Source organism: Dipteris shenzhenensis, chromosome 25, assembly GCF_047967505.1.
Source record: "Dipteris shenzhenensis isolate YYH24624 ecotype China chromosome 25, Dip_SZ_1.0, whole genome shotgun sequence".
In the NCBI taxonomy this organism is placed as follows: domain Eukaryota; kingdom Viridiplantae; phylum Streptophyta; class Polypodiopsida; order Gleicheniales; family Dipteridaceae; genus Dipteris; species Dipteris shenzhenensis.
The window spans coordinates 19,289,714-19,433,892 of NC_141620.1; the positions used below are offsets into that span (position 1 = coordinate 19,289,714).

General features: G+C 39.9%; 2 protein-coding genes and 1 long non-coding RNA gene across 3 annotated transcripts; 2 read left to right on the top strand and 1 right to left on the bottom strand.

Moving 5' to 3' along the window:
* Nucleotides 1–11,675: 11,675 nt before the first annotated feature.
* LOC147885557 (uncharacterized) lies at nt 11,676–103,059 on the bottom strand. The gene is made up of 7 exons (XM_087396146.1): nt 103,003–103,059; nt 13,088–13,252; nt 12,800–12,958; nt 12,502–12,666; nt 12,215–12,373; nt 11,917–12,081; nt 11,676–11,788 (listed from the first exon to the last, which is right to left on the bottom strand). Exons 4-7 carry the CDS (start codon nt 12,656–12,658, stop codon nt 11,676–11,678), a joined length of 594 nt encoding a protein of 197 aa, XP_087252272.1. The 5' UTR covers nt 12,659–12,666; nt 12,800–12,958; nt 13,088–13,252; nt 103,003–103,059.
* Nucleotides 40,166–76,984, top strand: LOC147885558 (uncharacterized). Its single transcript, XR_015543490.1, has 5 exons — nt 40,166–40,320; nt 75,191–75,355; nt 76,031–76,192; nt 76,273–76,436; nt 76,723–76,984. It is a non-coding gene; the product is annotated as an uncharacterized LOC147885558 (long non-coding RNA).
* On the top strand, nt 70,457–71,546 carry LOC147885559 (uncharacterized). The gene is made up of 3 exons (XM_087396975.1): nt 70,457–70,640; nt 70,764–70,829; nt 71,362–71,546. The coding sequence occupies exons 1-3, from the start codon at nt 70,457–70,459 to the stop codon at nt 71,544–71,546; spliced, it is 435 nt and encodes a 144-aa protein (XP_087253101.1).
* Nucleotides 103,060–144,179: the final 41,120 nt, after the last annotated feature.

Consider the following 144,179-nt stretch of genomic DNA (forward strand, 5'->3'; position numbering starts at 1 on the left):
GTGATAGTCATGATTGTACAATGATAGCCGCTCTACGTAGAGTGATAATGATCATGTGTCTTTGTGGCAGAAGTAGAAGTGGCCACTACATGTAAAGCCATTGGTGCTATTTGTGTGGCTAGCCATGAATGTTGTAGTGACAATTGTCTCTTATTAATGTGTGCTCTTCCTCTTAAGCATGAGGAGTCATTGGTGTCAAAGCTTGCATCAACAAGCAACAGACTAGCATTGATAAGTAATATTAGATCCCAAAAAATTTTCTTGTATAGGTAATGTTTCTATGAGCAATAGCCATCTATTTATAATGATAGTGTATATGTATAGTGTTAATTATCTTCATACGTATTCAACCGCTACATGCAAAGTGATCGGTACTATTTGTGTGACTAGCCATGAATGTTGTAGTGAAAATTGTATGTCAATTGTGTGTGCTCTTCCTCTTAAGAATTATCAATCATTGGCATCAACCATTGCATGATCATTAACCAATGGACTAGCACTAACAGGTAATATTTTATCCCATAAAAGCATTCCTCATCAGTGTTTTTTTTGTGAGAAGTGATAGTCATCTATGTATAGTGTTTTAATGATCATTATGAATCTTCATGGCATTGAAATAGAATTGACCATGACATGCAAATCCATCGATGCTATTTGTGTGGCTAGCCATGAATGTTGCAGTGAAAATTGTGTTTTATTATTGTGTGCTATCCCTCTTAAGCATGAGGAGTCATTGGTATCAAAGGTTGCATTAACAAGAATGAACTAGCATTGGCTAATAAAATTTGATTCCTAAATTTCCTATGTGCTCTTCCAATTAAGCATGATGAGTCCTTGACATCATTAGAGAAGTATGATAATTTCCACCAATAAAAGTGAAACTGATTTGAGCCCAATTGTGTCATTGTTACAGAATCTACCCTTGCATGCAAAGCCATTGGTGCTAGTTGTGCAAGCAAGCGTGAATGTTGTAGTGAGAGCTGCCTTTTACTAGTGTGTGCTCTTTCGCTTAAGTATGAGCATCCCTTAGCATCAAAGAAACCATTAATGAGCAACGAACTTGCTACATTCATAGGTATGATGATTTGATTACCTAAAAGCTTCTCGCATCACTAACCTTATTGATCATGATACATTGTTACAGAATCCATTCCTACATGCAAAGCCATCAGTGCTATTTAATTGTGCTAGGAGTAATGAATGTTGTAGTGAAACTTGCCTTCTATTGGTATGCACTGGTCCACTAAAGCATAAGCAATCATTGGTGTCAGATGAAGCATCAACAATTGGACTAGCTTTAATTTGAAAGGTATACACAAAAGTGTGTAACTTGTGATTTCATCTCATAATTTTTTTCTTATAGAATTATGTAATCTTTAATAGTGTCCATTAAGGTAATCACCAAGAATTATGTTTCTTTCAAAGGTATCTATATTTGCTAGTTGTTTAAACAAATGATATTTTTAGAGTGGGAAGGCTTTCTTTATTGTGCACATATTCTGATTCAATTCATTGATATGGGTTTGATTTCTTAAATATTTATTCCAATTCATAACTCTTCACTTACAGTGGATTATATCATGATAATGTGTGTAGAAAGTGCCCCTAAATGCAACATTAATGGCAAAAGATTGTTGTTCTACAATTTGTTTGTTGCCTATTTGCCTGGTATAGTCATGGATCACATGGTCACAGATAAATGGGCCAAGTCAAAGATTGTTATGATACTTGGCAATAAAAGATCTTCACTTAAGAGGCAGGCACTAGCGGAGCTTGCCAGGCTCGAGGGAGGTCAACCACCAAGGGGCCCGCCCCACACCGCTCATAAGCATGAGTGGAAGAAAGCAATGAAGTCAGCAAGGGAGGACCCCGGTCTGCAGCACGTGGAGGCATGAAAAATCCAGATGGAGCAATATGGAAGCGTGCATTTTGGAGCAAGGTGTGTTGAATCATGGGAGGCCCAATTTCTAAGTATCGATCTCAAATTATATTGTTGGGAACGAGCATTTTCTGAGCGAAATCTTCCGAGCGTCCGAGCGAAGGAAAAAAAAAGCTTCCAACTATGCATAAATATGGCAAAAATCGATCAGAAGAAAACATAGTTTCACTTAGAAATATGCAAAGTATTATAGCAATGCCTATTTTATACAAAAATCTTTAGGTGAATGTGTAGGAATGGTGAGAGCATAATGGGATGGCTTTTGAAGAAACCCACATGTAGAGTAGACTTCTCTATGAAAATTCCCTTATGATCCTTCTTACAACTTTTACTGAATAGGGGGTGACATTGAAAACCCTCTCTCAACCTATCTTCATGAAAGAGTTTCTTCAAAGAAAACTCATTGAAGCAAGCCATCCAGGTAGTTTCGCTAGCGAAACCCCTTTGAAGCAAGTCTCCCAAGGTAGTTTCGCTGGCGAAACTACCTTGGACAGCACTTTTAAAAGTGACATAACTTTCATATCCAATGTCCAAATATAGTCATTCAATCACTCAAATTGATCGAAACACCCATTTGAGCACATCTATGAAGTTATATTTTGGAAAATCTTTCATATATAGTATTAAATATTACATGTATTTTATGAGAGTGATATATAAGCCCAAGTTAATACTTATTTATAGTAATTTAAACTTCTTTAGAAACATGTCCATAAATATGCTATAAAAACACTAAAAAGCCGCATGAAGCTTGGCCACAAGAGAGACCAAATGGGCGTGTTTTTTTACCTCATGCACCGTGGATGTTATCAAAGCTACAGATGGCGACGGTGATTGCTCGTAAAATTGACGCATCCTATGTTGCTTATGTAGTTTATTAGGAGGTTGTTTCTTTGTACTAACCCCTCTGCAAATTGTGTCATCTTCCAGCTTGATATCATGGGTAGATACTCTACTCCTGTCGAGACAGCCTACCACCACCAACATCGCAGAGGAGATATATGGAAGCACTGTCATCACGATGGGTTGATTACTGAGGAGTAGTATATCCAGGCTATTGGAGCAGCCCCCGAGGTATTTGAAGGTAATTAAATAATGTCAATATTATAAGTAAAGATTTGATTTTTCATACATTGATATATGTTGTCCCTTAACCATCAATTTCTCCCACTTGATCATCCTAGATATGTTTCCCCTTGGAATGAAGTTCTCCCACAATCACTCACTGTGGGAGATTAGATGAGAATTTGGGATGGTTCCATGACTCCTCCACCACTTAACATGAGCTGGTAAGGGTTTGTAACTATTGTGTGCTATATTGGTTAGAAATAAAGATTGCTCACTTACACCATCTTTTGTTTAGATACTCCATCTTTTATCATTTACCATATTGGTCCCACCTCAAGATATATCACCTACTTGATCCCATGCATATCTTCAAGAATGTAGCATCTACCATTTGGGAGCATTTGAATGGGACACGAGAATTCGTAGGCATAAGGGAGGATCTATGTACCACAGGGAGGATGTGTGAAGCTTGGCCACAAGAGAAACCAAATGGGCATGTGTTTTTACCTCGTGCACCGTGGAGGTTATCAAAGCTAGAGATGGCGACGATGAAGCGCGCTATTACTATAATTCGTACTCCCACTATAGATGCATGGGGTGTTTGAAGGGGCCTTTACAAAGAGCAAGAAAAGAGGTGTAGAGTAATTGTATGGCTTGAAATCTCATGATTGGCACAAGATGCTCCAAGTAAGTATTTTATGTGCATAATGTCTTTTTTCTTTCAAATTTGTGAGTGAATAATTATAAGCAACTAATCAATCACCTCCTCATGGGTTCAGTTCATACTACCTACTAGCATTTATCATAGTGCATCAAAGGACATGAAAGATTGTATTTACAAGATGGGTGATGTTGCGAGGTACTTTACATGATACAAAATATGATGCATATCAAAGCTCCATGCAAGGTGTTCATATTGCTAATATGTTGTACTTTTTCATCTTCTAGGTATGTGAGCTCAAAGGAAATACATCCCACCATGCTTGAGAATGCTCGAGTTATGTTAGTGGAGGTGGTTTGTTTAGTGGAGGAGACATTTCCACGTTCTATTCTCACAAGCCAACTACATCTTATAGTGCATTTGGTGGATGAGATTGCTATATGCAGTACTATACATGCACGATGGTTGTTCTTCCTTGAGCGCTTCATGAACATCTTGAAGGGCTTCGTGAGACAAAATGCAAGACCCAAAGGTAGCATGGCCGAGGGTTGGTTGGTAAAAGAGTCACTTGTATATATTTCTGAGTTTCTTGTTGATGTGGATAGCTCTCTCCCATGACTATGGAGAGATGATGAAGACCTAAGGATGACCTCTATTGTGCCACAAGGGAAAAGTAATATACACAGAGTTGCATAATAGTATCAACCTCTATTGCATGCTTAATAGTGATGTGATGAAAAGATGGGTGACAAGATACGAGGATGCAAAGGCAAGAAGAAAAGAAGAAAGGGCCCTTTTTCGTACACACCACAGATCTTGTGTGCCATACCCTCAGTATCTAAGAGCACTTCCAAAAAATATTCATGTGGATTGGCTACTTGATGAAATGGAGAAAGCATAGCAAGATGAGGGGATGCATATCACAATAGAAGAATGGGAGTATGCTAAGGGATGCATCAGCAAGGTCAGTATATAGAATGTTATGCATAAGTTAGGAGCTGTCAATAATTTAGATTGCTTATTTAATTAATTTTTTCTTGGTATAGTGCACTATGTTCAATGCTATATGGTGTGAGCGCAAGCATTTTCGAACACAACGGATTGATGATAAGAGAAACACATAAGATTGCGGTGTCATTGCTAGCTTTGAGGGAGCCAATGGAGCCATGGATGATTATTGTAGCATAATCCAATGGAGGGAGCCAATGGAACCATGGATGATTATTGTGCAAGATATTATTAAGCTTGACTTTCGACGCTTCTTTGTATATGTTTTGGATGTAAAGTGGTTTAAGGACGTGGTGGAAAGAGGCCCTAATGCAATAATCAAACGCCATGCAAGTGGCTTTGTAAGTATTGACTCCACAAAGTTTTGGCAAAGTAGGAAGGACACACTAGTACTACCGCAACAATGTGAACAGGTATTGTGCACACATATAGAATACTCGCTTTTAAATATTTGTATATGTAGGCTTGCAAAAAAGCATTGATGTTTTTGTTAAAATTATGTGCTTTGGTAATCATGGGCAATGTTTGGAAAGCAATGATATACACCAAAATCTCACTTTCTATATTCTCTATTTTGCATCTAAATACACGTCTAAATATGTGTCTAATTCTCAATGTAGACGTGCTAATAGATGCGCTAATACACGTGCAAATAGACGTGCTCATAAATGCAATGTTAGATGGGCCCATATTTTCTCACTATAGACGGGCTAATAGATGTATTAATACACGTGCAAATAGATGAGCTATTAGAAACTCTATTAGACGTGCTTGTAATTTCTCTATTCAAGTAATGCCTATAGACGCGCCCGCTATTTTGTGCATCTATCAAGTGTGTCTATAGATGCTTTGTGTTGTTGTAAAGCTTTTTCCTTTCCTATAGTAGTTGAAGGTGTCTTAGACAAACAAGCACCAGACCTCAATTTCTATTGTAGCTCCACTCAACATCCTCCTTTAAACTCTTTTCATATGTGTTTGTGACATCTGCTATACAAAACATTCAATCATTAACCAAAGTAATTAACTTTAATTTAGCAATTATCATGGCCCAAGGTGACTGCATATTGCAGCTTCTTAAAGGAACCAAGATTTAATTCTTAAGCTCTCTCTACTTGTGTTGAGGGACTTAAAATCAAGATTTTCTACTCTCTTTCTCCTCCCTCTTTTTGCTAAATGTGTTGACTCATTTTTCTTTAGTTCATTTGATTCGTGCCTTTTTTTAATTTTTAGGGAATTGATGAGGCAATCATCATCATCTATTTCTTTTAATGCTATAGGGATATCGGAATTGAGTCTTTAGCATGATGTGTGTCTCACATGAAACAGTGTCCAATGCTTCATCTTATGCTCTGTGTCTCCCATGGGACTATTAGTATCATGAAGAGGAACTCTATCATCACCAGATGGATGGGGTTTTGGCCTGTGAGACTCAACTAGCACGGTGGTTGTATAATAAATGACTTGAACAAATTATTTTGACTCAACTAGCATGGTGGTTGTATAATAAATGACTTGAACAAATTATTCTAGTATTGATCTTTATTCTTGTTTCTGATGGTCTCACTCCATCTCTTCTGTAGTCATGTACAATCAAACACATTTTCACAAGGGTAAACCAATATGCCAATAGTACTTGCCACCTAGCACTACTCTATCAACTATCACTGCTATGCTAGGAGAAAGCTAGAGCTTAGCACTTAGCACTTAGCAATGCTGATGGTAATGTGGAAGGCTACATAAACAATTGTAGAGACTACTTGGAGCATGAAAATGTATGCTATGTGTACTCACCCACCCTAGAAACATGTTATTCTTGTGAGCCTAACAATGAGGCCACATATGGAAACATTACTTTAGCAATAACTCATGCTATTGACGTAGGGGAGGAACTATTTGCAAACTATGACTTTTAATTTAAAAGTTCGTCACTGATTTTCTCAAGAGGGATCATTTCCTACAATTGATCCTTATTATAAAGAGGAGACCAATTCTTGCAACAATGTTGTCATAGCAAACTATTCTAATGTGATATCAAAAGGCATGAATTGTGAGTGTATTTGAATTTATTTTAAACACCCATCACAAGTATGTAGCCCGGTGATTTTATTTGGTCACGCGGTGTAGTTTTAGCTCACATGCAAAAGTAATTCCAGCACTTTTTTGCATTAAATCCACAATATCTACACAATTTCTCAATACATTGTGGAAAGATATTGATCGATGCATTGCTTTAGTTTATATTTTGTAATTTCTATATGAGAAAAATCTATAATGGGTATCTTGCATGACCCATAACTTATGCATTGCTCAACAAAATTCGGCGCACTTTGTCTTTAAGTTGTAGTACACATTCCAAACTTAAAAATGAGAGGCAAAATTTATGGAATAAGGATTTGTAACGAGACCATTAAAGAATCATAAGTGCTATGTTGCATGTGAAGCATGCATCCTGAAGACTATAGGATATAGCAAGTTATTCAAAAACATAAAAATGTTGTTCTATAGATACATGCAACCAAGTAATCATTCTAAAGTACATTACATGAGCTTCTCCTCAACCCAAGGACACACCTAAATGAGATCATTATGCATGGGCTAATGGGGCTCCAATGTTGTGGTAAAGTGATGCATACCCATTTGAGGGCACACACTCGATAACTTTCTTTTGATTTGTTGAAAACCAAAACGGATTGAAAATTTGGAATCCAAACTATTGGGGCTAGTGCATGGTGGTCTTAAATCATTGATAGTTACTGGTATTGGTATCTAGATTTACCTTAAAATGGAAGAAGATGGAAAGATATTTATTAATAGTTATTGGTATTGGTATTGATAGTGCAATTTGTGCATGTGCAAAGATATTTTAATAAATCCAACACTATTTTCAATTTTGAATTGTTTCTTGTTCCATGCACTTGCTTGCTATATGGCTCATAAGCATGCCAAAGGTCATTGCATTTAATAATACACAGCATCAAACTCGATAGCGTGCCCTTTGGCCTATTTGTGTTTTGAAGAATTCTAGACTAGATTGCACTTGTTTGGGGTATCTGATTCTATTGACGTGTATCGTCGGAGGGGAAAAACCGATAGTTGAAATTTTGGTATTCTCGTGAATTTTGATTTTTCACACCTCTTGTCCATCAAATCTTGGAAGATTTAAGTACCTGCAGCCTGCCACTACCCTACAAACGCCTTGCAACCCGCATGCACCTCGACGTGACCTTGCGCAGACTTTGGTTTGCCATTGTTTTCTTTCGGGTAAGTTGTCTTCTATTCTTCCGTTGTCTCACTAGCTAGCTTCCCTAGGTGTGTTCTGAACTGATCGTGGCCATGGCATCAATGGCAACATGCAGCTCGCCATGGCTTGCAAGAGAAGTATACAGAGGCTACGAGTTAGGAAAGCCAAAAAGACACATCAAGGCACAAGGAATAGAGTGCAGGTCGAGGAGAGCGCTGGCACGGTATTGAATTGAAAATGGAAGATAGTTTTTGCAACATCTATGAAGGGAGAAAAAAGGAGAACAAAGAAGACTCCTTGTAGAGTAGCAGCAAGAAGCGGTTGCAGATGCACGCATTCAATTGTTGCCATCAGAGCAAAGAACACAAGCTGTGGTGTCACAATTGGTGGGAGCATTGGAGGCAGCAACATTAGGCCATTCAAGTGATTAACAGTCTCGGGTCTTCAAAAGTTTTAGCCTACACCCTAAAGTTCATAGAGTAACAACCCTACCAACACCCTCAGGAGATGCAGGCCCAAGAGGCGATGCTCTCTAACCTGAGAAGTGGCCTACACAAAGTGAAAGGGGTGCATAGCTTAGATCACCTAGATGCAAAGAGGGTGAAAAAAGCTATGTTGGTGTTTCTTGAAACAATGTAGAAACGTCTTGGGTGCACAATGTCGAAGATGTTGTCAATCAAAAGGACCAGCGTGGCTCCAGTGGTTGAGCATAGAGCATAAGCAATGCACTATCATCTTGATCTGAGAAGTCTGTGGGCTTCAACAGAATGTAAGAAAAGGATAGACAACCTAAGTGCGAAAGTCATTGCTACAATGACGACATTTTAACACGAAAATACGAGAGTGATTTTACTAAACTAGCCTGGTGGTTGGAACATCATGCAACCATGGTTGCTTCAGCTCAATATTGACTAGGCTGATGGTTGAAATTATTGTGTTTCTTAGTACTTAAATTTGTTAAATTTAATTTGCTACTGCACCCACACTCCAAAGCAAAAAAATGTGCACAGGGTGGTAGCATGCAGGCCATCGGATACAGCAGTCATCTATGATGGGAGTATGGCAGACCATGCATTTCGGACTCTGATGCAGAGTAGGATAGGCATTCGATTTAACTATTGTAGTCATCAATACCATAGTCTTGCTTTTGTACATAAGGAAGTTGCTTCTTGATTCCTTCCTGCCTCATTCTAAGGCTACGGATGTTCTCCTTCATCTCCTCCACTTTTTGCTCACTCTGTGCAATAGCTACATCAGAATCCCTCAATGTTTTTTGAACTTCCGTAAATTCCTGAAAAACTTCTTCATGGGTAGTTTCCAAGACTTCCACTCTAGTTTGGAAATCTTGTAGGGGGATGGACTGCTTTTCATAACTATCAGAAGCCACAGAAAGCTTGTGCAAACATCTATCGTGATCTTCTTACAGGGTATTGAAGCTTGCTCTTTGGACTTCCAATAGTGTTTCATAAAAACAACCCTTACCATGGTTGCCTCGTTGTCTTCTCCATGCCAGCTACTCTCTGCCTCATCCTTTCTGGCCTCGAAGCTCTTTCACAGTTCCTACATCACCTTTTTGGTTTCTGCATTCTCCCTTTTGAGCTCCTCCATCATCGGGTCTTTTTCAATGTTCAATTAGTTATGCGTGTTGTAGAGCCATTTGTAAAGACCCTCCTTTTCGACTCTCATCTTCAAGGTCCTTTTGCATCTTTTCTAGCTCCTTCTCTACCATATCCCTGTCATTTCTCACTTCTTGGAGCCTATCTCGGAGCTCCTTCATGCGCTTCTTTACTTCTTCTCTTCTATGCCTTTCCATGTCGACCAATTTTTTGGCGGCCTCAGCTTGCTCTTGTGCTTGCAAGGCCCTCGCTTATGTCTCGTATACCTTGGCTTCTGCACCTTCCCTGATCCTTTTCTCAAGTTGTGTTGCCTTTGCTGCATTGGTGGCTTTCTCTTGTAGAAAAGTCACCTTCTGAGACATCTACTTCTCGTATTGCTCAAAAATCCCATCATCTCCTTCATCTTTATCTCCTCCACTTTTGCTCACTCTATGCAACAATTGCATTAGAATCCCTCAGCATTTGTTGAACGTTCGTAAATTCCTAAAAAACTTCTGCATGGGTGGTTTCTGAGACTTCCACTCTAGTTTTAGAAATCTCGTAGGGCAAGGGACTACTTTTCATAACTATCGAAAGCCATGACAAGCTTGTGCAAACATCTATCATGATCTTCTTTTAGGGTATTTTAGCTTGGTCTTTGGACTTCCAACAATGTTTCATAAAAACAACCCTCACTGTGGCTGCTGCAAATTTCTGCACCGCGGTGGATGGAACTTGCTCCACCATGGTGGCTGCTCTCTGCATCCTTCCTGGCCTAGGGAGCTGCCTCGTTGTCTTCTCCACCCCGGCTGCTCTCTAACCCATGCTAGATCAACCAAAATAGGTAGTGGACTATTGTTATATGAGAAATTCTTTGAAGACGAGTGGTAGAATATAATTTATTATTTTCTCATAATTTTTAAAATATGAGTTGGATCACGTCTAAATTCAACATTTGTAATACAATCTTCACATTTCTTGAAGTAATTGTAAATGTGCAAATATTAAATACTACCTTGTCAATGACTGAACATATTACTTTTTTACATTTTGCATGAAAATAAGCATTAGTTCAAAGTAATCTTATATGTCCATAGATGTAGAATTGAAGGTTGTGTAGACAATCTTTGCTATTAAGTACGAATAAAATAGTTCAAAGGATTGACATATGTATTTCATTTTGGAAGTTTTTTTAAAAGTATCTCATTAAACAAAGGAGTATGTAAATTGATTTCCATACATGAATATTTGTTAAATTTTATATTCCAACTATCGAATTTAAATGTATAGAAGCCTGTAAAAAATTGATATCCATGCATTAAGGATTGTTATGTTTTTTAGTCAAAGTCTCCATCCTAAATTCCATGGAAACGGTATCTCTTGTTTTCATTCAAATGGATCCATAATAACTTGCAATTAATCTCACTCATTATTATAGAAACACGTGTGAAATTTCAAATCAAAAAATTGGTACTCATACAAAAACTACAAATGGTATGTCTAATGCCTCACATGATCTGATTTATTAAAGGCATTCTTATTTTGTGTTCTTTAAAATTCACGAAAGAATCTTTTTTGACATTATTAATCACGTTTTTTAATTTTATTTATAATTTCACAAAGATAATAAGGTATTTTATTTTATTTATAATTTCACAAGAAGAAGAAGGTATAACCTTCTTTAGTGTGCCTGTGAGCTAGCTACTCATGATCCCCACCCAACCTTTGTAAAGGAGCACATAGGCTAGGTGGATTACAAGGCTATAAGGTAAGTTAATTGAAACCATGTGATCCATGACTATACCAGGCAAATAGGCAACAGACAAATTGTAGAACAACAATCTTCTGCCAACAATGTTGCATGTAGGGCACTTTCTGCACACATTATCATGATATAATCCACTGTAAGTGAAGAGTTATGAATTGGAATAAATATTTAAGAAATCAAACCCATATCAATGAATTGAATCAAAATATGTGCACAATAAAGAAAGCCTTCCCACTCTAAAAAGATCATTAGTGACAACTAGCAAATATAGATACCTTTGAAAGAAACATAATTCTTGGTGATTACCTTAATGGACACTACTAAAGATTACATAATTCTATAAGAAAAAAAATAATGAGATGAAATCACAAGTTACACACTTTTGTGTATACCTTTCAAATTAAAGCTAGTCCATTACTTGGTGATGCTTCATAGGGACAGTTTTCGCTACAATATTCATGGCTAGATGCACATATAGCACCGATGGGTTTGCATGTAGCAGTTGATTCTGCTTCAATATCACAAATACACATGAAGATCATTAACACTATACATATATACTATCACTGTAAATAGATGGCTATTGCTCATAGAAACAACACCTATACGAGAAGGTTTTATGGGATCTAACTTTACCTGTCAATCCTATTCCATTGCTTGTTGATGCAACCTTTGATACCAATGACTTCTCACCCTTAAGAGGAAGAGCACACACTAATAAGAGACAATTGTCACTACAACATTCATGGCTAGCTGCACAAATAGCACCGATGGCTTTACATGTAGTGGCCACTTCTGCTTCTGCTTGAATTCCACAAAGATCCATGATGATCATTATCACTATACATAGATGGCTATCATTATACAATCATGACTATTACTACTCATGCAAAACAACATTGATGATGGAAGTTTTTTAGAAATCAACATTTACTTGCCAGTGCTAGTCCATTGTTTGTTGATGAAACCTTTGATGCCAATGACTCCTCACGCTTAAGAGGAAGAGCACACACTAATAAGAGACAGTTTTCACTGCAACATTCATGGCTAGATGCACATATAGCACCGATGGCTTTGCATGTAGTGGTTGATTCTGCTTCAATATCACAAATACACATGAGGATCATTAACACTAAACATATATACTATCACTGTAAAGAGATGGCTATTGCTCATAGAGAGAACACATATACAGGAAAGTTTTATGGGATCTAACTTTACTTGTCAATGCTATTCCATTGCTTGTTGATGCAACCTTTGATACCAATGACTTCTCATGCTTAAGAGGAAAAGCACACAGTAATAAGAGACAATTGTCACTACAACATTCATGGCTAGCTACACAAATAGCACCGATGGCTTTACATGTAGTGGCCATTTCTGCTTCTGCTTCAATGCCACAAACAGGCATGAGGATCATTAGCACTATACATAGATGGCTAGCATTGTACAATCATGATTATTACTACTTACACAAAACAACATTGATGATTAAAGTTTTTTAGACATCAAATTTTACCTGTTAGTGCTAGTCCATTGTTTGTTGATGAAACCTTTGATGCCAATGACTCCTCATGTTTAAGAGGAAGAGCGCACACTAATAAGAGACAGTTTTCACTGCAACATTCATGGCTAGATGCACATATAGCACCGATGGCTTTGCATGTAGCGGTTGATTCTGCTTCAATATCACAAATACACATGAGGATCATTAATACTATACATGTATACTATCACTGTAAATAGATGGCTATTTGCTCATAGAAACAACACCTATACGGGAAGGTTTTATGCGATCTAACTTTACCTATCAATGCTATTCCATTGCTTGTTGATGCAACCTTTGATACCGATGACTCCTCATGCTTCAGAGGAAGAGCACACACTAATAAGAGACAATTGTCACTACAACATTCATGGCTAGCTGCACAAATAGCACCGATGGTTTTACATGTAGTGGCCACTTCTGCTTCTGCTTCAATGCCACAAACAGGCATGAGGATCATTAGGACTATACATAGATGAGACCTTTGATGCAACTGACTCCTCACGCTTAAGAGGAAGAGCACACATGCACTAATAAGAGACAATTTTCACTGCAACATTCATGGCTAGATGCACATATAGGACCGATGACTTTGCATCTAGCAGTTGATTCTGCTTCAATATCACAAATGCACATGAGGATCATTCACACTATACATATATACTATCACTGTAAATAGATGGCTATCGCTCATAGAAACAACACCTATACAGGGAAATTTTATGGGATCTAACTTTACCTGTCAATGCTAGATCATTGCTCATTGATGCAACGTTTGATGCGAATGATTGCTCATACTTAAGAGGAAGAATACTTACTAATAAGAGACAATTGTCACTGTAACATTCATGGCTAGCCACACAAATAGCACCAATGGGTAGTAGCAGAGTCTACTTCAAGGCCAGGAAGATGCATGAGTCATTAACACTATACACATAGGACTATCATTAGCATGATGAGGGAACGTGATGAAAGTGTACATATCAATGCTATTCCATTGCTACCTTTGATGCCAATGACTTGTTATGCTTAAGAGGAAGAGCACACACTAATAAGAGGAAGTCCCCAATGCAACATTCATGGCTAGTTGCACAAATAGCACCGATGGCATTGCATATAGCATCCGATTCTACTTCAGGGCCATAAAGATGCATGAAGATCATTAAAGCTATACATAGATGACTACCACTTCTCAGACAAACAACACTGATGGGGAAAGTTTCACAGGATGAAGCTTTACTTGTCAATGCCAATCCATTGCTTAGTGATGCAAGCTTTGATTCCAATGACTATTCATTCTTAAGCAAAAGAGCACACACTAATAAGTCTAGGCAGTTTCCACTACAACATTCATAGCTAGCTGCACAAATAGCATCGATGGCTTTGCACGTAGTGGTCGATTCTCTTTCAATGTCATCAAGATGCATGAGTGTTTTGAACATTATACATAGATTGACTATTGTGGTCAAACAAAGAAAACCATTAGTGATGAGGAATGTTTTTATGGGATCAAAGTTTACCTATCAAAGCTAGTCCATTATTTGTTGATGCAACCGTTGATGCCAATGACTGCACATTCTTGAGAGAAAGAGCACACATCAATAAGAGACAGGTTTCACTACAACATTCATGGCTAACCGCATAAATAACACCAATGGCTTTGCATGTAGCGGTAGATTCTACTTCAATTCGAGACGCATGAGGATAATTAACATTGTACATAGATGACTACATCAGTTCCTTAAATAGAACTAAATTAAAGGATGAAAGTTTTTATGGGATCAAATTTTACTTGACAGTGCTAGTCTATTGCTTGTTGATGCAACCGCTAATGCCAATGACTCCTCATGCTTAAGAGGAAGAGTGCATATTAATAGGAAATAGTTTTCATTGCAACATTCATGGCTAGCCACATAAACATCACCGATAGCTTTGCATGTAGGCAATAGATTTTGCTGGAATGCCATGAGGATCATTAATATTGGTACATAGATGATTTACCCCACTGTAAGTGAATTTGATGGAGCATTTCAATACAACACCCACAAAGAAAGGAGGAATGGCTTGTGAAAGGTGGGTGATGGCCGTGGAGTATGGGAGAGCGGAGGGAGCTTGAATAGGAAGGGCGAACCCATTGTGGGAGTAACCGGAACAGGTCATGTATTGTTTGTGGTAAGCACTAAGAGCATCAAAGCAAAAGCAGGAAGAGGTGCTGGTGCACCACGCAAAGAGATGAGTTGATGGCATTCATAATGATTTAGAGTGGGCCATGCTAGACAGGGGACGGCTTCAAGGAAGGGAACCTGAGGGCATTTACACACTATGGCTACCTCCCAAGCAATAATTGAGTCCGCACTGAGGGTGGGCTACCGCTGTGGGAAATCTTGCTCTTCCATCAGCCTTGGGCATGCCCACGGGCGGTACACACTATAAACGCCCGGCCATGGGCTGGACACAGAGAATGTGGTTACATGTGTGTGTGTGTGAGAGAGAGGTGGTGGCCTCCGAAAGAGACCAGAGTGTGGTTAATGTCTGTGTGTGTGTGTGAGTGAGTGGCGGTGGCCATAGTGGGAATTGAGCGAATACCATCCGAAAATGCTACTGCGCCTGCGTGAATGCTCCAAACTAAGCGAGCGAGAGAGAGAGAGAGAGAGAGAGAGAGAGAGAGAGAGAGGGGGATGGCGTTGATAGAGAAAAGGAAGCCGATGAAGGAGCTAAAGAACAAAGCTAAATAGAGAACAGGAAGCCGATGAGGATCACTATACTCTATGCAGATGACTACAACCGTAACCAAAAGTTGACGGAGCGAAGATACATGAGCATCCTTTGACACTCTACACAGATGACTATCGCTGTAAGCAAAGTTGACGGAATCCCTATGGCGCTAAGAATTTCACCTTTCAAAGGAAGTGCCGGGAGGAGGTGATCGCTGCTGGATTCCGTTAATGTGGGGGCTGCCATTGCTGCATGCCAATCCACAAAATCGAGAGGAAGTTCAATATCAGCTGCAATAGATTTACAACGAAAGCTTTCATTCGTAATACGCAAAAGAAGAGACTCGGTTGGATGAGCAGGGCTTTTCCGACCAGCAGTTGAGGCGCCATGCATGAAGGGTAACGCTCCGCGAGAGGCAGAAGCGGACGGGAGAGGCAAGCACATGCACAGCAGCAGCGCCCAAGCGAGGAAGGCGACGACGTCGAGGGTGGAAGCGCTGGTCTTCATGGTGCTGCAGGAGACCACGAAGAAGATTTTGAGAGCCTGAAATCTCCATAGCCAGGCATCTGCTTAAATAGAGAGATATGCTGACGAGCAACCCGTTTCCTTTCCTCTTAGCAACCCGTTTCCTTTCCTCTGAGCAACCCGTGATCCTCTCCTCTGAGCAAGGGTGATACGTTACAAACCCAATCATTCTTCATCATTCTTCCCCAGTTTCCTATTGTTCTTCATCATTCTTGCACCAGTTTCAATAGACCCTGTAATCATTCTTGCCCCAGTTGGCGGTCTCCCTGGCGCCCATATAGACCTCCCACTGCCCATTGTCATCATGAGTACTGCTTTCTAGGGATGTTCAAGGGGGCACTGTTAATCAACCTGGAAAGTGATGCGAGAGGAAACCGTGATTCTCGTCGCTCGCGTTTTCTCTCCACCCAAAACCAGTCTCCTTCTCTGTAAAAATGGCTAATTCTAAGCGCAGCGCCATGGTTTAAGCTTAAAGTCCTTTTCTCTTAGTTTTTAATCTCGTGAACATAATTACCCCTTTCACGAACATTTCTCTTGTGAACAAATGAGACAGTTGGTCATACAGTGAGAGGCTAGTCTCTGGTTTGAAAATGAGGAAAGTGACACTGCAGCTTAATGCTCGGCTGAAGAGCAAAAACTGGTGCTTATAAATGTGTACATATAGAAATAAATTAGTAAATCAAACAAAAAAGTGTATATAAAGAAGAATGAAGTTAGAAACTATGAATTGATAAGAAGTTGGTGTGTATTATAGATCCAAAAGAGATAAACCACGTATTGGTACCAAAGATAGATTTATAACTCATTGACATGGATTATGGACTCCACATTGAGAGTGGATCCTCAATCTTTCATAAAGTAACAATATTCCTAGCTTAGCATTCCATACCAACATTGATTGTTGTTTGTATTGTTAATTGAAAATGTAGACAAAGTACTTGATATGCCATAGTGGCCGGTGTGATCAAATCACATTTGTCCTTGGAATGAAAACTCTTCTTCACACATGGGTATTGGCGAGAATTATTACTTCAACTTCTCTTCTATTAAAATTGTTGCATATCAATCTTATTCCATTTTGGAGCCCTTGAGGTGAGTTCAAATTGCAAAATAAAAAGACTTAACAAATTTTCTTTAGCATTTACTTATGAGGTGAAAATGAATCTCTGAATTTTATGGTGCAAATAAACTCACGTGGAAACTTTTCATCTAGTGTTGGCACCTTTTTTTGAGTTGCAATACTCTGAAGAGGATTTTTATAACTTTCTTCAAGTCCATTAGTCTTCATGGTTCACCTACTATTGCATGTTAAGCATTGGTATCTTTGGTCCTTTAAAGTGCATATCCTTTAACAAAAATCCAAAATAGCCAAAATGACTTCGCAATGGTGGCATTTGGTATACACTAAAATCTAATCAACATTATCCAAGATATGTCCGAAATTGCTATGAATGGTATGTCAACTAATGCACTAGATTCCATGAACATTGATGGCCAAAAAAATAAGGCTAAAAAGGATGTGGCTAGGAGAAGAGGCTCCTACTCATGATCACTTGCTTAGGTGGTGCAAAACCCTCTCTAGGCTTTTTGAATTTATTGCTGAGACCGATTGCATAATAGTTCGCATGATGCAAGATCAAAGGAGTCTCCAGCCTCACGTGCGTTGGATGAGATTTGAGGTGATGTCTGCCTCACTCTCTGTTTCATGCTATATGATGACTTAGATCGATGAGGTGAGAACTAGTACTTGCCCAACACTTCCTACTCTAAATGCAAGAATAAGGCCCCTATTTCCTCTAGCCAACGTTCCTTCCCTTCTCATCTCCATGCCAGCAAAGCTGTGCAAGAGAAATCATCTCTCACATGCAAGAACTATCACATGAAAAACCTGTCTTCACAGCAGCAAGGTCACCCCAATTATGAAAGAATCCTCGAGACAAGCTAGTATTTCTTCAAGGAACCAAATGGCAAGAAAGGACCACCATCTATGCTGAGTTCCTGCTACATATTAGAACCTTGTTAGGAATTGTCAATGAAGCAGGAGAATATTCTCTAGGAAAGAACGGTATATGTTAGACTAGGTGGTGCAATAGATGGAAACAAGGTGAATGGTAATAAATCATTCATAATTCCTAGTCGAGATCTAAAACAACAAAAATAGTGAAAAAGAAGAGGAAGTGGATGTGCAACATGGAAAAGAGGGCAGAGATTACAAGAGCTAATGAATTGAATCTATAAGAGACAGTGAGAGGGAGAGAGGGAGAGAGACTATCTGAGGGGGCGTTCCTACCACTTCTGAAAGTGTTACCAGAGGCCTAAGGCCACTAGTGTGAGGAGCAAGTCGGATGTGTCAATTAAAGCATGAGCAAGTAGGATTTATCAGTGAAAGCATGGAGCGAGCAGGGGCGATGGTGTTACCTAAGGAACAAATAGGGATGATGGTGTCATAGACTGTGGTGCAAAGCATGGTACAAGTGATGTAAAAGGGCAAGATGCTAAGTTGAGCGAATCACAAGAGCCAAAATTCAGCATGAATATAACAGAACTCAAGCCATATGACATAAGGTCCATTGTACTAGGTGAAGGGGAACTAACAAAGGGATGCATGAAATGAAGAGGACTTGGAGTTGTGACTTGAGATGGAAGGAAGCATATCGTATAATAGTTAAACAACGAAAAATACACTAACAATATACCACAATGTCTTAATAGCTAATGCATATGCTAACAGATCTGGCCCATCTAAACCCTACGAGTTTCGAGCCACAAATGGCTCAATTTCACAGTAGTTTTTGGGATCACCCAAATTGGCAAGGATAAGACAAGAGCCATTTGGATCATGTATATAGATAACACAAGAGCCATTTGAAGATGGAGAGAAGGTTGTGAGAGTCAACATATGCCTTGGCATCATATGGGCCCACGTGGTTATAACAAAAGAGAGAGAGTGTGTGTGGTACTAGGAATAGGGTTGGCCCTCCATTCAAAAGGTGACATGTATAAAAGGCCAAGTGGTTAACTTTGGTCTTCATTGTTGTATGCAACCTTTGAAAAATACAAGTTCTCCTTTTCTTCATGTGTTGAGATTGACATTTTCTTACTCTCCTTGTTTGCCTTAGTGTTTACCACTATTCCCCTTCACCTTCATCTCCTTCTCCATCCCTTTCCCTTGTTCGATTCCCTCCCCCTCCCCTCTCTCTTTCTCACCTCCTTTTTCTCGATGGAATCCCCATTGCAACGATCCAGTAGGCACTCAAGTGACATTAGTGAATGCTTCACTATGCAAGGCTTCGACAAGGGGCATCATGGGAGTTAGGAGCTCCATCCGCACACTTCCAACATCCCCATGACACGTGTGTCTCTGTCAGAGAATACATCTTTAATTGCACTATTGGGTAGATACGAGGTATGATTTTGCATGTGTTTAGGTTCCTCTTGTAAACAGCCCACTACACATATCCTTGGGCTTTGGTAGTGTAAATTAGGAGTGGATTTGAAGTGGAAATGAGTCAAGAAAGAGTGATTTAAGAGTAGAAAAACTTACTTTTCAACTTTCTATCTATAAAGCCATTCTCTTGCATTTGAGCTTCTTTTTTATTATTTTTGTATGTTTGTTTGTATAAGAAGGTAGCTAGAATGATTGCTAAGCTGGTCGTAGTGTCAAATTGAAGTAAAAACACTTAACATTTCCACCCCTTTCCACTCAGCATGCCAGGAGATCTTTGACATGGGCTCCCTTCCTTAGTCCCTAAGTAGGGGTTTGTTTTGTTTGATCCCAAAAGGGGGAGATAGGTCAGACATCAATCTGCTTTACACCACATACAAGATCCTTGCTAAGACCTTGAGTTTGTGATTGCAGCCTCATCTCAGTGACATCATCCATGATACACAGACTAGATTTGTACACGAGCATAGAATCCTGGACAACATTTTTCATGTTCTAGGAGGTAGTGGATTGTGTAGGGAGGAGCCACAACCTTTGGCCATCCTTTTTTTGGATTTCAGTAAGGATTACAATAGGGTGGAGTCGTCTTCTTGGAGGGCACTATGCAAAGATTCAGTTTCTCAAATAGATGGATTAGAGGAGTCTTTATGCTTTATGTGGGCATGTCTAGTCAGATGCTTATTGATGGACACATGGGCAAGGCCTTTTCTCTTTCTCGCTCAGTTTGCCAAGGCTGTCCCCTAGCTCCCTTTCTTTTCTTTAGTGGTAGAGGAATTGGGATACTACTTGAGATGATAGGTGGTTAGCATCATAGGATTGAGGCTCCCAATCTGATAGGAGGAGCTATTACATTTAGTGTTTGCAGAGGACACAACCTTGTATGGTAGAGGGCAACATAGTGAGCTTGGAGAGAGTTCATGGAGCCCTTGCTATTTATTTTGAGGCCTTCGGTGCACATATCAATAGGACAAAATCCATTAGTTTCTTCATAGGCTCTAAGGAGACACAGGAGATTTGAGAGTGGGGGAGCGACTTTCGCTTCCGCAAGATACCATGGGGGATAGACAGTGAGACAACTTGAATGCCATATGGGTATTTATATTACAACAGAGCAACAGATCTCCCATGATGAGGAGCCTACATAGGGTTTGGTAGAGATTATCATGTGGGCTCATCCATGCTCAGGCCGATTGCAACAAGGATTTTGAGCATCAGCCCCTAACTAGAGAGCACGGATTAGGATGGACTTATGCTATGAAATGGGACTCACATTTTATGGGCACAGTGGGACATCGACCCATCTTGCTCCTTTGGTAGATGGAGTAGATTACCCATGGAGGAAGAAGTTAGGCTTGGAGCCATAGTGCATATGTGAGGAGCAAGGTAGTAGATGAGAGAGATTGGCCTCACCATTCTTGAGTCTTGGTGGGAGGGACTCCACATGTAAATGGTTTTGTCAATTTTCTTAATGATGATCCTGTGAGGCAGTAATTAGCCTAGTTTCTTCCATATTGGGCCTGGAGTCTTAATTCAAGCATTCACTAAGAGCGACCCAGAGATGGACACGAGTCTAGATGGGATTCAGTGGCACATGATCAAAGTTGTGGGCTGATTGGGGAAGGAGTGGCACATTGATCCCTCCAGCATTCTAGAGCAAGATGCCCCCCAAATGGTGCCTTTGTCTTTGACAAGGTATACCATTGAGGGAGGTCTAATGGGATCCGAGAGAGTGGTTATGGCCTAGTTGGCCTCATGGCATAGGTGGATGAGGTGCCCTTCTTTTCCTATACCACATGGATTGGAAGGAGGCTTTAGATGGGACTCTTCGACATGGACCCCTTTGAGGGAGAAGTATTGGGTGGTCCAGAGGGTTCCCTAGGAGTTATGTTCCAAGTCTGTAGTTGAGGAAGATCTCCTACTCCTTCTGGCTAGCCACCCACCATGGGGCTTGCTCATAGGCCCATGGTTGGAGTAGATGTGGGTGGGGGGGTAGTGTCACTGCTGCTCTGTTGGAGTTCTAGAGATGATCCCTTTTTGCCTTTGGAGCTATCATAGCGCACTGAGGATCTAGATGAGAGCCCTCAGGATTATGACCCACATGTAGAGCCTTCAGAGGACTACACCTACCTTTTCCAATGTGGTCACCAGCCACACAATAGACTTGTGGACCAATGAGTTACTTGCTTTGGATGAAAATAAAAAAGGTGTGTGGTGATTATATACATTGTTGTGATGTTGCTTTTGTTGTTCATATATTACTTGCATTGTACTCTATATTTGTCATTGTGTTTTAATTGGTCACATACAAAGATGACATTATCAAATGCAATGCGGGAAACCACCTCCAGGGCTTGGAAAGGACTCCTCATTGGAACATTTCATCAAATCAATGAAGTTTCCACAACTGATAATATTCCATAAGAAGTTTTCAGAGAAAAATATATATTTTCCATTGTTTGTAGTCAAGACACTATCCAAATATCTTGGTGGCTATCCCATGAGGTAGTCCCACTATAGTAGCAAGCCTCTCCTATACATTTTCCCTCTCCTATATTTGTTCGGATACATCATATCATCATTTTACAATTTCTTGCAAACTCTAGGCTTGCATTATTCATTGTTTGTACTCTTCATCTGCTTACAAGATTTTTCCTTTCCTGTAGTAATTGAAGGTGTCTTAGCCAAACAAGCACCAATACTCACCTCAATTGCTCTTGTAGCTCTTCACTCAGCATCCTCCTTTAAACTCTTTTCATATGTAGTTGTGACATCTGCTATAGAAAATGTTCAATCATTAACCAAAGTAATTAACTTGAATTTAGCAATTGTCATGGCCCAAGGTGACTACATAATGCAGCTTCTTAAAGGAACCAAGATTTAAATCTTAAGCTCTCTCTACTTGTGTTGAGGGACTTAAAATCAAGATTTTATGCTCTCTTTCTCCTCCCTCTTTTAGCTAAATGTGTTGACTCATTTCTCTTTAGTCCATTTGATTCGTGCCTTTTTTTAATTTTTAGGGAATTGATGAGGCAATCATCATCATCTATTTCTTTTAATGCTATACGGATGTCAGAACTGGGTCTTTAGCATGCTGTGTGTCTCACATGAAATAGTGTCCAATGCTTCATCTTGTGCTCTGTGTCTCCCATGGGACTATTAATATCATGAAGAGGAACTCTCATCACCAGATGGACGAGGTTTTGGCTTGTGAGACTAGATGGCTCTAATAATTGATCCTAAAAGCAACAAATTTCTTATATCATTAGGCATGCTTGGACACAAGCTTGACTCAACTAAAATTAGGCCGGAAAGGATGTGGCTAGGAGAAGAGGCTCCTGCTCATGATCACTCACTCAAGTGGTGCAAAACCCTCTCTAGGCTTTTTGAATTTATTGCTGACCGATCGCATAGGAGTTCGCATGATGCAAGATCGAAGGAGTCTCCACCCTCACATGCATTGGATGAGATTTGAGGTGATGTCTAATGTCTGCCTCACTCTCTGTTTCCTGCCATATGATGACCTGGATCGATGAGGTGAGAATTAGTACTTGCCCAACACTTCCTACTCTAAATGCAAGAATAAGGCCCCTATTTCCTCTAGCCAACATTCCTTCCCTTCTCATCTCCATGCCAGCAAAGCTGTGTAAGAGAAATCATCTCTCACATGCAAGAACTATGCCATGAAAAACCTGTCTTCATAGTAGCAAGGTCACCCCAATTATGAAAGAATCCTCGAGACAAGCTAGTATTTCTTCAAGGAACCAAATGGTAAGAAAGGACCACCATCTATGCTGAGTTCCTGCCACAGATTAGAACCTTGTTAGGAATTGTCAATGAAGTAGGAGAATATTCTCTAGGAAAGAATGGTACATATGTTAGACTAGGTGGTGCAATAGATGGAAACAAGGTGAATGGTAATAAATCATTCATCTAGGAAGCGAGAAAAAAGGAGAACAAAGAAGAATCCTTGTAGAGTAGTAGCAAGAAGTAGTTGCAGATGCATGCATTCGATTGTTGCCATCAGAGCAAAGAACACGAGCTGTGGTGTCATGATTGGTGGGAGCATTCGAGGCAGCAACATCAGGACATTCAAGTGATTACCAATCTCGAGTCTTCACAAGCTTTAGCCTGCACCCTAAAGTTCATAGAGTAACAACCCTACCAACACCCTCAAGAGATGTACGCCTAAGAAGCGATGCTCTCTAACCTAAGAAATGGCCTATAGAAAGTGAAAGGGGTGAATAGCTTAGATCACCTAGCTGCAAAGAGGGTGACATTAGCTATGTTGGTGTTCCTTGAAACAACGCAAAAATGTCTTGGGCACACAATGTCGAAGATGTTGTCAATCAAAAGGACCAGCGTGGCTCCATGGTTGAGCGTAGAGCAGAAGCAATGCACGATCATCCCGATCCGAGAAGTCTGTGGGCTTCAACAGAACATAAGAGAAGGATAGACAACCTAAGTGCAAAAGTCATTGCTACAATGATGACATTTTAGCACGAAAATACGAGAGTGATTTTAATAAACTAGCCTGGTGGTTGGAACATCATGCAACTGTGGTTGCTTCAGCTCAATCACCACTTATGTGATTGTCTTCAACTAGCGTGGTTGAATAGACATTAGTTATTGACTAGGCTGATGGTTGAAATTATTGTGTTTCTTAGTACTTAAATTTTTTCAATTTAATTTGCTACTATTCGGGTCATATACCATTGTTAAATTGTGCAATTCAGAAATAAAAAGCAATATATTGTTATTTTCTAATGTTGAAATTTAGAAATGAAAAGAAGTATACTTGTTATTGTCTAATATGTGAACTTGAGACTAGCAGGCTCTAAACCATCCCGGTGGTTGAAAGTGTGACAGTGTCCTAAACCATCCTAGTGGCTAAAATTGTGACTGTCCTTAACGTGTCCTAAACCAGCCCGATGATTGAAATTGTGACTGTCCTAGACTAGCACGGTGGCTGCAAATTGTTTTGCTTCATTATATACTTTAATTAGACTATGTTTTGTATTACTAGTAAGAGCTATTAAGTTCCAGGTGCAACCTGTGCCACAAGGAATGAACGGCAAGAGTGTCTTCAAATTGGAATTAGACACGCATGATCAAATCTTGGGGTGTCAGAGTGGTGGACGAGGACAAGTGAGATAGCACTAAGAAAATGTATGTAGTCTGATTATAGGAAAACAATATGTCCACTTGTACTATGAAATCGAATTTGTATTGAGACTACCAACCACCGTGCTGGTTTTATTAAATTGTTTTTATAGATCCCAAATGATGAAACCCATGCTTGTTTTTAGTATATCCCCAAAATCACCCTGTGGTTTCCCATAACAAAGCCACACATCCTACAAATCCATTCATCTTGTTATAATAGAAGCAAACCACCACGTTGGTGGATGTTCATATCCTAGTGCAAACCAACCACCAAGTTGCCGGTAACTTATCCTACACTACTACCGCGCTATCCCTACACTACTGCCATGTTATCCTAAAATTTGTTGCACAGTGCTATACTAAAACAGTGCCCTTTAGACTGTTTATCATTTCCTTAACCATCAAATTTCATCCCATGCTTGCTTTTAATATATCCCAACAACCACCACGCTGGTTTTCAATAACGAATCCATTAATCTTGTAATAATAGAAGCAAACCACCGTGCTGGTAGCTGTTCATATTCTAGTGCAACCAACCACCGTGTTGGTGATAACATACCCTGCACTAATCTTGCACTACTACTGTGCTATCCCTACACTACTACCGTGCTATCCCTACACTACTACTGTGCTATCCCTACACTACTGCCGTGCTATCCCTACACTATTGCCCTTCAAGAAATGTCTACAAGATTTTATTATTTCAAGAAAACTTCAGATTCCCAACTAGCTTATCAACCTCTCTATAGCAAGCATTACCCAGCTCTAGAGGCTAGTCTGCTGCACTATGGAAGACCTCTTTAAGCACTTAGACCACACACTGCTTTCTTGACTCTACTGACTTATATGCTCATAGTAACTCCTCCTTTCACTGGGGGCCCTCTTCATCTTGCTCTTTGCGCTCTATACATCTTTGAGCCTCTTTCATGTCCTACCAAAAGAAGCCTACATCATGAACTTGACAAGTACCTTAAAGGAGAAGAAAAAAACAATAGCTAGGGAAATTAATAATTAGCGTCTATGCCAACTCCAAGTAATACACCCACTACCGAAGCATGTCCTCCTTGCAGCTATTTTCCTCCTTCACTGGGTTAGTTTCTGCGAGGATGCCATCCAACATCGTTTTCAGATAGAACAAAAACATTTCAAAGTCTTTTCCGTTTGCCATAGATTTGCAGTAGGTGGATCGGTGTATAGAGTTTTGATCGATGTACAAAGTTTTGGGACTAGATTTCATAATGGGCTCTGTGTTGTGTCTGCACTACACTTAAATAAGGAGAGAGTTCATTTTGAGCCTGACCTTCTCATTCTTTAGTCTCATGTTAGTTGTCTAATCTAAATCTTTGCCTCACATTAGTTGTCTAATTGAAATCTTTCGTGGTACAATAGTTCACTAATCAAAATCTCTCAGTCTCACATTAGTGATCTAATCAAAATCTCTCATCTCACATTATGTGTCAAATCGAAACCTTTCATCTCATTTTTATCACCATGCAACTGTGGATCAAAGGACAGTCTCTAGTCACATCATTGAGAAAACATTGCCCAAGTAAACTCTAGAGAAGATTAACAATTCAATAGATTACACACAAATTACATAGATTACAATCTCAGAGACTCCTTCCCTTCATGTGGCTTCCTCTTTCCTTGATTTGAGCTTCCTGGTTGCAAGGTTGCCCTTTTTGCTTTTGCAAGGGGGCTGGTTCCTCCCTTCAGGCTCCTTTTCCTCGCGGTCAGGTTTGGTTTTGGACTTCTTTAATTTGAGCTCCTTGTCTTTAAGATCTTTTGCCCAAATGGTAAATTGAGCTGCAGCATCTACTTTCCCATCGTAGATCGCTATAGTAGGTAGGCACATTTGATCTGTCCACGACCTGGACAATGGAAAATGGCATTCTCTACATAGCAATTTTGGATGCACCCACACTCCAAAGCAAAAAATGTGTGCACAGGGTGGTAGCATGCAAGCCATCAGATATAGCAGTCATCTATGATGGGGGTATGGCAAACCATGCATTTCGGACAGGCTGATGCATAGTAGGATAGGCATTCGATTTAACTATTGTAGCCATCAATACCACAGTCTTGCTTCTATACATAAGGAAGTTGCTTCTTGACTCCTTCCTGCCTCATTCTAAGGCTACGGATGTTCTCCTTCATCTCCTTCACTTTTTCCTCACTCTGTGCAATAGCTACATCAGAATCCCTCATTATTTTTTGAACTTCCATAAATTCCTGAAAAACTTCATCATGGGCAGTTTCCAAGACTTCCACTCTAGTTTGGAAATCTTGTAGGGCGATGGACTGCTTTTCATAACTGTCAAAAGCCACAAAAAGCTTGTGCAAACATCTATCATGATCTTCTTGCAGGGTATTGTAGCTTGCTCTTTGGACTTCCAATAGTGTTTCATAAAAACAACCCTTACCATGGTTGCCTCATTGTCTTCTCCACCCCGGCTATACTCTGCCCCATCCTTTCTAGCCTCGAAGCTCTTTCACAGTTCCTGCATCACCTTTTTGGTGTCTGCATTCTCCCTTTTGAGCTCCTCCATCATCAGGTCTTTTTCAATGTTCAATGAGTTATCCGTGTTGCAGAGCCATTTGTAAAGACCCTCCTTTTCGGCTCTCATCTTCAGGTCCTTTTGCATCTTTTCTAGCTCCTTCTCTACCATGTCCCCATCATTTCTTACTTCTTTAAGCCTACCTCGGAGCTCCTTCATGTGCTTCTTTGCTTCTTCTTTTCTATGCCTTTCCATGTCGACCAATTTTTTGGCAGCTCAGCTTGCTCTTATGCTTGCAAGGCCCTCGCTTATGTCTATACCTTGGGTTCTACACCTTCCTTGATACTTTTCTCAAGTTGTGTTACCTTTGCTGAAGAGGAAGGCACCCACAGTTACTTCCAGGCTTACACTGAAGAGGAAGGCACCCACACTTACTTCCATAGGCTTACAAAAGAAGAGGGTGTACAAGGGAGAGAAGCAAAGGACAAGAAGCTTCAATACCTCTATCCTCTATCCAAGATAAGTCTCTTTACGGTTGATCTTCTTTGGAAGTTGCTCTCTTTGGATTTGTCCTTTGTCGTATCCAAGAAATGAATGATTTTGGTATCAGTGTTATGCTTTTGTGTCAGGCACATGTCCTTTTCCACTTTTTAGAATAGTCCATCTGTCGGAGCATGTTTATAGAGGTGTCTCAGAGCGCATCTAAAATAGCATCTACAGGTGCATCTATAGATGCATCTAGCATGTTTACAGACACAGACAGCCACATCTATAGATGCGCTATTATATGCAAAAATAGATGCACTTCTTAGATGCGTCTATAGACGTGCTCTGACAGTTTTAGGCGCTTCGCTTCCCTTCCCTTCCCTTCTCTTCTCTTCTTTTCCCTTCCCTTCTCTTCTCTTCCCTTTTCTCTCTCTTTTTCTCTTCTTTTTCTCTTCTCAGCTCATCAGTAATCTTCTTTTCTTCTTTTTTCCAGTTCATCAGTAATCTTCTTTTCTTCTTTTTCTCTTCTCAGCTCATCAGTAATCTTCTTTTCTTCTTTTTTCTCAGCTCATCAGTAATCTTCTTTTCTTCTCTTCCCTTCCCTTCTCTTCTCTTCTTTTCCCTTCCCTTCTCTTCTCTTCCCTTTTCTCTCTCTTTTTCTCTTCTTTTTCTCTTCTCAGCTCATCAGTAATCTTCTTTTCTTCTTTTTCTCTTCTCTTCTCTTCTCTTCTCTTCCCTTTTCTCTCTCTTTTTCTCTTCTTTTTCTCTTCTCAGCTCATCAGTAATCTTCTTTTCTTCTTTTTAGGGAATTATATAACCTTTTACGACACCCTTTTTGTCTTGTAGAGTTATACGGCTACATGACCGGTACTCTAAACACCCCCCAGGAGTCGGCACTACAGACTCCAAACCACCCCACCCCCACACCAGCTGAGATTACCCCAGTGGAGTCAGCACAGCCTAGCCAGCTACACAGTCGAGGCCATTCCCCCATGCCATCTTATGCCCCTTCCCCCATGCCATTAGGAGGTCCTTTTATCTCGCAGAGCCGTGGGTGTACTCCTGTGCAATCGAGACTCGGTTCTCTAGCTATGAGTGGTCCCGTGCAGTCTCCAACTATGAGTGGCCAACGTACGTAGTCCCATGCAGTCTCCAACTACGAGTGGCCAATGTACTAGCTCAACACGACACAATAGCAGGCATAGTAGTAGGGAGAGCAGTGGGGGATGCATGGCACAATGCTTTGGGAGGGGTGGTGGTGGGGATGATGATGATTCAGATGATTTAGACGTGCCTCGGGGTGATGGTACGATCTTTTATGACATCACTCAGACAAGAGGCATCTTGATGGATGCACGAGGGAAGGACATCATGGCCTTCATGCACTCTGGCTTTATCCACTACAAAGACTAGCCAAAGAGGTTGACTGATGAGACCCTCGCTCCTGTTCGCTCTAGGTATCCTAACCCCCCAATCATCAGTTCATAGATAAATGGGCCAAGCCAAAGATTAATACGATACTTGGCAATAAAAGATCTTTGCTTAAGAGGTAGGCACTAGTAGAGCTTGCTAAGCTCGAGGGAGGTCAACCACTAAGGGGCTCACCCCATACCGCTTACAAGAGCGAGTGGAAGAAAGCAATAAAGTCAACGAGGGAGGACCCCAGTCTGCAGCACATGGAGGCACGAAGGATCCAGATGGAGCGATATGGAAGCATGCATTTTGGAGCAGGGGGTGTTGAATCATGGGAGGCCCAATTTGTAAGTATCGATCTCAAATTATATTGCTTATGTAGTTTATTAGGAGGTTGTTTCTTTGTACTAACCCCTCCACAAATTATGTCATCTTGCAGCTTGATATCATGGGCAGATACCCTACTCCTGTCGAGATAGCCTACCACCGCCACCATCGTAGAGGAGATACATGGAAGCACTTCTATCATGATGGGTTGATTACTGAGGAGCAGTATATCTGGGCTACTGGAGTGGCCCCCGAGGTATTTGAAAGTAATTAAATAATGTCAATATTATAACTAAAGATTTGATTTTTCATACATTGATATATGTTGTCCCTTGTTTATAGGCCCCTGCACAAGAAGACGAGGAAGAAGATGAGGGAGGCACAGAAGGGAGTGCAGAAGGGAGCACAGAAGGGAGCGTGGAAGGGAGCGAGGACGTGGAGAACTTAGAGTAGTCGTAGAAGTAGTGCTAGCTTTTCTTTTTTGTACTTAAAGCCACTGGCTTGGCTTCATGCCTCTTGTATATCACTTCTCTTATTTTTTGTACTTGAAGCCACATGACATGGCTTAGCTTCGTGCTATATGTACATACAAGCACTTTTTGAGCTTTCAATTTTCTTGTGCAATGTTCTATCAATTAATGCCTTGTGAACTAAAAATTTTGGAGTTGTAATGTTTTATTTGGAATTGTAATTGTCCGCTATAGACGTGCTTGCAAGAGTGCTAATTAAAATGTGGTTGGCTGTAAGAATTCAATTACACAATGTGCAAATGGGATTCCTGTAACTACATAGCATACACAACATACATAGCATTCTGTAAATTTAAAAAATATTATGTAGCGCATCTATCAGTGCATTTATAAATGCATCTATATATGCCTCTATCTGTTCGGGGAGCGTCTATTTGTGCATCTATGAAAGTGTCTAACAGAGCATCTATTTATTCGTTTATATGTGCGTCTATACGTGCATCTGTCTGCTGTATAGACATGCCGTTAGATGCGGGTCTCTAGATGTGCAAATAGACGTGCAAATAGATGCACCCGTAAGTTTTTTTTAAAGTTTAGTAAAGGCATTTGTGTGCGCATCTTTGGGTGCTTTGTCTTGTTGTGCTTGTAAGTAGATGAAGAGCACAAACAATGAATAATGCAAGCCTAGAGCTTGCAAGAAATTGCAAAATGATGATATGATGTGTCCGAACAAATATAGGAGAGGGAAGATGTATAGGAGAGCCTTGCTACTATAGTGGGATTACCTCATGGGATAGCCACCAAGGTATTTCAATAGTTTCTTGACTACAAACAATGGAAAATATATATTTTTCTTTGAAAACTTCTTGTGGAATATTATCAGCTGTGGAAACTTCATTGATTTGATGAAACTTCATCTTTGTACGTGACCAATTGAAACACAATGACAAATATAGAGTACAATGCAAGTAATATATGAACAACAAAAGCAACATCACAACAATGTATATAATCACCACACACCTTTTTTATTTTCATCGAAAGCAAGTAACTCATTAGTCCATAGGTCTATTGTGTGGCTAGTGACCACATTGGAAAAGGTATTGATTTTCTTCTTGGCCCCTTGCTTCTAGGGGTCTCCTCCCAATATCTAGATCAACAAGAGGCCTATAAACGTTTTTCACCTACAACTCAAATGTTTTGACATCCATAAGCTTTGAGATGTGAATTTATTCTCTCAAAGTTTTTTTTTTTTTTGGGCAAAGAAAGTAACCTTCTATTAATGCTTGAAAAACTTCACACAAAATAGCATCCCCGAAGGTGCTGAGAATGAAAAAAACCAAACCAGCCTATTCTAGAGAAACCTAGCTCATTGCCTAGGGAAGCTCTAGTAGAGGGGCTAACACCCAGATGGGGGGACTATACAACTAGGGAGCTCATGAGGTGAATATGTCCAAAAATCCATCAAGCCAAGCCTTGCATAAATGTTCATGCCATGCCCTGAATCGTCCTAGAGCCTAGGCCTAGGTGGAGCATAGGGTTTAAATATATCCTGGCAGATGGTGACCAATGTAGCCAAGGCTGGAACTCGATGCTCACCTATCACCAGACTACTTTGAGAAACCATAATATTCCACATCGTGATAGTGGGTACTACCTCCCACATGCTGTCCTCTAGAGGGGAAGGAGGATCCGGGCAAGTAGGAGGAACCACCTCATGGAGCTCTATCCTCTGAATGCTTTGACCCTGTATCCGGTAAGCTAGAGAGATGTCAGCCATTTGAAAAGTGTGACCTCCCTTAGTGAACTAGGCCACCATCCCCCAGGTGTAGTCCCTCTGAAGGCTTTGCAAGTGGGTCATAATCCTGAGGGATCCCATCTAGATCCTCACTGCACTATGATAGCTCCAAAGGCAATAAGGGATCATCTCTAGAACTCCAACAGAGCAGCATTGACACTACCCCCCACCCACATCTGCTCTAACCACGGGCCTATGAGCAAGCCCCCGAGGTGGGCGGCTAGCCAAAAGGAGTAGGAGATCTTCCTCAACCACAGACTTGACCATAGGCATGCTCAAGACCTAGAACATAACTCCTAGGGCACCCTCTGGGCCACCCAATACTTCTCCCTCAACAGGGTCCATGTCAAAGAGTCCCATCTAAAGCCTCCTTCCAATCCATGTGGTATAGGAAAAGAAGGGCACCTCATCCACCTATGCCATGAGGCCAACTAGGCCATAATCACTCTCTCGGATCCCATTAGACCTCCCTCAATGGTATACCTTGTCAAAGACAAAGGCACCATTTGGGGGGCATCTTGCTCTAGAATGCTGGAGGGATCAATGTGCCACTCCTTCCCCAATCAGCCCACAACTTTGATCATGTGCCACTGAATCCCACTGAATCACGTGATAGGGTTACATATGATGAGTGACCCCCCCGAGCCTCATCCACCTACTCCATGAGGCCAACTAGGCCATAACCACCAAGGATTTTTTTATCAAAGCTATGCCTATAAATTAATATAAAATCTTGGTGAAAGTTTTCAAGCTCATTTTTGTAGTTTCACAATATTGGTAGAATGTAGTACTTTTTATATTTTTTATTTTGAATTTTGAAGGAAAAAATGTAAATCCTGGCGAAACTTTAAATTCTTTTGCAAAAAAGTTTCAAATCCTGGCGAATATTTCGAACATTTATTTTTATTAGGGCATACAAAATTTCAAAGCCAATATAACATTTTAGTTTCTTAACGAAACTAACTTGAAAAAATTATCCATGATAACCACTCTCCCGGATCCCACTAGACCTCCCTCAATGGTATGCCTTGTCAAAACCAAAGGCACCATTTGGGGGGCATCGTGCTCTAGAACACTAGAGGGATCAATGTGCCACTCCTTCCCCAATCAGCCCACAAGTTTGATTATGTGCTAATGAATCCCATCTAGACTCCCATCCATCTCTGGGTCGCTCTTAGTGAATGCTTGAATTAAGACTCCAGGCCCAATATGGAAGAAACTAGGCTGATTACTACCTCACATGATCATCATTAAGAAAATTGACATAACCATTTGCTCTCCATCCACATGTGGAGTCCCTCCCACCAAGACTCAAGAATGGTGAGTCCAATCTCCCTCATCTGCTACCCTACCCCTCACATATGCGCTATGGCTCCAAGCCTAACTTCTTCCTCCATGGATAATCTACTCCATCTACCAAAGGAGCAAGATGGGTCGATGTCCCACTGTGCCCATACAATGTGAGTCCCATTTTGTAGCATAAGTCCATCCCAATCCATGATCTCTGTGTGCCAAATTAGGGGTTGACACTCGAAATCCTCATTGCAATGGGGCTGAGCATGGATGAGGCCACATGCTAATCTCTACCAATCCCTATGTAGGCTCCTCATCATGGGTGATCTGTTGCTCTATTGTAATATAAATACCCATCTGGCATCCAAGGTATTTCATTGTCTATCCCCCATGGTATCTTGCGGAAGCAAAAGGCACTCCCCCACTCACAAAAGCTGTTAACACATTGTAATATATTGTTACTGCATTTTTCTTTGTTCAACTATTATACGCTATGCTTCCTTCCATCTTAGGTCACAACTCCAAGTCCTCTTCATTTCATACGTCTCTTTGTTAGTTCCCCTTCACCTGGTACAATGGACCTTGTATCATATGGCTTGAGTTCTGTTATATTCATGTTGAATTTTGGCTCTTGTGATTCGCTCAGCTTAGCATCTTTCTTTTTTACATCACTCGTACCGTGCTTTGCACCACATTCTCTGACACCATCATCCCTATTTGTTCCTTAGGTGACACCATCGCCCCTGCTCGCTCCATGCTTTCACTAACAAATCCTACTTGCTCATGCATGCTTTAATTGACACATCCGACTTGCTCCTCGCAGTAGTGGCCTTAGGCCTCTAGTAACACTTTCTGAAGTGGTAGGAACCCCGCCTCAAATAGTCTCTCTCCCTCTCTCCTTCTCACTCTCTCTTACAGATTCAATTCATTAGCGCTTGCAATCTCTGCCCTCTTTTCCATGTTGCACATCCACTTCCTCTTCTTTAGATCTCGAGTAGGAATTATGAATGATTTATTACCATTCACCTTGTTTCCATCTATTGCACCACCTAGTCTAACATATACCGTTCTTTCCTGGAGAATATTTTCCTGCTTTATTGGCAATTCCTAACAAGGTTCTAATCTGTGGCAGGAACTTAGCATAGACAGTGGTCCTTTCTTACCATTTGGTTCTTCAACCATTTGGTTCCTTGAAGAAATACTAGCTTGTCTTGGTGATTCTTTCATAATTGGGGTGACCTTGCTACTGTGAAGACACGTTTTTCATGCCGTAGTTCTTACATGTGAGAGATGCTTTCTCTTACACAGTTTTGCTGGCATGGAGATGAGAAGGGAAGGAACGTTGGCTAGAGGAAATAGGGGCCTTATTCTTGCATTTAGAGTCAAAAGTGTTGGGCAAGTACTAGTTCTCACCTCATCGATCTAAGTCATCATATAGCATGAAACAGAGAGTGAGGCAGACATTAGACATCACCTCAAATCTCATCCAATGCAGGGTGAGGCTAGAGAATCCTTCGATCTTGCATCATGCGAACTCTTATGCGATCGGTCAACAATAAATTCAAAAAGCCTAGAGAGGGCTTTGCACCACTTGAGCGAGCGATCATGAGCAGGAGCCTCTTCTCCTAGCCACATCCTTTTCAGTCTGATTTTCTTGGCTATCAATGTTCATGGAATCTAGTGCATTAGTTGACACACCATTCATAGCAATTTCGGACATATCTTGGATAATGTTGATCAGATTTTAATGTATACCAAATGCCACCATTGCAAAGTCATTTTGTCTATTTTGGATGTTTTTTGAAGGATATGCACTTTAAAGGAACAAAGATACCAATGGTTAACAAATGGTTAACATGCAATAGTGGGTGAACCATGAAGACTAATGGGCTTGAAGAAAGTTATAAAAATCCTCTTCAAAGTATTGCAATTCAAAAAAAGGTGCCAACACTAGATGAAAAGTTTCCACGTGAGTTCATTTGCACCATAAAATTCAGAGATTCATTTCCACCTCATAAGTAAATGCTAAAGAAAAATTTTCAAGTCTTTTTATTTTGCAATTTGAACTCACCTCAAGGGCTCCAAAATGGAATAAGATTGATATGCAACAATTTTAATAGAAGAGAACTTGAAGTAATAATTCTCACCGGTACCCATGTGTGTAGAAGAGTTTTCATTCTAAGGACAAACGTGATTTGATCACACCGGCCACTATGGCATATCAAGTACTTTGTCTACATTTCAATTAACAATACAAACAACAATCAATGTTGGTATGGAATGCTAAGCTAGGAATATTGTTACTTTATGAAAGATTGAGGATCCACTCTCAATGTGGAGTCGATAATCCATGTCAATGCGTTATCAATCTATCTTTAGTACCAATACGTGGTTTATTTCTTTTGAATCTATAATACACACCAACTTCTTATCAACTTCATTCTTCTTTATATACATTTTTTTGTTTGATTTACTAATTTATTTCTATATGTACACATTTATAAGCACCAGTTTTTGCTCTTCGGCCGTGCATTAAGCTGCAGTGTCACTTTCCTCATTTTCAAACCAGAGACTAGCCTCTCACTGTATGACCAACTGTCTCATTTGTTCACGAGAGAAATGTTCGTGAAAGGGGTAATTATGTTCACGAGATAAAAAACTGGGAGAAAAGGACTCTACGCTTAAACCATGCGCTTAGAATTAGCCATTTTTACAGAGAAGGAGACTGGTTTTGGGTGGAGAGGAAACGCGAGAGAGAAGGATCACGGTTTCCTCTCGCATCACTTTCCAGGTTGATTAACAGTGCGCCCTTGAACATCCCTAGAAAGCAGTACTCATGATGACAACGGGCAGTGGGAGGTCTATATGAGCGCCAGGAAGACCGCCAACTCAAGCAACCTGTATTTGGCAACACAAGGCAAAAGGCATCCGCGATAGGACCTAGCTAGAATCAAGATTAATGTCGATGGGCGGAGTTGTATAGCGGAGCAAGGTTCCCACGAACAATTACAGGGTCTATTGAAACTGGGGCAAGAATGATGAAGAACAATAGGAAACTGGGGCAAGAATGATGAAGAATGATTGGGTTTGTAACGTATCACCCTGTCTGTCACCTTTGCTCAGAGGAGAGGATCACGGGTTGCACAGAGGAAAGGAAACGGGTTGCTCGTGTTGATCAACGGGTTGCTCGTCAGCATATCTCTCTATTTAAGCAGATGCCTGGCTATACGGATTTCAGGCTCTCAAAATCTTCTTCGTGGTCTCCTGCAACACCATGAAGACCAGCGCTTCCACCCTCGACGTCGTCGCCTTCCTCTCTCTCACACACACACACACACATGTAACCACATTCTTTGTGTCTAGCCCATGGCCGGGAGTTTATAGTGTGTACCACCCGTGGGCATGCCCAAGGCTGATGGACGACCAAGATTTGCCACAGCGGTAGCCCACCCTCAGTGCAGACTCAATTATTGCTTGGGAGGTAGCCATAGTGTGTAAATGCCCTCAGGTTCCCTTCCTTGAAGCCGTCCCCTACCTAGCATGGCTCACTCTAAATCATTATGAATGCCGTCAACTCATCTCTTTGCGTGTTGCACCAGCACCTCTTCTTGCTTTTGCTTCGGCGCTCTCAGTGCTTACCACAAACAATACATGACCTGTTTCAGTTACTCCCACAATGGGGTCGCCCTTCCTGTTCAAGCTTCCTCCCCTCTCCCATACTCCACGGCCATCACCCACCTTTCACAAGCCATTCCTCCTTTCTTTATGGGTGTTGTATTGAAATGCTCCGTCAAATTCACATATAGTGGGGTAAATCATCTATGTAACAATATTAATGATCCTCATGCATCTTCATGGCAATCCAACAAAATCTACTGCTACATGCAAAGCCATCGGTGATGTTTATGTGGCTAGCCATGAATGTTGCAATGAAATCTATTTCCTATTAGTATGTGCTCTTCCTCTTAAGCATGAGGAGTCATTGGCATTAGCAGTTGCATCAACAAGCAATAGACTAGTACTGTCAAGTAAAATTTGATCCCATAAAAATTTTCATCGTTTAATTTAGCTCTATTTAAGGAACTGAAGCAGAATCGACCGCTACGTGCAAAGCCATCGATGTTATTTGTGCAGCTAGCCATGAATGTTGTAGTGAAACTTGTCTCTTATTGATGTGTACTCTTCCTCTCAAGCATGTGCAATGATTGGCATCAACAGTTGCATCAACAAATAATGGACTAGCTTTGATAGGTAAACTACATTCCTCATCATTAATGGTTTTGTTTGTTTGACCACAATAGTCAATCTGTGTATAATGTTCAAAACACTCATGCATCTTGATGACATTGAAACATAATCGACCACTACATGCAAAGCCATCGATGCTATTTGTGCAGCTAGCTATGAATGTTGTAGTGAAAATTGCCTAGACTTATTAGTGTGTGCTCTTTTGCTGAAGAATGAATAGTCATTGGAATCAAAGGTTGCATCACTAAGCAATGGACTGGCATTGACAAGTCAAGCTTCATCCCGTAAAACTTTCCCCATCAGTGTTGTTTGTCTGACAAGTGGTAGTCATCTTTGTATAGCTTTAATGATCTTCATGCATCTTTATGGCACTGAAGTAGAATCGGATGCTATATGCAACGCCATCGGTGCTATTTGTGCAGCTAGCCATGAATGTTGCATTGGGAACTGCCTCTTATTAGTGCGTGCTCTTCCTCTTAAGCATAACAACTCATTGGCATCAAAGTTAGCAATGGAATAGCATTGACAGGTATGCTTTCATCACGTAAATACTTCCCTCATCATGTTAATGATAGTCCTATGTGTATAGTGTTAATGATCTCATGCATCTTCCTGGAATCGAAGCAGACTCTACTACTACATGCAAAGCCATCGGTGCTATTTGTGTGGCTAGCCATGAATGTTACAGTGAAAATTGTCTTATTAGTTAGTATTCTTCCTCTTAATTATGAGCAATCATTCGCATCAAATGTTGCATCAACAAGCAATGAACTAGCATTGATAGGTTCATTTTTATAACCTAAAAAATTCACTCTTCAATGTTGTTCTTGTGAGTAGCGATAGTCATCTATGTCGAATAATCGTCATTTATGTACAATATGTCATTGGTGTGGAAGATTACATCAACAAGGAATGAGCTAGTGCTAAGATGTGAAAGTTGAATATCCCATAAAATCTTCCCTTATCAATATTGTTTCTGTGAGCCATGATAGCCATTTATAGAAGCAATAGCATATGTTTGTAGTGTTAATAATCTTCATGTATCTTAATGACATTGAAGTAGAATTGATCAGTACATGCAAAGACATCGGGGCTATTTGTGTGGCTACCCATGAATGTTGTAGTGAAAATTACCTCTTATTAGTGTGTGCTCTTCCTCCTAAACACGAGCAATCATTGGCATCAAATGTTGCCTTAACAAGAAATGCACTAGCACTCATAGTTAAAATTTGATCCTATAAAGACATCCCTCATCTATGGTGTTTAAGTTGGCTATGATATTGATGATCTTTATGTAGTGTTAATCATCCCCATGCATCTGTGACAGTGGTATTTGAAGCAAAATATATTGCTACATGCAAAGCCATCGGTGCTATATGTGCATCTAGCCATGAATGTTGCAATGAAAACTGTCTCTTATTAGTGTGTGCTCTTCCTGTTAAGCATGAGGAGTCATTGGCATCAAAGATTTCATCAACAAGCAATGGACTACCACTAACAAGTAAAATTTTATGTATAAAAACCTTCCATCATCAATCTTGTTTTATGTGAGTAGTGATAATCATGATTGTACAATTCTAGCCATCTATGTATAGTGCTAATGATCCTCAATCGTGTTTGTGGCATTGAAGCAAAAGCAGAAGCAGCAATGGACACTACATGTAAAGCCATCGGTGCTATTTGTGTAGCTAGCCATGAATGTTGTAGTGACAATTGTCTCTTATTAGTGTGTGCTCTTCCTCTTAAGCGTGACAAGTCATTGGTATCAAAGGTTGCATCAACAAGCAATGGAATAGCATTGACAGGTAAAGTTAGATCCCATAAAACTTTCCCGTATAGGTGTTGTTTCCATAAGCAATAGCCATCTATTTACAGTGATAGTATATATGTATAGTATTAATGATCCTCATGTGTATTTGTAATATTGAAGCAGAATCAACCACTAGATGCAAAGACATCGGTGCTATATGTGCATCAAGCCATGAATGTTGCAGTGAAAACTCTCTTATTAGTTGTGCTCTTCCTCTTAAGCGTGAGGAGTCATTGGCATCAAAGGTTTCATCTATGTATAGCGCTAATGATCCTCATGCTTGTTTGTGCCATTGAAGCAGAAGTAGAAGTGGCCACCACATGTAAAGCCATCGGTGATATTTGTGTAGCTAGCCATGAATGTTGTGGTTGCAATTGTCTCTTATTAGTGTGTGCTCTTCCTCTTAAGCATAAGAAGTCATTGGTATCAAAGGTTGCATCAACAAGCAATGGAATAACATTGACAGGTAAAGTTAGATCCCATAAAATTTTCTTGTATAGGTGTTGTTTCTATGAGCAATAGCCATCTATTTACAGTGATAGTATAGATGTATAGTGTTAATGATCCTCATGTGTATTTGTGATGCTGAAGCAGAATAACCGCTAGATGCAAAGCCATCGGTGCTATATGTGCATCTAGCCATGAATGTTGCAGTCAAAATTGTCTCTTGTTAGTGTGTTCTCTTCCTCTTAACCGTGAGGAATCATTGGCATCAAAGGTTTCATCAACAAGAAATGGACTAGCACTAAGAGGTAAAATCTGATGTCTAAAAAACTTTCATCATCAATGTTGTTTTGTGTGAGTAGTTATAATCATGATTGTACAATGCTAGCCATATATGTATAGTGCTATTGATCTTCATGCTTGTTTGTGGCATTGAAGCAAAAGCAGAAGTGGCCATTGCCATGAATGTTGCAGTGACAATTGTCTCTTATTAGTGTGTGCTCTTCCTCTTAAGCATGAGAAGTCATTGGTATCAAAGGTTGCATCAAAAAGCAATGGAATAGCATTGACAGGTAAAGTTAGATCCCATAAAACCTTTCCATATAAGTGTTGTTTCTATGAGCAATAGCCATCTATTTATAGTGATAGTATATATGTATAGTGTTAATGATCTTCATGTGTATTTGTGATATTAAAGTAGAATCAACCGCTACATGCAAAGCCATCGGTGCTATATGTGCATCTAGCCATGAATGTTGCAGTGAAAACTGTCTCTTATTAGTGTGTGCTCTTCCTCTTAAGCATGAGGAGTCATTGGCATCAAAGGTTTCATCAACAAACAATGGACTAGCACTGACAGGTAGAATTTGATGTCTAAAAAACTTCGATCATCAATGTTGTTGTGTGTGAGTAGTGATAGTCATGATTGTACAATGATAGCCACTCTATGTAGAGTGATAATGATCATCATGCGTCTTTGTGGCATTGAAGCAGAAGTAAAAGCAAAAGTGGCCACTACATGTAAAGCCATCGGTGCTATTTGTGCAGCTAGCCATGAATGTTGTAGTGACAATTGTCTCTTATTAGTGTGTGCTCTTCGTCTTAAGAATGAGAAGTCATTGGTATCAAAGGTTGCATCAACAAGCAATGGACTAGCATTGACAAGTAATGTCAGATCCCAAAAAATTTTCTTGTATAGGTGATGTTTCTATGAGAAATAGCCATCTATTTACAATGATGGTGTATATCTATAGTGTTAATTATCTTCATACGTATTCAACCGCTACATGCAAATCCATTGGTACTATTTGTGCAACTAGCCATGAATGTTGTAATGAAAACTGTATGTCATTGGTGTGTGCTCTTCCTCTTAAGAATTATCAATCATTGGCATCAACCATTACATGATCATCAAGCAATGGACTAGCATTAACAGGTAACATTTTATCCTATAAAAGCATTCCTCATCAGTGTTTTTTTTTTGAGAAGTGATAGTCATCTATGTATAGTGTTTTAATGATCATTATGAATCTTCATGGCATTGAAATAGAATTGACCATGACATGCAAATCCATCGGTGCTATTTGTGTGGCTAGCCATGAATGTTGCAGTGAAAATTGTCTTTTATATTGTGTGCTATCCCTCTTAAGCATGAGGAGTCATTGGTATCAAAGGTTGCATTAACAAGAATGAACTAGCATTGGCTCGTAAAATTTGATCCCTAAATTTGCTATGTGCTCTTCCAATTAAGCCCATTTAAGTCCAATTGATCCCTAAGTATGATAATTTCCACCAATAAAAGTGTTACTGAATTGAGCCCGATTGTCTCATTGTTACAAAAACTGCCCTTGCATGCAAAGCCATTGGTGCCATTTGTGCAAGCAAGCATGAATGTTGTAGAACCTTGCTACATTCATAGGTATGAGGATTTGATTACCTAAAAGCTTCTCGCATCACTAACCTTATTGATCATGATACATATTTGTGGCATTGTTACAGAATCCATTCCTACATGCAAAGCCATCGGTGCTATTTGTGCCAATAGTAATGAATGTTTTAGTGAAACTTGCCTTCTATTGGTATGCACTAGTCCACTAAAGCATAAGCAATCATTGGTGTCAGATGAAGCATCTGCAAGTAATGGACTAGCTTTAATTTGAAAGGTATACACAAAAGTGTGTAACTTGTGATTTCATCTCATACTTTTTTTTCTTATAGAATTATGTAATCTTTAGTAGTGTCCATTCAGGTAATCACCAAGAATTATGTTTCTTTCAACGGTATCTATATTTGCTAGTTGTTACTAATGATCTTTTTAGAGTGGGAAGGTTTTCTTTATTGTGCACATATTTTGATTCAATTCATTGATATGGTTTGATTTCTTAAATATTTATTCCAATTCATAGCTCTTCACTTACAATGGATTATATCATGATAACATGTGTAGAAAGTGCCCCTACATGCAACATTGTTGGCAGAAGATTCTTATTTTATTTAGATAATTTATCTATCATGCAAGATCATTTACAATTTGAAATTGAATTGATTTTCTCATAGATTGATCAAATTTACTTATGAGAAAAGATTCGATGCCCTAGGCATAGAGATAATGCAATCTTGTCTATTTATTACAAAATAATATTTTCAGGGTCTATCCAATTAATCACTTTATTTAATGTCATCCAAGCAATGGCGATAGTCGATATTCATAAAAACAATAGTCAAACAAATGAAATCTTGTAAAATTACAAAGATTTCATCAAGGTTTCCTTTCTAGCATGGATTGAGGGAAGGCCTATTATGATTTCTATAAACCTATTCTGAACCCAAACAATTGTAGCTACTTCCCTCACCTACATGCTCTTAAAAAGTTGAAAATTAATATAATATAAAAAAATAAAAATAAATATTTCAATTACTTCCTTCTTGAACTACTTTCAACAAATTGATTGAAACTTAATATGCTAATTTTTGTGTGAATTTAAACTTAATAAAGTAATATGTTCATAACCTTTGGCATCGTAGTATATAATATTTCCACATTTACAATTTCTTTAAGAAATTTGAAGTCTACACTAAAAACGTTGAATCTAGAAACATATGGTTGTTTACTAAGACACACAATACTTTCTATCTGCTGATAAAGTATATATTTCAAAAACTATGAGAAAATTATAAGTTATCTGTGACTCCTTTTTCACATGACCATACTCCGCTACCTATTTTGGTTGATCTAGCATTTCATGAATTTTAACTTGTATGTATCATTTTTCAAAGTTTTTTGAAAAGAATAATTTTATTCACAGATTATCCATTATGCAAGATTGTTTGTGATTTAAAAATTAATTTCTTTTCTCATATATTAATTAAAATTACCTTTGAAACAAGAATATGTACTCTAGGCAGGCATGGAAGAATCAAGAAAATGAGTATACGTGATATGCACAAGAATTATTATCTGCTTGTTGTACTAGTGAGCACTTTGTATCTCATCTTGTTCTTGAAAAGAATAATTTTTTGCAAAATCTATCACAGATATAATAGTGTCAGGGGGAAATTGGCAAGGCACATCCTGAACTGCTTATCCTACCAGCTAGCCATGAAATTGTGAAGCACATATTTTGGGATGGATTGGACCATGTGACCTACAAGCTCCCTTGGCTAGGTCCTCTTACATGACAATAGCCATCTCTTTTTATTGGATCCTTCAACATCGACATTTTTAAATCTCCATTTTAGAGCAACGTGGTTGCCTTCCCTCATTTCATTTGGACAGACATTGAATGTCTTCCTTTTCAGCTTCAAATTGCAATGCTTGCATGTGCCGTGAATGCAATCAATCCTGTGCCACTCACGGTCCCCCTTTGGACAAACCATTGGCTCCCACAGAGACCTCAGTCTAAAAAACTTGCCCTCCCTTGGAACACATGATGAGGATCCATGTGGCCTACAGATTGCGCATTCATTGGGGAGGCATGGGAATCAATCCCCATGGAGCAATGCTCCAACACAACCAGATCTCAAGTCATTCATAGATTGTCGGGCCAGGTGAAAGTCTATGTGTGTTTTGCAACAACAAACATTCCTATCTTTGAGTTTCCTGATGCCACCACGGCTTACAAAAAGCTCTTCTACCAAATTGAAATGTCTGGATTCTGATCCACAAACTTGAGATACAACTATGTCTACTGCTGACTCAACATGCAGGAACAACAGAATAATGAGCCCACTTTTTGCTACCACTAAAAGAATACAAAACACAGTCTAATTAAAGTATATAATGAAGCAAAAAAATTTGCAACCACCGCACTGGTCTTGGACAATCACAATCTCAATCACTGGGCTAGTTTAGGACATGTTAAGGATAGTCACAATTTTAGCCACTGGGATGGTTTAGGACACTGTCATAGTTTCAACCACTGGGATGGTTTAGCCCGACGGTCTCAACTTCACATATTAGACAATAACAAGTATATTTCTTTTCGTTTCTGAATTTCACCATTAGAAAATATCAATATATTGCTTTTCATTTCTGAATTCCACAATTTAACAGTGGTATATGACCCGAATAGCAGAAAATTAAATTTAATGAATTTAAGTACTAAGAAACACAATAATTTCAACCATTGGCCTAGTCAATAACTACTGTATGTTTAACCACGTTGGTTCAAGACAATCACATAACTGGTGATTGAGTTGAAGCAACCACAGTTGCATGGTGTTCCAACCACTGGGTTGGTTTAGTAAAATAATAATATATTGTAAAATATATTGCTATTAATTTTTGCTCAACCATTCCATCGGGTTGGACAATAGCTAATGTCTGTTCAACCATGCTGGTTCAGGACAATAGCTAATGTCTGTTCAACCATGCTGGTTCAGGACAATCACACCACTGGCAATTAAGCTAAACAAGCCTACAGTTGCATGATGTCCCAACCACCGGGCTAGTTTAGGACAATCACATAGTCCAAGCTTAGTTTAAGAAAAGAAACAAGTAAACTATACCAAAGCTCAATAAAAAACAACCATCGGGCTAGTTTAGGCACCCTTAACCTGCGTTGTATCTAGCATGTGTATGATGTGCTCCTCAAACACCTTTCGTCACGTCCGCTTCTTATAGATGTCCTTTCTATTTGGAGAAACTCTCATCGTCACTGTAGCAATGACTGTCGTACTTAGGCTATCTCTCCTTTTCTTGCATTCTATTAAAGCCCACAGACTTCTCTGATCGGGATGATCATGCATTGCTTTTGCTCTACATTCAACTGCTAGAGCCACGGTCCTCTTGATTGACAACATCTTCGACATTGTGCACCCAATCCATTTCTCCTTTATTTTAGGGGACACCAACATAGCTAATGTCAATTTGTTTGTAGCTAGTTGATCTAAGATATGCACCCCTTTCACTTTCTGTAGGCCCTTTCTCAAGTTAGAGAGCATCGCCTGTTGGGCATGTATCTCCCGAGGTATTGGTAGGGTTATTAGTCTACGAACTTTAGGGTGTAGGATAAAGCTTGCGAAGACTCGAGACTGATAATCACCTGAATTGCCTGGTGTTGCTGCCTCAAATGCTCCCACCAATCATTGTGGGGGTTAAAGGTCACTGTGCCTTAACCCCGATTATGTACAATACTCAAACACATATATAAATGAATGAAAAAGAAGATTAGGGTGGTTCTGCACCCACCAAAACTTGTGTGGCTCTCTGTCTCTCTCTCTCCTTCTTCCGTTCTTGCTTCCGTTGAGAGCACTCTCAACTGGTATCAGAGCCCGGGTGATCTAGCTGAGCGTGCGTGAATGCTTTGAAGCTCAGCAGCTCTGTGGGAGGAAGGAGAAGCTCTGTGGGAAGCTTTGTGGGTGACTTTACTTGCATCCGAGTGTGCAGAGACCTTGGAGGAACCTTTGGAAAAGTCACTTTGGCTTTGCGAAGTGGTTTTGAGAGCCTGTTAAGAGCTTTCAAAGAAAAAGTCGTTTTTTGAGCTTTTCCCTGTTCCGTTCGATGACAGAGACTCCGTATTGACTTGTAGAGGTAACTATTGCTTGCTTTTGGTGTCCACATTACTTCAGGAGCCTGGAAACACCTTCATTCTTGAATCTGGGATCATTTCAGTGGATTTCTGACTCACTGTGTCAGTTCCTGCGTTTTTTTGCCCGGGTGTTGGAACTCAAGTTTGGAGCAACCATTTGCAGATCTGTCAGTTCCGGTGGACTCAGGAGGTCCTAAAACTTCTATGTTGCTCATCATTCGCACTCCGGTGGAGTTTACAGATAGCTCTGTTTCCAAAAACGTTTTTCAGTCCGTGTGTTGGACCCAGTGATTGAGACCACGGTTTCCAAAACCGTCTGTCCCATTGCGTTCCGGACGCCCAAAAACCCCTACCTATCAGTTCTTGCGCGATTTGGTGGAGGATTTTCAGAGTTATAGATCTCTGTGTATTCGATTTCGTCTCTCTGTTATGCATTTTTCATACTAAGGTTTTGAAACCTTAGATTTATGCCACATGGCAGTGGATAAGTGTTGACTCCCATTTCTCACTCATCGGTTAGGATTTTGGAGTTCTGGCAGAAGAGAGATATTTGCAGATTTTCTTGCTGAGTCCGATTATGCAATGGCGCCCATGTTTTGAAGCATCTCAGGTTCTATTCTCAGTAGCACTCATTACCGTGGGACTATGATTTCTTGAGCATACCTTATGCAGATCACTCTGGTTGCAGTTTGAGCAGTGTGCGCTCATTCGTGGTATGCATTGGGTTGCAGTGGATGATTTATAGGCCATTTGGATGCATTGCGGTCCTTGTTGGATGCGCTGATAGGCCCAAATTGCCTTGTGGGATGCTATTTTTTTATGGACGCTTTGCACATGGATGCTATTTTAAGATGAGGGACAGCTTTGACACATTGTAGGTGATGCACTGATAGTGCTATGCTCTCTTGGATGAGATATTATTGATGCATATGCCAGTGGACGGTGTTTATGCTTGAGTCATTTGGCACTTATTGGCATTTTCTTTTGGGCTAGATTTGCTCATATGGATGCATAGTATATGCACATGAGTCAGATGCATCTTTTGATGCTTTGAGCTTTGAGTTTTGGTGATATTTCACTCTATTGTGGCATACACATTTGGGTGCACCTGGTATTTGGTGTGATTCTCTCTTGCAGGCACTAGCATTTGGGATTTTGTTTCATTTGCATCATGGCATCCTCTTCCACGTCTGAAAAGGAGTTTTTCAGCATTAAAAAGTTTGATGGGACAAACTTTTCTTTGTGGAAAGAACAAATAAGGGATGTGCTTATTCAAAAGAAGCAGATTAAACCCTTGGCAGGGATTGAAGCTAAGCCTGCAAATATGTCTGAGGATGATTGGAATGAGTTGGATGCATTAGCAAAGTCTACTATTAGACTTCATCTTGCAGAATCAGTTTATTTCACAGTAGTAAATGAGCAGACTACGGAAGATTTGTGGAAGAAACTGTGTGCCACTTATGAAAAAGAAACTGCCTCTAATAAAGTTTACCTCATGAAGAGGTTGTTTGAGCTGCAGATGAAGGAAGGGGTCTCCATTGCTTCTCACTTGAATGAATTCAATATTATTTTCAGCCAGCTTTAGGCTCAGAAAATGAATTTTGATGCGGAGACTAAGGCAATATTTCTCTTATGTTCATTGCCATCCTCATGGGATACCTTCCGTACAGCTGTCAGTAACTCTGCACCTGGTGGAGTACGAAATTTACATGGTGCAGCCGGAAGGCTTTGAAGAAAAGGGCAAAGAGCATTTAGTTTGCAAGCTGAAAAAGAGTCTCTATGGTCTTAAGCAAGCACCTAGAGAATGGTATCAGAAGTTTGATGCTTTCATTCGGTCCCAGGGTTTTAGAAGGAGTGAAATTGATCACTGCCTCTACACTAAAAGGGCTAAGGATAATAGCCTCATAATCCTGGCACTATATGTGGATGATATGCTATTGGCTAGCAAGAATACTTATGAGCTAGATGCATTAAAGGCCAAGTTGCATGAGGCCTTTGATATGAAGGATTTGGGATTTGCAGGTCATATTCTTGGTATGCGCATCACGCGTGATCGGAGTAGGAAGCTCCTTTGGCTTTCACAAAAAGAGTATGTTACAAAAGTATTACAGCGTTTCAATATGGAGGGGGGGAAGGCAGTGAGTACTCCATTGCCTCCATATGTGAAACTGAGTCATACAGATAGTCCCAAATCAGATGAGGAGAGGGCCATGATGGCCAAGGTTCCTTATGCATCAGCAGTTGGGAGTCTTATGTATGCTATGATAGCTACTAGACCAGACATTGCATTTGTAGTGGGAGTTGTTAGCCGATATATGGCTAATCTAGGAAAGAGGCATTGGGAGGCAGTTAAGTGCATCATGAGGTACATGAAGGGTACCAAGGAGATGTGCATTTGCTTTGGTAAAGGAGACATGCGTGTACTTGGGTACACAGATTCAGACTATGCAGGGCATGTGGATAGTAGGAGATCCACTTTTGGTTATGTGTTCACCTTTGCAGGTGGTGCAGTGTCGTGGATGTCTCGCGCACAGAAGTGCGTTGCTTTGTCTACCACAGAGGCTGAGTATGTTGCAGCCACAGAGGGTTGCAAGGAGGCTATATGGCTTGATCAGCTAGTGGGAGATTTGGGGATTCATACAGGTGTACCGACATTGCATAGTGATTCCATGAGTGCTATTCAGCTAGCACGGAATCCGGTCTTTCATGCAAAGACCAAACACATTGAGGTCAGGTACCATTTCATCAGGGAGGTACTTGAGGACAAGCGCATAGAGCTTGTCAAGGTTCATACAGATGATAACCCTGTAGATATGCTGACGAAGAGTCTACCTAGTCAGCGGTTTGAGTATTGTCGTGTATTGATGGGCATTGGATAGTATGCTCACTAGTTATTCTCCCTTAAAGGCACATTGTCCTTTAAGTGGGAGGTTGTGGGGGTTAAAGGTCACTGTGCCTTAACCCCGGTTATGTACAATACTCAAACACATATATAAATGAATGAAAAAGAAGATTAGGGTGGTTCTGCACCCACCAAAACTTATGTGGCTCTCTGTCTCTCTCTCTCCTTCTTCCGTTCTTGCTTCCGTTGAGAGCACTCTCAATCATGACACCATAGCTCATTCTGCAACCGCTTCTTGCTACTGCTATGTAAGGAGTCTTCTGTGTTCTCATTGTTTCTCCCTTCGAAGATGTTGCAAAAGTGCATTCCGTTGTCGATTTGATACTATGCCAGCGCTTTCCTTGAGCTGCACTCTATTCCTTGTGCCATAATTTGGCTTTTTGGCGTTCCTATCTCGTAGTTTCTGTCTGCTTCTCTTGCAAGCCATGATGAGCTACATGTTGCCATTGAAGCCATGGCCATGATCAATCTAGAATACACCCACAGAAGCTAGCTAGTGAGGCAAGCAAAGAATAGAAGACAACTTACCCAAAAGAAGACAATGGGAAACCAAATTCTGTGCAAGGTCACATCGAGGTGTGTGCAGGTTGCACTTCATTTGCAGAGCAAGAGAAGGTCGCAAGTATTTAAATCTTCCAAGATTTGGTGGGCGGGAGGTGTGAAAATTTGAAATTCATGGGAATAGCAAAATTTTAGCCTTCAATTTTCCCCCATCCGATGATACACGTCAGCAGAATTGGATATCCCAAATAAGTGCAATGTGGCCTAAAATGCTTCAAAACACAAAATGGCCAAAGGGCATGCTATCGGGTTTGATGTTGTGTATTATTAAATGCAATGACCTTTGGCATGCTTATGAGCCATATACCAAGCAAGTGAATGGAAAAAGGAACAATTCAAAATTGTAAATAGTGTTGGATTTATTAAAATATCTTTGCACATGCACAAATTACACTTTTCCAACTTCTTCCATTTTAAAGTGAATCTAGATACCAATACCAACAACTATCAATGTTTTAAGACCATCATGCACTAGTCCCAATAGTTTGGATTCCAAATTTTCAATCCATTTTGGTTTTCAACAAATCAAAAGAAAGTTATTGAGTGTGCCCTCAAATGGGTACGCATCACTTTAGCACAACATTGGAGGCCCATTATCCCATGCATAATGATATCATTTAGGTGTGTCCTTGGGTTGAGGAGAAGCTCATGTAGTGTACTTTAGAATGATTACTTGGTTGCATGTATGTATAGAACAACGTTTTTATGTTTTTGACTAAATTGCTATATCCTATAGTCTTCAGAATGCATGCTTCATAGGCAACATAGCACTTATAATGCTTTAACGGTCTCATTATGAATCCTTATTCTATAATTTTTTAGTCTCATGTTCAAGTTGGAATGTGCACTATAACTTGAAGACAAATTTTTCCAAATTCCGTTGAGAAATGCATAAGTTATGGGTCATGCAAGATACCCATATATAGAAAAGTCCCTGAACCTCACAAAAAATGGCTACACTCAAGCAAACAATGACCCAAGAACAAAAAAAACACCGTATTGCAAAATTTGGGAATCCCCCAAGTCCTACTTTAGGATCCCCAGATTCCCCAATATAGATTTTTCTCATATAGAAGATACAAAACATAAACTAAAGCAATACATCAATCAATATCTTTCCACAATGTATTGAGAAATTGTGCACATCTTGTGGATTTAATGCAAAAGAGTATTGGACTTACTTCTGCATGTGAGGTAAAACTACACCGTGTGGCCAAATAAAATTGCACATGATCGAACTTCATACTTGTTGCATGGCCAAATAAAATCTTTGCTGGGCTACATACTTGTGATGGGTGTTTAAAATAAATTCAAATACACTCACAATTCATGCCTTTTGATATCACATTAGAATAGTTTGCTATGACAACATTGTTGCAAGAATTGGTCTCCTCTTTATAATAGGGATTTAGATTAGACAACTCTCTCCCTATTTAAATACAGTGTAGACACAACTAAGAGCCATTATGAAATCTAGCCCCAAGACTCTGTACACCAGTCCAACTACTGCGAATCTATGGCATACCCAAAAGACTTTGAAATGCTTTTAATTTGTTCTATCTGAAAACAATGTTGGATGGCATCCTCATAGAAACAAACCTGAAGAAGGAGGAAAATAGCTATAAGGAGGACATGCTTTGGTGGTGGGTGTATTACTTGGAGTCGACATAGATGGTGATTATTAATTTTCCTAGCTATTGTTTTTTCTACTCCTTTAAGGTACTTGTCAAGCTCATGATGTAGGTTTCTTTTGGTAGGACATGAAAGAGGCTCGAAGATGTATAGAGCACAAATAGTAGGATGAAGAGGACCCCTAGTAAAAGGAGGAGTTACTATGGGCGTATAAGTCAATAGAGTCAAGAAAGCAGTGTGTGATCTGAGTGTGTAAAGAGGTCAGCCATAGTGCAGTAGACTAGCCTCCACAGCTAGGGGATGCTTGCTATAGAGATGTTGATAAGATAGTTGGGAGTTTGGAATTTTCTTGACATAATAAAATCTTGTAGACATTTCTTGAATGGCAGTAGTGTAGGGATAGCATGGTAGTAGTGTAGGGATAGCACAATAGTAGTGTAGGGATAGCACAGTAGTAGTGCAGGATTAGTGAAATGTTGCACTAGAATATGAACTGCCACCAACGCAGTGGTTTGCTTCTATTATTACAAGATGAATGGATTCGTTATGGGAAACCAACACAGTGGTTGTTGGGATATATTAAGAGAAAGCATGGGATGAAATCTAATGGTTAACAAAACGATAAATAGTCTAAAAGGCACTATTTTAGTATAGCACTATGCAACATATTTTAGGATAGCATGGTAGTAGTGTAGGGATAGCACGGTAGTAGTGCAGGATAAGTTATCACCACAGCACGGTGGTTGGTTTGCACTAGGATATGAATAGCCACCAACATGGTGGTTTGCTTCTATTATAACAAGGTGAATGGATTTGTAGGATGTGTGGCTTTGTTATGGGAAACCACAGGGTGGTTGTTGGGATACACTAAAAAGTATAAGCATGGGTTTCATCATTTGGGATTTATAAAAACAATTTAATAAAACTAGCACAGTGGTTGGCAGTCTCAATACAAATTCCATTTTGTAGGACAAGTGGACATATTGTTTTCCTGCAATACACTACTCCAAGACACCTCAAGATGTGCTCATGCATGTCTAAATCCAATTTGAAGACACTCTTTTCCTTCATTCCTTGTGGCATAGGTTGCATTTGGAACTTAATAGCTCTTACTAGATGAGAGTATACACATGTTTGTAGACTCTTATATAGTAGTTCGTAATTGCAGACTCTTATATATGTTTCCTCAACTTTGTACTTAGGTTTTTGTGCACTGCAACAGAAAGTATGGGTCATCTTCCTCGTTCTCCCGAGAATTTCCGACAATTCCAAAGTTATCCACCTCTTCCAAACAGTTAGTGAGGTCATTGAAACTCTCCCCAAACTATGGTGAGTCGTTTGTCTCTCCATTTTTTGTGACTCCATGTGAATGTAGAGGAAAAATGTGAACTCGATCCCATGTCTTTGTAGTTGCAATGTTCTCACAATCGTCATGATCCCCTATGATGCACGCACTATAGAAACAAGAAAGTTTTATCGTTCTAATTAGTTGGTTGTTTGAAAAGCTCCATATGTTGTGCAAACCACGAACTCCTTTAATTTTCTCACAATTGTGCTGGCTTCTCCTTTGCACTTCATCCAGTTTCACTTCATGGAACACTCCATGTACTATAGTATTCTTAAGGCACACACTAATAAGAGGCAGATGTTCATGTTTAAGAGGAAGAGCACACACTAATAAGAGGCAGATTTTACTACAACATTTATGGCTAGTCACACAAATAGCACCGATGTCTTTGCATGTACCGATCAATTCTAGTGCAATGTCATTAAGATACAAGGGCAATTTACGGATCAAAATATTCCATTATCCCTGCCAGTACTAGGACCTCAACCACCACCACCATGAATTACTCCCCTGAATCAAGTATTGGTGGAAGAGCTACCTAGTGATTGGGGAGGCCCCAAACCTGCCTTGCTATGCCCAAAATGGTGACAATTATAATCGGCCCAACATTACAAGTCACTACATTCCAGTCTACCCAGCTGCATGATCATCTGTTTGCTATGAATCCCACATCATTTGAGCTATGCTGTAAGACGATGATACACTTAGGGGATAACATGAGGGAGAATCCCCAAGAGGATAAATCTTTAGGTTCCTCTGTCCCAGATGATAAAGGCTTCAAACTTAGAAGTAGCTAGCAATGCAAGCATGACCCCCAAGGTGCTCAACATGTAATTGCATCAACAAACGATCCCATAAAAACCTTCCTCATTGGTGCTCTTTGTCTGACCACAAGAATCAATCTATGTATAATGTTGAAAACACTCATGCATCTTGATGACATTGAGATAGAATCAACCACTAAGTGCAAAGCTATCGGTGCTATTTGTGCGGCTAGCCATGAATGTTGTGGTGAAAAATGCCTCTTATTAGTCTATGCTATTCTACTTAAGCATGGCCAAACATTGGGAGAAAAGGTTGCCTCACTAGGCAATGGACTAGCACTGACAGGTAAAGCTTGATCCCGTGAAAACCTTCCCCATCAGTGTTGTTTTTTTGAGCAGTTGTAGTCATCTATGTATATCTTTAATGATCCTCATGCATCTTTATGGCACTGAAATAGAATCGAATGCTATATGCAAAGCCATCGGTGCTACTTGTGTGGCTAGCTGTCAATGTTGCAGTGAAACCTACCTCTTATTAGTGAGTGCTCTTCCTCCTAAGCATGACATGTCATTGGCATTAAATACTAGCAATGGAATAGCATTTATAGGTACAATTTTATAACATACATACTTCTCTCATCATGGTAATGATAGTCCTTTCTGTATAGTGTTAATGATCTCATGCATCTTCATGGATTTGAAAAAGACTCTGCTACTACATGCATAGCCATCGGTGATATTTGTGTGCCTATCCATGAATGTTGCAATGAAAACTGTCTCTTATTAGTTTGTTCTCTTGCTCTTAAGTATGAGCAGTCATTGGCATCAAACATCGTATCAACAAGCAATGGACTAGCACTGACATCTTGATTTTTATAACCTAAAACATTCACTCTTCAATGTTGTTTGTGTGAGTAGTGATATTCATATGTGTATAATTGTAGTCACTTAGGTACAATATGTCATTAGCACCAAAACGTGCATCAACAAGAAATGAGCTAGTGCTAAGATGTGAAAGTTGATCCTGTAAAAATTACCCCTATCATTATTGTTTCTATGAGCCATGATAGCCATCTATTTATAGTAGCAATAGCATATGTGTGTTCTTTGAAGTTGGATACCATGGCATATATTTTCAATGACCTAGGGGAATATGATTATCACTCCCTTTCAATGTAAAGCCATAAACAATATTGTCTATTACTAGCTCATAATCATTTTTGGGGATATTCCTCATGTCACAGCATTAGATATTATAGGATTTTACCCTTAGAGGATTATAACAAGGTTAAAATATCTTCATTGGATCATCACAGTTTATACAATTTATAGTCCTTTTCTCCTCTTCATCAGTATAGCCTAGCACTCTACATATGAGCTATAAATTTGCTAGGAGAAAGGAACTCTAGGGTGGTAGATTTTGCTCTTATTTTTTCCATAGAAAACAAAACAAAAGTTATAAATACTTTAAAATTACATAATATTCTCAAACACAAAATTCTATGGAGTTTCTCTTTCAAAGACTCATATTCTCTAGAATAGGATACTTTGCAACAATCTGATCCCATATCTTTATGTTGAGTCAAACTCTATCATTTCGTTATTTCATTCTCATATAAATCTTATGGTTATACAAAAGAGGAAAACAAAGAATTATTTCTATACATCTTATACATTGAAACAAAACACACACAAAACTACAATAATCTTTCAAAAAGGGAAGAAGAGCTTACTCTTCAAAATACTAGACATTGCTTCCAAGTTTAATGATCTTACTTGAACTCGAGATAAGGTAGAAGTGATAACATTTTCATCCTTAATCCCTTCCATCTAGACTTCAAGAATCTAGGCCAAGAGGGTATCTTCTTCTTTTGTGAGGCCTGCATAAATCTTATACTTAGTTGTCTTGAAGTGCACAAAGTTGAGATATTCTATGTACAACTACCTTCTTGGATCTACACTATGACATCCTCCTATGTAATATAATCATAGGAGATGGTCTTTGCAATATGAAAATTTTCCTTATGTGCTAGAAATTCCAATTGCTAAGTGTAGTATTCCTAAATTCTGAGTGATAGTATTGCAAAGAGATAAATGATAGAATTGCTAAGTGCTAATTGCCAAGCACTAACATTTCTTAGTGCTCAGTGCTAGAATTGCTAAGTGCTAAGTGATAAGTGCTAGGATTGCTAAGTTCTGAGTCATAATACTACTAAGTGCTAAGTGCTAGCATTGTAGAGTCCTATATGGTAAGTGCTAAGTGGTAAGTCTTATGTGATAAGGGCTAAGTGCTAAGTGCTAGCATTGCAGAGTCTTATGTGCTAAGTGCTACCATAACAATGGTAAGTGTTGGCATTGCAGAGTGCTACACGCTAAGTTCTACATTATAGAGTGCTAAGTTATTAGTGACATGGTAAGTGCTAAGTGCTAGCATTGGAGAGTGCGAAGTGCTCAATTCTAGCATTGCTAAGTGCTAAGTGTCAAGTGCTAGCTTCTCCTAGCATAGCAGTGGTAGTTGATAGAGTAGTGCTACGGGGCAAGTACTATTCTAGCATACTGGTTTACCCTTGTGAAAATTTGCTTCATTGTAGATGACTACAGAAGATATGGAGTGGGAACATTAGATACAAGAATGTATGAAAATGATTCTATAACTATTGAGGTTGCCACTTATTTTGGTAAAGATCAATACTCCAATAATTTGATCAAGTCATTTATTACAACCACCATGATAGATGAGTCATACTTGCCTCCAAGTATGCCTAATGATATAAGAAATTTTTTGTTTTTAGGATCAATTTTTACAGCAATCCAGTCTCACTTGAGCCAAAATTCATTCCACCTAGTGATGAGAGAGTTCCTCTTTATGAGATTAACTGTCCCATGGGAGACACACAGCACAAGCTGAAGCATTGGACACAGCTACATCTGAGACATACCCAGTTCTGACATTCGTTAGATAGCTTTTTGACATCTATAAGCTTTGACATGTGAATCTATTCTCTCAAAGTGTTTTTTTTTTGGGCAAAGAAAGAAACCTTCTATTAATGCTTGAAAACCTTTATACAAAATAGCATCCTTGAAGGTGCTGAGAATGGAAAAAACCAAACTAGCCTATTATAGAGAAATCTAGCTCATTGCCTAGGGAATCTCTAGTATAGGGGTTAACAACCAGATGGGGGGACTATACAATGAGGGAGCTCACGGAGTGAATATGTAGAAAACTCCATTAGGCCTAGGTGGAGCATAAGGTTTAAATGATATCTTGGCAGATGGTGACCAAGGTAGCCGAGGCTAGAACTCGATGCTCACCTATCACAAGACTACTTTGAGAAACCATAATATTCCACCATGCTATCCTCTAAAGGGGAATGAGGATTCGAGAAATGAGGAGAAACCACCTCGTGGAGCTCTATCGTCTGAATGCTTTCACCCTATATTCGATAAGCTAGAGAGACGTCATCCATCTTGAAAGTGTGACCTCCCTTAGTCAACTAGGCCACCATTCCCCAGGTGTAGTCCCTCCGAAGGCTCTACATGTGGGTCAGTAGCTAGTGCGGCCGGATGAAGGAACCTCATCGGCAAGAGAAGCTTTTCGAGAAAAGAAGAATGGAGTCTGGAGAGCTGGCCGGCGGCTTGCAGTCTTGCACATGGGAGGCTGATAGATTCGATTTCTTTTGCCGTTGCGCGAACAGCGACCGTTTTTGTTGTTGTGGGTTGACAAAAGGGCAAAGCGGCCGGCGGGGAAAAGTTCAAAGTCGATTATTGGCGATAGCTAGGGGTAAAAGCGTTGCGGAGGGTAATGTATGCCGAAGGAGCAGAGAAAGGCGGGTGTGGTGATGCATTGCATGGACGAAGGTGAACGATGGCGCAGTCAGAAAAAACGGCAATAATGGATGATGAAGATGAACGATGGCGCAGTCAGGAAACGGCAATAATGGATTAAAAGATGAACGAGGGCGCAGTCAGAAAACTAGAAGAATAATGCAGGATGCGGAAGGTGGAGCGGATCAGAAATTGTAAAGTGCAGAAGATGAATCATGGACGGAACTTCAAGGAAGGTTGGCGGGGAAAGGCAATGCAATGCGGATGCGAATTCTACGAGAATTGGAAGAAGAATGAGTCGTTGGATTGAGACGATGCGAATACGAAAGTTGGCGTTGGAAAGGTTGCAAAGTTTGGTCTGTGCAGTGCTGCAAGAACGTTGGATTCGAATTCCAAAGATAGGCAATATAAAAATTTGATGAATCAAAGCATCGCATGAGAAGAACGTGGGCGATTAGAAAAATCATCTTATCAAATTATCAAACCATAAATTATCATCAATCAAAGATGGGCGATTACAAAAATCATCTTATCAAATGATCAAACCATAAATTATCATCATCAATCAACCATCATCTGATAGAGAAAGTGTCGATCAAACATTTGTAAGGTCAAAAGATCACGTCTCTTGTCGTCCAACTTTGACAACCACGACCACAGTCCATTTCAAAAACAATATATTTCTTGGATCTTGACAACCCATTATTATTATGCTTTCTCTGCATGCTCCTGTTTTTTTGGGTATATCATTCGCATCACATCATTTCCTGAATCCTCCTCATCATCATTATTCTCTCGTAGGATCAGTTTCATACTTTTGAAGGTATCGAGCATGACCTTCATAAACATTTTTCCTCGTATGTTTGGAGTATCGTGCAAGTGATTTCAAACCCGGTCCACAAATAGGATAAGCATGGTACACACTTGTAACAAGTCCTGCACGCGTGCATGAATGTATTACTATAAGACATGCATGCTAAAGAGAGTCATAAAAGCATAATCCTATATTATACATGTAAAGACACAACCACGTACCTGCGCACTCTCCATGTCCTAGGTAGTCATACATGGTCCACATCAAGATACCCTTGACCAAAAGATATCTTGGGTATGTCTAGGAGCTCTGAAAATATCAAAGACCCGCACTTCTCTCCATAAGATCTGTAAGTCTTCTATCAAAGGTGCCATGTACACATCCATATTTTTGGCCTTGTACTTCCTTGGCACAAGTAGTGCAAGCATGAGGTGTCCCTTCTTTATTGTTAGCCATGGTGGGATATTGTAATTCACCAAGGCTCTAGGCCATGTCAACCAAGATATCGAGTGTAACCCAAAAGGATTCACTCCGTCCATGGCGAGCCCAAGATGTAAGTTGCATGGCTCCCTTGCAAAGTTTGGCCACTAATTGTCTATGTGCTTCCAAGCTGCACCATCTACGGGAATCCTCAATGTATCATCAGTGGATCGATGAGATGCATGCCATGTCATCAACTCTGCCATGGATTTGCATCGGAACATGTGTTGTATTCTTGCAATGATGGAAAAGTGTCTCAAGACCTTTACCGGTATCTGCTCACCCTGCAAGTCATCACTATATCGTTGTTCCCCACACTTCGGACAACTAGCCAAATCTCCATGAAGAGAATATGATCATTACGGCAAGCATGCATGGTATCATAATCCATACCCACCATTGTTAGCATCTTCTTCACTTCATCTTTTGATGCAGGCATGGTATTTGGTGCAGGCAACATCTTCTGGAGCAACATATCACAATTTAAACATACATAGGCTTTGAATAATGATGATTCGGTACACTAATCCTACAGCTTAGAATCCCTGTAAGATATTGAGTAAGCTTAGAATCTTACAACCTAACATTGAGCAAACATTTACAAACTCATGCATTCTCTAACATAGAGTGACAAAAGTCCGTATTTGTTTGCTTAATAGTAGGCTATTGAAGCTTCACGTGGGAGGAAAGAGAGGGGAAAAGAGAGGAGAAAAAGGACAAAAGAGAGAAGATAAGAGAGAAAAAGAGAGGAGATAAGAGAGGAGATAAGAGAGGAAAAGAGAGGAGAAAAATGACAAAAGAGAGGAGATAAGAGAGAAAAAGAGAGGAGAAAAGAGAGGAGATAAGAGAGAAAAAGAGAGGAGAAAAAGGACAGAAGAGAGGAGATAAGAGAGGAGATAAGAGAGAAAAAGAGAAAAAGTAAAAAGAGAAAAAGTGGGGATAAAAGAGAGAAAAAGTGGGGATACAAAGGCCTCAAATAATGATGATTCTCAAATATACATGGTGATTCTCAAAACAAACAATATCCAAATAATGAGTCAAATTAATGCAGGAGCTAACCTCATTAAGGCCAAGACACTTCTATCCAACCACCCATACTTTGCTTGCAGATTCAAGATTGAGAGACAACCATGTAGTTTAGACATCCTAGTACCCTCGTACAACTGTGTTGATTGCAACTCTCGCATTTTGAACTTAGACTCTGACATCATGTGTACATGTGATGTAGTGCCCCTAAAAATAGAATCCATCATGTGGACCATACCCTCGTCATCATCCAGGAGACTATAGTCTTGCTTAAAGTATGAAGGTATATGCACACCCTCTGTTGAGATATCGAGCTCCACTCGCGATATGCCAGGGTGACTGTTGTGCATTTATGTCACCAACTTATAGCTAAAGATGCGGTTGGTACACCGCCCACAAATAATAGCTGGATGACAACTATCCTTATCTACTCTAGTTTGTGGCTCAGTTAGTATGCCACCTCAGTTAGTTGAGTTTGGTTTGAGACCCACATATAGGGTTCTTCTATTTTCTTTGTACCAGAGTTCTTTTGGCTTTCATAACTAAGAAGAGGAAAATTGTTTTCAGCCTCCACCTTTGTGTGTATTCCCCCATTTGTGCATGTGAGAAAGTCGCAAGTGAGACTCCTTCCCTCTCTCCCACTATCTTCACATGGTATCAGAGCCTTGTTCATGGTAAGGAGCTCAAGAAAGCAAGCCAAGTTTGTGGTGTCCTGGTAAGAGGACTAGTGTTGCTTTCCTATTTCGAGTTTGGGAGCAAATCTCTGCAAGTAGCACAGCCAGAAGTGCAAGAGTGCACTGTCTCAGATTGAGACGCCCTTCGTGGTGTGGCGAGAGTGCAGTATATGCTGCGGGTAAGGGCGAAGCCTTTTGTGACTTTATTTTTCTGATTCGAGGCCATTTTGGGGCCCATTTTGAAGGTGGAAGTTCTTCGCAGGCACTCAGAAAAAGGCCCTGTTTTTGTTGTGCGACCACTGCGCGGCTAGTCGGTGAAAAGTTGCCGCAAAAAGTGCATCGTATGCCTATGTGCAGAGATATTGGGAGTTGCACAATCATGCTTGTTGCCTGTTGATGCAAAATCGTCACAAGGAAGTGAATGTGTGGTGAAATACCACTTTCGTTAGTTTTGCAGATCTGCCCGTGTGAGGCAAAAGCTGTGTTTTTTGCAGTGACAGAATATTTTGCAGTGTTCTGTAATGGCATCTGATTCTCTTTCACAGATTGTCACTGAAAAGCTTGACAAGAACAACTTCCAGGCATGGAAGTTTAGAATGACGAATTTCTTGATGGGAAAAGGCTATTGGGAGTTCATTACAGGAAATGAACCTATTCTTCCTAATGTTCCCAATCAACAGGAAATGCAGGCATTCAAAGGATGGCATGAGAGAGCTAGGAAAGTTATGTACTGGCTGTCTATCAGTATTTTGGACTCCATGATTGTGCATATTCAGGATTCAAGTACGCCAAAGGAGGCATGGGATACTTTGGCAAAAATGTACAGCACAAATACGCAAGCCAGGAAAATGCAGCTCAAGCAAGAGCTGCACAATGTGCAGAGAGAAAACATGAGCATCAATGACTACCACATGAAGGTGAAGAAAATTGCGGATGCACTTGCTTCCATTGGGTCGCCAATGGATGATGACGATTTAGTTTCTGTGACCTTGAATTGTCTAGGAAAGGATTATGCACAGTTCTGGACATCCATTGCCATCCGTGAAAAATTTCCTGATTTTGAGGAGTTGATTGCTCTTCTAATTTCTGAAGAGCAGAGAAATGGTGGTGCATCTTCTTCAGCAGGAACTTCAAAAGAAACTGTCTTCTACTCAAATGCTAGCAGAGGTAGAGGCAGAGGTAGAGGAGGCCGATCTGTAGGCCCTCGTAGAAATCAAAATATGCAACAAACGCAAGAAAACCAGTCCTATGCAGGAGGACGTGGTAACTCTAGAGACAAGGGGAGCCAAAGAGGCCAAGGTGGATGGCAGAGAGGCCAAAATGCAAACAGCAATGATGAATGCTACTACTGTGGCAAAATGGGTCATATGGCTAAAGATTGCTACAAAAAGTAGAATGACATTATGAATGGAAAATTGCAGCAAGGCAATTATGCATCCTCTAGTAGACAGGGTGATGACAGAAATGAGCATCTATTTATGGTGTAGCATATGACCAATTGTGTGACAAGTGCAGAAGAACGAAATGATGTGTGGTATGTTGACTCAGGTGCATCAAACCACATGACAGGTTATGCAGAATGGATGCAAGATGCAAGGAAAATGGAAAAGCCAGGATTTGTGGAGACTGGTGATGATACTGCACATCCTATTGTGCAGATTGGTAAAATTCCTTTGTCTATGCAGGATGGGAAAAAGAAATACCTGTCCGATGTATTTCATGTCCCGAACATCACCAAGAACCTGGTTTCTGTTGGTCAAATGGTTGAGCAGGGCTTGTAGGTCAGATTTAATCCTCATGGATGCTTTGTTGAGGATATGAAAAATAACGGTCGCTTGATAGCAAAAGGAAAGAAGAAGGACAGGATGTTTACGTTGGATGCGGACATGCCTGAATTGAGTGCAGCAATGTTTGCACATGGGACCGGTGTAGTTGCAGATATTGATATCTGGCACAAACGCATTGGTCATGTTAATATACAACGACTTAAATCAATGCAAGCCCAAAATATTGCTGCAGGATTGCCTAAATTCAAGGTTGCAGAAATGCACAAGGTTTGTGAAGCCTATCAATTTGGGAAACAGGCGAGGAAACCTTTCCCTAGGCATGATCAAGAGAGTAAAAAGCCATTTGAATTAATCCACTCTGATGTGTGGACTACTAAAGCTGCATCTATTGGAGGCTATCACTATTTTGTCACATTTATTGATGACTTCAGCAGAAAACTTTGGGTGTATTTTATGAAAAAGAAAAGTGAAGTGTTTGGGCACTTACTAACAAACACAATAATTTCAACCATCAGCCTCGTCAATAACTAATGCCTATTCAAGCACACTAGTTTAGAACAATCACATAATTGGTGATTGAGCTGAAGCAGCCATGGTTGCATGATGTTCCAATCACCGGGCTGGTTTAGTACAATCACTCTCGTATTTTTGTGCCAAAATGTCGTCACTGTGGCAATGACTTCTGCACTTAGGTTGTCTATCCTTTTCTTGCATTCTGTTAAAGCCCACAGACTTCTCAGATCGGGATGATCGTGCATTGCTTTTGCTCTACGTTCAACCACTGGAGCCACATTGGTCCTTTTGATTAACAACATCTTTGACATTGTGTGCCCAAGCCATTTCTCCTTTGTTTTAGGGGACACCAGCATAGCTAATGTCATCCTGTTTGCAGCAACTAGGTGATCTAAGCTGTGCATCCCTTTCACTTTCTATAGGCCATTTCTCAAGTTAGAGAGCATCGCCTCTTGGGCGTGCATCTCCCGAGGGTGTTGGTAGGGTTGTTACTCTATGAACTTTAGGGTGCAGGCTAAAGCTTGTGAAGACTCAAGACTAGTAATCACTTGAATGGCTTGATGTTGCTATCTCGAATGCTCCCACCAATTGTGACACCATAGCTCATGTTCTTCGTGCCGATGGTATTAATCGAACACGTGCATCTACAACCGCTTCTTGTTGCTGCTCTGCAAGGAGTCTTCTTTGTTCTTCTTATTTCTCCCTTCGTAGATGTTGCAAAAAGTTTCTTTCATTGTTGATTCGATACTGTGCCAGTGATTTCCTCGACCTGTACTCTATTCCTTGTGCCTTGATCTGTCTTTTTAGCTTTCTTGACTCGCAACCTCTATCTGCTTCTCTTACAAGCCATGGCGAGTTGCATGTTGCCATTGATGCCATGGCCATGATAAGTTGCTATATCCTATAGTCTTCAAGATGCATGCTTCACACGCAACATAACACTTATAATGCTTTAACGGTCTCATTCCAAATCCTTATTCCATAATTTTTTGCTCTCATATTTAAGTTTGGAATGTGTACTCTAACTTGAAGACAAAGTTTGCCGAATTGCATTGAGCAATGTATAAGTTATGGGTCATGCAAGATACCCAATATAGTTTTTTCTCATATAGAAGATACAAAACATAAACTAAAGCAATACATCGATCAGTATATTTCCACAATGTATTGACAAATTGTGCACATATTGTGGATTTAATGCAAAAAAGTGTTGGAATTACTTTTCCATGTAAGCAAAAACTACACTGCATGGCCAAATAAAATTGCACATTATCAAACTTCATGCTTGCCATGTGGCCAAATAAAATCTTTGCTAGGCTACATACTTGTGATGGGTGTTTAAAATAAATTCAAATACACTCACAATTCATGCCTTTTGATGTCACATTAGAATAGTTTGCTATGACAACATTGCTGCAAGAATTGGTCTCCTCTTTATGAAAGGGATCAATTGTAGGAAATGATCCCGCTTGAGAAAATCACTGAACGATTTTTTTAAATTAGAAGTCATAGTTTGCAAATAGTTCCTTCCCTACATCGATAGCATGAGTTGTTGCTAAAGTAATGTTTCCATATGCGGCCTCATTGTTAGGCTCACAAGAATAACATGGTTCTATGGTGGGTGAATACACATACCATACATTTTCATGCTCCAAGTAGTCTCTACAATTGTTTATGTAGCCTTCCACATTACCATCATGTGCATCACCCATAATGTAGACTTGATTCTCTTCACCATCAGCTCCTGGGTCCTCAAGAATAGAGTATTTTAGTGCTCTATGGTTTAACAAGCATAGAGTCCTCCACTCAAAATGTTTGTACTTGGGTCCTCAGGATCTCGTATAATAGTTTTTCCAATTTAGTATTGCTATGTTCAAAGTGGTAATATTGGTAAGTGCTAAGTTCTAGCATTTCAGAGTCCTATGTAGTAAGTGCTAAGTCCTATGTGCTAAGGGCTAAGTGCTAAGTGCTAGCATTGCGGAATCTTATGTGCTAAGTGCTAGCATTGCAGAGTCTTATGTGCTAAGTGCTACCATAACAATTGTAAGTGTTGGCATTGTAGAGTGCTAAGTGCTAAATTCTAGCATTGCAGAGTGCTAATTTGTTCAAGTCATTTATTACAACCACCGTGCTAGATGAATCAGGCTTGCCTCCAAGCATGCCTAAAGATATAAGAAATTTGTTGTTTTTAGGATCAATTTTTAGAGCCATCCAGTCTCACAAGGCAAAAACCCATCCATTTGGTGATGAGGGAGTTCCTCTTCATGATATTAATAGTCCCATGGGAGAGACATAGCACAAGATGAAGCATTGGACACTGTCTCATGCGAGACACACAACATGCTAAAGACCCAGTTCCAACATCCCTATAGCATTAAAAGAAATAGATGATGATGATTGCCTCATCAATTCCCTAAAAATTAAAAAAAGGCAGAAATCAAATGGACTAAAGAGAAATGAGTCAACACATTTAGCAAAAAGAGGGAGGAGAAAGAGACAGAAAATCTTGATTTTAAGTCCCTCAACACAAGTAGAGAGCTTAAAATTTAAATCTTGTTTCCTTTGAGAAGCTGCAAAATGTAGTCACCTTGGGCCACGACAATTTCTTAATTACTTTGGTTAATTATTGAATGTTTTCTATAGCAGATGTCATAACTACATATGAAAATATCGTTATATAGCGACACTGGTAAACATTGCTATATAGTGATAATTAACAGAGCTTTAGAAAAAGCACTAGTGGGGCTAAACAGGCCTGTAGCAAGCCCTATTTAGCCACACTAGTGGCTTTTTTATAGTAATTACAAAAAAAAAAAAATTATTACAAAATTTCCCTTACGAAAAGGGTGATATAAAATCGCTCAAATGGACCGATCGAGCAACAGAAGCATATGCATGTCGAAGATATACAACATTGTTTGTTACAAAATTACCCTTTCAAAAAGGGTGATATAAAATCGCTTAAACGAGTCGATATACAAAAGTATATACATGGCAAAATATATGCAAACTACTACTACTAGTACTACTCTAGCTACTAGTACTCATTCGAATCATCGTCATCCTCCTCGTCCTTGTCTTGTTGGCTTGATCCTTGGCCCTCATGAGCTGTGCCTGATCCCTAGCCCTCATCATCGCTTGCCTCCTGTGATGGGATGCTTGAGCTTTGACTCTAAGAGCAAAACCATATTAATTGGGAATTAGATTGGAACTTAAAGAATAAAACAATTTAAAAAGTGAGATTATAACTTAAAGAATAAAACAATTTAAAAAGTGAGATTACAAGTAGGAGTAAACTTACACCGTGCGAGTAGCCACCTCAACCCAATCAACCGTCACTCCCATTGCCTCTTGCCCAATAAGCCACAGCTGTGTTCTAATGCAAAACATGCATCGCGTCTCTACATCTGTAGGAAGGCGACCCATCACAGCTTGCAATGGACCCAATTCGCAGCCCTCCTCTGACCCTCGAACATTTCGGGATGGTCCCTATTCTGCTTCTTGGAAAATTTCCAATCAGCTTTATCTACCCTAGCCCTCCCCTTTGTGATGGAATTATGCAAGGTTGATCTACAATGCTTTAAGACCAAACCGATGCACTCTTGCATGTAATTCTCATTGAACTCCCAATTTGGGGGGTTAGGGTATTTTTCTTTTAATTCATCGATGACCGTCTACTTCTTTTAGTCATCTTGATACCACCAATTAGTAGCAATGCGGCTCTTAAAGTGATAGCTCATCAATCGCCTCATGGTGGCCATCACTGATTTACCCTTTTTATCTTCTATTATCTCTCCAGCAGTCGTGATTTGATAGGACAGGTCCTCGACTAGGTAAGGAGGACTCATGGTAGTGGCAGAGTCAGAGCGAGTGGTGTTTGTGTGAGTGCTTTCAGAGTGTGGAGTAGTAGTGGGAGTAGCAGAGGACAAGGAACCTGACTGGTACTAGGTCTTGGGACCAAGTGGAGACCTGTAGGGATGTGAGTGTGCTGACTCATCTACATCTCCAAGCGACCCCTCCTACTCTTCCTTCCCTTACGATGGGCATGCTCAGGTGATTCACCCAGAGAGGGACAGCAGCTCCCCGAGCTGGCCTTCTACGTGTTGCCCTGTGGCAAGGTCTGTTTGGACTCTTCTCTCGCGACGCCGGCTCTTACTCACACGGGACTCACCGTATCATCGCAACCGCCAAGCTTTACCATCGCAATGGTTCGAATCACCACCAGCCGCTCTTCCGACGCTGCAAGTCGCCGATCTCGCACGCCCTTCACCGAATCACCCCCAAACAACTCGAGCTTCACGATACGATCGCAATTTCTCGGAATCACGACTCGTTTGGACGCTTGCAGGGCGATGCTCCGCGCTGCTGCTGTCAGTGGCGATTCACCGAATCAACTCCAGAGCTACGCGATCGAAATTCCACCGAATCATCAACCAGCGCCATCACAGCAGCTGAATGCTGACGCGAAAGGGACAAATTGGAAGAAATAGAAAGAGAGCATGTGGACGTCTAACATCCCACTCTGCCAATTTTAGATTGAAGTCCCCAACCAATAATCAATTCCTTAAAGGCAGAGTGTCAAGGGATGATAGGTTTGAAGTTCCCAACCAATAATCAATTCCTTAAGGCACAGTGTCAAGGGATGATAGGTTTGAATTGCATTCTCAGAGTAAACTCAGAGCGTTTACTTGAGCATGCCCATAGATCATGAACGGGCAAGATTTGTCCAGCCCAGATGACCCTTAGTCTAGATGAGCCGTAGTCTATAAACACCCAATGGGGTTGGAGCAAGGATGTATCACGAGTGGTCTTCTATCTCAGGAAGCATGTATGGAAGCAATGGTCTACTATTTAAGAAAACTTGGTAACTAGCCCGTAGGCCACTTCCAAGTTGCCAGGATCGATTATCCCTTGAGATGCAATGCCATGAAGACTCTGAATTGAAGTGCCATAGGCAAATAAGAGTCCAATTCGAAGTGGCAAGGTTCAACGTCTTTCAAATGAACACATGTGGATTACTTCCTGAGTACTCGTTTGGAAATGGCACATATGGATTATTTATTAAGTACTCGTTTGGACATGGCACATATTCATTACTTGTTTGGACGTGATCACTGTTCTCGGATGCCCATTTTCTTGGTTAGTTCTGGATGTTCTTTGTAATCTCGAATGCTCGTCTTCCCAGTTGTTCAGTACTTTCGGATATGAAGAGGTTGTTATTTCATTCCCACTATGATTATGTAACCTATGTCTAATCCACACAAGCATGCCTCTTGTCATATGTGTGTGGCTTATACTCGTTGTATTTTTAGTTGTTTGGTACCTCCGGCTACCCAATTGTTCGGTACTTCTGGGATGCCCAATTGTTTGTATTTCCAGTTGTTCGCTACTTTCGGCTACCCAATTGTTTGGTGCTTTTGGGATGCTCAATTGTTCAGTACTTCTGGATGCCGGAATGCTCGTTGTGTTTTTGAATTATTGGTTCGCGACTTGCAGAAAATTTATGGGCCTTCCTATTGTGTTGCTACGGCTTTCTTACACTACCCAAAAGACATTTCAACCCTAGCTTTGTGGACATCTCAAATCACCCCTCCATACTCATCTTTGGACTGACCGAAGCAATTTTCTCATACATTCATCCTTGGTACAATAGAAACGGACACTTAAATATTTGTTGTGTTCATATACACTTCATGAAATTGGTCATTTTATGTGGATGAATTGTGCAAAACATGAAGGCATGATTATAAAGGTTTGAGAAGGTTTGACCAGATTGAACTTAGAGACAACAAGCTCTACTATATTCAGATGAAGAGCTCAAACATCGAACTTGAAGATCTCAAGCCTTGATTATGCATCATCACTATGTCAAACAAGTTGAGATTTCCAGGAAGATTTTTCTATTTTTCACACATAGTTTGCACTGTATCATGCACCAAACAAATTCCTATACTTTGCACTGTACTATGGACAAGTGCTTGTCTTATGCCCTTATACTATCCACATGCAATTTGCACTGTATCACTGTATCATTCAAATTGGCATACGGCCATCCTTTGTATATACATTTTCACATAGTAATATATAGTGGCTTGGGTTTTTCCCTTGTACTCCGCAAGGGGCTTTTTCATCCGTAGTTAGAGGGCCTAGTTTGAGTGGGGGTGTTAGAGCTATATATAGCTTGCCCTAACTCAGCCTAGTCCTCAACTATATATATGCCTATGATCTATGAATAGAATCACTTTCTTGGGAGCAACTCTTGTGTCAGTCTCTCTCCTCTTTCTCCTCCTCTCAACACAACTCTTGTGTCCATCTCTCTCCTCTTTCTCTTCCTCTCAACAGCCACCAGTGGCCTTAGGCCTTTGATAACACTTTCAGAAGTGGTAGGAATCCCCCCTCAAACAATCTCTCTCCCTCCCTCCCTCTCACTCTCTCTTACAGATTCAATTCATTAGCTCTTGCAATCTCTGCCCTCTTTTCCATGTTGCACATCCACTTCCTCTTCTTTTCCACTATTTTTATTGTTTTAGATCTCGAGTAGGAATTATGAATGATTTATTACCATTCACCTTGCTTCCATATATTGCACCACCTAGTCTAACATATACTATTCTTTCCTAGGAGAATATTCCCCTACATTGAAAATTCCTAACAAGGTTCTAATCTATGGCGGGAACTCAGCATAGATGGTGGTCCTTTCTTGCCATTTGGTTCCTTGAAGAAATACTAGCTTGTCTCGAGGATTCTTTCATAAGTGGGGCGACCTTACTATGAAGATAGGTTTTTCATGGCGTAGTTCTTGCATGTGAGAGATGATTTCTCTTGCACAGCTAGCTGGCATGGAGATGAGAAGGGAAGGAACATTGGCTAGAGGAAATAGGGGCCTTATTCTTGCATTTAGAGTAGGAAGTGTTGGGCAAGTACTAGTTCTCACCTCATCGATCCAGGTCATCATATAGCATGAAATAGAGAGTGAGGTGGATATTAGACATCACCTCAGATCTCATCTAATGCACGTGAGGCTAGAGACTCCTTCGACCTTGCATTATGCGAACTCTTATGCGATTAGTCAGCAACAAATTCAAAAAGCATAGAGAGGGTTTTGCACCACTTGAGCGAGCGATCATGTCCTTGGAATGAAAACTCTTCTACACACGTGGGTGCCGATCACAATCATTACTTCAAGTTCTCTTCTATTAAAATTGTTGCATATCAATCTTATTCCATTTTGGAGCCCTTGATAAATTTTCTTTAGCATTTACTTATGAAGTGGAAATGAATCTCTGAATTTTATGGTGTAAATGAACTCACGTGGAAACTTTTCATCTAGTGTTGGCACCTTTTTTTGAACGATACTTTGAAGAGGATTTTTATAACTTTATTCAAGTCCATTAATCTTCATGGTTCACCCACTATTACATGTTAAGCATTGGTATTTTTGATCCTTTAAAGTGCATATCCTTAAAAAAAAATCCAAAATAGCCAAAATGACTTTCCAATGGTGGCGTTTGGTATACACTAAAATCTGATCAACATTATCCAAGATATGTCTGAAATTGCTATGAATGATGTATCAACTAATGCACTAGATTCCATGAACATTGATGGCAAAAAAAATTAGGCTGAAAAGGATGTGGCTTTTGATCACACCGGCCACTATGGCATATCAAGTACTTTGTCTACATTTCAATTAACAATACAAACAACAATTAATGTTGGTATGGAATGCTAAGCTAGGAATATTGTTACTTTATGAAAGATTGAGGATCCACTCTGGACGTGGAGTCGATAATCCATGTCAATGAGTTATCAATCTATCTTTGGGACCAATACATGGTTTATTTGTTTTGGATCTATAATACACACCAACTTCTTATCAATTCAAAGTTTCTAACTTCATTCTTCTTTATATACATTTTTTTGTTTGATTTACTAATTTATTTCTATATGTACACATTTATAAGCACCAGTTTTTGCTCTTCGGCCGCGCATTAAGCTGTAGTGCCACTTTCCTCATTTTCAAACCAGAGACTAGCCTCTCACTGCATGACCATCTGTCTCGTGAACATGTATGACCATCTGTCTCATTTGTTCACGAGAGAAATGTTCGTGAAAAGGGTAGTTATGTTCAGGAGATAAAAAACTAGAAGAAAAGGACTCTAAGCTTAAACCATGGCGCTGCGTAAAAATTAGACTGGTTTTGGGTGGAGAGGGAATGCGAGAGACGAGGATCACGGTTTCCTCTCGCATCACTTTCCAGGTTGATTAACAGTGCGCCCCCTTGAGCATTCCTAGAAAGCAGTACTCACGATGACAATGGGCAGTGGGAGGTCTATATGAGCGCCAGGGAGACCGCTAACTCAAGCAACCCGTATTTGGGTGCATTTTGCGAGGGCAACACAAGGCAAAAGGCATCCGCGATAGGACCTAGCTAGAATCGAGGCAAAACGCGTCCAGCACTGACTCGAGGACGTATCACCCCTGTCTGTCAGCTTTGCTCAGACGAGAGGATCACGGGTTGCTCAGAGGAAAGGAAACGGGTTGCTCACAGGAAAGGAAACGGGTTGCTCGTGTTGATCAACGTGATCGATTAACGGGTTGCTCGTCAGCATATCTCTATATTTAAGCAGATGCCCGGCTATGGCATTTCAGGATCTCAAAATCTTCTTCGTGGTCTCCTGCAGCACCATGAAGACCAGCGCTTCCACCCTCGACGTCGTCGCCTTCCTCGCTTGGGCGCTGCTGCTGTGCATGTGCTTGCCTCTCCCGTCCGCTTCTGCCTCTCGCGGAGGGTTACCCTTCATGCATGGCGCCTCAACTGCTGGTCGGAAAAGCCCTGTTCATCCAACCGAGTCTCTTCTTTTGCGTATTACGAATGAAAGCTTTCGTTGTAAATCTATTGCGGCTGATATTGAACTTCCTCTCGGTTTTGTGGATTGGCATGCAGCAATGGCAGCCCCCACATTAACGGAATCCAGCAGCGATCACCTCCTCCCGGCACTTCCTTTGAAAGGTGAAATTCTTAGCGCCATAGGGATTCCGTCAACTTTGCTTACAGCGATAGTCATCTGTGTAGAGTGTCAAAGGATGCTCATGTATCTTCGCTCCGTCAACTTTTGGTTACGGTTGTAGTCATCTGCATAGAGTGTTAGTGATCCTCATCGGCTTCCTGTTCTCTATTTAGCTCTGTTCTTTAGAGTGTTAATGATCCTCATGTATCTTTAGCCATCCGATTTGAAAGGTGAAGTTCTCATGGCCATCGGTACTCCGCTCTGTTCTTTAGCTCCTTCATCGGCTTTCTTTCATCGGTGCTATTTGTGCGGCTACCGATGAATGTTGTCGTGAAAAATGCCTCTTATTAGTGTGTGCTCTTCCTCTTAAACACGAGCAATCATTGGCATCAAACGTTGCCTCAACAAGAAATGGACTAGCACTCATAGTTAAAATTTGATCCTTTAAAGACATCCCCCTTCTATGGCGTTTAAGTTAGCTATGATATTGATGACCTTTGTGTAGTGCTAATCATCCCCATGCATATGTGACAGTCGCATTTGAAGCAGAATCTATTGCTACATGCAAAGCCATCGGTGCTATATGTGCATCTAGCCATGAATGTTGCAGTGAAAACTGTCTCTTATTAGTGTGTGCTCTTCCACTTAAGCGTAAGGAGTCATTGGCATCAAAGGTTTCATCAACAAGCAATGGACTAGCACTAACAGGTAAAATTTGATGTCTAAAAAACTTTCATCATCAATGTTGTATTGTGTGAGTAGTGATAATCATGATTGTACAATGCTAGCCATCTATGTATAGTGCTAATGATCCTCATGCATGTTTGTGGCATTGAAGCAGAAGTAAAAGCAAAAGTGACCACTACATGTAAAGCCATCGGTGCTATTTGTGCAGCTAGCCATGAATGTTGTAGTGACAATTGTCTCTTATTAGTGTGTGCTCTTCCTCTTAAGAATGAGAAGTCATTGGTATCAAAGGTTGCATCAACAAGCAATGGAATAGCATTGACATGTGAAGTTAGATCCCATAAAACTTTCCCATATAGGTGTTGTTTCTATGAGCAATAGCCATCTATTTACAGTGATAGTATATATGTATAGTATTAATGATCTTCATGTGTATTTGTGATATTGAAGGAGAATCAACCGCTAGATGCAAAGCCATCGGTACTATATGTGCATCTAGCCATGAATGTTGCAGTGAAAACTGTCTCTTATTAGTGTGTGCTCTTCCTCTTAAGCGTGAGGAGTCATTGGCATCAAAGGTTTCATCTACAAGCAATGGACTAGCACTAACAGGTAAAATTTGATGTCTAAAAAACTTTCATCATCAATGTTGTTTTGTGTGAGTAGTGATAATCATGATTTTACAATGCTAGCCATCTATGTATAGTGCTAATGATCCTCATGCATGTTTGTGTCATTGAATCAGAAGCAAAAGTGGCCACTACATGTAAAGCCATCGGTACTATTTGTGCAGCTAGCCATGAATGTTGTAGTGACAATTGTCTCTTATTAGTGTGTGCTCTTCCTCTTAAGCATGAGAAGTCATTGGTATCAAAGGTTGCATCAACAAGCAATGGAATAGCATTGACAGGTAAAGTTAGATCCCATAAAACATTCCCATATAGTTGTTGTTTCTATGAGCAATAGCCCTCTATTTACAGTGATAGTATATATGTATAGTATTAATGATCCTCATGTATATTTGTGATATTGAAGCAGAATCAACCGCTAGATGCAAAGCCATCGGTACTATATGTGCATCTAGCCATGAATGTTGCAGTGAAAACTGTCTCTTATTAGTGTGTGCTCTTCCTCTTAAGCGTGAGGAGTCATTGGCATCAAAGGTTTCATCGACAAGCAATGGACTAGCACTAACAGGTAAAATTTGATGTCTAAAAAACTTTCATCATCAATGTTGTTTTGTGTGAGTAGTGATAATCATGATTGTACAATGCTAGCCATCTATGTATAGTGCTAATGATCCTCATGCATGTTTGTGTCATTGAATCAGAAGCAAAAGTGGCCACTACATGTAAAGCCATCGGTACTATTTGTGCAGCTAGCCATGAATGTTGTAGTGACAATTGTCTCTTATTAGTGTGTGCTCTTCCTCTTAAGCATGAGAAGTCATTGGTATCAAAGGTTGCATCAACAAGCAATGGAATAGCATTGACAGGTAAAGTTAGATCCCATAAAACATTCCCATATAGTTGTTGTTTCTATGAGCAATAGCCCTCTATTTACAGTGATAGTATATATGTATAGTATTAATGATCCTCATGTATATTTGTGATATTGAAGCAGAATCAACCGCTAGATGCAAAGCCATCGGTACTATATGTGCATCTAGCCATGAATGTTGCAGTGAAAACTGTCTCTTATTAGTGTGTGCTCTTCCTCTTAAGCGTGAGGAGTCATTGGCATCAAAGGTTTCATCGACAAGCAATGGACTAGCACTAACAGGTAAAATTTGATGTCTAAAAAACTTTCATCATCAATGTTGTTTTGTGTGAGTAGTGATAATCATGATTGTACAATGCTAGCCATCTATGTATAGTGCTAATGATCCTCATGCATGTTTGTGTCATTGAATCAGAAGCAAAAGTGGCCACTACATGTAAAGCCATCGGTACTATTTGTGCAGCTAGCCATGAATGTTGTAGTGACAATTGTCTCTTATTAGTGTGTGCTCTTCCTCTTAAGCATGAGAAGTCATTGGTATCAAAGGTTGCATCAACAAGCAATGGAATAGCATTGACAGGTAAAGTTAGATCCCATAAAACATTCCCATATAGTTGTTGTTTCTATGAGCAATAGCCCTCTATTTACAGTGATAGTATATATGTATAGTATTAATGATCCTCATGTATATTTGTGATATTGAAGCAGAATCAACCGCTAGATGCAAAGCCATCGGTACTATATGTGCATCTAGCCATGAATGTTGCAGTGAAAACTGTCTCTTATTAGTGTGTGCTCTTCCTCTTAAGCGTGAGGAGTCATTGGCATCAAAGGTTTCATCGACAAGCAATGGACTAGCACTAACAGGTAAAATTTGATGTCTAAAAAACTTTCATCATCAATGTTGTTTTGTGTGAGTAGTGATAATCATGATTGTACAATGCTAGCCATCTATGTATAGTGCTAATGATCCTCATGCATGTTTGTGTCATTGAATCAGAAGCAAAAGTGGCCACTACATGTAAAGCCATCGGTACTATTTGTGCAGCTAGCCATGAATGTTGTAGTGACAATTGTCTCTTATTAGTGTGTGCTCTTCCTCTTAAGCATGAGAAGTCATTGGTATCAAAGGTTGCATCAACAAGCAATGGAATAGCATTGACAGGTAAAGTTAGATCCCATAAAACATTCCCATATAGTTGTTGTTTCTATGAGCAATAGCCCTCTATTTACAGTGATAGTATATATGTATAGTATTAATGATCCTCATGTATATTTGTGATATTGAAGCAGAATCAACCGCTAGATGCAAAGCCATCGGTACTATATGTGCATCCAGCCATGAATGTTGCAGTGAAAACTGTCTCTTATTAGTGTGTGCTCTTCCTCTTAAGCGTGAGGAGTCATTGGCATCAAAGGTTTCATCGACAAGCAATGGACTAGCACTAACAGGTAAAATTTGATGTCTAAAAAACTTTCATCATCAATGTTGTATTGTGTGAGTAGTGATAATCATGATTGTACAATGCTAGCCATCTATGTATAGTGCTAATGATCCTCATGCATGGTTGTGGCATTGAAGCAGAAGTAAAAGCAAAAGTGGCCACTACATGTAAGGCCATCGGTGCTATTTGTGCAGCTAGCCATGAATGTTGTAGTGACAATTGTCTCTTATTAGTGTGTGCTCTTCCTCTTAAGAATGAGAAGTCATTGGTATCAAAGGTTGCATCAACAAGCAATGGAATAGCATTGACATGTGAAGTTAGATCCCATAAAACTTTCCCATATAGGTGTTGTTTCTATGAGCAATAGCCATCTATTTACAGTGATAGTATATATGTATAGTATTAATTATCTTCATGTGTATTTGTGATATTGAAGAAGAATCAACTGCTACATGCAAAGCCATCGGTGCTATATGTGCATCTAGCCATGAATGTTGCAGTGAAAACTGTCTCTTATTAGTGTGTGCTCTTCCTCTTACGCGTGAGGAGTCATTGGCATCAAAGGTTTCATCAACAAATAATGGACTAGCACTGGCAGGTAAAATTTGATGGCTAAAAGATTTCCATCATCAATGTTGTTTTGCGTGAGTAGTGATAGTCATGATTGTACAATGATAGCCATCTATGTATAGTGACAATGATCATCGTTTGTCTTTGTGGCATTCAAGCAGAAGGAGAAGTGCCCACTACATGTAAAGCCATCGGTGCTATTTGTGCAGCCAGCCATGAATGTTGTAGCGACAATTGTCTCTTATTAGTGTGTGCTCTTCCTCTTAAGCATGAGAAGTCATTGGTATCAAAGGTTGCATCAACAAGTGATGGACTAGCATTGACAGGTAAAGGTAGATCCCATAAAATTTTCCTGTATAGGTGATGTTTCTAGGAGCAATAGCCATCTATTTACAATGATAGTATATATGTATATTGTTAATTATGTTCATACATATTCAACTGCTACATGCAAATCCATCGGTACTATTTGTGCGACTAGCCATGAATGTTGTTGTGAAAATTGAATGTCATTAATGTGTGCTCTTCCTCTTAAGAATGATCAATCATTGGCATCAACCATTGCATCATTAAGCAATGGACTAGCACTAACAGGTAAAATTTTATCCCGTAAAAGCATTCCTCATCAGTGTTTCTTTTGTGAAAAGTGATAGTCATCTATGTATAGTGTTTTAATGATCTTTATGAATCTTCATGGCATTGAAATAGAATTGACCATGACATGAAAATCCATCGGTGCTATTTGCATGGCTAGCCATGAATGCTATAGTGAAAATTGTCTTTTATTATTGTGTTCTATCCCTCCTAAGCATGAGGAGTCATTGGTATCAAAGGTTGCATTAACAAGAATGAACTAGCATTGGCTATGGTAAAATTTGATCCCTAAATTTCCTATGTGCTCTTCCAATTAAGCATGATGAGTCCTTGACGTCATTAGAGAATTATGATAATTTCCACCAATAAAAGTATTACTCACTTGAGCTCGATTGTCATTGTTACAGAATCAGCCCTTGCATGCAAAGCCATTGGTGCCATTTGTGCAAGCAACCATGAATGTTGTAGTGAGAGCTGCCTTTTACTAGTGTGTGCTCTTCCACTTAAGTATGAGCAGCCCTTAGCATCAAAGAAACCATTAATGACCAACGACCTTGCTACATTCACAGGTATGATGATTTGATTACCTAAAAGCTTTTGGCATCACTAACCTTATTGATTATGATACATATTTGTGGCATTCTTACAGAATCCATTCCTACATGCAAATCCATCGGTGCTATTTGTGCCAATAGTAACGAATGTTGTAGTGAAACTTGCCTTCTATTGGTGTGCACTGGTCCACTAAATCGTAAGCAATCATTGGTGTCAGATGAAGCATCAACAACTAATGGACTAGCTTTAATTTGAAAGGTATACACAAAAGTGTGTAACTTGTGATTTCATCTCATAATTTTTCTTCTTATAAAATTTATGTAATCTTTAGTAGTGCCCATTAAGGTAATCACCAAGAATTATGTTTCTTTAAAAGGTATCTATATTTGCTAGTTGTTACTAATGATCTTTTTAGAGTGGGAAGGCTTTCTTTATTGTGCACATGTTTTTATTCAATTCATTGATATGGGTTTGATTTCTTAAATATTTATTCCAATTCATAACTCTTCACTTACAGTGGATTATATCATGATGATGTGTGCAGAAAGTACCCCTACATGCAACATTATTGGCAGAAGATTGTTGTTCTACAATTTGTCTATTGCCTATTTGCCTAGTATAGTCATGGATCACGTGGTTTCAATTAAATTACCTTATGGCCTTGTAATCCACCTAGCCTATGTACTCCTTCACAAAGGGTTGGTGGGCATTGTGAGTAGCTAGCTCACAAGCACACTAAAGAAGGTTATACCTTCTTCTTCTTGTGAAATTATAAATAAAATAAAATACCTTATTATCTTTGTGAAATTATAAATAAAATTAAAAAACGTGATGAATAATGTCAAAAAATATTCTTTCATGAATTTTAAATAACACAAAATAAGAATGCCTTTAATAAATCAGATCATGTGAGGCATTAGACATACCATTTGTAGTTTTTATATGAGTTTACCAATTTTTTGATTTGAAATTTTACACATGTTTCTATTATAAGGAGTGCGATTAATTGCAAGTTATTCTGGATCCATTTGAATCAAAACCAGAGATACTGTTTCCATGGAATTTAGGATGGAGACTTTGACTAAAAAATGTAACAAGTCTTAATGCATGGATATCAATTTTTTAAAGGCTTCCATACATTTAGGATGGATAGTTGGACTATAAAATTTAACAAATATTCATGCATGGAAATCAATTTACATACTCCTTTGTTTGATGAGATACTTTTAAAAAAACTTCCAAAATGAAATACATATGTCAATCCTTTGAACCATTATATTCGTACTTAATAGCAAAGATTGTCTGGACAACCTTCTATACTACATCTATGGACATATAAGATTACTTTTAACTAATGCTAATTTTTATGCAAAATGAACTTTAAGAAAGTAATATGTTCACAATCTTTGACAAGGTAGTATTTGATATTTGCAGATTTACAATTACTTCAAGAAATGTGAAGATTGTATTACAAATGTTGAATTTAGATGTGATCCAGTTCATATTTTGAAAACTATGAGAAAATAATAAATTTTATTCTACCACTCCTCTTCAAAGAATTTCTCACATAACAATAGTCCACTACCTATTTTGGTTGATCTAGCATCCCATGGAATGTTGTTCTCTACGTTTTTTAGAGTTTTTTGATAGGATCTTATTTTATTCATATAATTTATCTATCATGCAAGATCATTTACAATTTGAAAATGAATTGAGTTTCTCATAGATTGATCAAATTTACTTTTGAGAAAAGATTCGATGCCCTTGGCATAGAGATAATGCAATCTTGTCGATTTATTACAAAATAATATATTCAAGTTCTAGCCAATTAATCACTTTACTTAATGTCATCCAGCCATAGGCAATAGCCAATATTCATAAAAACAATAGTTAAACAAATGAAATCTTGTAAAATTACAAAGATTTCATCAATGTTTCCTTTCTAGCATGGATTGAGGGAAGGCCTATTATGATTTATATAAACCTATTTTGAACCCAAACAATTGTAGCTAGTTCCCTCACCTATGTGCTCTTAAAAAGTTAAAAATTACTATATTATAAAAAAATAAAAATAAAAATGTCAATTAATTTCTCCATTTGCTCTTTGCTCATCTTTCTTTCAATCCCTTTTCCTTGGGGAACCTTGCCAATGATGCGATCATCATCCTTGTTATTCCAAGCTTGCAACATATCGGGATCTATGGATGCAAGAAACTCTGTGATATATACTAACGACTCTTGCACAAGCCATCCCTCAACCATGCTTGCTTATGGTCTTGCTCTTTGTCTTACAAATCCCTTCAAAGTTTTCATAAACCGCTCGAGAAAAAACATCCATCGACTATGAACGGTACCTGCAATAGCCACCTCATCAACTATGTGCACAAGCAAGTGGACTTGAGTTGTCATAATGCTCGAGGAAAAGTGCTTCTCAAGCAAGCATACAGCTTTGATGGATTCCACCCTAGCCTTCTCGATGCTCGATATGGAGATATCTTTTTGAGATATCCACCTATTTCACATGCCCATGTAAGATATTTTCATAATCAGTCTATAGATTATTCAGCTTAAATTGAAGAAAATGCAATCAATGTGATTTGATAGTAAGCATACCTCACAATACCACTGATCTCCTTCTTGAACTACTTTCAACAATGCTAATTTTTGTGCAAAATAAAACTTAATAAAGTAATATGCTCACAACCTTTGGCATGGTAGTATTTAATATTTTCACATTTACAATTTCTTTAAGAAATTTGAAGACTATACTAAAAACATCGAATCTAGAAACATATGGTTCTTCGCTAAGACACACAATACTTTTTATCTACTAATAAAGTATATATTTTAAAAACTATGAGAAAATTATAAGTTATCTACCACTCCTTTTTCACATGAACATACTCCGCTACTTGTTTTGGTTGATCTAGTATCCCATGAATTATAACTGGTATATATCATTTTTCAAAGTTTTTTGATAAGAAGGTAATTTTGTAATTCATTAATTATCCATTATGCAAGATCGTTTTTTATTTAAAAATTAATTTCTTTTCTCATATATTAATCAAAATTACTTTTGAAACAAGAATATGTGCTCTAGGCATACAAGAAATATTTAGTAACATAATCCTAGTAAAGAATATTTTCAAAGTCTACCTAGTTAATCACTTTACCTAATGCCATCCAACTAAAGGTGATATATACACAAACAATAGCTAAAATAATCAAATCTTGCAAAACTACAAAGATTTCAATAATACTTCCTTTGTAGCATGGAGTGAGGGAAGGCTTATCACTATTTCTATAAGCATGTTTTTAACTTAGTGCCTTCAACACAATTATATCTACTTACTTCACCTACATGCCTCGGGGGGGTCACTATGTATAAACCCTCTATATCACGTGCGTTCAAAGCCTATTTCTAAAATCCCTTATCTGTAAATTTTTCATTAATAAAATGTACCCCTTTTCTATACAAATCTGTAAAATTTTTTCAAAACTATTTTAAATAGTCCCTTATGTATATTTATTTCTGTAAATTTTGGAAATTATAAAAATCCTTCTGTTGAACTCACGTGATAAGGTTACATATGATGAGTGACCCCCCTGAGCTACATGCTCTTAAAGATATTGAGCATTAATATATTATAAAGTAATAAAAATAAGAATCAATCGCTTCCTTTACTTTGATAAGTACTTCTTCTTAAAGGTATATATCTAGAAGCTTGCTATACTTGATCCTAATTTTATTTAAGTATGAACAAAGAGGTCCACATGTGTCATAGCAAGGCCTATTGTAATCTCATTGTAATTCATTATTTATAATTGATATCTACATAGAGAGGCATGTGCATAGAGGAATATTGCTAGTGAATTGCATAATTAATGTTTTTTTTTAGGGGGGGTTAAATATGTTTGCATATATTTATGTCCAGTGTAAAAGTGACCAACATAAAAGTGTCATTTGTAATTAAACCTCAAAGCACAAAAAGTCACAGTTCTTCATCTTCGACATGAAAGCAACTTAAGGGACTGTTACCCTTCAGTCTATAGATTTTCTTGAGAAATGTTACACTAGCCAAAGATCTTGTCATGATCTTCCCTCTTTTTTTGTAACTAATCACAAACTTGGTTGAAATTCAAAATGCCCTACTCCAATTACTTTTGAGCCTATTATAGTGTCATATGAGAGCAAGATGTTTGACTAGTAGGCATGATTATAGCTCATAGAAACAAAGATACCTTCCAAACAGCCTACTAAATGAGCTACCATTCCTAGGAAACCAGATCACATAATCCTTCTAGGAATTGATGAGAACATTTTTTAACTACATATTATTTCTGGAAGCCCATATGTATTATATTGCATGTGCTCTGACTTTTACCCACACTTCATGCTTGACTCTACATCCCTAAAAGAATGGGCTTCCAATTTATTGGCTCTCCTAAGTGCATTTGTATTGTCTAGTTTCAAACCCTTATGGCATTAGGATATGGAACAAAAAAATGGAAGGTGTCTTCTTTATGACTAGGGCATCCCTTTGCCTTTCCATATCCTTAATTGATTGCCTCTCCTCTTTGTTCATCCAAGCAATCTTGTGCAATATTAACCACATAAAAGAGTTGAAATCTTCTCTGGTATATTTTATCCTAGAGTTGAGTAAATACTCTCTTCATTTGAATGTATAGGTTTCCATTTTATGTTTAGTACCCTACAAACTTTCTCAAAAATTGTTTACAAAAGGGGGGATGAAAAGAAGGTTGACTTTTACAAGATCATTATCATTGAGGGGATTAACCTTAATTAAACATAAATTGACACCTAAATAGAGTCAATACATAGGAATGCCCCTTTAATTGCTATTGAACCAAATCTAACAGCTAATGGATTCATATAGATTCCACAAAGACAAAGTACTCCTTTGGAAAATCATGTCTCATTGTTTGCAAAGAAGAGAGCCTAGGATAATGCACTACTACACAAGACACTACTACATGCCATTCAATTTTTAACACTTATCTCTTGATATTTTTTGTGCCTTAGAATATGTTTTGTATGCAACTAGCAATTAGTCCATAAAATTTATGGTTGGCAAAGGGAAAAATCTATCAATATGAGCATTGGTATAGGCATCAATATGGGTATTTGGACATTGACACCCATACCAACTCTGGCATTCTAGATATTGATAGATATAACAACACCTATATGAACACTAGCATTCCCTAACAAACATTACAAAAAGTAGTCTGCAATGAGGTAGTTAGAAAGCTGAGCCACCAAAAGTGAGGCAAGCAAAAAGTTGAGCTACTAGAAGCGACCCAAGCTATGTACAAGCACATAAATGTAAGTCTTTAAGTCTTTTTATTATTCTCAAAATCTTGCTATTAATTGTACTTCCTGCCAAATTCATTACCTTCATTGATTGAATTAGTATCATGGCTTGATAAATTACATTACTGACTTCATTGCCATATCATGAACTTCAGTGACAACAAATTATTGGAGTGGCATAAGAAATTCCATGAGTGACTTCTATTCATGAAGAATGTTGGATCACACTCATAGATGTTATTTGTATCGATAAGGGTATCCTGAAGGATAGGCTTAATTATTGCATGTTCATTTAGTCTAAAATTCAAGAAGGAAGAAAGACGTTTCACTCAAACATGAATCCCAAAAATTGAAATGTATCTTCATCCAATCTAATTCCGTAAGAACGGAATATATTTCAATGGAACATGAATCCCCAAAATTTGAAATACAACTCTGGAAAGTTAAAATATCACTTACGAATTCATCCATTGCAATCCAACCAACAATACAATTTCAAATGTCCTCCGGGGGTCTATCAATGTGCACATCACTCTTATGTGTCTAGACCTTGTCTCCATATAAGCCTTAGTAATCAAATCCATCCATGCATAGTTGTCTTATGATTTCTCTCCCAAACATAGAACATCTTCTTAGACATAAACTTCCACTTGCTCTTTCTTGCAACCTCCTTCTCAAATTCACTATCCACCTCCTTCCATACTTGTGACCATGTATTCACAATTGCACTTGTAACAAGACTCTCATCTCCATCACACTTGCAAATGGATGCAATCAATGGCCCCTGCTCAGGCAAGTAACCCTCATACTGAAAAGCACTTTTTCATGCAAGCCCCTAATCCAAGCATAAGGAATCAACATGCAAAGGGGGATCCTAGGACATTAATCAAAGCCAAGAAGTCTTGTCTTCCCAATCACCACTTATTATCTCCATGTCCATCTCAACAAATTCATCCTCATCTTCTTTTGTTGCACCTGAATGCCCAACCCTTGTGTCTGAATGTTCCTTAGACACTTCTTTCTCCTCATTTACTAGGATATTAGAAAGTTGAACACTTGAGCGATACTTGAGCCCATAACTTGCTTCCCCCTTTCCTCAACATGAGGATGAACATCTGGCTCCTTAAGATTAGGTCTAGTTTTAGAACCCTCTTGCTTGAACCTTTTTGTGGCATTACTACAACATGTATAGAAAAAATGAACACAAATCTATCAGTAATGATTCATCAGAGTATACTTAAATCAATGCAAGAGGGTCAATGTTAGCTTGGGTGTAACCAATCGCAAAACTATTTTCAGGGCCATTTTGAGGCTACAATGCGGTGTGCTTCTAGGTGAATATTTGAATTTTGTGCAAACCTGTGCTCTCGTTGAAAATTTTCCCGATCATGAAGGTGCACTGGCGTAATAATGAGACGTAATCTATTTGATCAAAACACCACATAGCTCGACACATGGCATCTCTACATTGCTTCGTGCAGTGTATTCTCTGGTCTCCGCCACCTGATCACTTATTATCATGCAGCCTTTTGGTGCAACTTTGCCACTTATCACTGGGCACGCACCCATGCAGATCATTAAAATTGAAGGTTGGTTTATAGAGACCACCGCATTGGTTCTTGCCGTAATAATTAGATGCAATCTATAAATGTGCACATCACTCTTATGTGTCTAGAACTTGTCTCCATATAAGCCTTAGCAACAATTAGCTCCATCCATGCATAGTTGTCCTATGATTTCTCTTGCATACATAGAACATCTTCTTCGACATAAAATTCCACTTGCTATTTCTTGCAACCTCCTCCTCAAATTCACTATCCACCTCCTTCCATACTTGTGACCATGTATTCACAATTGCACTTGTAACAAGACTCTCATCTCCATCACACTTGCACAAGCATGCAATCAATGCCCCCAGCTCAGGCAAGTAATCCTCATACTAGAAAGAACTCTTTCATGCAAGCCCCTAATTGAAGCATAAGGAATCAACATGCAAAGGGGGATCCTAGGACATTCATCAAACCCAAGAAGTCTTGTCTTCCCAATCACCACTTATCATCTCCATGTCCATCTCAACAATTCATCCTCTTCTTTTGCTTCACCTGAATGCCCAACCCTTGTGTCTAAATATTCCTTAGACGTTTCTTTCTCCTCATTTACTAGGATATTAGGAGGTTGAACACTTGAGCGAGACTTGAGCCAACAACAACTTGCTTCCCCCTTTCCTCAACATGACGATGAACATTTGGCTCCTTAAGATTAGGTCTAGGGTCTATGCATGTTAAGGTGGTACAATTAGTGGTGTCTCGGACACCACTATTATTCATGCTATTATGTGACAATTGAACAAAAATGGAAACAAATGATTTGCTTTTAAGACTCTTTGTAGTTTAACTAGTGATATAAGAGCCTTTAGATTTTTATGACTACCATTGGAAATGCCTTAATGGTGGAGATTTAGATGTCCTAATAGACCATAATAGTGTACCACCTAAACATGCTTTCACCCTCTAGTTTTAGAACCCTCTTCCTTGAACATTTTCATGGCATTATTGTAACATGTAGAAAAAACAAACACAAATCTATCAGCAATGATTGATCAGAGTATGCTTAAATCAATGCAAGAACAAAAAAAACACTGTATTGCAGAATTTGGGAATCTCCCAAGTCCCACTTTAGAATTCCCAAATTCCCGAATATAGATTTTTCTCATATAGAAGATACAAAACATAAACTAAAGCAATACAACGATCAATATCTTTCCACAATGTATTGAGAAATTGTGCACATCTTGTGAAGTTAATGTAGAAAAGTATTGGACTTACTGTTGCATGTGAGTGAAAACTACACTGCGTGGCCAAATAAAATCTTTGCTGGGCTACATAATTGTGATGGGTGTTTAAAATAAATTCAAATACACTCACAATTCATGCCTTTGGATATCACATTAGAATAGTTTTCTATGACAACATTGTTGCAACATTGGTCTCCTCTTTATAACATGGATGAATTGTAGGAAATGATCCCTCTTGAGAAAATCGGTGACAAATTTTTTCAATTAAAAGTCATAGTTTGCAAATAGTTCCTCCCCTGCATCGATAGCATGAGTTGTTGGTAAAGTAATGATTCCATATGTGGCCTCATTGTTAGGCTCACAAGAATAACATGGTTCTAGGGTGGGTGAGTACACATAGCATACATTTTCGCTGACAACCGAGTGGATCTTAGATGCCATCACAGACATGGCTGGGAATCTTAGATGTGACCACTTCTGATCATTCATTACCATGCAAGTCAGTAATGCAAGTCAATACTGCCACCTTGAATTATTCAAAATTCGGGCCAACCACCATGATGGCTCTCACCTGGATAGTGAGGTCGGCTATTCCATTCCCTTAACCATTTCCTCTTATATCCCTCTCGAATGTTTTGTTCTCCCTTGTAATCTCAAGCCTCCACTATTCCATTTCCTTCACTGTTTCATCTTCTATCCCTCTTGACCAATTTTTTCTTCCTTGCACTCTTCCTGCAACTTCTATCCCCTCTCGTAATGGACCCTGCACAGTTCGGGAGCTCCTCACACAATCTTTCCTACCCCTTTGTAGCACAGTGCCAGAGCCCCTCATCCTAAAATTGTGACATATGGGAACTCCTCTCTCACTATTCAAAATCCCAATTTGGATGCTCTCCAAAACTTCATCAAGATGGTGCAGGACATGAATGTTAAGGAGGGGCAATAGTATGTCAAGGTCACAAGATTACCATCAATAAAAGAGTGATTAAAAAGGCTTTAGGAATTTCTGGAGGCAATATGCAAGCACACTTTTTTGAGAAAGAGTGAAAGAGATAGGATATTCTAGACATATGCCCCAATGCTCAGATTAGTAAAGATGGTGGAGTCAAGATTTCAAGCTTGTCATCAGACCTCCAAGATGTATTGAAGAAGTCAATTCACTTCTTTCTTGATACGAGAGGAACCTACAAGTTTTGGCAAGTTCAAGTAGCAGTAGAGCAAATGAAATGATGTGATGTATCTTTCTCAAGGGCGATCTCCAAGAGCGTGTTAACCAACCTAAAGAATTGCATGGATGGCAAATCCCAATTGTCATCTCAGTCCACTAGATTTGCAATGCACCTAATGGCATGCACCCTCAAAGGGATTTTGGAGCAATACGAGAAGCAGATGTCTTAGAAAGTGACTATCTACAAGAGAAAGCCACCAATGCAGCAAAGGTAGCACAACTTGAGAAAATCCTCAGGGAAGGTGTAGAAGCCAAGGTAGAGGAGGCACAAGCAAGGGCCATGTAGGCACAAGAGCAAGTTGAGGCCACCACAAAAGCAGTTGACATGGAAAGGCATAGAAGAGAAGAAGAAGAGAAGTGCATGAAGGAGCTTGGAGATAGGCTTGAAGAAGTGAGAAATTATGGGGACATGGGGACAAGGAGCTAGAAAAGATGCAAAAGGAGCTTGAAGATCAGAGAGCCAAAAAGGAGTGTCTTTACATTGAAAAAAACCAGATGATTGAGGAGCTAAAAAGGGAGAATGCAGAAACCCGAAAGGTGATGCAAGAACTGCAAGAGAGCTTTGAGGCCAATAAGGATGGGGCAGAGAGAAGCCAGGGTGGGGAAGACAACGAGGTAGCTCCCTAGACTAGGAAGGATGTAGAGAGCAGCCACCATGGTGGAGCAAGTTCCAGCCAACGCAGTGGAGAAATTTGCAGCAGCCATGGTGAGGGTTGTTTTTATGAAACAGTGCTGGAAGTCCAAAGAGCAAGCTACAATACCCTACAAGAAGATCATGATAGATGTTTGCACAAGCTAACCGTGGCTTTTGATAGTTATGAAAAGTAGTCCGTCGCCCTACGAGATTTCTAAACTAGAGTAGAAGTTGCTGAGGGATTCTGATGCTGCTATTGCACAGAGTGAGCAAAAAGTGGAGAAGATGAAGATGAAGGAGATGAAGGGATTTTGGAGCAATACGAGAAGCAAATGTCTTAGAAGGTGACTTTTCTACAAGAGAAATTCACCGATGTAGCAAAGGCAATGCAACTTGAGAAAAGTCTCAAGATAGGTGCAAAAGCCAAGGTATAGGAGGCACAAGCGAGGGCCTTTCAAGCATAAGAGCAAGCTCCACAAAATTGGTTGACATGGAAAGGCATAGAAGAGAAGAAGCAAAGAAGCACATGAAGGAGCTTTGAGATAGGCTCGAAGAAGTGAGAAATGATGGGGACATGGTGGACAAGGAGCTAGAATAGATGCAAAAGGACCTTGAAGATCAGAGATCCAAAAAGGAGGGTCTTTACAAATGGCTCTACAACATGCATAAATCATTGAACATTGAAAAAGACGAGAAGATGGAGGAGCTAAAAAGGGAGAATCCAGAAACCAAAAAGGTGATATAGGAATTGCGAGAGAGCTTTGAGGTTAGAAAAATGGCATAGAGAGCAATCGAGGTGGAGAAGACAACAAGGCAGCCACGGTGAGGGTTGTTTTTATGAAACACTATTAGAAGTCCAAAGCACAAGCTACAATACCCTGCAAGAAGATCATGATAGATGTTTGCACAAGATTTCTATGGCTTTCGACAGTTATGAAAAGTAGTCAGTCACACTACAAGACTTCCAAACTAGAGTGGAAGTCTTGGAAACTACCCATGAAGAAGTTTTTTAGGAATTTACGAAAGTTCAACAAATGCTGAGGGATTCTGATGTAGCTATTGCACAGAGTGAGCAAAAAGTGGAGGAGATGAAGTAGAACATCTGTAAACTTAAGATAAGGTAGGAAGGAATCAAGAAGCAACTTCATCATGTACAGAGCAAGACTGTGGTATTGACTACCACAATAGTTAAATCAAATGCCTATCCTACTATGCAATAGGGTCCAAAATGCATGATCTGCCATACCCCCATCATAGATGACTACTATATCCAATGGCTTGCATGCTACCACCCTATGCACATTTTTTTCTTTGGAGTGTGGGTGCATACAAAATCGCTATGTAGAGAATGCCATTTGCCATTGCCAAGGTCATGGATAGATCAAATGTGCTGCTTGCTACAAGTATCTATTGCTACAATGAGAAAGTAGATGCTACAGCTCAATTTGCCATTTGGGCAAAAGATCTTAAAGATAAGGAGCTCAAATTGAAGAAGGCTAACCGAATCATAGACTATGAGGAAAAGGAGCCTAAAGGGAGGAACCAGCCCCCTTCTGGGAGCAAAAAGGGCCAAGCCTGCAACCAAGAAGCTCAAATCAAGGAAAGAGGAAGTGGCATGAAGGGAAGGAGTCTTTGAGATAGTAATCTATGTAATCTATTTGTAATCTATTGAATTGTTAATCTTCTCTAGAGTTTACTTGGGCAATGTTATCTCAACTAAGTGACTAGATAGTGTCCTTTGATCCACACTTGCATGGTGATAATGAGACGAAATATTTCAATTTGACATGTAACATGAGATGAAAGATTTCGATTAGATCACTAATGTGAGACTAAAAGATTTTGATTAGTGAACTATTGTACCACAAAAGATTTCAATTAGACAACTAATGTGAGACAAAGCATTAGGGGAGAATTGGGGTCTCAAAAGGGCCTCATAAGGAATGGATCAGTCCTAATGAAAGGGCCAAGGTAGGTCCCAAAAAGTCCTAACCCCCCTCACCTAGGTGGGTTAAGCCCAAAAGTGACCCCACCTCTTACACCTCTTACACAACTCTTACTCCTAGGTGAGAACCCAAAATTCAAAATTCAAAATTCGAATTTTGAATTCCCTCCCTCCTTCTGTCTCCTCCCTCCCTCCCTCCCCCTCCTCCCCCTCCCTCACTCCCTCTCCTCACTCCCTCCTCCCCCTCCCTCCTCCTCCCCCTCCCTCCCTCCCTCCTCCCCCTCCCTCCCTCCTCCATGCCTGCTCTTCCTCCCCTCCCCCCTCGGGGGGGTCACTATGTATAAACCCTCTATATCACGTGCGTTCAAGGCCTATATTTAAAGTCCCTTATCTATAAAAAATTTCATTAGTAAAATGTACCCCTTTTCTATACAAATCTGTAAAATTTTCCCAAAACTATTTTAAATAGTCCCTTATGTATATTTATTTCTGTAAATTTTAGAAATTAAAAAAATCCTTCTGTTGAACTCACATGATAGGGTTACATATGATGAGTGACCCCCCTGAGCCTCCCCCTCCCTCCTCCTCCACCACTGCTCCTCCCCCCCCTCCCTCTTTCTCCTCCCTCCTCCCTCTGTCCTCCTCCATGCCTACTCCTCCTTACCCTTCACACTTACTGGTCTACCCCCCTTTCCTCCTCTTCAACTATTGGTCCTCCCTCCCCCATCCCTCCTCCTCCTCGTCCTCCCTCTTCCTGTGTGTTGCTCATTCAAGCCTGCATCTCCACACCTTCTCCTTCTCTACACTCCTTTAGTCATGGCACCATTCGAGGATGTCTCCAACAAGTACCAGGTTCACTTAGAGTTGGACACTGAATATGCAAGCAGACATAGTCTATGATTGAGGGGAGCTTTTGAAATACACAGTCTTCGTTTGCAAGGAAAGAAGCATCTTGACCTTTAGATCCTGCCAACCAAAAGAGCCCTCCTTTCCATACAATGCATGAGCCATTTTGTTTTGTTGGAAATGGACATGCAAGGTTGCTTGGTTATTGCAATCGGTTAAACAATGCTCAGTCAATGGCTATGCAAGCAAGCGATATGTGCAGAGCCCAAGTAGAGATGCTAGCACATTTAGGAAATAGCACCATTATTGTGCAATGCATAACTCTATGCAGGATCTTTAAAGATTGCATTGTTGTGTATTTTCCATTTCTATTCTTGTAATAATTTTAATGTAAATTTTGACTTCGGTCAAATGCTGAGAGAATTTCACCGTCATGTAGAAGGGAAAATTGTCCTGGACATTGCCAGGATCCTAGAAAGCCCAAAACCACCACAACGTGAATTTGGGCTTACCAGAAGCCCAAAACCCACCACAACGTGAATTTGGGCTTCTGGCAAGTCCAAATTCATGCCGTGGTGGGTTTTGGGCTCTTTGGGATCCTAGCGACGTGCTGAACACTTTTCCCTTCTGTGCAATAGAGAAATTCCTTCAGGATTTGATAGAAATGAGCTCCCGATACCCGAAAGGCTCACAGTGTGATGGTATCCTAGATTTATTGAATGATGGAGGAAGCCGCATATCTTTTCCCATGTAAACATGTTGCACTTTTGCGAGCCATCCTTTCTTCCCAAACTTGAATTTCAAGATGCCCCCCTTCCACTCATGCAAGATGTCACCTCTCTTGCTCTTGGGAAGCTTGTGTGGACCTTTGGCCAATCCTTTGATCTCACTATCCAGTCATTTAAGCTGTAGGTGCAAGGGATCCACTCATCCAATGCATTTTTGGTGTTGTGGAAGACACAAGAGGTCACAGCATTGCGTGGTCTTGTAGCTTTTCTCCTCACCATGCTTGCAGAGGTTGCAACAACAAGAATGGGACTCCTATACAAGGCAATGCAGCTCCAATAGAGGCAAAAAAGAGGGAGAAGGAGAGGGACAGAGCAGCAGCAACAGAGGCATGGGAGAGGGAGAAGGAGAGGGACAAAGCAACTCCAATAGAGGCACAAAAGAGGGAGAAGGAGACAGACAAGAGCAACAGCAATAGAGGCACAAGAGAGGGAGAAGAAGAGGGACAGAGCAATAGCAATAGAGGCACAGGAGAGGAAGAAGGACAAGAACAGAGCAACTCCAATAGAGGCATAGGAGAAGGAGAGGGGAGAGAGAGAGAGAGAGAGAGAGAGAGAGAGAGAGAGAGAGAGAGAGAGAGGAGCTACAACGAGAAGGCCAGAGCAAGAGGGAGCAGAAAAAGAGGGGGAAGAGGGAAAATGTGTGGGATTTGGCAGGCTAGACCAGAACAGTGGGGGCCAGAGGCCCTAGAAAGAGGGAGGGGAGAAGAAAAATTTGCCATTTGGGCCCTACCATCCCATTGAATGTAGTTTTGGGCTCATGTGGGGGAGGTGCACCTGGTAGGAGGGTCAAACATGGGTTAAGAGGGGGGGAATGGTTTGCGTGGTCCCTAGTGTAAGGGGAGCAACCAATAGGGGCTATTTGTAGGCCTACCCACCCTCCACCTCAACATATCATTGCCCCACACCTTCTAGCACTCTCATTGGTACACCTCAAATCACTCTCTAATCCCTTGAAATTAGGAAACACTAATTGGAGGCCCTTTTGAGACCCCAATTCTCCCCTAATGGATTTAGATCAGACAACTAACATGATACTAAAGAATGAGAAGGTCGGGCTCAATGAACTCTCTCCCTATTTAAGTGCAGTGCAGACACAATTAAGAGCCCATTATGAAATATAGACCCAAAACTCTGTACACTGATCTGCTTACTGTGAATCTATGGAATATCCAAAAGACTTTGAAATGATTTTGTTCTATTTGAAAACGATGTGGGATGGCATCCTCACAAAAACAGACTCGGAGAAGGAGAAAAATAGCTGCAAGCAGGACATGCTTTGGTGGTGGGTGTATTACTTGGAGTCGACATAGACTATGATCAATATTGATTTCCCTGGCTATTGTTTTTTCTACTCCTTTAAGGTACTTCTCAAGATCATGATGTAGGTTTCTTTTGGCAGGACATGAAAGAGGCTTGAAGATGTATAGAGTGCAAAGAGCAGGATGAAGAGGACCCCCAGCGAAAGAAGTTACTATGGGCATATAAGTCGACAGAGTCAAGAAAGTAGTGTGTGATCCGAGTGTGTGAAGAGGTCTGCCATAGTGCAGTAGACTAGCATCTAGAGATGGGAGATGCTTGCTATAGAGAGGTTGATGAGATAGTTGGGAGTCTGGAATTTCCTTGAAATAATAAATTCTTGCAAATATTTCTTAAACTTGTGGATATTCTCATGGTGCTCATAATACCTGATTTTGTATTGACCTACTTCCATGTTAGTACTTAAATGTTTTAAGTAGCCCAGTGGTTGAAATCTAACAATTAACGATAACCAATCTAAAGGGCACTAGCACTATGCAACAAATTTTAGGATAGCACAGTAGTAGTGTAGGGATAGCACGGCAGTAGTGCAGGATTAGTGTAGGATTGTTATTGCCAGTGCAGTGGTTGGTTGCACAAGAATATGGAAAGCCACCAGCATGGTGGTTTGCTTCTATTATTCCAAGATTAATGGATTTGTTATGGGAAGTAGCGTGGTGGTTGTTGGGATATACTAAAAGTAAGCGTGGGATGAAATCTAACAGTTAACGAAATGATAAACACTCTAAAGGAATGGGATCAACATAGGCTGGATCTGTAAGTACATCCCTCCACTCCTGAGGAATAGCTCTCATGATCAGTAATCTGGTGGCAGCAATCTATCTAAGTGGCCCATGTCTATCTCTAATCACCTCCTCTGACATCTCCACACCTTCCATGAACCAATCTCTGACTGTCACAACCCCCTGAACATGCCATCTGGCCAAGGGAGTCCTAAGTTCTGTACCAAGGGAAGATCCCTGGTACTGAACTAGGGGGTTATGGTAAAGAGGCTGTCGGGCAATTTCCTCTCTAGAGAAGGGAACTGCTCTGATGAGGTGCTATCAAAATCACAAGTGGTTAGGAAGGCTGAGAATGCTGGTCTATCAGGAAGATCCAACTGACTCTACCTGCCCACTGACCTGCTGCTCTGGGGGTGCACTGGTGAATCCCATGTAGTAGGAATTGCTTCCACAACTAATCTCCTAGAGTCAAACCTCTAATAATAAGTTTGACTAAAACAGCTCTGCTCTGCATCTCCGGATCAAGAACCCCAAGTCCTCCCTATGAGAAAGGTAAAGTGATAGTATCCCATGAAACTTTGGCCCTAGTGTCCTCAGAACCATCCCCACCACTCCATAGAAAGTTTCGAAACAATCTCCTCACCTGACGAATCGAGTCAGCATGAAAGCACCAACAAGACACAACATACCACATAGTCGCTAGTAGAACCTAGTTGAGTACCAGTGCTCTTCCAGCCAAAGAGAGTCTAGCTGTACGCCAGTAGGCTAGCTTTCTCTGGATACTCTCAAAAACTTGGGCAAACTATTGCATCGGGGACACCTCAATGCCAAGCTGGAAGCCTAGATATCTCGTGGAGGTGCCTCTGGGTATCCATACAAAGCCTCTATCTCCTCCCCATGCTAGGGTATCCTGTTGAGCTCCAGTCCAGATGCCTTTTGATTTGTTCCAATTAACAAGTCCCCCTGAGGCTAGGCAAAACTTGTCAATTGCATCCGTAGTAGTAGCAAGCCTATATGCATCTCCTCTCACTGTTAGTGCTGTATCATCAGCAAACTCAGTGTCTAGAAGCTCTTGCTCCTACTGGATAGGTAGATGAAGGCCCAAAGTGCCATGACTGGTAGCCTCCATAAAGTATCCCATAGCCTCTGCTACAAAAAGGAAAAGGTAAGGTGTAAGCGGGCATCCCTGTTGTACCGATCTGGATAGCTGAAAAGCTAGTCCTCTGCCTCCACAGACCACCATCTCACTAGAAGAGTGAGAGTAAAGTGAGGAGACCCATAAAATCCATCTATCACTTAAGCCTAGCCTCCTCATAGTGCCCTCCAAGAAACCCCAGTCCACCCTGTCAGCGGCCTTCTCAAAATCAAGGAGAACTGCAATCTCCTGCTGACTCTCCTTTGCCCAGTGAGTGGCCTCCCAAAAAGTGAAGATATTATCCAAGATACTCCTATCTTGGACAAATTCTGTCTGAGTAGCTCTGATGATATCTGGTAGCATAGGCTTTAAATGAAGGGCCAAGTTCTTTGCTAGGATCTTATAGGTTGTCCCTAAAAGTGTAATGGGTCTCCAATTACGTAGGACTGTCTTGTCTCCCCATTTCGGGATGAGACAAGTCATACCTGTGCATAGTGCCTCACGCAAAGATCCTATATTGAGAGCCTCTGAAAAGGCATAAAGTAGATGAGGCCCAATCGTATCCTAGAGATCTCTAAAAAGAAGGGGCGATAGACCATCCTCCCCCGAGCATCTGTCTCTAGGCAGCTCATGTAACGGATCTGTGATCTCCAGGAGTGATAGCGGGCTATCCAAAACATGACTCATCCTGTCTGAGACCATCTGGGGGATATGACTCCAAATCTCCTCTCTGGCTCTTATCATCTCCTCGGTGACTGGATTGGCGATGTAAAGAGTGGAATAAAAATTAGAAGTGATCTCGACAATACGATGAGGATCCGTTTGAAGAGACCCAACCTCATCCACAAGTCTGCGAAGACTGTCTAAAGAGTATCTCTGACCCACTGCCCTGAAGAACTCTCTAGAGCATCTATCGCCCTTCTGGATCCAGAAGGTCTACTGGGAGTAAAACCTGAACTAGGCCCTCCTACCTTGAATCTCTTCTAGTCTCTCTTGAGCCTTTGAAAGCTACCCTCTGATGAAAAGAGAATGAGGAAAGCTCTGAATCAATATCTGAAGTCTGGATACCTCCAGTCTTGTGTTCTGATCTCTGATTATGAGATTTTCCTTCTCCTCTTTTGCCCTCAACTGGTAGGCCATGCTAACTCTAGCCAAAGCCCCCTCTACCCACATCAACTAGCCCTGATCCTCAAGAGTGTCCTCTATCAACCAAGCCTCTCTCAATTGTTCCACGAACTCTGTGTCCTAAAAAACAAAGTCCGAAACTCTCACAAAGCCTATGCTCTCCAATCGAGAGGTAGGGAGAATCTGTAATAGGACTGGAGCATGGTCAGATAAAACATAACCCGAGCGGATCCCAATCTATCCTCTTCTAGCTTGGCCCCAATGGCCAATATAAAACCTGTCAAGCCTAGCCAAAGAGAGAGAGCCATGGAAAACCCCAAACCAAGAGAACTGAAGACTATCAGCCAAGTGACGAAAGTCATTCAATCGAGCTGCATCATGAAGTCTAGCATGCAAAACAAAACTATCCCACTCCACTCTCTCCCTATCAGAAAGTCCACCCTCTGTCTAGCCCGACTTGTCTTCAGAGAATTCAGCCATGTTGAAATCTCATCCAACAATCTAGGTGTCTGCTTTAGGAAGGGACTCTCTGAGCTGTCTCCAATATGCATGTCTGTGGGATGGATCCGTGGGAGCGTACACATTGAGAACACCAACTGCTATGCTCTCAATCTGAAGAATAACATAACATGCCCTGCTCTCCACTAGTGTACCCTCCTGGGTGATTTTTGGGGCCCACTTGGCTGAAACTGAAATGCTGACTCGTCCCCTTGTACCATCCGCCGGGCTCCAATATGTCCGGCTCTCTGTCCTCTGAGTAAGGATTTGCATCTGTCAATCCTGTCGTGAGAGACCTTATGCTCTTGGATAAGTACAATATCTAGAGGGGACCCTGAGCAATGACTTCTCATGCCTAAGAGGAAGAGCACACACTAATAAGAGACAATTGTCACTACAACATTCATGGCTAGCTGCACAAGTAGCACCAATGGCTTTACTTGTAGTGGCCACTTCTCCTTCTGATTCAATGCCACAAACACGAATGAGGATCATTAGCACTACACAGAGATCGCTAGGATTGTACAATTATGATTATCATTGATGATGGAAGGTTTTTAGACATCAAATTTTACCTGTCAGTGCTAGTCCATTGCTTGCAGTTGATGAAATCTTTGATGCCAATGACTCCTCACGAGTAGATCCAAAGAAGATTGAGTGCATAGTCACGTGGCCTAAACCCCGAGATATACATGAATTAAGATCATTCTTAGGATTGTGTAGCTTTTATAAAAGGTTCTCAGAAATTTCGCATACATGGCACATCCATTGATAGACCTTCTTAGAAAAGCTAAGAATTTCTTATGGACTGAGAGTCAAGATAAATATTTTACAGCTTTAAAAGAGCCTCTTACACAAGCTCCTGTGTTGCAAATACTGGATTTCTCTATACCATTCTTTGTAGTTGTAACCGATGCTAGTGGATATGGAATGGGAGCCGTGCTTATGCAAGATGGACATCCAATAGCATATGAGAGCCAAAAATTAAAACGAACAGAATGTAATTATAGCACATATGATAAAGAATTAACCATTGTTGTGCATGCCTTTCCAATGTGGAAACATTATTTGATAAGATCTGAGTTTCTTATCAGAACCGATCAGCAAAGTATCAAGCATTTGTTGACTCAGCCTCTAATATCTGATAGGCACATCAAGTGGGCATCATTCATACAAAGCTTTCAACCCATGATTCAGTATCAACCTGGAAAGGAAAATGTAGTTGCTGATGTTCTTAGCAGAAAGCCAAGTATTAATCACATCATTGCTGTAGAGACCCAGCCTTTCAAAGGTGTGAAGAATTCTTATCAAGGGGATGCAGAATTTTCTGATATATGGAACAAATTAGAGAATAATAATTGGAATCCTATGTTAGACTATTCATGCAATGATGGATACCTCTTTTATTAAAAGAAATTATGCATCACTCGACCCTTTAGACAAATTGTAATGGAGGAAATGCACCAACCACCATATATGGGACACAAGGGAGTGACTGCCACTTTACAAGTGATAACAAGGGAATCTCATTGGCCTACTATAAGAAAAGATGTGGCTAAGTTTGTAGCCAAGTGTATCACTTGCCAGAAGATCAAGAGTTACAAAGGAAAAACCCCAGGATTGCTGATGCCTTTGCCTATTCCTATGCAACCTTGGGAACAAATATCTAACTACATCGAATCAAAATGATATGATTTGGATGATAATAGATCGCATTAGTAAGCAAGCTTATTGCATCCCATGCAAGAAGACTTTAACAGCTTAGCAAGCTACACATTTATTCATCAAGCCGATCTTTGTTCATCATGGCTTGCCAAATATTATAGTGTCTGATCGAGATTCAAAGTTTTGTAGTAATTTCTGGACTGCATTATTTCATAATCTAGGCACTAAGTTACATTTCTCATCAGCTTTTCATCCAGAATCGAATGGACAAACTGAGGTTACAAATAGTACTATTTTGGATATGATAAGAGCTTATGTAGGAAGTCAACCAAAGACTTGGGACAAATATGATTTGGACGATAATAGATCGCTTTAGTAAGCAAGCTTATTTCATCCCATGCAAGAAGACTTTAACAGCTTAGCAAGCTGCACATTTATTCATCAAGCATATATTTGTTCATCATGGCTTGCCAAAGATTATAGTGTCTGATTGAGATTCAAAGTTTTGCTATAATTTTTGGTCTGCATTATTTCATAATCTAGGCACTAAGTTAGATTTCTCATCAGCTTTCCATCCAAAATAGAATGGACAAACTGAGGTTACAAACAATACTATTTTGGATATGATAAGACCTTATTCGGGAATTCAACCAAAGACTTGGGACAAATATCTTTATCTCTTATAGTTTGCTTATAATAATACTCCTCATTCTACAACTGGAAGAGGACCTTTTGAGATTATCTATGGGAAGGTTTTACCTATTCGTATCACGTGGTTAACCCATAGAGAGGAAGTAGCAAATGCATTTACCCATGACTATCAAAATATTCTCAAAGAGGTTCGAGAAGCCATTGCAATCACTCAAGAGAAGTACACAAAACAAGCTAATAGGAAATAGAAACACATGGTTTTTAAAGAAGGCGATTATGTACTTCTTCGGATTGAGAAAAGAAGGTTAAAGAGTGTTGAGAAATGGCTAGAAATCAAGATGTCCATATGTTTTTATGGACCATTCAAGGTGATTCAGAAAATCAATGATCTAGCTCATAGGCTTGAATTACCAGATTATTTTAAAATACATAATGCTTACCATATCAACCTCTTAAAGCCCTTCAAAGGACCTTTACCTATTCAGCCTATGTCTATGAAGAGGCCCCATTGATTGTTGATGAAGAAGAAATTCTAGAATCCGAATGCATTATTTATCATCAACTGACCTCGTCTCGAAAATGTCTATATTAAATACTTGCTCAAATTTAAGAATCATCCGAGAGATGATGCTTAGTGGATGCCTGAGCGGTTCTTTTGAACTTTTCTAGACCTCCTTAGTTCCTAAAATCAAACACGCAACTAAGGTCATTTGCAATCCAAGCAAGAGGGATGTTACAGAAATTATATTTTCCGATATATCTTGCTTTGGATATTATTACTTTAGTCAAGTGTGACTATGACAAAGTACTCCATAGGAGAGCACTAAGCGCAGCAGGGGTCCTAGTGGATACTTTGTGTGGTTAGTTCGGGATGCCTGACTAGCTTGTGTTTTGCCATGCTAGATGTTTGGTATTATGGGTGCTTCCATGTTAATACTGATGTCGCTAGTGTTATTGGTGTTGTGCTTGATTATTGTGCTTTCAGTGCGGTTATGTTGGGATCGAGTGATTCCGTGATTCGTTCAATCAATTGTTAATAACTAATGTAAGTGCGGTTATGTTGGGATCGATTGATTCCGTGATTCGTTCAATCAATTGTTAATAACTAATGTAATTGGTCGCTTGAGTACAAGTGATGGAACTGATAGCGAGGATTGGAGTTAGTGTGAGTGTACGAATGGTGGTGTCGCATAGTGCATTATATATGGCCATGGGCCAATTTTGTATTTGTTTGAGCAATATATTTTGTAGTGGACATAATTCATTTTGGGCCCTAAGATGGCTATGTAAAGCAAATCCCTCATTTTTTTATGAGAGGGATACCTTTGGCTCCTTGGTGCTTTTATGAAATATCATAAATGCTCTAGATGAGGAAGCGTGAGCCACTCATCTAGGGGGGGAGATTGTACCCAGTCTATTGTCGCTTTTGTGGTGTGATTGTGTTCTTCTTCTCCAATTGATTAAGTGGTGAATTTGTGTGAAAAGAATTACCTTTTGGTTTCAACCACATGGATTGAAAGGAGGCTTCAGATGGACTCTTCGACATGGACCCCTTTGAGGGAGAAGTGTTCCAAGTCTTGAACATGCCTACGGTCAAGTTTGTAGTTGAGGAAGATCTCCTGCTTCTTCTAGCTGGCTGCTAACCACGGGGGCAAACCCATGGTTCGAGCAAATATGGGTGGGGGGACAATGTCACTACTGCTCTGTTGGAGTTCTAGAGATGATCCCTTACTACCTTTGGAGCTGTCATAGTGCAATGAGGATCTAGATGGGAGCCCTCAGGATTATGACCCACATGTAGAGCCTTCGGAGGGATACACCTGGGGAATGGTGGCCTAGTTGACTAAGGGAGGTCACACTTTCAAGATGGCTGACCTCTCTCTAGCTTATCGAATATAGGGAGGATGAACTATCAAAGCAACAAAGAAGTCATGTCAACAAGATAACATAATCATAATTATGCTAGCGCATCATGATTATCAGTATACTAATTCTACTTAGAATACCTATAAGACCTTGTGCCAATCATGGGACTTGAGCCCACTAAGCTTATTGTCCTTTGAAAATGCTCCTTTCAAGCAATGCATGTACCCTATCGGTGTCTGAAAAGAGGCAATGTTTGCCTTGATTGCTACCTCCTCCCTCATAGAGAGGATCCACATTACTTTCGGGAGGACGATTTTTCCTGAAGCATGCACTTGGGGCCACAAACGAGACATCCTATTCATAGCACGCAAGTCTTCTCGCACTCCTCTCGAGTCTTTGGAACCAACCAAGTATGCCCAGTAGCCCCCACATTCTTGAAGATATGCATGGGATCCAAGACATGATTGATTTGTAACTGACCCCAATAAAGAAGCTCGTGAAAGATCAATAGCCTCTTCATACCAGGAAAAGGTTCCTCTCCATTCACCCTCCAAGCTTGAATCCAGTCACTTGCCTTCAAATATGATGGTGGTGGATCGAGCTGACCTCCATGTGCGAGATGGTTGAGCGGAAGGTATCGAGCATGACCTTCATAAACATTTTTCTTCATATATTTGGAGTAGTGTGCAAGCGATTTCAAACCCGATCCACAAATGGGACAAGCATGGTACCCACTTGTAACAAGTCCTGCATGCATGCATACCTCTTCTAGTATAAGACATGCATGCAAAAGAGAGTCATAAAAGCATAATCCCTCATTATACATGTAGAGACACAACCACGTACCTGTGCACTCTCCATATCCTGGGTAGTCATGCATGGTCCACATCAAGATACCCCTGACCAAAATATCATTGGTATGTCTAGGAGCTCTATAAATATCAAAGACCTACACTCCTCTCCATAATATCTGTAACTCCTCTATCAAAGGTGCCATGTACACGTCCATATTTTTTGCCTTGTACTTTCTTGGCACAAGTAGTGCAAGCATGAGGTGTCCCTTTTTTATTGTTAGCCATGGTGGGATATTGTAATTCACCATGACTATGGGCCATGTCGACCAAGATGTCGAGCATAACCCGAAAGGATTCACGCCGTCCATGGCGAGCCAAAGATGTAAGTTGCATGGCTCCCTCGCAAAGTCCGGCCACTGATTATCTATGTACTTCCAAGCTGCACAATCTGCAGGAATTGTCAATGTGTCATTGTTGGACCGATGAGATGCATGCCATGTCATCAACTCCACTATCGATTTGCATCGGAACATGTGTTGTATTCTTGCAATGATGGGAAAGTGTCTCAAGACCTTTACCCGTATCCGCTCACCTTGCAAGTTATCTCTATATTGTTAGTCCCCACACTTTGGACAACTAGCCAAATCTCCATGCTCATGAAGAAAGAGAATACAATCATTATGGCAAGCATGGATGGTATCATAATCCATATCCACCGTTGTTAGCATCTTTTTGCTTCATCTCTTGATGCGGGCATGGTATTTGGTGTAGGCAACATCTTCTGGAGCAACCTATGACAATTTAAACGTACTTCTCGCTTGCAATGAGTGCAATGACAGTATAACCTCTCCGTAAGCCACTTTGTTCTCCCGGGCATTGGCGCATCATCAGACGATCATCCCTTCCATCTACACTTATAAAATCACAACATAAGTTGCAAGAAAATATATTAATAGATGTAAAATAGCAGTATGAGCTTCCCTTTAACTTAGAACAAAAAGTGTCTTAAAGCATCGCTATATAGCGACGTTTTGCTCTGTTCCATTCCTATATAGCGATGCTTTTAATTAAAAACATCGTTATATGGTGAGGGAAAAGCGTCTCTATATAGCGATGCTATGGTTAAAACTGAAGCCCGATGCTATGCACGATGCTTTCTTTAGCACTCTCTAATCTTTCAAGTAAGCAAGGCAATCTCTCTTCTCACCTATTTTTGATGACCTCCCACCTATTTCTGACAACCTCCCACTCTATTCTCCACTCCTCACCCTTCTCCTAGCTCTTGTGCTCCCTCTCTACCCTTCTCCCTCTTTGGTTTCTTGAAAGGAAAATTTTCAAGAGATGAGTCTGTTTCAACAATGTAGGTTATTTTTTTGTTAGTTTTAGTTTTGTGAGTGCTTCTCCTTGTATTGCTAAACCTGTAAACTAGTTTTCATGCTTGTTTTCAAAGGATTGAAACAAAAAATGAGATTTTAAGAAAGAAAGAAGACTCACCTCTTCTAGTCCTCTTTGTATTTCTCTTCCTTCTCTTTCTCCTTGTCTCCTCAATCTCCTCCTTTCAAGAAGTTACTTTTGTAATCTCCTTCTTCCTCTAACATCTTATTTGAAAAATGGTATGTTTCCTCTCTTTTGTAGAGCCAGTCCACAACACCGAGCAGGATGTACTATTTCAAGTAAGTGCTTCCTCTTTTTCCCATTTGATATTTTTGTTATTTGCATTGGCCTGTAGCTAGCGCCTTTAAGCGCTAGCTGCAGTGATGGGTGTAGCAACCCTCTCTTCCCCTCTCTTTCCTCTTCTTTCCCTCTTCTCTCCTCTTCTTTCCCTCCTTTCCTTCTTCTCTCCTTCAATCTTTCAATCTCTTTCCTCCTCTTTTTCCCTCTTTCCTTTCCCTCTTCTTCTCTCTTTCTTTCCCCCTTTTTCCCTCTTTCCTTTCCCTCTTCTTCTCTCTTTCCCCCTTCTCTTATGCTTATGCATGAGCATAAGAGAAGTAGACATATGCTCATGCATAAGCATGAGCATATGTCTCTTTTTCCCTCTTTACTTTCCCTCTTCTTCGCTCTTTCTTTCCCTCTTTCTCATTTTTCAACCTCTCTTTCCTTTCCCTCTTCTTCTCTCTTTTCCTCTTTTTCCCTCTTTCCTTTCCCTCTTCTTCTCTCTTTCCCTCTTTCCTTTCCCTGTTCTTCTCTCTTTCTTTTCCTCTTTTTCCCTCTTTCCTTTCCCTCTTCTTCTCTCTTTCCCCCTTCTCTTATGCTCATGCATAAGCATAAGCATGAGCATATGCTCATGCTCATGCTTATGCATGAGCATAAGAGAAGTAGACATATGCTCATGCATAAACATGAGCATATGTCTCTTTACTTTCCCTCTTCTTCTCTCTTTCTTTCCCTCTTTCCTCTTTTCCAATCTCTCTTTCCTTTCCCTCTTCTTCTCTCTTCTCCTATTTTCCCTCTTTCATGCTCATGTTCTTATGCTCATGCATAAGCATAATCATGCGCATATGTCTCCGTCTCTTATGCTTATGCTTATGCTTATGCATAAGCATAAGAATGAGCATAAGAGAAGAAGACATATGCTCATGCTTATGCTTATGCATGGGCATAAGAGAAGTACACATATGCTCATGCATAAGCATGAGCATATGTCTCATTTTTCCTCTTTCCTTTCCCTCTTCTTCTCTCTTCTCCTCTTTTCCCCCCTCTTTTCCCTCTTTCATGCTCATGTTCTTATGCTCATGCATAAGCATAAGCATGAGCATATGTGTACATCTCTTATGCTTATGCTTATACTTATGCATAGGACTCCTCTTATGCATAAGCATAAGCATGAGCATAAGAGAAGAAGACATCTGCTCATGCTTATGCTTATGCATGGGCATAAGAGAAGTAGACATATGCTCATCCATAAGCATGAGCATATGTCTCTTTTTTCCTCTTTCCTTTCCCTCTTCATCTCTCCTGGATGCCAATGACTCCTCACGCTTAAGAGGAAGAGAACACAGCAATAAGAGAGTTTTTACTGCAACATTCATGGCATGCACATATAGCACCGATGGCTCTGCATGTAGCAATTGATTCTGCTTCAATATCACAAATATACATGAAGATCATTAACACTATACATATATACTATCACTGTAAATCGATGGCTATTGCTCATACAAACAACACCTAAACGTTTTATGGGATCTAACTTTACCTGTCAATTCTTGTTGATGCAAACTTTGATACCAATGACTTCTCATACTTAAGAGGAAGAGCACATACTAATAAGAGACAATTGCCACTACAACATTCATGGCTAGCAGCACAAATAGCACCAAGGGATTTACATGTAGTGGCCAATTCGGCTTCTGCTTCAATGCCACAAACACACATGAGGATCAGTAGCACTATACATAGATGGCTAGCATTGTACAATCATGATTATCACTACTCACACAAAAAAAATTGATGATGGAAGTTTTTAGACATAAAATTTTACCTGTCAGTGCTAGTCCATTGCTTGTTGATGAAACCTTTGATGCTAATGACTCCTTACACTTAAGAGGAAGAGCACACACGAATAATAGATAGTTTTCGCTACAACATTCATGGCTACATGCACATATAGCACCGATGGCTTTGCATGTAGCGGTTGATTCTCCTTCAATATCACAAATACACATGAAGATCATTAACACTATAGATATATACTATCACTATAAATAGATGGCTATTGCTCATAGAAACAACACCTATACGGGAAAGCTTTATGGGATCTAACTTTGCCTACTGTCAATGCTATTCCATTGCTTGTTGATGCAACCTTTGAAACCAATGACTTCTCATGCTTAAGAGGAGGAGCATACACTAATAAGAGACAATTGTCACTATAACATTCATGGCTAGCTGCACAAACAGCACCGATGGCTTTGCATGTAGTGGCCACTTCTGCTTCTGCTTCAATGCCCAAAATATGCATGAGGATCATTAGCACTATACATAGATGGCTAGCATTGTACAATCATGATTATCACTACTCACACAAAACAAGATTGATGATGGAAGTTTTTTAGACATCAAAATTTACCTATCAGTGCTAGTCCATTTCTTGTTGATGAAACCTTTGATGCCAATGACTGCACATGCTTAAGAGGAAGAGCACACACTAATAAGAGATAGTTTTCACTGCAACATTCATGGCTAGATGCACATATAACATCGATGGCTTTGCATGTAGCAATAGATTCTACTTCAAATGCCACTGTCACATATGGATGGGGATGATTAACACTACACAAAGATCATCAATATCATAGCTAACTTAAACACCATAGATGAGGGATGTCTTTATAGGATTAAATTTTAACTATGAGTTCTAGGCCATTTCTTGTTGAGACAATGTTTGATGCCAATGACTGCTTGTGTTTAAGAGGAAGAGCACACACTAATAAGAGGAAATTTTCACTACAACATTCATGGGTAGCCACATCATTGCTATAGAGACCCAGCCTTTCAAAGGTAAGAAGGATTCTTATCAAGGGGATCCAGACTTTTCTTATATATGGAACAAATTAGAGAATAATAATTGGAATCCTATGTTGGACTATTCATGCAATGATGGATACCTCTTTTAGTAAAGGAAATTATGCATCACTCGACCCTTTAGACAAATTGAATGGAGGAAATGTGCCACCACCATATATGGGACATAGGGGAGTGACTGCCACTTTACAAGTGATCACAAGGGAATCTCATTGGCCTACTATAAGAAAAGACGTGGCTAAGTTTGTAGCCAAATGCATCACTTTCTAGAAGATCAAGAGTTACAAAGGAAAGACCCCAGGATTGCTGATGCCTTTGCCTATTCCTACACAACAACACAAAGCAACTATAGACGTGCTTGGTAGACGCGCAAAATAGCGGGCACGTCTATAGGCATTGCTTTAGTAGAGGAATTACGGGCACGTCTAAAAGCACGTCTAAAAGCTCATCTATTTGCGTGTAAATTGACGCGTGTACTTGCACGTTTAAACTGAGAAAATATGGGCCCGTCTAACATCGCGTTTATCAATGCGTCTATATGCGCATGTATTAGCGCGTTTATTTGTGTGTTTACACTGAGAATCAGACGCGCATTGAGACGCATAGATAGACGTAAACCAGAGATTACAAAAAGTGAGATTTTGGTATACATCATTGCTTTCCAAACATTGCCCATGATTACCAAAGCACATAATTTTTTGCAAGCCCACATATATAAGAATTAAGTGAGATGAGGACAATGAGACAATATGTAAAATAGTTTTGCCAATATCAATTATGGGGCTACGGTTCAATCTCATCCTCAATGAGATCAACCCTTGCCAAACTATCTACTTCAAAATCCAAACAAGTGTTTAGATCTACAAATACATTCAACCCACTACTACTTGTGCCACTCATGTGCTCATCGAAATCAGCATCTCGAATGGTAGGCTCATCCTCATGGGTAATGGCCTCAATATCTGTATCTCCTATCTCATGATCATCCTCCTCTCTTGTATCACGGTCATCATCACGTCCATGGCCATGATCATCCTCCATACGCTCCATATTAGTAAATGTACTATACATCACTTTGGAACGTGGCATAATAGGTATGACATGCCACCATCTATTATTATCCACCATTGATTAATAGACAACCTAATTCAAACGCAAATATGATCATGTTATTTTTCTAGCATCAAATATCTAAAAGCGAGTATTTTTATATGTGTGCACAGTACCTGTTCACATTGTTGCGGTAGTACTAGTGTGTCCTTCCTACTTTGCCAAAACTTTGTGGAGTCAATAGTTGCAAAGCCACTTGCATGGCATTTGATTGTTGCATTAGGGCCTCTTTCCACCACGTCCTTAAACCACTTTACATCCAAAACATACACAAAGAAGCATCGAAAGTCAAGCATAATAATATCTTGGATTATGCCACAATAATCATCCATGGCTCCATTGGCTCCCTCAAAGCTAGCAATGATGCCGCAATCTTGTGTGTTTCTCTTATCATCAATCCGTTGTGTTCAAAAATGCTTGCCCTCACACCATATAGCATTAAACATAGTGCACTACACCAAGAAAAAATCAATTAAATAAGCAATCTAAATTATTAAAAGCTCCTAACTTATGCATAACATTTTATATATCGACCTTGCTCATGCATCCCCTACCATACTCCCATTCTTCCATTGTGATATGCATCCCCTCGTCTTTCTCTGCTTTCTCCATTTCATCAAGTAGCCAATCCACATGAATATCCTTTGGAAGTGCTCTTAGATACTGAGGGTATGGCACACGAGATCCGTGGTGTCTACGAAAGAGGGCCCTTTCTTCTTGTCTTCTTGCCTTTGCATCCTCATATCTTGTCACCCATCTTTTCATCACATCACTATTAAGCACGCAAAAGAGGTTGATACTATTATGTAGCTATGTGTCTATTACTTTGTTGCGTCCTTTCCCTTGAGGCACAATGAAGGTCATCCTTAGGTCTTCATTATCTCTCCATAGTCGTGGGAGAGAGCTATCCACATCAAAAAGAAACTCAGAAATATATACAAGTGACTCTTGTACCAACCAACCCTCGGCCATGCTACCTTCGGGTCTTGCATTTTGTCTCACGAATCCCTTCAAGGTCTTCATGAAGCACTCTAGGAAGAACAACCATCGTGCATGTTGTAACGCCAAAAATTGATATTTTTAACTTGGTATTGATATTGTTTTTCTCTATGCTTGACAAGGGTTTGAGTATCAAGTGATAGCCTAGCGGCTCTCACTTATTTCTATTTTCTATGATATTGTATGGGATTGAGAGGATGAGTGGAATGGCTCATTGTAAATACCATAGGTATGGATTATAAATACCTTGGTATGGGGTGAGAGTTATTTGTGTATGGGATATTATGAGTTTTTTAGAAAATAGGAAGAGTGAGTCATATAAAGAGGTGGGCTCATGTCCATGTGTTCTAATAATATAAGAGAGGCCACATGCCAAGCGTGCGGAAGGCATGTGAAGGAGTGTGAAGTCAAGAGGAATCCTTCTAGAACTCCTATGTGGAATAAGGAGGATGTGGACATGTGAAAAAGAGAGGGTCCCTTTGGGCTCCATGTGGGGAGACTCTTGACTTTCTCAATATTTTAAGATTCTTGAGCATCTTTTGATGGGACACATGGTAAGAGTAGCCAAAAAAAAGGACATGGATGGTGACATACATGCTTATGTGATTGATGGGGAAAGGAATCTATAGGCAGCAATTGTAAATGGGTGAAGGAGGGTAATAAAATCTCTATAAAAGGAGCCCTTCTCTCCCTTGTTCATCAATCTCTTCCACCATTAGGCCTCATGTTGCTGTAGCTCTAGTCTCCTCAAGCCTCTTCCATGAGCCTTCTCTCCCTCTTGTAGATATTCTCTTATGTAGACTCTTGAGTCCATCTCTCTCTAGTTTATTCTCTCTCTATGAGTAGTCTTGGAGCTTCCGCTCCCTCTTGTATGTATAGAACCTCTTCTTCTCCCTTGTGTTTATAGTGTTGAAGTGGATTCTCACTCAATTTGTAATGAAGGTCACTTCAGGTTCTCTCTCTCTTGAGTGTCTCGTCCCTTTTCTCTTTTAAAGCCTTGAAAGTTCTTTCTATTCGGCCGCTCACTGTGCATACATGGTCCATTCGTTTCCCGAGCCACCATGCAAACTTCTTCCCCTCTTCTAGACGAAATCTATGAGGGGTGTATCGTTGATGAAGGTGGAGTCTTGAGGGAGCATCCTACTCAGGCGAAATTAGCCTGGGTGGAGGGTAGTTTTCATGATAGTTTGACCCCCTGTTAGTGTTTTTCTCATAAATTTCCGCTCGATAGTCTAATTGTAATGAAATTTATATCAGCGCGAAGCTCTCTTCAAGAAAATGTTTATATGTAATCAAATCTTGAATCAGATACTGCTGCAAAAAGTTATGAGTCTCTGTATCTGATAGTCTATTTTCATAATAGTTTTTACCCCCATCTAGTAAACTGTCCATAACTTTTTGGCCGCTTCTCTGTTTCTTACGAAACATATATCAGCGTGAACTCTCTTTAAGTGCATTTCTGTATGTACTTAGATCTTGAATCAGATATTGCTGTAAAATGTTATAAGTCTTTGAGTTTGATAGTCTATTTTCATGACAGTTTTTACCCCCTTCCAGTAAATTGTCCATATCTCTTCAACCGTCTATCTATTTTCAATGAAACTTATATCAGCACAAAGCTCATCTCAAGGCGCATCTCTTTGTGTGCTTGAATATCTGATATCATGTCTCTACTAAAAGTTATAGGCCTCTGTGTCTAATGATAGTCTATAGAGTGTTTTGAGCTAAGTGTAAAGGTGTCTATGAAGGAGGTGCAATGTTTCCTCGGAATCTACCCATCCGACCCAATCAGCCCCTTCAAAATCCTTGATGTATATCAGTTCATGTCATGTTGAGCCACAAGATCTTCTTTCAACAACATATCGCTCTTCTCTTTGGCACAGACCGGCTCGCTGAAATTATGGCCTCTACTGATCCTTTCCTTCTCCCAATGCTTGATTACAACATCACTTGGGATGTTACCATCTTCATTCTCATCTAAGGGAGGAAAGTATGGTGTGGTATCTTGGCATAAGAGCTTCTTTCTAATGTCCCCTTTGTAATGATAAATATGTTTGGTTGTCAATTCGAAAGCAGCAGGAAGTGAAGAGGTGCGTAAAGTTTATTACCCCCAACTTCATGTCACATATTTTGGTGGAGACACCGGGTACGTTTGGTATTGGATTCATCCCACCTTACTAAACGGTCTCAGGAGTACTTGATTGCATGTTCTGCCTAGAAGATGCATGTGTTTTGATGAGATAAAGAAGATGCCTGGATGAACTCCGTTAGAAGAGATTGCAACCCATTTAAGAGAACTTGAAGATTGTGAAGGTGATGCTCAAGCTATTCGCACAATCACCATGATCATATCCTTTATGTTTGCATTGTTGAATATGTTTGTGAATCGACAACACCGGCAGGAGGCACAATGACAGATTGGGGATTGTTCCATGCACTGGTAGCTTGGTGTGAAGAAGAGTTGAGTCTTTGGGTAGTTTTCGACTATAACAGTGGAGTGGTGATTCTTAATGCTTTCAAGTTCTTTTGCTATGCAAATGATGAAGAGTACAATATCTTGAAGCTTTTATGTGCACTTCCTATTGTGAGAAGGGTGATTCTAGAATGCATGTATACACAATGTTTTCATGGTGCTGGTTGGTTACTTATTTTCAAAGATTTTGTTGAGGATCACATTGTGGAGGGTTTTAGACAAGTGGTTATGCATAATAAGTTTGTCTTGGTATACTAAGGATCTGTGGGATCATGTTCGGATCTTGTTTGGGATATTATTTAGATCTTGGTGTTTCCTTTTTATGTTTCATCATGGTGAAGATTCCAGTGTTTCGAGGGACCCAAGGGGAAGACTCGAAGTCTTATCTTTGGGATTTTGTTCGAGGATGCCGGCTTTCTAGATGGTCCATGAAGGATTGGGCGGAGATTTTGCCTGATTTTCTTGAAGGTGTAGCCTTGAGTTGGCATGAGACCTTGCCGGACTCTACCAAGGAGGACTGGGACCAAGTGGTGGCAGCAATGAAGCAGATATTTGGGGCAGTGGAGTCGCCAAATGCTTTAATGTTGCAGTTGGACCGGTTCTATCAAGGAGAGGGTGAGTTGGTCTCTGCGTTGGCAATCCGATATGAAACTTTATGGACAAAGTATGAAAGGACAACTTTGTGAGCTGTGGCATCTACATCATCGGCCCCTCAAAGTCTCTCAGGGATGGAGCACTTAAAGATGAGCAAATTTGTTATAGCTTTGGAGCCTCGTCTTCGCTCAAAAGTAATGAGTAAATATCCAACAACATACGTGGAGGCACTTTGCATTGCGACCAAGAAAGAAGCTTCTCTAAAGATCGAATCCTCTTTTGTGTCTTCAACAGCTTCAACTTCTAAGGTGGAGGTAATGGGAACTCCTCAGGTACCAAAGTCCTTTGAGTTAGATCATAATATCTCCCAGTTGATGGCAGAGTTTGCTGATTTGAAATTGCATTTGGTTAATGCACGACAACCTAGAGCACCAAAGAGTGAAGATAGGCCTTGAGATAGGAGTGGGGTCACTTGCTATGAATGTAATGAAAAAGGTCATTATCGCCCCGAGTGTCCTAGATTGAGAAAGAAAGAAGAAAAACAAGTATCCTTGTTAGAAGCTTCTTCAGGGGATGAGGAAAGAGAGGTAATGATGGCGAAACGGGGGTGTAGTAAAGCAAAAGAAGAAGAAGAAAGCAAGGAAGAAGTAGATGAGGAACATCAGGAAGAGGAACACCGTAGTAAGACAAAGAAGGCATCTGGAAGGAGAATTAGCTAGTCAGACTTTCCTTTAGGGCAAGGAATTGGAAGCTATGACTTGTTGTCTGACATTAAAGAAAAGGAAGCTCATATCACCTTTGGTAAATTACTTGCTTTGTCTCCAAAACTATGGAAGGAATGGGGAAAACTAGCAAGCACAAGAGTGTCAAAGAAGAAAAAGAAGAAAAGTGCCATTCTTGTTGTTCAAAAGGTAGATATAGATGTTGGTGGTGATGTACCTGTGGTTGATGTGATCATTGATGGTCAAGTGATTTCTAATATGTACATTGATAGAGGTGCATCGATTAATGTCATGAGTGAGAAGACCATGATAGATGCTAATTTAAAATACTCTAGTACTACCTCTCCTTATCGCATCAAATTGGCTGACAACACTAGGGTTAAGACCTTGGGAGTTGTGAAGAATCTAGAAGTGGATGTATGTGGAATTTCTGTGCCGACTACTTTTCAGGTGATCCCTACCAAGCCAGATGCACGTGCCTATCCATTGATTTTGGGAAGGCCTTGGCTACGCAAGATGAAGGCTATTCAAAAGTGGGATACTGGAGAATTGATGGGAAATGATAAGGAGGTGCGCTACAACATCAGAAGCCGCAAAAAGGAAGTTGTCAAGGAGGAGTCTTCAACATCAGAGAGTTCAAGCTCTGACTTAACCGACGAAGAAGAAGAGACAAGGTGTAGCTCCGAGGAGTCCAACTCAGAGGTTGAGGTGGAAGGAGTGCCCTTTGGTCTCTGTCTTGGTGCTGATCGAGATGAGTCAGGAAGGAACAAGGTGGTGGTGCAAGAAGATCCTATAGAGACACTTCATGTGGAGGATGTGGAGCACACTAAACGATGCCAATGCAATGAAGAGCTTCTTGGTGATTCTTTATCAGATAGTGAGAAGCTCCAGTACTTGGATATGCTAGATGATTTTCCATGTCTCTTTGCCACAAGCTATTCACATGCTTGGCCAATCTCTCTTGTGGAGCACAAGATTGAGTTGAAGCCAGAAAGCAAGCCAGTTGTGCAATGCTTAAGGCGATTTGGGGTGATCCAAGCTGAGGCACTAAAGAAAGAGGTAACACAACTACTTGAGGCGGGATTCATCTTTCCTATTGATGATTCAGAATGGATATATCCTATAGTTGTCACACCAAAGAAAGGAGAGAAAACATTGCCCAAGTAGACTCTAGAGAAGATTAACAATTCAATAGATTACAAACAAAATACATAGATTACAATCTCAAAGACTCCTTCCCTTCATGCGGCTTCCTCTTTACTTGATTTGAGCTTCCTAGTTGCAAGCTCAACACTTTTTGCTCTCAGAAGGGGGTTGGTTCCTCCCTTCAGGCTCCTTTTCCTCGCAATCAGGTTCGTCGGTCTTGGTCTCTTCAATTTGAGCTCCTTGTCTTTAAGATCTTTTGCCCAGATGGCAAATTGAGCTACAGCATCTACTTTCTCATCATTAGATAGCTGTAGTAGGTAGGCACATTTGATCTGTCCATGACCTAGCCAATGGAAAATGGCATTCTCTACATAGCGATTTTGTATGCACCCACACTCCAAAACAAAAAATGTGCACAGGGTGGTAGCATGTAGGCCATCAGATACAGCAGTCATCTATGATGGGTGTATGGCAGACCATGCATTTTGAACCCTACTGCATAGTAGGATATAGGATATGATTTAACTATTGTGGCCATCAATACCATAGTCTTGCTTCTGTACATGATGAAGTTGCTTCTTGATTCCTTCCTTCATCATTCTAAGGCTGTAGATGTTCTCCTTCATCTCCTCAACTTTTTGCTCACTCTGTGCAAAAACTGCATCAGAATGCCTTAGAATTTTATGAACTTCTATAAATTCTTGAAAAACTTCTTCATGGGTGGTTTCCAAGACTTCCACTCTAGTTTGGAAATCTCATAGGGAAATGGACTACTTTTCATAACTGTTAAAAGCCACGGAAAGCTTGCGCAAACATCTATCATGATCTTCTTGCAGGGTGTTGTAACTTGCTCTTTGGACTTCCGATAGTGTTTCATAAAAACAAACCTTACCATGGCTTCCTCATTGTCTTCTCCACCCCGGTTGCTATCTGCCCCATCCTTCCTAGCCTGAAAGCTCTCTCACAATTCTTGCATCACCTTTTTGGTTTCTGCATACTCCCTTTTGAGCTCCTACATCATCAGGTCTTTTTCAATGTTCAATGAGTTATCCATGTTGTAGAGCCATTTGTAAAGATCCTCCTTTTCGGCTCTCTAATCTTCAAGGTCCTTTCGCATCTTTTCTAGCTCCTTGTCCACCATGTCCCCATCATTTCTCACTTCTTCAAGCCTATCTAGAAGCTCCTTCATGTGCTTCTTTGCTTCTTCTCTTCTATGCATTTCCATGTCGACCAATTTTGTGGTGGCCTCAGCTTGCTCTTGTTCTTGCAAGGCCCTTGCTTATGCCTCCTATACCTTGGCTTTTGCACCTTCCCTGATACTTTTCTCAAGTTTCCTTGCCTTTGCTACATCAGTGGCTTTCTCTTGTAGAAAAGTCACCTTCTAAGACATCTGCTTTTCATATTGCTAAAAAATCCCTTCATCTCCATCTTCATCTCCACTTTTTGCTCACTCTGTGCAACAAGTACATTAGAATCCCTTAGCATTTGTTGAACTTTCATAAATTCCTAAAAAACTTCTGCATGGGTGGTTTTTGAGACATCCACTCTAGTTTAGAAATCTCGTAGGGCAACAGACTGCCACGGCAAGGTTGTGCAAACATCTATCATGATCTTCTTGTAGGGTATTGTAGCTTGCTCTTTGCACTTCCAATAGTGTTTCATAAAAACAACCCTCACCATGGCTGCTAAAAATTTCTCCACTGTGGTGGATGGAACTTGCTCCATCATGGTGGCTGCTCTCTGCATCCTTCCTGGCTTGGGGAGCTACCTCATCATCTTCTCCACCCTGGCTACTCTCTGCCCCATCTTTCCTAGCCTCGAAGCTCTCTCACAGTTCTTGCATCACCTTTTTGATTTCTGCATTCTTTGTTTTTATCTCCTCCATCATCTGGTCTTTTTCAATGTTCAATGAGTTTTGCATGTTGTAGAGATGTTTGTAAAGACCCTCCTTTTTGGCTCTCTGATCTTCAAGGTCCTTTCACATCTTCTCTAGCTCCTTGTCTGCCATGTCCCTATCATTTCTCACTTCTTGGAGCCTATCTCGGAGCTCCTTCATGTGCTTCTCTGCTTCTTCTCTTCTATGCCTTTCCATGTCGACCAATTTTGTGGCGGTCTAAGCTTGCTCTTGTTCCTACACGGCCCTTGCTTGTGCCTCCTCTACCTTGGCTTATGCACCTTCCCTGAGACTTTTCTCAAGTTGCATTACCTTTGGTGCATCGATGGCTTTCTCTTGTAGAAAAGTCACTTTCCGAGACATTTGCTTCTTGTATTGCTCCAAAATCCCTTTGAGGGTGGATTCCATCAGGTGCATTACAAATCTAGAGGATTGAGTTGATAATTGGGATTTGCCATCCATGCAATTCTTTAGGTTGGTTAACATGCTCTTGGAGATCGAAAATACATCACGTCCTTTCAATTGCTCTACTACTGCTTGAACCTGCCAAAACTTATAGGTTCCTCTCGTATCAGGAAAGAAGTGAATTGTCCTCTTTAGTACATCTTGGAGGTCTATTGGCAAGCTCAAAAATCTTGACTCCACCATCTTTACTAATTTGTGCATTGTGGTATACGTCTAGAATATCCTATCTCTTCCACTATTTCTCAAAAAAGTGTACTTCTGTACTGCCTCTAGAAATTCCTATAGCCTTTTCAATCACACTTTCATTGATGGTAATCTTGTGACCTTAACAGACTAGTTGCCCTCCTTCATGTTCACGTCCTGCACCATCTTGGTGAAGTTTTGGAGAGCATCCAAATTGGGCTTTTGAATAGCGAGAGAGGAGTTTCCATTGCAGGGTCCATCACGAGAGGGATAGAAGTTGTTGGAAGAGTGAAAGGAAGAAAAAAATGGTGAAGAGGGATAGAATATGAAGGAGTGAAGGAAATGGAATAGTGGAGGCTTGAGATTAATTGAGAGAACAAGATGTCAAGAGGGATATAAGAGGAAAGGGTTAAGGTAATGGAATAGCTGACTACACTATTAAGGTGAGAGCCACCATGTTGATTGGCCCAAATTTTGAATAATTCAAGGCGGTAGTACTGACTTTTATTGTAATGAATGATTAGAGGTGGTGGCATCTAAGATTCCCAAAATCATCCACATTTGAAGTGATAGAGCCTGGCACATGGGCACACTTTTTAGGTCCTTTGATATTGTAGTATACGTTGTCTTTATCATTGAAAACCACGTGCCTCTTTCTCATGTTTAAAAATTGCATGCTCCATCTCATATTCTTGCCTACCTCATAGTAGGGATTACATAAGGATGTTATGTTATCAACCATACCATCATTAGTGACTTTTCGAATCCTCATCTATGCAAATGACCATTGCTCCACTTGTTCAAATCCCAATACTTCACCTTCTGCTACAGTCTTATTTGCAAATGATCTCATTTGTAAAATGTCCCCTATAGTAAAATCCAAGGTGGTGCACTTTGTATTCTTGATAATGTTTGTTGCATAAGTCTCATCTTTGTCCCATTCTATAAATGATTTGTTGGATGTATTGTAGGGCATAACATCTCCAAGTGTTTCCATATCTCCACATTTATACTTTAGCTCATTATGTGCATGAAGAATCTTTGATACAGTAACTGCCACCTTATCTTCGCCAAGTCTTCAAAAGTGGCAAACTGAATTGGGATCACTATCATGGATTGTAGCAAATGCAACTACTTCTCTTTTGCTACATAGAATCACATCCATCCCTGGAACAAAATCTATAGCCATCTCCTTTGTGAGAGTCCTTCGCAAGCAAGCTGCAGTAGTAACAATTACATAAATATTAGTCTCTTTTTAATAATCTACTCATTTATTATAATTTTTAATTAGTACTTAATTTATTGGTGGGATAAGTTATCCGATCAAGTACTCATCAGATGGACATGCCAAGTTATCCTTTGCATGGTCGATCAAGCATTAAATACTATTTTTTCTCTAGTGTCATGCACATCCATAAAAAAACATGAGCCTACTAGGTATGTTATCCAATCAAGCACTAATGGGATGTGTGTGCCACTTTGCATGTAAGTCAATTCCACCTATTCGATCAAGCATTAAATACCATTTTTGCCTTAGTACCATGCACATCCGTAAAAAAACACACTACTAGGTGTGTTATCCGATCAAGCACTTATGCGATGGGAATGCCACTTTGCATGTAAGTCAATTCCACCTAGTTGAAGGTGTGTGCAAAGTATCGTGCCCATCGGATATACTTTGCATGGTCGATCGAGCATTAAACACCGTTTTTTCCCTAGTGGTATGCACATCCGTCAAAAAACACGCTGCTAGGTATGTTATCCGATCAAGCACTTATGGGATGGGCGTGCCACTTTGCATGTAAGTCAATTCCACCTAGTTGAAGGTGTGTGGAAAGTATTGTGCCCATCAGATATGCTTTGCATTGTTGATCAAGCATAAAACACCGTTTTTGCCTTGGTGTCATGCACAACCATATAAAAACACGGTCCTAGGTGTGTTATTCAAACTATTACTTATCGGATGGGGGCTCCAGTTTGCACGCAAGTCTATTTCAACTACGTTGAGGTGCAAACTATTGTGCCCATCGGATATGCTTTGCATTGTGGATCAAGCATAACACACCGTTTTTGCCTTAGTGTCATGCACAACCATATAAAAACACGGCCATAGGTGTGTTATTGAAATAAGTACTTATCAGATGGGGGCTCCACTTTGTACGCAAGTCCGTTTTAACTATGTTGAGGTGCGTGCAAAGTATTGTCACCATTCGATATGATTTGCATGGTCGATCACGCATTATACACCATTTTTTCCCTAATGATATGCACATCCGCAAAAAAACACACCATTAGGTGTGTTATTTGACCAAGTACTTATCGCATGGGTGTGCCTCATTGGGAACATTTCAATACCACCTAGGTTGAGGCATACGAAAATTTTTGTGCCCATCGGATATGCTTTGCATGGTCAATCGAGCATTAAATACTATTTTTGCTCTAGTGTCATGCACATCCGTCAAAAAACACGCTACTAGATATGTTATCCGATCAAGCACTTATGGGATGGGCGTGCCACTTTGCATGTAAGTCGATTCCACCTAGTTGATAGTGTGTGCAAAGTATTGTGCCCATCGGATATGCTTTGCATTGTCGATCAAGCATAAAACACCATTTTTGCCTTGGTGTCATGCGCAACCATGAAAAAACATGGTCCTAGGTGTGTTATTCAAACTAGTACTTATTGGACGGGGGCTCCAGTTTGCACGCAAGTCCGTTTGAACTAGGTTGAGGTGTGTGCAAAGTATTGTCACCATCGGATATGATTTGCATCGTCGATCACGCATTATACACCGTTTTTTCCCTAGTGGTATGCACATCTGCAAAAAAACACGCCCTTAGGTATGTTATCTGACCAAGTACTTATCGGATGGGTGTGCCTCTTTCACAACATTTTGATACCACCTAGGTTGAGGTATAGGAAAAGTTTTATTCCCATCTGATATGCTTTGCATGGTCGATCGAACATTAAATACCATTTTTGCCTTGGAGCCATGCACATCCGTAAAAAAACACGCTGCTAGGTGTGTTATCTGATCAAGCATTTATGTGATGGGCGTGCCACTTTGCATGTAATTCAATTCCACCTAGTTGAAGGTGTGTGCAAAGTATTGTGCCCATCGGATATGCTTTGCATTGTCGATCAAGCATAACACACCGTTTTTGCCTTGGTGTCATGCACAACCATATAAAAACACAGCCATAGGTGTCTTATTCAAATAAGTACTTATCAGATGGGGGCTCCACTTTGCACACAAGTCTGTTTCATCTACTTTGAGGTGTGTGCAAAGTATTGTTACCATCGGATATGTTTTGCATGGTCGATCACGCATTATACACCATTTTTTCCCTAATGATATGCACATCCACAAAAAAACACGCCATTAGGTGTGTTATCTGACCAAGTACTTATCGGATGGGTGTGCCTCATTGAGAACATTTCAATACCACCTAGGTTGAGGCATATAAAAATTTTTGTGCCCATCGGATATCCTTTGCATGGTCGATCGAGCATTAAATACTATTTTTGCTCTAGTGTCATGCACATCCGTCAAAAAACACGCTGCTAGGTATGTTATCCGATCAAGCACTTATGGGATGGGCGTGCCACTTTGCATGTAAGTCTATTGCACCTAGTTGAAGGTTTGTGCAAAGTATCGTTCCCATCGGATATGCTTTTCATGGTTGATCGAGCATTAAATACCATTTTCACCTTAGCGCCATGCACATCCGTAAAAAAACACGCTGCTAGGTGTGTTATCTGATCAAGCACTTATGCGATGGTCGTTTCACTTTGCATGTAAGTCAACTCCACCTAGTTGAAGGTGTGTGGAAAGTATTGTGCCCATCGGATAAGCTTTGCATTACCAATCAAGCATAACACACCGTTTTTGCCTTAGTGTCATGCACAACCATATAAAAACACGGCCATAGGTGTGTTATTCAAATAAGTACTTATCAGATGGGGGCTCGACTTTACACCCAAGTCCTTTTTAACTACGTTGAGGTGCGTGCAAAGTATTGTCACCATCGGATATGATTTGCATGGTCGATCACGCATTATACACCATTTTTTCCCTAATGATATGCACATCCGCAAAAAAACACGCCATTAGGTGTGTTATCTGACCAAGTACTTATCGGCTGGGTGTGCCTCATTGCGAACATTTCAATACCACTTGGGTTGAGGCGTACGAAAAGTTTTGTGCCCATCGGATATCCTTTGCATGGTCGATCGAGCATTATATACTATTTTTGCTCTAGTGTCATGCGCATCTGTCAAAAAACACGCTACTAGGTATGTTATCCGATCAAGCACTTATGGGATGGGCGTGCCACTTTGCATGTAAGTTTATTCCACCTAGTTGAAGGTGTGTACAAAGTATTGTGCCCATCGGATATGCTTTGCTTTGTCGATCAAGCATAAAACACAATTTTTGCCTTGGTGTCATGCACAACCATGAAAAAACACGGTCCTAGGTGTGTTATTCATCCTAGTACTTATTGGATGGGGGCTCTAATTTGCACACAAGTCCATTTCAACTAGGTTGAGGTGTGTGCAAAGTATTGTCACCATCGGATACGATTTGCATCGTCGATCCCGCATTATACACCGTTTTTTCCCTAGTGGTATGCACATCCGCAAAAAAACACACCCTTAGCTATGTTATCTGACCAAGTACTTATCGGATGGGTATGACTCTTTGACAACATTTTAATAACACCTAGGTTGAGGTATAGGAAAAGTAATATGCCCATCGGATATGCTTTGCATGGTCGATCGAGCATTAAATACCATTTTTGCCTTAGTGCCATGCACATCCGTAAAAAAACACGCTGCTAGGTGTGTTATCCGATCAAGCACTTATGCGATGGGTGTTCCACTTTTCATGTAAGTCTATTCCACCTATTTGAAGGTGTATGCAAAGTATTGTGTCCATTGGATATGCTTTGCATGGTCGATCAAGCATAACACACCGTTTTTGCCTTGGTGTCATGCACAACCATATAAAAACACGCCCATAGGTGTGTTATTCAAATAAGTACTTATCAGATGGGGGCTCCACTTTGCACACAAGTCTATTTCAACTAAATTGAAGTGCATGCAAAGTATTGTTACCATCGGATATGATTTGCATGGTCGATCACGTATTATACACCATTTTTTCCCTAATGATATGCACATCCGCAAAAAAACACACCATTAGGTGTCTTATCTGACCAAGTACTTATCGGATGGGTGTGCCTCATTGAGAACATTTCAATACCACCTAGGTTGAGGTGTACGAAAAGTTTTGTGCCCATCGGATATCCTTTCATTGGTCGATCGAGCATTAATTACTATTTTTGGTCTAGTGTCATGCACATCCGTCAAAAAACATGCTACTAGGTACATTATCCGATCAAGAACTTATGGGATGGGTGTGCCACTTTGCATGTAAGTCTATTCCACCTAGTTGAAGGTGTGTGCAAAGTATCGTTCCCATCGGATATGCTTTGCATAGTCGATCGAGCATTAAATACCATTTTTGCCTTAGTGCCATGCACATCCGTAAAAAAACACGCTGCTAGGTGTGTTATCTGATCAACCACTTATGCGATGGGTGTGGCACTTGTAAGTCAATTCCACCTAGTTGAAGGTGTGTGCAAAGTATTGTGCCCATCGGATATGCTTTGCATTGCCGATCAAGCATAACACACCGTTTTTGCCTTAGTGTCATGCACAACCATATAAAAACACGGCCATAGGTGTGTTATTCGAATAAGTACTTATCAGATGGAAGCTCCACTTTGCACACAAGTCCGTTTTAACTACATAGAGGTGCGTGCAAAGTATTTTCACCATCGGACATGATTTCCATGGTCGATCACGCATTATACACCATTTTTTCCCTAATGATATGTACATTCGTAAAAAAACACGCCATTAGGTGTGTTATCTGACCAAGTACTTATCGGATGGGTGTGCCTCATTGCAAACATTTCAATACCACCTAGGTTGAGGCATATGAAAAGTTTTGCTCCCATCGGATATCCTTTGCATGGTCTATCGAGCAATAAATACTATTTTTGCTCTAGTGTCATGCACATCCGTCAAAAAACACGCTGCTAGGTATGTTAGCCAATCAAGCACTTATGGGATGGGCGTGCCACTTTGCATGTAAGTCGATTCCACCTATTTGAAGGTGTATGCAAAGTATTGTGCCCCTCGGATATGTTTTGCATTGTCGATCAAGCATAAAACACCGTTTTTGCCTTGGTGTCATGCACAACCATGAAAAAACACGGTCCTAGGTGTGTTATTGAAACTAGTACTTATCGGATGGGCGCTCTAGTTTGCACAAAAGTCCTTTTATACTAGGGTGAGGTGTGTGCAAAGTATTGTCACCATCGGATATGATTTGCATCGTCGATCACACATTATACACCATTTTTTCCCTAGTGGTATGCACATCTGCAAAAAAACACACCCTTAGGTATGTTATCTGACCAAGTACTTATTGGATGTGTGTGCCTCTTTGACAACATTTTAATACTACCTAGGTTGAGGTATAGGAAAAGTATTATGACCATTGGATATGCTTTGCATGGTCGATCGAGCATTAAATACCATTTTTGCCTTGGTGCCATGCACATTCGTAAAAAAACACGCTGCTAGGTGTGTTATCGGATCAAGAACTTATGCGATGGGAATGCCACTTTGCATGTAAGTCAATTCCACCTAGTTGAAGGTGTGTGCAAAGTATCGTGTCCATCGGATATGCTTTGCATGGTCGATCAAGCATTAAATACCATTTTTGCGTTAGTGCCATGCACATCCGTAAAAAAACACGCTGCTACGTGTGTTATCTGATCAAGCACTTATGCGATGGGTGTGCCACTTTGCATGTAAGTCAATTCCACCCATTGAAGGTGTGTGCAAAGTATTGTGCCCATCGGATATGCTTTGCATGCTCGATCGAGCATTAAATACTATTTTTGCTCTAGTGTCATGCACATTTGTCAAAAAACACGCTGCTAGGTGTGTTAGCCGATCAAGCACTTATGGCATGGGCATGCCACTTTGCATGTAAGTCTATTCAACCTAGTTGAAGGTGTGTGCAAAGTATCGTGCCCATCGGATATGCTTTGCATGGTCGATCGAGCATTAAATACCATTTTTGCCTTAGTGCCATTCACATCCGTTAAAAAACACGCTACTAGGTGTGTTATCTGATCAAGCACTTATGCGATGGGCGTGCCACTTTGCATGTAAGTCAATTCCACCTAGTTGAAGCTGTGTGCAAAGTATTGTGCCCATCGGATATGCTTTGCATCGTCGATCAAGCATAACACACTGTTTTTGCCTTAATGTCATGCACAACCATATAAAAACACGGCCATAGGTGTAATATTCAAATAAGTACTTATCATATGGGGGCTCCACTTTGCACGCAAGTCCATTTTAACTACGTTGTGGTGCGTGCAAAGTATTTTCACCATCGGATATGATTTCCATGGTCGATCACGCATTATACACCATTTTTTCCCTAATGATATGCACATCCGCAAAAAATCACGCCATTAGGTGTGTTATCTGACCAAGTACTTATCGGATGGGTATGCCTCATTGAGAACATTTCAATATCACCTAGGTTGAGACATACAAAAAGTTTTGTACCCATCGGATATCCTTTGCATGGTCGATCGAGCATTAAATACTATTTTTGCTCGTGTCATGCACATCCGTCAAAAAACACGCTGCTAGGTATGTTATCCGATCAAGCACTTATGGGATGGGCGTGCCACTTTGTATGTAAGTGGATTTCACCTAGTTGAAGGTGTGTGGAAAGTATTGTGCCCATCGGATATTCTTTGCATTGTCGATCAAGCATAAAACACCGTTTTTGCCTTGGTGTCATGCACAACCATGAAGAAACACGGTCCTAGGTGTGTTATTCAAACTATTACTTATCGGATGGGGGCTCCAGCTTGCACGCATGTCCATTTCAACTAGGTTGAGGTGTGCACAAAGTATTGTCACCATCGGATATGATTTGCATCATCGATCATGCATTATACACCGTTTTTTCCCTAGTGGTATGCACATCCGCAAAATAACACGCCCTTAGGTATGTTATCTGACCAAGTACGTATCGGATGGGTGTGCCTCTTTGACAACATTTTAATATCACCTAGGTTGAGGTATAGGAAAAGTATTATGCCCATTGGATATGCTTTGCATGGTTGATCGAGCATTAAATACCATTTTTGCCTTAGTGCCATGCACATCCGTAAAAAAACACACTGCTAGGTGTGTTATCCGATCAAGCACTTATGCGATGGGAATGCCACTTTGCATATAAGTCAATTCATTTAGTTGAAGGTGTGTGAAAATTATCATGCCCATCGGATATGCTTTGCATGGTCGATCGAGCATTAAATACCATTTTTGCCTTAGTCCCATGCACATCCGTAAAAAAACACGCTACTAGGTGTGTTATCTGATCAAGCACTTATGCGATGGGCGTGCCACTTTGCATGTAAGTCAATTCCACCTAGTTGAAGGTGTGTGCGAACTATTGTGCCCATCGGATATGCTTTGCATTGTCGATCAAGCATAACACACCGTTTTTGCCTTAGTGTCATGCACAACCACATAAAAACACGGCCATAGGTGTGTTATTCAAATAAGTACTTATCAGATGGGGGCTCCACTTTGCACGCAAGTCCATTTTAACTACGTTGAGATGCATGCAAAGTATTGTCACCATCGAATATGATTTGCATGGTTGATCACGCATTATACACCATTTTTTCCCTAATGATATGCACATCCGTAAAAAAACACGCCATTAGGTGTGTTATCTGACCAAGTACCTATAAGATGGGTGTGCCTCATTGCGAACATTTCAATACCACCTAGGTTGAGGCGTACGAAAAGTTTTTCTCCATCGAATATCCTTTGCATGGTCGATCGAGCATTAAATACTATTTTTGCTCTAGTGTCATGCACATCCGTCAAAAAACATGCTGCTAGGTATGTTTTCTGATCAAGCAATTATGCGATGGGCGTGCCACTTTGCATGTAAGTCGACTCCACCTATTTGAAGGTGTGTGCAAAGTATTGTGCCCATCGGATATGCTTTGCATTGTCGATCAAGCATAAAACACCGTTTTTGCCTTGGTGTCATGCACAACCATGAAAAAACACGGTCCTAGGTGTGTTATTCAAACTAGTACTTATCGGATGGGGGATCCAGTTTGCACACAAGTCCATTTCAACTAGGTTGAGGTGTGTGCAAAGTATTATCACCATCGGATATGATTTGCATCGTCGATCACGCATTATACACCGTTTTTCCCCTAGTGGTATGCACATCCGGGGGCAAGGGGGTGGGAGGGGTTGAGAGGAGGGGGGGCTAGCGGCCGCGACCGCCAGCCTGGGGGAAGGGGGGGTGGGGAAGAGGGGGGGGAGGGCTGGGGGGGTCGCGAAGGGGGGTGGGGAAAAGGGGGGGAGGGTTGAAAGGGGGTAGGGGGGAAAAAGGGGTAGGGGAGGAAGGGGTTAGGTGACGGGAGAGGGGGAAGGGGAGGGGGAAGCGGGAGGGGAGGGGTCGGCGGGGGGGTTTTGGCAGCGGAGGGAGGGAGGGGAGGGGAGGAGAGGGGAGGGCGGGGGTCGAGGGAGGAGTTTTGGCGACTGAGGGAGGGGAGGGAAGGGGAAGGGAGGGGAGGGAAAGGGGGGAGGGCCGGGTCGAGGGATGGAGAGAGGGAGGGAGGGGAGAGGAAGGAGAAAGAGGAGAGAGAGAGGGAGAGGAGAGGAGGGAGCAGAAGGAGAGAGAGGGGAGACGAGGATTTGACTTACTATCACGAGCAAGAGTGACAAGTAAGATTTGACTTACGAGAAGAATGAAAAGGCCTTACGAGAAGAATGAAAAGGACTTACGAGAAGAAAGTATCGAGAAGAATGTTGAAGAAAGTATCAAGAAGAATGTCGAACACAAATTTGAATTCAAAAGGAACGCACGAGAAGAAAGTATAAGAAGAATGTTGAACTCAAATTTGAATTCAAATTTATAATGAATTCAAATTTCCCTCTCTTTTTTGAAAATTCAAATTTATGCTTAGGAGGAGTGGGCTAGTTTTAACTCTCTCCTCATTTCATTGAAGCAACCAAGAGCGGAAGAGAAAGGATAAGCAGAGCCTTACTTTTTTCACTTTTTCCAGATAAGCGGAGCCTTACTTTTTTCACTTTTTCCAGGTACTTGCATTCTTTTTTATTCGTCTTGTAATTCTTTTTCTTTACTTACAATTCTTTTTCAATTAGTTTCTTGTTAAAGTTTTTGAGTTCTATTTCTTAAAATTCGTCTTGTAATTCTTTTTCTTTACTTATAATTCTTTTTCAATTAGTTTATTCTTAAAGTTTTTGAGGAGGGTGGTCTTTTAGAAGGCATTACAATTCTTTTTAAATTAGTTTCTTATTTGAGTTTTTGAGTTCTATTTTAATTAGTTTTTTATTCATATTTGAGTTTGTAAATTTGAGAAATGAGAGAATAGGGAGGGAGGGAAAGAGAGAAATTAAGAGAGAGAAGAGGGGCTCCTTAAATGAGAGAGGAGAGGGAGAGATGGAGAGAGAGAGAGAGATTCATAGAGAGAAGAGGGGCTCCTTAAATGAGAGAGAAGAGTAGGGAGGGAAAGAAAGAGAGAGGAGAGAGGGGGAGAGAGATTAAGAGAGAGAAGAGAGTCTCTTGGGGGCCGTGGCTGCTTTGAGGGAGGGAGAGAGTAGGGAGAGAGAGAAAAAGAGAGAGAGACGGAGAGAGAGAAAGAGAGAGAGAGGGAAAGAGAGAGAGGGAGAGAGAGAGAGAAAGAGAGAGAGGGAGAGAGAGGGATTAAATTAGTTTCTTATTTGAGTTTTTGAGTTCTATTTTAATTAGTTTTTTATTTATATTTGAGTTTGTAAATTTGAGAAATGAGAGAATAGGGAGGGAGAGAAAGAGAGAAGAGAGAGGAGAGAGAGAAATTAAGAGAGAGAAGAGGGGCTCTTGGCGGTTGTGGCCGCCAAGAGAGAGGGAGAGAGGGAGAGAGAGAGAGAGATTCAGAGAGAGAAGAGGGGCTCCTTAAATGAGAGAGAAGAGTAGGGAGGGAAAGAAAGAGAGAGGAGAGAGGGGGAGAGAGATTAAGAGAGAGAAGAGGGTCTCCTGGGAGCCGTGGCTGCTTGAGGGAGGGAGAGAGTAGGGAGAGAGAGGGAGAGAGAGAGAAAGAGAGAGAGGGAGAGAGAGAAAGAGGGAGAGAGGGAAAGAGAGAGAGGGAGAGAGAGAGAGGGAGAGAGAGAGGGAGAGAGAGAGATGTTTATCAGAATGAAACGTGGCGAGAGGAGAGAGGAAGAGAGAGAGAGAGAGAGAGAAGGGAAGAGGGAGACTTAGGGAGAGAGAAAGAGAGAGAGAGAGAGAGAGAGAGAGAGAGAGAGAGAGAGAGAGAGAGGGAGAGAGAGAGAGGAATGAAACTTCTGTGCTAGAGGGAGGGAGAGGGAGAGAGAGAATAAGTGGGATGAGGATAGAGAGAAAAATACTTAAGAGTTGTCAGAGAGAGAGAGAGAGATTAAAAGAGAGAATGAGGTGTCTTGACTATGGCTACAAAGAGATTTAGGAGTCGAGAGAGAGAGAGAGAGAGAAAGTAAAGAGAGTTTTATATATTTACATGTTTTATATTATACTTCTAAAAATTTATAAAAGAGTGAATTTATGGTTTGTTTTGAAGGTGAGATAATATTTTTATATATATTCATCTTTTAAATTGAAAAATGTTAACTTTTTTTTAGATACTTATTCTTCATTTATATCACATGCAGGTTTAGCCTCTACATCACAACCCCTTCTTTTGCGTATTTAAGCCTCTTAAACCCCAACACATTAAAATGAACACAGAAAAAGAAATTATTTATTGCTTTTCTTCGCTTCGATGGTTGGTTTAGCATAGTTTAGCATAGATTAGATTTCCTTAGAGGAGAGACAATTCTCCAAGTTGCCAATCGAAGCCATGCTCAAATTTTTCTAACTAGTTCCTAATCGTTGTCAGTCCCTTCGCTCACATGCGGTTTAACACTCATAACATGCTATTAAATAAGACCTTTTACCATTTACCAAGAAGTTTATCAGTGGGCAGATTGCATGAGCAGATATCAGTGGACAGATTACATATATCAGTGGACAGATTACATGTCATGGGACATATTGGAGCTTGATGATTATTGGTTATTTTTATTGCATTTGTATAAATATTTAAGCTCCTTTATTGTCATAAAAACCCTTGTAAAGCCTTCTATGCTATTTTTTACATTTATTGTCATATGAAGTGCCTTGTAATAAACCCGACCATCCTGACCATTCACTATTTAACGAGCATCAGTGGGATGCATAAGTGGATATCATGTGGGCTACATAAGTGGATATCAGTGGAACAGTTTTTAGTGGATAGATTGCATTAGTTGGGTATCAGTGCATAGATATCAATGGATGGACAGATTACATGTCATCACAAAGATTGAAGCTTTATGACTAGAGGGTAAATCAATGGATGGACAGATTACATGTCTTCACAAAGATTGAAGCTTTATCACTAGACGACATTTTATATTACTTGTAAAGCTTTATTGGCTAATTTTTTTACATTTGTACAAATATTTAAACCTTGTAAAGCCTTTTAGGCTATTTCCCACATTTATTGCCATATGAAGCCTTGTAAAGCCTTTTGGGCTATTTCCCACATTTATTGTATCAAGGGTTGTATATTGTACTTTACTTGTATGTATCTAAATTCTTCATTATCTTTTCTTGTAGGATTATGGAGCAATCAGCTAATGTGATGGCTATCCTAAATGACTTTGAGATCAGAGAATGGGTTTCTGATGTCACTCTAAATTTCAAAGGAAAGGAATATAGCCCCAATATATGGCTTTTGTAGGTGGACTCGATATCACATGGGCAGAAGAGCTTGGTTTCTTCATCAAAAGGAAAAGAGACTCTTTCTACTTATGTCAAAAAGGGAGTTTATTGGTGTTGAAGATCCATGGGATGCTACTTTCTTCAAAAAAGATATGACTTCAAGCCTTGTGGTAGGCATAATAATACAACGAAAAGACACCTTTGTGGATATTTTAACAAAGAGTTCAGATCCTAAAGTTGGTGGTATTCATTTTATTGTGTCAAGAAGAGACTCAAAGACCTTTGTGATGCCTCCTCTTCAACCATCAAAGTTTCCAGAGCTGCAAAGTGCATTGGAGACTTTTTCATATACTTGGGAGCAATTTCCTCTCGGGGGGGTCACTATGTATAAACCCTCTATACCACCTGTGTTCAAGGCATATTTTTAAAATCCCTTATCTGTAAATTTTTCATTAATAAAATGTACCCCTTTTCTATACAAGTCTGTAAATTTTTTCCAAAACTATTTTAAATAGTCCCTTATGTATATTTATTTTTGTAAATTTTAGAAATAAAAAATATCCTTCATTTGAACTCACGTGATAGGGTTACATATGATGAGTGACCTTCCCGAGAATTTCCTAGTGTGGTGGCAAAAAGGATGCATGCAAAGATAATGTTTGAATATTGTCAGGATGCAGAATATGCTCCTCATATTCAAGGATCTTCACATGAAGGAGATCAAAAAGCTCAGACTTCGATGCAGGGACAAGAAGAACAGGCACACTGTCACAAACTTGTAGAACATGAGCGCAAACTTCTAGAGTCAAAAATGGTGGATGTAACTAAGGATGATGAAAAACAAGCCTTGAGTGCATGGGAATTAAAAAAAATTGAAGAAGATCAAGGTCGATCCACTGCAGTTATGCTAGAAGCTCTTGCTAGCAAACCACGACGTGAAATGTAAAAGGCTAGTACTGCAAGAGCCACGGTTCCAAGCATTAAAAAAAGACATCATCCCACTATAGAGAAAGATAATGTGGATGAAAAACGGTCAAAAAAAGAGAAAGATGAAGAAGACTCAGAATCTGAGGCTGAAGATGATCAGGATGAACTCACATCAATCAAAAATCTTAATCTGTGTCTTAATTAAGCAGTTACAGATGATGATGTGGGATATATCTGGGGTCAAAGGACGTGGTTTGTGAATGCCAAAGATGTGGAAGCTGCAGCTCTCTTTACTAATAGCCGAAGCCTTGATATATCCTATGCAATGCAAATATACAAGGCTTTGAGAGATGGTAAGAAACCTATGGCAAGCAATGTGGTCTTGCGCCCAATAATGTTTTGTCCAACCAAAAATAGTTTTCTGGATCAAATAACATTTACAGGGCCTACACATTTCGAGGAAACCTTCAGTCAATTCTTTAAAGATACTCTTAAAAATATTCCACATGAACAAGGCGAAGAGGCACAAGATGAGAATATGCTAAAGGAAGTAAAGAAGGAATTCCTCCTTCATTACAGATTCTATCCCATTGATGGTTAACATTGGGCTTATGCTTGTAAAGGGAAGCAAAGGAGGGAAAAAGACTCAATCTAGAACAATTTGTAAAGATAAGTTCATTCCATCATTATCCTGCAACAATCTATATATTCAAGCATGAGATCAAGTATTTGATTGAGTTCGAAAGACTTAATCATTATGTCCATGGAAAGCGTAAGATATCCTCAACATCAGAGGTCTTACAGAAGGCAAGGGTTATATGGACAACATTTGGTTCTCCAAATTCTGATTTGAAGCGAAAGGTCACAAAAGCAGACGCCGACACACTCACAAACTTTCATACTTCTTTGAGTGCAGTTGTGCCTAGGGGAACTCAAGAGCGAGAAGAAAGTATGACAAGCCTCAAGGTGGTGAGGGACAGATATGCCGACTACACTTCTATCATATTTCGTCCTGTTGAAGTGTTCAATGAGATGCTTGAAATGTGCATTGCATGTGAGCGTGGACAGCTGACCTATGAAGCTCCTTTGTTTATCTCCGGCAACTCAAAGGTAATGGATAAGAAAGAGTTGACGGCAAGGATGTGGAGGCATGTAAAGTACTTACCTGATAAGTATTCATCCATGGCAGCACAAAAAATTTTAAAGAAAGAATGGTTTTTTGGAAAAAAATACAAAGACCACTGCATGGAAGAATGCATCAATGTACAGGTGAGGCGTGATGCAGTGCATAGTGCCATTAAGTATTTGCTGTCAGAGAAACAAATTCCACTTACTCATTGTAACATTGACTATAATGTGGTGAAGCATATAGCTTCTTTGTTAACACCCAAGGTAAAGCTATGGGCAAACCGGTGGATTAAAAAGGATGAAGATGGGTCAGAAATAGTAACCTCTTATATGAGAAAAGAAATCCCACAACAGGTGGTTGCATATGTGGAAAGATTAATCAGCGAGATAAGGATGCCGACAGATATGCAGCAAAGCTTTCAATTCAATGTAGAGGTTACGGCAGAGTCTGGAAAGCTTTGTGAACTTCAGGGGAGTCTCAGAAGATGACTTCTTCAAGAATGAGTCAGCATGGGATAAGCCACAACTATTCTTTATCAATGAAGTTTCTAGCGATGATATCCATAACTTCATTGATAGAATAGTATATACCACCATTAGCAAAGTGGCGATTTGCAACATTGTCATTTTTGTTGATAAAAAAGACAAAGAAGCCATGCAGGTTACTCTAGAGTGAGCATACTCATCAGATTTGAAGATCTATAGTGGTGTTTATGCAGCAAAGAGAGGCAAGAAAGAATGTGGCATAGCAATTTAAACTCTTGAATCATTCTTTCTATGTATGCAGAGTCCCAACCCTGATCACTCCTTACAAAAGAACATAAGAGGGAATTCCAATAATTTGAGATTGATGCTAGAAGAGCAAGATATTCCCAGGTCCATACATTATCAAAAATATAACTATGAAAGTCTTGCAAAAAGTGGGAGTCTCTTGCTTACCATGATGGAGAATTTGCTACCGGCAGGTTGGGAGGTCACCTTGTGCAGGATGGGATATTTATTTGAGGATCTCCTAAGAAAAGGCAACTCCACAAATATTATTGAAAATAAGCATTTCATGGCTTATTTCCAGCTTCAAGCAGATCTAACCACAGGCTATGAAGAAGAGATAGACCACAAGGACACCGATGACATGGATGATTACCTTGAAGATCATAATGTCCCAGTTGATGATGATGAAAAGATGGACTTTACATGACCCGTTCACAGAGAGGTTGGTGGATGAAGACAAACATGATGATGCCTTCTTTGATAATTATGGCTTGCAGGGTTATGAAAAAAGGCCACTACGACAATACTTAGCGGTATGGACTCTTTATTTCTCAACTAAATACAATTTTTTAAATAAGATTTAAATTTAAAGATAATGAATCTAATCTCTCATATTTGTTTACACGCAATAGAGGGAGAAGAAATGGATGAAGTCAATATGGAGGCACTCCCTTCTACTTCAACAATGCAACCACCTCTAAATTTGATTGAAAAATCAAATTTAGCTGCATTGGATAAAATGGAGAGCTCATTTGAAGTTAGGATTGTTTTGAAACGAGAACCTCAGTATTTAAGCTTTGGTAGAGAGGAGGTTTCAATCCTCTCCAACCCTTTAAAAGAGGTTAATGACAATGTTATCTTCGCCATTCTCAAGTAACGTTTATTTATTTGTTGCTACTTCAATGAGCTAACATTTGTTTATTTATTCACATTGTAGTTATATATCAGTTTCCTAGTGCAGAATGCAAATAAATTCTATGAGCTAATGTTTGTTTATTTCTTGGTGCAGTGTAGTTATTTCTCAGCTTCCTAGTGCAGTGCAGCATCGTGTCTCCATGCTCGATGCTCTCCTTTCTTCTATTCTTAGCTCTCCTCAAAAGACTATAGAAGATGTTTGTACCTGGTTAAGCCCTTTGAATTTAGATGGGTGCGAGTCATCTTAATGCCTTATCATGAGGCGTAAGGAGGGCATAAGTATCAACTCTAACCTTATTTTTACTATTTCTTTGGCAAGTTTGTGTAAAACAATAATCATTTTTATTCTGGTCATGTAGCTCACAAGGTATCATGCCAACTCCCCAAGGTAATTATTCTCTTAATATTTTTTATGGTTTGTGAATTCAATAGAAGGCTATCATGCCAACTCCCCAAGGTAATTATTCTCTTAATATTTTTGATACTTTCTTATTTTGTATCTTATGATCATGACATATTAATATATTTAATATGTCATGATGGACAGTGCTGCATATCGGCTAGTATCTGCTATCAGAACAACCACGGAGCAACAAGATCAAGTAGAATTCAAAAGATGTCTGCCAGTGGAGCAAAAAGATGGACACAGCTGTGGGTGGAGAGTTGCCTACAACTGCATGTTGTTTCTTAGAGAGATTTTTTATTTGGAGTTACCAGTCAAAATGGAATCATATACAGAAGCCGATCTGCTAGCATTTCGGGCTGAGAGTATTCAGCATCTAATTACTACCATTGGGAAACAACCTGAAAATATGACTACATTGCAGCATGTATAAAACCTTATCTTTATACTTGTATACTTGTTTCAGCCTTTAATTGGGACCTTTAATTGGGATGTGTAAATCTCATAACTCTTTTATATTTTCCTCCAAGAGGAGAAGAGACTGAGTCTAATGAAAGCATGCTATCTTTATACTTTTATGATTATTTAAACCATTATTTTTATTTGGGATGTGTAAATCTCATAACTTGTCTAATGAAAGCATGCTATCTTTATACTTCTATGATTATTTAAACCATTATTTTTATTTGGGATGTGTAAATCTCATAACTTTTTAAATTTTTCCTCCAAGAGGAGGAAAGACTCACTCTAATGAAAGCATGTATGAAACCTTTTTAAATTTTTTCTCCAAGCAGAGGAGAGACTCACTCTAATGAAAGCATGTATGAAACCTTATCTGCTTGTTTAAGCCTTTATTTGGGATGTGTACATCGCATAACTTTTTTATATTTTTATGGCAGAAGGAGGATGTGGAGGACATAGCAAGTGAAGAAGAATACGATGTAGACTACCCTCTCAATAAGATGAGTTATGAAAATATGAATCTATTGGAGCAGATTGGAAGTTCATTCACTGCTATGTTGTTAATTCGACAACAACCTCATTTTTTTGAATTTGGTGAAGAAGAGATTTCAATCCTCTTGAATCCTAAGAATGAGGTTAATGTCAAAGTCATTACAACCATCCTCAGGTTTGATATTGCAGCCTTTTCCTTGGCTTTATACTTTGCTTATTTTGATTAAACCCAAGAAGCTAATACTTTTTTTTTAAATATAGTAATGTTATAGCAAATTTTCCGCAAAATATACAAAGTGTTTCATATATGCTCGATCCTCGTATTTCGGAAGTGCTTAGCAACAAAGAATAAACCATAGAGACTGTTTGCAAGTGCTTGAAGCACGTTCCTATGAATGACACACGAGTTATTTTTACAGCATATTCTGAGAAGTAAGCATCAAACCCTACTTGTTTTTTCTATTGCATTACTAGAATTATCTCAAACATAGTAATTATTCTTTATTGATAATGCAGCTCACATTGGAGTCTAGTAGTCATGGACATCCTTGCGAAGAAGTGCTTCTTTGCCAACTCAATGACATCCGTCCATGGCAATGTGTTAGAGTAAGTATAGACTACACTTGTTGTCACTTCTTGACATGTAGATTGATATGCAATGCACATATTCATTGTTGTTATATGTTTTGATGTGCAGATCAGCTCAAAAGTTAGTAGGTGCTATCGACATAGTAATGTGATAATGTGACTTGGCACAACAAATAGAGTATATAACATGTCAGGTATCACATCAAGAGAATAGCCACATCTATAATTGTGGATGGAGGGTGGGCTACAATTGCTTTTTGGTACTTGGTCAAATTTTTGAGATACAAAATGACACCACACTGTCAACATATACGGATTTGCATCTCTATGCATTTATAATATTTACCATTCGAGCAATCATTGATTGTGAAATGAATGCCATCAAAGAGTCAAAGAGGATAGAAGACCTCAACTCTACAAACATGGCTTCATTGGAAGAATTGGAAAGCTCTTTTAATGTTAGGGTTATGATTCAACATAGACCTCAGTATCTTGAATTTGGGGGAGTCTAAGGAGATTTCAATTCTCTCTAGAGCTTCAAATGAGGTCAATAACAACGTTATGATGGCCATTCTCAGGTTTGATACAAACTTTTTCTCTGCTTGATAATTCAATATTTTGATTAAATCTAATAAGCTAATATTCATTTATTTGTTGGTGTAGTATAGTTATCTCACGATTTGGTAGAGTCATACAAAATCGTGTGTATATGTTGGATTCCCTCCTTTCTCCTATACTTAGCAATAGCAGAAAGATAATAGCCGATGTTTGTAAATTGTTACAGCCTTTACATTTACATGGTGTGTGAGTCCTATTTATGGCATATCATGAGATGTATCATGGCAACCTTTATTTTCATCTTATACTGGCAACATTGTATTAAATAATAATGGTTCTTAATTATTCATGTAGGGAACATTGGAGTCTGGTGGTTGCTTGAAGACAACTATTGTTGGTTTGTTAACTCGATTGCAGGCTTTCATGGCTCAGTGCAAACATAAGTATTCTATTAATTTGTTGTTACTTCTATATTATGTACCTTATGTAATAGACACACTAAGTTTTTTTAAATATGTCACGATGAGCAGGTCGATTGAGAAGTTGGTATCTGCTATTAGAGAAACAGGACAGTACAAAGACTCGGTAGACTTCCAAAAGCATTTAGTAGTAGAGCAGAAAGATGGGCATAGTTGTGGGTGGAGAGTTGCCTACAACTGCATGTTGATTTTCAAAGAAATTTTCTCACTTAAGCCACAGATCTCATCGGAAGACTCTTTGGAACTCAAATATTCAGAGGAGGATATACAATTGTTTAGGGCTGAAATCATTCGAGACCTAATTGCTGCCATTAGAATACAACGTGCAACTGAAGCAATATCAGAGCTTCCCTTTAAGGAAGAGGAGACTGAGTCTACTATGAAAGCACTGCACACTACAGAAGAAGTAGAGACCCAGTGTACACCTACAGCACCACAGCCTCCACTGGAAGCATCAGAAGAGTTGCCACCACCTCCGCTTACATTTAAGGAAGAGGATACTGAGTCTACTCTGAAAGCACTACATACTACAGAAGAAGTAGAGACTGAGTGTACATCTACAGCACCACAGCCTCCATTGGAAGCATCAAAAGAGTTGCCACAGTCTCCACTAGAAGCATCGCAAGAGTTGTGATGCATGTATGATGTTGTGTTTGTAGCTTTTGTTGATTATACACCAATTTGTGACTTATTACTTAAGTGGCATTTACTGATGATATTTATATAATTGCTTCATGCACACAATTTTATGATATGAATGTGTGATGATGTGATTATTTGGAAATAAATCCTTGTGTGATGAGAATTTTGATATGAATATGTGATGATGTAATATTTGTAATATATTTCTTCATGCACACAATTTTATGATATGAATGTGTGATGATGTGATTATTTGGAAATAAATCCTTGTGTGATGGGAATCTTGATATGAATATGTGATGATGTAATATTTGTAATATATTTCTTCAGGCACACAATTTTATGATATGAATGTGTGATGATGTGATTATTTGGAAATAAATCCTTGTGTGATGAGAATTTTGATATGAATATGTGATGATGTAATATTTGTAATATATTTCTTCATGCACACAATTTTATGATATGAATGTGCGATGATGTGATTATTTGGAAATAAATCCTTGTGTGATGAGAATTTTGATATGAATATGTGATGATGTAATATTTGTAATATATTTCTTCATGCACACAATTTTATGATATGAATGTGTGATGATGCACACAATTTTATGAAATGAATGTGTGATGATGTGATTATTTGGAAATAAATCCTTGTGTGATGAGAATTTTATTCAGTTGGACATTAATGAAGCAGGGTGATCTTAAGGGTCGAAATCCCACAATAACATATATGAGGTGTCTGCTAGGATTGGAAGACGAAGATGTACGTGCACTTCAAGCAGAGATGAGTCTAAAGAAATAGTCTTGGTCAAGTCAAGCAAAGACAAGGACTCCATTGAAATGTCTCAATGGGCAATGGAGATTAAGCATGATAGAGCCCTAAAAGAAGCACTAATCAAGGAGTTCAACTCACATCACCCTTCACCCCAACATCAAACATGGGATGCCCTTGCAACTTACTTCAAAATTGATTCAATTGTTTATCAGAGCTTCAAGGGTTCATGTGAGTCATGGGTCAAAGAGAAGCTGCAAGTTGGCAAGTCCACACCTGATTTCCCAAAAGCCACATCAATCTATGTTGATTGGGTGATTAGTTCAATAGAGGGTAACAAGTCTACATTGCAGTCTTGTTTTCCTTGGACAATTATTCAAGTGAACATGGAGATGGAGGGGGAGAGCTTTCTAACACGTCACTCCAAGGGACAACTTCCAATCAGCTTGTGTGTGCTTGACACCTCAGAGGGATCTGCCAAAGGCATGTGTTGGGATAAGGATGCCTTCAAGAAGTTGCTCTGTGGCTTGATGGAGACCATTGCCACTCCGTCATAGTATGTAATGCTATCATTTATGACAATGATAGAGATGGTAAATCTCAAGGAAGCAATGATAGAGGCTCGATTTTGGCATAGAAGGTTTGTGGGTGTTATCCATGAATCAGATAGTGCACAAAAGGGTTTGTCTGAGACCTTCTGTTTTTTGTCATTTGTCAGCTCACATGATGGGTTTGATGGATTTGAGCACATGTTAGAAAGCACAAGGCCATACACAATAATTGAGGACAATATTCTTTATTTTGATGAGGGCAATGAGTATGAAAAAGAGGCGGTTGTGAAGCATGGCATCATCAAGGAGTGCATCAGGTGCTATTGTAGTAGGGAACATGAAGTTTTTGTTGACGTCTTTACTAATGTATGTGTGGCATTACAAACATTGTCAAGCAAAAGAAAAGTGATCTCACTGCTGAAGACATCCCAACAAGTGACATAGGTCGAGGCTATGTGTGTGGCACATGCATCAAATAATCCCCATATTAAGATTTGGTCTAGCATTGAGAGGCCTCATATGGAGAATGGCACTAGTGCCATTCTCTCTTTGTGGTTATGTAGAAATGGTAATACTGTTATGTTCCTTTCTTGAATCTATGTTAGTTGAAAGCATTACAGAGATTAAAAATTGTATAGTATTAACTATGCTACCAAAGTTTTGATTTGGGTTCTTTCTACAAATCTATTGGACCAAAGTAATACAATATCTATGCTTTTAGATCATGCATTGTACATTTCTTTTGGGACATGGGGGGAGGCACTAGTAGTATTCTCTCCTCCCAATGAGGGTATAGAGAAAGGCACTAGTGGCATTCTCCATAACCTTATATGTAAAATGGCACTAGCACCACCCGAAGAGAAGAATGGCACTATTGCCATTCTCTCTATGAGTTCACAGAGAGAGGTTCCACTATTTGCATTCTCAATTGACCTTTAGAGAGATTGGCACTTTTGCCATTCGCCAAAAATACAATGGAATCAGTGAACGACGATGGATAATGTTCATACTTTATTGTTATTTATTAGTTTCATATGCTTTTGTGCTTCGACATTGTTGAATACACTCTAAAGAATCAAAATATTTCTATATTCCTCAACTTCCACAGGGACCAATGATGCATGGAAGGATGTGGAGACATCAAATGTAGAGGACAACATACCACCCAAAATGGGGACTATCAATTACGCAATGGATACAGGAGGTATAGAAGAAAACATAACCCCAAAAATGGAGAAAATTGCAAGGAATATCACGAATCCTATACTTTTAGAAGAGAACATGGATGAACATACTGTCTCAACATTGGGGACAAAACTAGATAATCTTATTGTTGTTGCAAACATGTATGAAATCATAGCACCTGACAATTTGGATGAGTCAGAAGCCAGCAACTTCAAGGAGAATTTGGATCTATATCCACATACAATTTCTTTGGATATGCCACGATTAACAATCGTATTAGAGTTGAATGGCCTGTTATTAAGTCGCTGCCTATTCAAGTCTCCAATACATCCATCTATTATGCATGGCAAAAATAGTTATATGGTTGTTCGTCCTGGGTGCATAGAATTTCTTAAAATCTTGCTACAGAGATTTAATGTAGGTATTTGGTCAATTGCGATGGAGCATAACGTACTTGATATGGTAGGAAAGTTGCAAAATTATGCAAATGAGAGCCTCCCTTTCTTTGTTATATGGTCTCAGCAAGGATGCTACACTTACAGTAAGACGAGGATAAATAGGCCTGACAAGGTTGGTGTTGAGGCCATGTTCAAACCCTTAGCAAAAATCTCAAAGGCATTTGGATGTGATGCTAGAAGGACAATCCTTGTTGATGACTCCCCATACAAGGCTTGCATTAGCCCTCCATCAAATTGCATATTTCCTTCAACGTTTGATGTACAAGACAAGGATGATAATATTCTACTGAGAGAGTTGATGCCGTACTTACTACAACTTGATGAGACTAAAGATGTGCGCAGCATGATTGAGACAAATCGGTATGGACAATTACCTATGATGGAGGGGCATAAGGATTTCAACCTTGTCCAGAAAGTAATTGATGAATGGAGGGAGGAAAATCATGCATGGTCAAGAATGGAATATAAAACAAGAAATCTTCCTCTTGCAGATCAACTAAGAGAGAGGGATATAGGTGGTAGAGCAACCCATGGTGGTGATGGCCAGGTGCCTAAACTCAATGCATCCCAAATAAGACTTTTAAGGAATGCTCCGCAACTCTCTAGCATGAATCTATGCAAGTTTCTCAATTGGCTATAGACCTAGGGTACAAAGGTTGCTATATCAAGAAATACATTGCTAAGGGCTACATAAACCGACTACAAAATGCATATTTTTCATGAAGGTACATATGTCAAAGTGTTTTTTGATTTTATCTCAATATATATAGCTGTTGTTGTAGCTAATTGAATTTGTCTTTTGTGATGTAGATAGATATACGTTCAAATCAAGCTTGAGTAGGTACATACCAGAACGAGATCCATTTGGACCACCAAAGTTACCTGTCCCTATCAACAATGTGTTCTGGATAAAAAATGTGGCTTTCGAGGTGCATGAGTCAACCATTACAGGTGCTGGCTTGGGCTTGTTTGTGCATGGCTCCATCAAGAGAGGGACTACTATTCTCCATTATGGAGGTGACAAGTACTCCTACAGAGACTGGAAGGAATTATGTAGAGTTCATCCAAGGCTAAAGAAGTACTCTATCCAAGAGGACCCTACTATCCCTGTGAAGGATATGGTGCATATTGTTGGTGATGTTCAATATGGCAATGTGGCAGGATTTATTAACAGCAATAGAAATACCAATGTAAAGCCAAATGTTTGTTATGTATTTTCCCCTGATGTTCCACCTTGGTATGACCCCATGATGAACATAGATATTGCAGAATATGGTCACATTTGTATTGAATCCATAGATGATATACATGCAGGAGAGGAGCTATTTGCAGACTATGAGTTTTGAATAACAACATTGTATTTCTTTATACAATCTTACTTATGGGAATTACTACTTTCTTGCCAACTATGTAAATTGGTGCGTAATTGTTGTGTGTGAATAATATGCAAACATGTTCATAACTACATTCATAATGTATTTAGAAGGAGTGTCTCTCGTGCCATTCTTTCCGGTGCCATTCTCTTTGGGGCTAGAAATTGAGAGTTTCTTTGGAATCATGATTTATTTCAGGGATTTCAATGGTGTATCAACAAGTTGTTATGTTTTCATCCTAAAGTGTACTTTTTTACTTTGCAATGAGTAATCAACATGACATGTAAAGTTATTGTTTTACAATAATGCTAGTCAGTCCAAACATTGAAAGTGCACAATAAATGATTGTCATTGCCACCTAAATTACATCAAATGCTTTTCCATCAACTACATATCTTGCATTTATTCTCCTCAACTACATATCTTGATTTTCCATCAACTACATATCTTACTAAGTTAAAGTGCCTGTGCATTTTCATTGCAATACTCATGGTTATTAATTACACTCTACATTTTTTAAACATTGTTTTGGAGATTTTCAAATGAGAATGCTCACAACAAAAGCGAGTCTCAATATCAATGGAAATTCCAGAGACTCGCTATTATGAAGGTGTTTTTGAACATCACTATGGCTCACGAGATGAATCTAACTCAAATGGGTTTTAAAGTTTATTATTTTGTTGATGATAACGTAGTTTAGACATTGATATTCTATTTATTATTTGAGAATGTAGTTGATATTTCACACTTCATGAATGGCTATCTAGTCTATTTTCACATATTTCTCCTGTTTTTTCATTGAGGGGAGCTACAATTTCTTCCAAAACTACCATTCTGGGAATTGGGTTTTTCCCGAATTATCTAATACGGTCTTACAAGAGAGGCATGAAGCCAAGCCAGTGGCTTCAATTACCAAAAAGAGTAGCTAGCACTACTTCTACGACTAATCTAAGTTCTCCATGTCCTCACTCCCTTCTTCGGCCCCTTCTTCCTCATCTTCTTCCTCTTGATCAACCGCATGGCCCTATAAATGAGGGACAACATGTATCAATATATGAAAATAAAATCTTTACTTACAATATTAACATTATTTAATTACTTTCAAATACCTAGGAAGATGCTCCAATAACCTGGATATACTACTACTCAGTAATCAACCCGTCATCATAGAAGTGCCTCCATGTATCTCCTATGTGATGGTGGTAGTGGTACGCTATCTCGAGAGGAGTATAGTACCTACCCACAATATCAAGCTGCAAGATGACACAATTTGCGGAGGGGTTAGTACAAATAAACAACCTCCTAATAAACTACAGAAATAATATAATTTGAGATCGATACTTACAAATTGGGCCTCCCATGATTCAACACCCCTTGCTCCAAAATGCACGCTTCCATTTAGATCCTTCGTGCCCTCACGAGCTACACACTACATTTAGATCCTTCGTGCCCTCACGAGCTACACACTACAGTCTGCCTTCACTGCCTTCATTGCTTTCTTCCACTCACGCTTGTGAGTGGTGTGGGGCTGGCCCCTTGGTGGTTGACCTCCCTCGAGCCTGGCAATCTTGGCTAGTACCTGTCTCTTAAGCGAAGATCTTTTATTGCTAAGTATCGTAACACTTGGCCCATTCATCTGTGAACTGAACATTGAGGGGATTGGGATACCTAGAGCGAACAACAATGAGGGTCTCATCAACCAACTTTTGTGGATGGTCTTTGTAGTGAATAAAGCAATCTCTATAGTTGTTAGCAATTATAGAGTGCATGAATGTCATGATGTACTTCCCCTGTGCATCCATCAAGATGCCTCTTGTCTAGGTGATGTCATTGAAGATCGTGCCATAACCCTCTGGCACGTCTGCATCATCTAAATCATCCTCGTCCCTACCACTACCCACCCCAAAGCAAGCTACCATGCATCCCCCACTGCTCTCCCTGCTACTATGCCTGTTGCCCTATCATGTTGAGCTAGTACACTGGCCACTTGTGGCTGGAGAAGTGACTCTCGATTGCATGAGAGTACACTAATCACTCATAGCTAGAGAAGCGACTCTCGATGGCATGGAGTACACTGATGGCTCTGCGAGGTGGAAGGACCTCTTGATTGTAGGGGGGGACAAGGGGCTCAGATCTGTAGCTAGCTAGGCTATCTCGACTCTGCTAGGGTAATCTCAACTGGTGTGGGATTGGGGTGGTTTGGAGTTTGTATTGTCGACTCCTGGGGGGTGTTTGTGGTACCTGTCATGTATGTGTATAACTCTGAAGGAGTGGGAGGGTACCCCAAAAGGTTATATAACTCCTGAAAGATAGCATCTCGAAGATCAGGTGAGGTTGAAGAGCTTCCTGGTCACATGATGAACTGAAGAAAAGAAAAGAAGAAGATTACCATCGAGCATGTCCTTGTCACGAGATGCAAAAGAGAAAATAGAGTGACAGCCTGACATTGAGCAAGCATTTATAAACTCCTGCATTCTTTGAATTAGAGTGACAAAAGTCTGTATCTATTTGCTCAATGTCAAGCTATTGATGCTTCACATGGGAAAAAAGAGAGGAAAAGAGAGGAGAAAAAAGATAGGGGATAAGAGAGAGAAAGAGAGGAGAAAAGAGAAGGAAAGAGAGGAGAAAGGAGAGGAAAAGAGAGGAGAAAAAGAGAGAAAAAGTGGGGATAAAAGAGAGAAAAAGAGAGAAGGAAAGAGAGGAAAACAGAGGAAAAGAGAGGAGAAAAAAAGAGAGAAAAAGAGAGGAGATAAGAGAGGAAAATTACCACAAAAAGAGAAGGAAAGAGAGGATAAAAGAGAGAAGGAAAAAGAGAGAAAAGGTGAGGATAAAAGACAAAAAAAGAGAGAAGGAAAGAGAGGAGAAAGGAGAGGAAAACAGAGGAGAAAAAGAGAGAAAAAGTGAGGATAAAAGAGAGAAAAAGAGAGAAGGAAAGAGAGAAGAAAGGAGAGTAAAAGAGAGGAGAAAAGAGAGGAGGGAAAGAGACAATAAGAGAGAAGGAAAGAGATGAGAAAAGAGACGAAAAGAGAAGGAAGAGAGGAGATAAGAGAGAAAAATATAGAAGGAAAGAGAAGGAAAGAGCGGATAAAAGAGACAAGGAAAGAGAGGAAAATAGAGAGTGCAATCCCTTTCTTCAATCATGCTTTCCCTTTCCATCATTCATGCAATCCCTTTCTTTAATCATGCAATCCCTTTCCATCATTCATGCAATCCCTTTCTTCATTCCTGCAATCACTTATTTCCATCATTCAATATGCAATCCTTTTCTTGGAAATGGAAGTGGAAAGGGAAGGGAAAGGGAAAGGGAAGAATACGAACTATCGGAGCATGTCTATGGACGCATCTAACAATGCGTCTATAGGCATGACTATTTTGTTTTTTTAAAGAGATGCATCTATGTTAGATGCATCTATAGAGGTGTTGTTAGACGCATCTATAGACGCGCTCCGACAAATGCCTTTTTCTAAGAACTTGAAAAGGACATGCGCCCGACACAAAAAAGAATAGCACTAGTACCAAAAACATATGTTCCCTACATAAGACAAAGGACGAATCCAAAGAGAGCAACTTCAAAGAAGATCAACCATCAAGAGACTTACCTTGGATAGAGGTATGGAAGCTTCTTGTCCTTCTTCAAAGTTGCTTCTCTTTCTTCTCTTTCTTATTCACCCTCTGCTTCTTTTTTTTCTCTTCCTTGTTCACCCTCTTCTCTTGTGTGCTTGGGGATGATTGTCTAAGCTTGGAGATGAGTGTGGGTGCTTGGAGATAAGTGTGGACGCTCAGAGCTATATGTGAATAGGAAAGCAAGCTGCATGACACTAAAAGTATGGGAAGAAAAGCAAGTGCACTAAAAGTAGGTTCGAAAATTAACTCACAATCTACGCATCTAAAAGCATGTCTATTTGTGTGTCTATATGCACATCTAATAGCACGTCTATCAGTGCCTTCACATTAAGTTTTAGATGCACCTATAGACGTGCTCCATAGTGCAAATGCGGTGTTAGATTGCTTTTAGATGCTCCACAGACTTTTGACATTTACAACTCATGCAAGAACACATTTTTTGGGTTGTTTATCTCTAAGATGTCTTCACAATAGCTCCAGTAAGGATGAATCCCTCCATATCCACCATCACAAAATGTGGTTCGAGCAAAAAGTCAAATGTATGTGTGATCGATGTCGAGGAAACATGTATCATGCACGAGTCATGCACATAGAATTACACTCAATCACGTCTCAAAGTATGGAGAATGGGATGCGACCATAAACATGGTAAGTGTTAAAGAGTTAAGGTTGATTGAGTTACCTATGGGTGTTCATGTGTTTGAGTTATGATCTCATTTTAATTTGATATAGGATGCGCTGCCACACCCACATATATTTCCCTATGCTCATCGTGAGGAGGCGAAGCATCAATGATATGAGGTGGGATCTTTAGGAGGGACTGTTACGGATGCATGGAGTGATGGTGATAGTAGCCCTCCTCCATTACCTCATGAGGCCGTGGAGGAGGAGGTGTTTTATGATATGGTGTGGGATTTATATGTCCATCAATCCTCAAGTAGGGATGAGAGCATAGAGTAGGATGATCTTTTTACCGTAGCATCGACTCCACTATTTGAGGGGCACACATTCTCTATTCTACGTGCCTACCTTGAGTTACTAAACTTGTAGACCATCTATGGATGGAGCAATGCAAGTTTTAATGCATTACTCAAGTAAGCTTTAAAGTCTATTTTGCAAACATGGTGAATTCTCGAGGGGGTCACTCATCATATGTAACCCTATCACGTGAGTTCAATAGAAGGATATTTTGAACTTCTAAATTTTATAGAAGTTAATTTACATAAGGGAGTATTTAAACAATTTTGGAAAAAAGTTACAGATTTGTATAGAAAAAGGGTATATTTTATTAGTGAAGAATTTACAGATAAGGGATTTTAGAAATAGACCTTGAACGCACGTGATATAGAGGGTTTATACATAGTGACCCCCCCGAGGGTGAATTATGCTAGTGGGTCAATTACTCGAATGCTTTTTCTCATTTATGGTCTTCACATGTAGGCTATTGTGTAAAATGCTTCCAAGGGAGAATAAATTACCGACCTCAAGAGATATGGCAAGGCAACATGTGACCTCTCTTAAAGGATTAGATTACAAGTACATCCATGCATGTGTCAATGATTGCGTTCTGTTTCATGGAACACATAAGGATGCAAGAGAGTGTCCTACTTGTGGAGAGGCAAGATATAGAGCAAATCTCAAAACTTTGGATGTGCCTCATAAGGTTCTATGACATTTTCCCATAATCTCTCGCATCCAACATATGTTCAAGTGCAAATCCATTGGAGAGCTCATGTCATGGCATTCCTCCCATCGATCAACCGATGGCAAGTGGAGAGCTCCCGTAGACACTCCTGCATGGAAGCAACTAATCAACCATTCCAAGTGTGTTCAGTTCATACTACCTACTAGCATTTCTCGTAGTGCATCGAAGGATGTGAAGGATTGTATTTACAAGATGGGCAAGCTTGTGAGGTACTATACATGATGCAAGATGTTCATATTGCTAATATTACATACTTTTTCCTTTCTAGGTATGTGAGCTCAAAGGAAATAGATCTCACCACGCTTGAGAATGCTCGAGTTATGTCAGTGGAGGTGGTTTGTTTAGTGGAGGAGATATTTCCATGTTCTATTCTCACAAGCCAACTACATCTCATAGTGCATTTGGTGGATGAGATTGCTATATGCGGTATTGTACATGCGCGATGGTTGTTCTTCCTTGAGCACTTCATGAAGACCTTGAAGTATTTCATGAGACAAAATGTAAGACCCAAAGGTAGCATGGCCAAGGGTTGGTTGATACAAGAGTCACTTGTATATATTTTTGAGTTTCTTGTTGATGTGGATAGCTCTCTCCC

Excerpts from the sequence above, each read along its gene's own strand:
- LOC147885559 (XM_087396975.1), top strand. The coding sequence starts at position 70,457 with ATGGCATTTCAGGATCTCAAAATCTTCTTCGTGGTCTCCTGCAGCACC. Across the intron at positions 70,641-70,763 it reads GCATGGCGCCTCAACTGCTG|CAATGGCAGCCCCCACATTA; the intron begins GTCGGAAAAGCC and ends ATTGGCATGCAG. Across the intron at positions 70,830-71,361 it reads CCCGGCACTTCCTTTGAAAG|TCGCATTTGAAGCAGAATCT; the intron begins GTGAAATTCTTA and ends CATATGTGACAG.
- LOC147885557 (XM_087396146.1), bottom strand. The coding sequence starts at position 12,658 with ATGGCCACTACATGTAAAGCCATCGGTGCTATTTGTGTAGCTAGCCAT. Across the intron at positions 12,374-12,501 it reads CAATGGAATAGCATTGACAA|AATCAACCACTACATGCAAA; the intron begins GTAAAGTTAGAT and ends ATATTGAAGCAG. Across the intron at positions 12,082-12,214 it reads CAATGGACTAGCACTGGCAA|AAGCAGAAGTGGCCACTACA; the intron begins GTAAATGTTGAT and ends GAATTCAAGCAG.